General features: G+C 32.2%; 12 protein-coding genes and 2 pseudogenes across 26 annotated transcripts; 11 read left to right on the top strand and 3 right to left on the bottom strand.

Moving 5' to 3' along the window:
• Positions 1-15,753: 15,753 nt before the first annotated feature.
• LOC115712411 (ras-related protein Rab7) lies at positions 15,754-19,499 on the bottom strand. Its single transcript, XM_030640685.2, has 7 exons — positions 19,347-19,499; positions 19,223-19,249; positions 18,982-19,081; positions 18,718-18,864; positions 17,698-17,778; positions 17,482-17,627; positions 15,754-16,181 (listed from the first exon to the last, which is right to left on the bottom strand). Exons 1-7 carry the CDS (start codon positions 19,397-19,399, stop codon positions 16,106-16,108), a joined length of 630 nt encoding a protein of 209 aa, XP_030496545.1. The 5' UTR covers positions 19,400-19,499; the 3' UTR covers positions 15,754-16,105.
• Positions 19,500-32,530: 13,031 nt separating this feature from the next.
• Positions 32,531-37,403, top strand: LOC115712441 (zinc finger CCCH domain-containing protein 16). Of its 3 annotated transcripts, none has more exons than XM_030640717.2 (11): positions 32,531-32,720; positions 32,991-33,042; positions 33,142-33,334; positions 33,435-33,520; positions 33,620-33,715; positions 34,136-34,229; positions 34,802-35,427; positions 36,282-36,388; positions 36,468-36,573; positions 36,713-36,788; positions 36,883-37,403. In XM_030640717.2, exons 1-11 carry the CDS (start codon positions 32,687-32,689, stop codon positions 36,919-36,921), a joined length of 1,509 nt encoding a protein of 502 aa, XP_030496577.2. In that variant the 5' UTR covers positions 32,531-32,686; the 3' UTR covers positions 36,922-37,403. The 3 variants fall into 3 exon arrangements, with proteins under 3 accessions (XP_030496577.2, XP_030496590.2, XP_060963132.1); XM_030640730.2 differs by having other exon boundaries at positions 32,543-32,720; positions 32,929-33,042; XM_061107149.1 differs by having other exon boundaries at positions 32,543-32,720; positions 32,911-33,042.
• Positions 37,404-37,836: 433 nt separating this feature from the next.
• LOC115712470 (uncharacterized) lies at positions 37,837-42,010 on the top strand. Of its 2 annotated transcripts, none has more exons than XM_030640751.2 (9): positions 37,837-38,052; positions 38,151-38,202; positions 38,428-38,501; positions 39,343-39,444; positions 39,544-39,684; positions 40,591-40,642; positions 40,835-40,908; positions 41,038-41,139; positions 41,799-42,010. In XM_030640751.2, exons 1-9 carry the CDS (start codon positions 37,934-37,936, stop codon positions 41,833-41,835), a joined length of 753 nt encoding a protein of 250 aa, XP_030496611.1. In that variant the 5' UTR covers positions 37,837-37,933; the 3' UTR covers positions 41,836-42,010. The 2 variants fall into 2 exon arrangements, with proteins under 2 accessions (XP_030496611.1, XP_030496619.1); XM_030640759.2 differs by having other exon boundaries at positions 37,839-38,052; positions 41,038-41,127.
• LOC115712419 (pentatricopeptide repeat-containing protein ELI1, chloroplastic) lies at positions 39,992-45,766 on the bottom strand. 4 transcript variants are annotated; one of them, XR_009685361.1, is made up of 3 exons: positions 45,412-45,689; positions 42,587-45,305; positions 39,992-40,131 (listed from the first exon to the last, which is right to left on the bottom strand). XR_009685361.1 is itself a non-coding variant. In XM_030640696.2 (3 exons), the coding sequence occupies exon 3, from the start codon at positions 44,902-44,904 to the stop codon at positions 42,847-42,849; it is 2,058 nt and encodes a 685-aa protein (XP_030496556.2). In that variant the 5' UTR covers positions 44,905-44,938; positions 45,186-45,291; positions 45,412-45,766; the 3' UTR covers positions 42,188-42,846. The 4 variants fall into 4 exon arrangements, 3 of the variants coding, with proteins under 3 accessions (XP_030496556.2, XP_030496560.2, XP_060963131.1); XM_030640696.2 differs by lacking the exon at positions 39,992-40,131 and having other exon boundaries at positions 42,188-44,938; positions 45,186-45,291; positions 45,412-45,766; XM_030640700.2 differs by lacking the exon at positions 39,992-40,131 and having other exon boundaries at positions 42,188-44,938; positions 45,186-45,305.
• A 4,163-nt stretch (positions 45,767-49,929) lies between these two features.
• Positions 49,930-53,707, top strand: LOC115712485 (uncharacterized). 5 transcript variants are annotated; one of them, XM_030640773.2, is made up of 7 exons: positions 49,991-50,166; positions 50,719-50,746; positions 50,840-51,881; positions 52,021-52,466; positions 52,721-52,911; positions 53,209-53,275; positions 53,351-53,707. In XM_030640773.2, the coding sequence occupies exons 3-7, from the start codon at positions 50,849-50,851 to the stop codon at positions 53,387-53,389; spliced, it is 1,776 nt and encodes a 591-aa protein (XP_030496633.2). In that variant the 5' UTR covers positions 49,991-50,166; positions 50,719-50,746; positions 50,840-50,848; the 3' UTR covers positions 53,390-53,707. The 5 variants fall into 5 exon arrangements, with proteins under 5 accessions (XP_030496626.2, XP_030496633.2, XP_030496649.2 ...); XM_030640789.2 differs by having other exon boundaries at positions 49,996-50,166; positions 50,847-51,881; XM_030640766.2 differs by lacking the exon at positions 50,719-50,746 and having other exon boundaries at positions 49,930-50,166.
• Positions 53,708-55,671: 1,964 nt separating this feature from the next.
• LOC115712510 (uncharacterized) lies at positions 55,672-57,740 on the top strand. Of its 4 annotated transcripts, none has more exons than XM_030640799.2 (5): positions 55,672-55,820; positions 56,035-56,198; positions 56,650-56,897; positions 57,065-57,275; positions 57,435-57,740. In XM_030640799.2, exons 2-5 carry the CDS (start codon positions 56,058-56,060, stop codon positions 57,555-57,557), a joined length of 723 nt encoding a protein of 240 aa, XP_030496659.2. In that variant the 5' UTR covers positions 55,672-55,820; positions 56,035-56,057; the 3' UTR covers positions 57,558-57,740. The 4 variants fall into 4 exon arrangements, with proteins under 4 accessions (XP_030496659.2, XP_030496664.2, XP_060961529.1 ...); XM_030640804.2 differs by having other exon boundaries at positions 55,703-55,835; XM_061105546.1 differs by having other exon boundaries at positions 55,720-55,820; positions 56,007-56,198.
• Positions 57,741-59,551: 1,811 nt separating this feature from the next.
• On the top strand, positions 59,552-63,113 carry LOC115712524 (polyadenylate-binding protein 3). The gene is made up of 7 exons (XM_030640815.2): positions 59,552-60,084; positions 60,514-61,289; positions 61,418-61,495; positions 61,613-61,702; positions 61,877-62,176; positions 62,348-62,572; positions 62,675-63,113. The coding sequence occupies exons 1-7, from the start codon at positions 59,820-59,822 to the stop codon at positions 62,879-62,881; spliced, it is 1,941 nt and encodes a 646-aa protein (XP_030496675.2). The 5' UTR covers positions 59,552-59,819; the 3' UTR covers positions 62,882-63,113.
• A 722-nt stretch (positions 63,114-63,835) lies between these two features.
• Positions 63,836-66,981, bottom strand: LOC115712533 (uncharacterized). Its single transcript, XM_030640826.2, has 4 exons — positions 66,730-66,981; positions 66,354-66,648; positions 66,124-66,279; positions 63,836-64,350 (listed from the first exon to the last, which is right to left on the bottom strand). Exons 1-4 carry the CDS (start codon positions 66,784-66,786, stop codon positions 64,052-64,054), a joined length of 807 nt encoding a protein of 268 aa, XP_030496686.2. The 5' UTR covers positions 66,787-66,981; the 3' UTR covers positions 63,836-64,051.
• Positions 66,982-67,426: 445 nt separating this feature from the next.
• On the top strand, positions 67,427-69,697 carry LOC115712548 (uncharacterized). 2 transcript variants are annotated; one of them, XM_030640851.2, is made up of 3 exons: positions 67,427-67,853; positions 67,937-68,101; positions 69,463-69,697. In XM_030640851.2, exons 1-3 carry the CDS (start codon positions 67,563-67,565, stop codon positions 69,511-69,513), a joined length of 507 nt encoding a protein of 168 aa, XP_030496711.2. In that variant the 5' UTR covers positions 67,427-67,562; the 3' UTR covers positions 69,514-69,697. The 2 variants fall into 2 exon arrangements, with proteins under 2 accessions (XP_030496711.2, XP_030496707.1); XM_030640847.2 differs by lacking the exon at positions 69,463-69,697 and adding an exon at positions 68,883-69,408 and having other exon boundaries at positions 67,431-67,853.
• A 1,741-nt stretch (positions 69,698-71,438) lies between these two features.
• Positions 71,439-73,554, top strand: LOC115712541 (DEAD-box ATP-dependent RNA helicase 39). Its single transcript, XM_030640837.2, has 5 exons — positions 71,439-71,932; positions 72,498-72,587; positions 72,681-72,830; positions 72,921-73,061; positions 73,156-73,554. The coding sequence occupies exons 1-5, from the start codon at positions 71,483-71,485 to the stop codon at positions 73,270-73,272; spliced, it is 948 nt and encodes a 315-aa protein (XP_030496697.2). The 5' UTR covers positions 71,439-71,482; the 3' UTR covers positions 73,273-73,554.
• Positions 73,555-77,564: 4,010 nt separating this feature from the next.
• Positions 77,565-80,693, top strand: LOC115721957 (protein kinase PINOID-like). Its single transcript, XM_061107251.1, has 2 exons — positions 77,565-77,931; positions 79,956-80,693. The coding sequence occupies exons 1-2, from the start codon at positions 77,629-77,631 to the stop codon at positions 80,325-80,327; spliced, it is 675 nt and encodes a 224-aa protein (XP_060963234.1). The 5' UTR covers positions 77,565-77,628; the 3' UTR covers positions 80,328-80,693.
• A 4,342-nt stretch (positions 80,694-85,035) lies between these two features.
• On the top strand, positions 85,036-89,426 carry LOC115721961 (phototropin-1-like). Its single transcript, XM_061107248.1, has 6 exons — positions 85,036-85,475; positions 85,566-85,746; positions 87,139-87,344; positions 87,435-87,615; positions 89,010-89,216; positions 89,307-89,426. The coding sequence occupies exons 1-6, from the start codon at positions 85,036-85,038 to the stop codon at positions 89,424-89,426; spliced, it is 1,335 nt and encodes a 444-aa protein (XP_060963231.1).
• An 819-nt stretch (positions 89,427-90,245) lies between these two features.
• Positions 90,246-91,387, top strand: LOC133031900 (protein kinase PINOID-like; annotated as a pseudogene).
• Positions 91,388-94,410: 3,023 nt separating this feature from the next.
• On the top strand, positions 94,411-96,283 carry LOC115721973 (protein kinase PINOID-like; annotated as a pseudogene).
• The last annotated feature ends 15,721 nt before the right edge of the window (positions 96,284-112,004 follow it).

Here is a 112,004-nt window from a genome sequence, read left to right as displayed (position 1 = left end):
TTATAACATTATTCATGGAGTTTTCTTTCCTCTCTATGAATTGATTCACACTATTGTAGATCTGTTAGACTTTTATTTGGGCTTACATTAAATTTTATTGGTTTTATTAAAACTTGGGTTAATTGGATAGTTCTTTGCTGTGTTAGCCCATGTTGTTGGTGATCAATTGTTAATGGGCTTAGCATCTGTGTGTAAAGTCTAGGTGAAGCAGAAGTGTGGGCTTTTCTAGTTGACTGAAGCCTTTGATGAGCAGGCCCAGCCCAACTAGGGTTTTGTAGCTAAGTCCCCTCCCTAACTCTATAAATACATATTGTCTCATCACAATTGTATACCTTTTGATAGTCAGATAAATAAACTGCTTCTGATTTAGAGATCTAGGGAGGAAGACTTAGTTGATAGTATTGCACTATCGAATTGGAGTAACTGCTGTGGATCAAACAGAGATAATTGCTATGGATCAATCAGGTACACATACCTAATTATTATATCTTATTATTGTGTTCTATGTTATATACAAATTGATTTTGGGTATATTATTAATTTATCTAACTTGTGGTATCAAATTACCTATTGTATATGATTTAGAACCTATAATTAGTATAATTAATTTGTATATGTTAATTATCCATAATTACATATTAATTTCGTTATTATTTTATGTTGAATTTTTTGTTTTTAAATGTTAAAACTTTAGGGGTTTTGTTCATCATTAAATTCTTGTTCTATTGATATATTATATGCATGAAATCATTATGTATATTATGAGAATTGTAACTTTAAAGTTTTAGGGTTTATAATTTGTGTTTTTTGATTTTATTGTTTTTGATCTAAAATTGATTATAGATATCTCATTATTAATTGTTTATCAATGTTCTTACACAATTTATTTTGTGTTTCAATCGAGAATTGATATCACATCAATTTTTTTTTTAGTTCTTAATTTTCGGATGGATTTTTGCCATGAAATCTAGAGATTTAAACCTTTATACCCGAAATTAGTAGTGTACATGTATTAGAAATTGTAAACCAATCAAAATCCCTTTTTTTCCCGTCCGTTTCGTCACTTTTTTGGCCGGAATTTCGTCCCGACCCGCTCGGGTCTGAACCGGGTCGCACAAAACCCATTTTTTTTCAGCCATGGAGGTTGCTGGAGGTTGAAGACAACCTGCTGGGACGAAGCCCACTCGCGGCTGCCCGAGAGTGAGAGAGAGTGAGGTAGTTTCGTGACTCCGTTTTTGACGATTCTTTTTTTCCAGCATTATTAGAATTTGATTTCTGATTTTTTGGTGATTTTTAATTAATTTTTTGACGCCGTTTAATAATTATTATTATTTTAATGATAATTATGCAGTTAAAAAATTATTAAAAATAATTTTTGATGATTTTTCAAAATCCGTAAATCATAGAAAATTTTTTGGGTTTCTTCTCGTTCCATATGACATAGTCACTCTCTTATTTAATTTATTTTGACTATGTAGTCTCCACCAATTTTCTTATATTCACATCTTTTGATTATTTGTTGTTCTAAAGTTATAAAACTTGGTTGTTTGATACAAAAATAATGTGTTATGGTGGACACTTTATTTTTTGATTATCAATATAATAAAAGCAATTATATATCTCTTTTGGAAATTTGGTTGAAAATTATTAATTTTCAATGATTGTTTTATCACCAAATTTCACACGTTGAAGAAAATATTATATCTTTTGGTTGACTATATGTGTAATTACTTGCCCAAAGGTAGTATTTACATATATTAGTTCACATTCCATGAAGTGAGTTAATATTAAATGTATATATTTTAATTATTTGCCCAAAGGTAATAATTTAAATATATAAATTTATTATTAGTTTTTTGCTTGAATTAATACATATTTTTAAGAATTTTATTTGCCCAAAGGTAATAAAATTCTTAAATGATATGTATTTTTTCTTTGTTGTTAACTTCATGAAGGTAGATCATGTGTGTGTTATATTCTCACCCCAAAGGGGAGTTTATAATGACCAGTTGACTCTGCAATATTTTCTAATGCATTGCTCATATTGCTTATTCAAGTTTTAATTTTTAGATTTTTCGGTCTCCTTTCTGCGAACAACAATAACGTTTTCATCTGAATTCTGAATGCTTCCAACTTTAAGACATGAAAACGAGATGTGAAAATTACTTTAGGCATAATAGATTTGGACTTATGCTTTCGAGAAGAAAAACCTGCTGATCTTACTGACTCAAGTACAGCTGCCGAGAGAACTCATCATGCACAATGGGAAAAGTCAAGTCGACTTAGTCTTCTTACTATGAAAAGATCCATTCCTGAACATCTATTGAGTGGTTTGCCATACACTACAAATGCCAAAGAGTTTTTCAATGCTGTAGAAAAATTATACGACACTGGTGAAAACGCTGAAGCTGGACATCTTATGGATGAAATGACAACCATTAAGTATGATGAATTAAAAGGAGTGCGAGATTTTATTCTGAAATTGGTGAATGTTCAGTCCAAGTTGAAAGATCATAATATTCCTCTTCCTGACTCTTTCATTATTCATCGAGCTCTTCATGCTCTTCCTGCCTCTTTCACCTTATCAAGACGACTACAACACTTACAATCAAACATGGACTATCAGCGACCTAATTTCTCAGTGTGTAGCTGAAGAAAGCAAGCTTAAAAGGGAGAAGAATGAATCTGCTAACTATGTTTCTCACCTCAAGCCCAACAAAGGAAAAGGAAAATTCAAGAATAAAAATGATGGTGCTACTAAACAGAATGGTAATAGTAAGGAGCATAAGAATAAACATAAGAATAACAATGGAAAGTCCAAATACTCTAATGTGAAGTGTTACTTTTGTGAAAAATTGGGGCATCGGAGAACAGACTGTCACAAATTTAAGACTTGGTTAGAAAAGAAGCAAGCACAATCAGGTAATCCATTAGCATGTGTTTGTTTTGAATCTAATCTAGTTGATGTTCCTATTGATTCTTGGTGGTTAGACAGTGGTGCTACTGTTCATGTTTCTGCTTCCTTACAGGGGCTAAGGGATCTCAGGAAGCCAAGTGAGAGGGAGTCCAAGCTTAAAGTGGGCAATGATGTTGGAGTTGACGTTATCTGTGTTGGAACATTTATTCTTGAATTACAGTCTCGTGATAAGATTATTCTGAACAATACTTTTTATGTTCCTACTTTTAAAAGGAATTTAGTTTCGCTTCCGCTTTTGGTTAAACAAGGATATTCTTTTCATTTTGCAAATGATAATGTTGACATTATGCTTGACTCTCGAATTATTGGAAATTGCTTTTATTCTGATGGTCTTTACAAGTTGTCATTGGCTCCTTTAGATTCCTCTTTTAATGTTGTGAATACTGTGGGTAAAAGACCTCATATTAAGGAAACATCCTTATTATTATGGCACGATATATCGGGTCGTATTTCTAAACAAAAAAAATGATCGATTCCTTCTAGCTAAAATTCTTCCTCCTGTTGATGTTTCTGGTTGGAATACTTGTGCTGATTGTACTTGTGAAAAATTGACTAAAATAAGAAAGCAGACTGCTATCTATAGTCACTCTTTATAAGAGATTATCCACACTGACATTAGTGGACCTTATTCCACCACGTTGTGCAGAAACAAGTATTTATCACTTTTATCAATGATTTTTCTCGTTATGGATTCACCTATTTAATTAAAGAAAAATCTGACGCCCTTGATAAATTCAAAATTTTTCGAAATGAGGTTGAGAAACAATTAGGAAGAGTCATCAAAGTTGTTCATTCTGATCGTGGAGGAGAATATTATGGTCGTTATACAGAATCTGGACAACACATGGGGCTTTTTGCAGAGTACTTACAAGAAAATTGTATAGTTGCTCAATACACTATGCCTGGTTCACCTGAGCAAAATGGCGTTGCTGAAAGGAGAAATCGCACTCTCATGGATATGGTGAGAAGCATGATGAGTAGAACAAATCTTCCAGAGTTTTTATGGGGTGAAGCACTTATGACTGCAACTTATATTTTAAATCATGTTCCCAGTAAATCTGTTCATAAGACCCCTTTTGAGTTGTGGACTGGGCGGAAGCCTAGTCTGAATCATCTTCGTGTATGGGGTTGTCCAGCTGAAGTACAGATTTATGATCCTAATTTGAAAAAGTTAGATCCGAGAAGAAATCGCTGTTATTTCATTGGTTATCCAATGCGCTCAAAACGCTATCGCTTTTGCTATCCTACTCGTGGTACGCGAATTGTTGAATCTCAGACTGCTAAATTTTTAGAATTTGATGTTGCTGAAAATATTCCTTCAACATCTCTTGAAACGGGGGAGTCATCTAAAGGAATTTTTATTCCTATGTCTTTTTCAAGAGATGATAATAATAGTAGTCTTATTCTTACTCTAGTGGATAACACTCACATTACTGATGAATATATTGCTCCTAATATCTAAGATGACGAGGGTCCTATTATTGATGAGGAACCTATTATTGAAGAAGGTTTTGTTGTTGATGAGGGTCATGTTATCAGAGAAATCTAATTGTGGAATATGTCATTCAAAATGATGGTCAATAAATAGAGGTTATTCCAGAAGTACCTCCTATATGGAGATCTCAGAGACAAAAGAAGTCAACAAAGTCTCATGATAATTTTGTTTATCTTGGAGAAGGAGAATATGATATTGATCATTTTGTGGATCCTGTCACTTACAGTGAAGCACCTAATTGTCCACATTCTTCAAAATGGATAGAAGCTATGGATGATGAGATTAAGTTCATGGACAAAAATAATGTATGTGTGGAAGTTAGTTCTAATACTTGATGGTTTCAAACCAATACGTTGCAAATTGATTTTTTAAGAACTAAAAGGGATAAAAAGGGACAGATTGAAAGGTTTAAAGCGTGTTTAGTGGCTAAAGGCTTTACTCAAAGAGAAGGTATTGATTACACTCAAAATTTTCTCACCTGTTTCCACTAAAGATTCATTCATAATTATTATGGATTTAGTTGTGCACTCTGATTCAGAGTTGCATCAAATGATTGTTAAAACTGTTGTTCTGAATGGAGAATTGAGTGAGCAAGTCTATATGTCTCAACCTGAAGGCTTCGAGGAAAATGGAAATGACAACTTGGTTTGCAAGTTAAAACGATCCATTTATGGTCTCAAACAGGCATCTCGCCAGTGATACTTGAAGTTTGACAAGGTTGTGACATCGTTTGGTTTCGTAGAGAACAAGTTTGATCAATGTATATATATGAAGATCAGTGGGAGTCGTTATATTTTTCTTGTTCTTTATGTAGACGACATTTTACTTGCCAGCAGTGATTTGTCATTACTAAATGAGACCAAATATTTTCTGTCTTCCAATTTTGATATGAAAGATCTTGGAGAGGCATCCTATGTTTTGGGGATTGAGATCCATCGTGACAGGAATCGAAAAGTTCTTGGCTTATCTCAAGAAGCTTACATTAATTGTGTGCTCAAAAGGTTCAACATAGATTTGTGTAAAGCTGGTTCTGTTCCTATTCTGAAAGGGGACAAGTTCACTAAGCAACAATGTCCTAAGAACGACTTAAAAAAGAGAAGCAATAAAGAATATCCCATATGCAAGTGCAGTAGGGAGTTTGATGTATGCTTAGGTTTGCACTAGACCTGATATTGCTTTCATGGTCGATGTTCTTAGGAGATATTTATCTGATCCTGGTCATGATCATTGGGTTGCAGCCAATAAAGTTTTGAGATATTTGCATAGAACGAAGAGTTTTATGCTTGTGTATAAGCATGTTAACAATCTTTAAGTTGTTGGTTATTCAGATTCAGATTTTGGTGGTTATGTAGATGATTTAAAGTCAACTTCTGGCTATATTTTCACTTTTGTTGGTGCTGCTATTTCTTGAAAAAGTGTTAAATAGACTTTAATCGTATCATCTACTATGTATGTTAAATTTGTTGCATGTTATAGGGCATCTTTGCAAGCTTTATGGTTAAAGAATTTGATTTTAGAGATACGACTAGTTGATCCTATTTCCTCTCCTATACTAATCTATTGTGATAATAGTATTGTTGTTTTCTTTTCAAAGAATAATGAGATTAGTAGTGCTTCCAAAATTAAGGAAATAAAGTATCTCACTATTAAAGACTTGGTTAAGAAAGGAGACATTGTGATAGAATATTGAAAGACCAAGTTGATGTTTGCAGATCCTCTAACCAAAGGATTAAGTGCCATATTGTTTGATAAACATGTTTTTGATATAGGCATTTTATAATCTTTTGCTCCTTTGGGTTAGTGGGAGTTTCTTGTTTTATCTTTTGAGATTACATTTATATGTAGTTTACTTGTTGATGTTATGAACTACTTTGTGGGCCAATAATTTTCATTATTGGATGTTTATGCTTTCAGTTAGGCTTTGTTATATTCTCGAGAATAATTGAATTGAAAGCATGTAGTTCATATCTTGTTGTGATCATTGTATTTTAAGTATATTTACTAAAAGACAATGATATTTTGTTGGCTTAATTTTTTAAGCAAGTTTAGTGACACTTACTTATTTATTAAGTAGTGTATGTTTAATTTCACTGGCTTATTTATTAAGCATCACGGTATCAGTGAAATTAAGGACTGATAAGGATATTATGTTATTTTAAATTGATCACATGTTGAACATAATTCCTTACCACACTACTAGACTTATTGACCATATCGATTTAATACTTTGGTATTTTGTGATTATGAATGTCTTTTGTTGAGTTAAAAACAATATGACTGTCATAGTTCATTATCAAAGGTTAAATTGGACCGGTATGTTGAGATGCTATCAGAGAACTATCATTTTTTAAAGTGGCCACAAATGTTTTCCTGTTGTTCAACCCATGAGTCGTTTTCAAACAAAATTATTTTAATATAATATATATGTATTAAAATCAATGTAGCCCAAGTGGGAGAATGTTAGACTTTTATTTGGGCTTACATTAAATTTTATTGGTTTTATTAAAACTTGGGTTAATTGGATAGTTCTTTGCTGTGTTAGCCCATGTTGTTGGTGATCAATTGTTAATGGGCTTAGCATCTGTGTGTAAAGTCTAGGTAAAGCAGAAGTGTGGGCTTTTCTAGTTGACTGAAGCCTTTGATGAGCAGGCCCAGCCCAACTAGGGTTTTGTAGCTAAGTCCCCTCCCTAACTCTATAAATACATATTGTCTCATCACAATTGTATACCTTTTGATAATCAGATAAATAAACTGCTTCTGATTTAGAGATCTAGGGAGGAAGACTTAGTTGATAGTATTGCACTATCGAATTGGAGTAACTGCTGTGGATCAAACTGAGATAATTGCTATGGATCAATCAGGTACACATACCTAATTATTATATCTTATTATTGTGTTCTATGTTATATACAAATAGATCTTGGGTTAATTGTTAATTTATCTAACAAGATCATCTCCATTGTTTCTTCATATTTCGATAAGAGTAGTTTTTTTTTTTTTTTTTTTGGGGGGGGGGGGGGGTTCCTTCTTTCATCTGAACTTCCTTCTTTCATCTTCTTTTTCATCTAAACTTCCATGTGTTTGTTTCTTATGTAACCTTCTAACACTTACAACAACTGCTTTAGCAACCCTAACTAACAACTATTTGTAAAATAAAAACAAATCCAGAAACCCTTTTCACAACACTTACATCAACTGCTTTAGCAACCCTTACTAACAACCATTTGTAAAAAAAAAAAAAATGCAGAAACTATTTTCACAACACTTACAACAACTATATGTACAAAGAACAAATAAAGAAATTCAACAAACTGTTAGACATTTTATTTGTATAAACTAAAACATACATGATTATGAATAAAGTGCGGAATTAATAAATCATATATGCACTATAATTTAAGGATCGAAATACCTCCAGTCATTGAATCTTTGAGCTTTAGTCCCACATAAGCATGATCTGCAAAAGAAACCGATTGATGTGGGTAATCGGGCTTCCTCGCTCTCTCAACTCTCTTTAGATGGAATTTTGCTGTTATGAACAGAATGAGTGAGGAGCTCGGGGATCGAGACCCTATATTTATAGGTGAGATACTCCATCAGTATCTGTGCCACATTAATTGTCAGAATATTTTGACAATTAATTTAGGAAATCAAATCAAGTAATGAATATAGAAATCTGACCATATATAGAATATTACATAATTGATTTTGTCCAGATTCAATGATTATAAAATATTCATTTATCAGAAAATCAATTATTTATTTATTTCCTTAAATAGAAATTTATTTCTTTAAATAGAAATATATTTCCTTAAATAAAAAAATAGTCTTATATTCTCCCACTTGGTCAGCATTTAGACTAAAACATTCAAACCCAAACGTTCCTCATTATATAATAAACATACGAATCATAGCGACATGTCCTCATTATAAGTCCAGTATTATCTTCTATGTATTACGATATATTTATTATATAACAATGTACTTTATGTGGCAATGTACTTAAGCGAATAAACCCTAACCCTTATGTTTATTCAGGTCCTCTTACGATAATTTTCTCAGATGAAATTAAGGTGCACATAAATATGAAAAAATATCGAAATTAGAGTTTCATTAAATAATTTTTGGTTGTACAAATAAAAAACTGCATATGGGTTAACTGAATCCCATATTTACTTTATGATCCTTGAATTTGTGTTGCGGCATGCCTTTAGTCAAGGATTTATGCGATCACCCAATTCAGTTTGCGTGATTAATGACCACTTATCACACCTTTTTATGGCTAAATACTTAATGTCGATATGCTAGCTTCGACTAGTACTCTTATAGTTATTAGCCATAAATATTGTAGCTGAATTTATTGCAAAATTTTCTTAATGGCCTAATGAAACTGTAATTCCGAACTCTAGGCCTACTATGAAACTCTATAATACATCATACGAGATGTATCCTCAAAACAATAAATGAATGTGACTTCTATAGTGGAAATAACAATCAAGATTTTCCACAATATAACTTACTGGTAATCTTAAGGTTGTAATAAAATATTGATTTACGTGAATCAATACAACCAGTGAAGTACGTTAGAATCTGATTGGTTAACTATATTTCCAGATGGTCAATTCATCTTAACAAAATATGTATGAATATAATTTTTAGTATCTTAAAGACATCTTATCACTTTGTATGAAGAATAAAGTGGTCTTAACTTTAGTTATTCTGATACTACTTAACGATCCTGAAATAAATGTAATGCAAAGTCTTCTTCAGACTCTTAGGCATACATTAGGCTTCTAAAATAGAAGCAAATGAATGTTCTTAATTTATTCTCACTCTAGATCATTTTTCAGATGCTGGTTCGAGTTGAATTTATCACACTTAAAGTTAAAAGTTATATCAGATGAATACTACATAATTTTATTTAATCATAGATGTTGTGGCTACTCTCTAATTAATTAAAATTATATATGTTATTTATATTCCTTATCTCAAAATAATAATTTGAGATATGAATTATTTCAACTTATATAGAAAACTTTTATCATCATTTGCAAATAACATGTTATCTACGTATAAAACAAATATTACTCCCACTAACCTTCTGTATATAATTATTTCCATAATTCTCTTTTCAAACCTAAAAGAAAAGATGATATAATACCAATTTGTGAGATGTTTGTTTTAATCTATAGGTAGACACTTTAAGCTTGCATATTCTCACCACTTATTAGAGGAAAATCTTTATGGCAGTCTGTATACCTTTTCCTCTAGTTCACTGTTTGGAATTGATTAATGAATTAAAACAAGCAACAAATGCCAAGGTCTATAATAGAATCTTTTATAAAAACAAGTGAGAATGTAAATCTCCTTTGTTATTGATTCTTAGTTCAAAATGAACTTCTTAGCAATGAATATTCTTTTATATCTTTATGTTTCTCAATGTTGCCTAATGAATGTTATTGGTGAAAAAAACCTATGCTTAATTAATGTTAAACTTGATACCAATACTTCCAACAACAGTATTTTTAAAAAAAACAAATGATTGAATACAACAACTATTTTGACAACACCTACAGAAACACTTCCAACAACCCTATGTAAATAGAAATAATAATAAAATACAGCAATCAATTTAGCAACTCTTGCAGTATTACTTATAGCAACTTTCTAATAATTGATTACAGCAAACCTTCTAGCAACATGTGCAGAAACACTATAGCAACTATATATCTGCAACTTTAACATCAACTCATATGCACAAAATATAACAAAAACAATTCATTAAGTGAAATAATCAAATGATTCAAATTGAACCGTGTGAATCATACTCAAAGTTAAGAACAAGATGAAAAAAATAAACAAAGTTTAACACCCAAATTCATATTTACCCATAATATTAATAAAAGTGAATTTTAAGCTTTCAATTACCTCATTTAGAATTTAGTATGGCTGTAATAATCCTTCAACTTGAATTTAATGACCTCTACTAATATTATTTGAAGGGATAGAAAGCTTTTTTCCAATAAATCTAAGTTTTTCCTAAATTGTTGAAATTCTTGCCAACTTTAATGCAATTGAAGAAAAAATTAGAAGGTTGAACATTTGATTCTTTGGATTTGTTGAGAGAGAGAGAGAGAGAGAGAGAGAGAGAGAGAGAGAGAGAGAGAGAGAGAGAGAGAGAGAGAGAGAGAGAGAGAGAGAGAGAGAGAGAGAGAGAGAGAGAGAGAGAGAGAGAGAGAGAGTATTTTAAATTTAGTAGCTCCGGCAATGGATGTTGAAATCTTGCCGAAGCCAAAGGGATGATGTCGTGTGAACTGTGAAGCTTTAGAATAGGAGGTTTTTTGGAATAGCAGTTTTTTTTTTTTTAATAGCAGGTTTTTTTAAAAAGTGTCCTATATTTACAAATAAAATGTCATTTAACCGTATAAATGGAATAAATTTTTGTACACCGTATATTTGAATAATATTTCAGCGACCTGTGTACAATTAAAAATAGCCCTTAAGATTTTTACATTTAAATTTTTAAATGTATCAAATCTTGAATTTTTTTTGTTGTTAAAAAAATTATTGAAATTGTTAGATTTAAGAATTTTTGTTCAATTACAATGAGTTTTACTTAGGGGTGTACGTCAGTCAGTTTGTCGATTTATTCAACTTAATGTAAAAATCGGGTTACAAAAATTAAGTGCAACCCATCTAATTAAGAAAAAAAAATTAGTAGCCCGTCCAATAAAATTGGTCGGTTTGGTCGGGTTAACCCGTCCAAACAGACAATTAATATTTTTTTTTACATTCAATTATTATATTTAGTTAATTGTGATAATAAGATAAATATATATAAATTGAATTTAAAATTCAAATCAACTATCATTAAAGAAACATAGTAATTTAAATTTTATATTTTTTTAAATATGTATGTAAATTATATGATAAAATAAATATATATATAATAAAACATATATACATATATATAAAACTCTTTTAATCAGGTTGATCGTGGTAGTTCGGGTTGATTGAACGGGTTGGTATTATTTTCAACCCACCCAATATAAAGATTAGGCGGATTATATTTTCGTCGGGTTATTCGGTTTGCATTATTTACCGTGTTATGTCGGTTTGATTTAGGCGGGTTATTCGGTTTGGTCGGTTTACAAAAACTTATGTACAACCCTAGTTTTACCAAATTTTGTCACTCGAACTTTGACATGTATCAAATCGTGTCTCTTGAATTTTCATCCTTGTTAGACTTTTCTTGCTAAAATAGAATAAAAGTCCTAAAATCTAATAATTCGATAGTTCAAGGAGATTTTTCACGATCTTAAAAGTTTATTTACTAAGTCATGCTTTTATCTAATTGTATTCAGTTTTACTAATTCAGTGATTGTGTATGTACTAAATCATGTTTTCGAGACTTTGATATCTACCAAATCATATCCCTCGAACTTTGATGTGTACCAAATCGTGTCTCCTGAACTTTCATCCTTGTTAAACTTTTCTTACTAAGATAGGACAAAAGTCCTTAAATCTAACAATCTCAATAGTTCAAGAGAATTTTTAATGACTTTAAAAGTTTAAGAACATAATTTGGTTCAAATTAAAATTCAAATGACAAAAATTTTAATTAGCCTTGTTTAAATGAAATTTAAAAAATTATATTTAATGTGATTAATTTCTATATAAAAAAATCCTTAAAAAAATCAATGCTTCTTTTAAATTAATTAAGAAGATTATTGTTTTTTTATTTCAACAAATATTATGTGTGGCATCATTTTTGTCAATCAATAAATTCATCAAGATTGTTTTCTAGTACTAAGTGACACTAATCTAATATAATTCAAAATTTCAGATTAAAAATACATGTATAAATAAAGCTCTAATTACAAATTTTATAGATAATGTATTTATATTTTATAAAGTTGGGAATAACAAGTTGATCTCTCAGGCGGGCGGTGACGGACCCAATATTTTTACTTTGTGGGAGCTTATTTATCATTGAAAAAATATTTACCTACATTATAATCACTCTTACTAGATTTATTTAATTTTGTGGGGGCTTTTCTACTATTTTGGCCTATAATTATCGAATTAAAAAAAAATAGTGGCATAAGTACCCAAAGTTTAATATTTGTAAGCGGCATAAACCCAATGTTTATTTTTAACGGCATAAGTACTCAATGTTTGTTAAACTGTAATTTTTCTCTAATTTTATCTTAAACAGGGCACATATAAGGCCTAAATTTTTTATCATCGGGTCTAGATAGAAATATATAGTATCAGTTACTTCCAAATGTTCTTTTAATAAATTCAAAACAAAGTTTGTACTGACAAAACTAGAAGAAAATTACAGTTTTACAAACATTGGGTACTTATACCGCTATTTACCCTAAAAAAAATTACATTTAATTTTTAAAATGTAATATTTTTGTTAGTAACCCCAACATTAGTACTAGTGCGTCCGTCCCAGCAGGTGGATAAGGAGATTATGCTTAAACGGTGGTATAAGTATTGCCTTCTTGTGTTATGAGTGTGTTCTTAATTTCGAAAGGGATGTGTAAGGCTATAGAAGGAAAGGAATGATGGCTCAATTCTAGTGGTGTTCTCTTTTAGTAGGGGCAAAGGGATAATGTGGAAGAGTTGGGTTAAGTTGGCGGTTTATAAGCATGATAGTTGAATGGAGTTTCAAATTTTACAAGATTTTAAATTTTCTATGCTCGGTAAGCAAGATTGGCGTTTCCTTGTGAGACCCAATTTGTTGGTAATAAGGTGTTTCAAGTAAGATATTTTGTAATTTTGTAGTTAAATTATGGGGGCCATACCTAGGGGTGTTCATAAAATAGCCGATACAATCCAATCCGCACGATCTAATCCAATCCAATCCAATTCACAAAGTGCGGATATCCGCACTTGTGCGGATTGGATTGGATTAGAAAATTCAAAATCCGTACTTGTACGGATTGGATGTTGATTGACATGTAAAAGTAACCGATTCAATCCAATCCACACATATTTATAAAATAAAATAAAAAATTATATATACAAATAATATTTTAATGTAAATAAAATAGTAATTTAAAAGTCTAATACATATAATACAATTATATTGTAAAACTTAATAGATCAAATGTATATTCTATTCTTATATATTTTTTTAACATACAATTTAAAATAAAATTAAATATTTTTTATACATAATTTTATATTCTTCCATTGAATTTGTTATTTGTTATTCTATTTATTTTAATGTGTTGTTGAAGACATAAAATGACTATAATTTATTTTATTTTGTTGCTAGTTATGTGAAAATAATATATTTTTTTTCATAAATATTAAATAATTTAATATTAAAAAATAACCAATCCAAAGTAATCGATCCAATTCTCACTTTTGCGGATTGGATTGGATTAGATTTGGACTATTGTGCGGATTAGATTGGATCCAAAAAATGAAATCCGTACTTAGTGCGGATCGGGTGTACTATGAACAAAATAGTGCGGATTGGATAGGATGATCACCCCTAGCCATACGTTTGTAGTTATAATTTTGTAATTTTTTGTTTTTTTATAGAAAATTTATTTTTTGGCCCCCTCAATTTTTTTTTTTAATAGTTTGCCCCCCTCATAAACATTTTCTGTCTCCATCTCTACCCGTATGTAAATACTGTACGTAGCTGTTTGGATGAGAAATGTGTGAGTAGTTTATTCAGTATGGAGGAGACTAATTATATGTTTGGTAGAGAAGAAAAGTGGGAGGAACAAAAAGTGAGAAAAAGAGATAAAATTGAGTTGTTTGGTAAGAAGGAAAAATTGAGAGAAGAGAAAAGTGGGAAGAAAATTATGGTGTGAGACCCACCCAATTTTTCTCTTCCGATCCCAGAAAAAAAGTGGAGAGAAAAGTCTCTAACAAATAAGAAAAAGTAAAATGACTAAAATAGTTTTATAAAAAAAAAATTGTGTTCATACTTTTAAGAATAATGCAGTAATTTTACTAAATATTAATTTTCTTTCCTTCTTGTATATCAAATAACAAAGAGAGAAATATGCTTTCATTTCTTTCTTTTTAATTTTTTATCCCTCTTAAATTTTCTATCCATCTTATTTTCTTTCCTTGCTGCCAAACATAAAATTAAAAGTTGGGATGAAGATTTGTTTTGTGATGTTTTTTAAAATAAAAAAAATGAGAGATGCTAATATTATTTTGGGAATCCCTTTGAGTACTAATGAGGTTGATGATTCTTGGTTTTGGACTAAAGAAGTTGATGGAATAAAGATTTTGTAAAAGTGTAAAATAATTATTTGACTCTAAAAATGCTAAAAGTTTGTCAAAAATAGTATTTTATGCAAATTTATTACAAATTATGTTGAAAATATAAAAAGGAGTATATCAATACACACTTTTTAGGATCTTTAGGGAGAATTATAAAAACATCAACAGCCTGTATACAAAGTACAAACTACTCACACTCATATATCATGTTTTTAATTAGTAATCCTCTAATAATAAAGATAATTTTTTTATTACATATTAACCAAATATAACCCTAATCTCCAAAATAATTTTAAGGGTAATTAACATTTTTGCTCCCTGAACTTTCCCTGAACTTTTAACATCGTTAAAAATGCGTCTGAATTATTGAGATTGTTGGATTTAAAGACTTTTGTCTAATTTCATTTAATTTTACTATTTCAATAATTGTTTATGTACTAAATCATGCTCCCCAGACTTTAATATCTATCAAACCATACCCCTCGAATTTTGACATGTATTAAATCATGACTCCTGAACTTTCATCCATGTTAATTTTTTTTACTAAAATTGGACAAAAGTCCTTAAATCTAATAATCACAATAATTCAGGGAACAGTTTTAACGAGCTTAAAAATTCAAAGAACATGATTTGGTACATGTCAAAATTTAAGGGGCAAAAATCCTAATTAGCCTAATTTTAATTGATAAATATCTTTTATTATAATCAAAATATTAAATATAACCTCACATAACTTATCAAAGTTAGAGTTTTTAATGCACATAATAAAGATAAGACCTAAAAAATTGAGTATAAATTAAAGAATAATAAAATTAAAATAAAAAATAAGTATACATTGTAATTTCCTCTTAATTAATATAAGCTCACAGAAACTTGAAAGAATATTGTCATATTTGGCAAGCAAGATGCAAAATATTTATATCTTTATTGATGATGATAAGTATAATATAACCTATAAATGTGACTAAAACACCTACAAGAATTCTCATGTTATGTATAAAAATAGATTGGAAGACAATACTCAAAATCTAAATAAAATTGTCATTTCAACCGCAAAAACTTGGTTTTGACAACTAGAAGCAATGTGTTCCTATGTCAAAATTTCGAAACAAAATAAATAAATAAATAAAGAACTCGTGGCAAAGAAAAGAAAGTTCAATTTCGGTTCGGTTTCGATGATTGTACTTCATTGAAACTCAACCTAACTGAAACAACTAGCAAGATGGCACACACCATAATAGTCCAATATGGCAAGAGTAGGAAGAAGGTAGTATACAAGTGTACCAAAAATGAAGATGACTCATGACCACACAAAAAAATTGAGAAGTAAAGCAACCAATGATGCATTGGAGGTGAATCTGTGAGATCCCTCAGCAAGCACAACCACCGCCACCACCTCTTTGCTCGGTCTCTGTAACAACGGTCTCTGGGATGCCCTGGAAATATCTGCAAAAAATAATGCATACAAAGAGAATTAAATTTCAGGGGCTCTACAACGGGCTAGGCTTGAAAAGTACAAAACTAATTTTCAGTCTTGTAATTTATCATAACTATGCTCCTCTTTCGGGTTGAAGAGCAGCGTCAGAAATATTAAATCACAGTAACACTCTTAATTAGTACTAAAGGCACTTTCAGCTATACATTAATAATACTAGGTCATTTGCTGCAGAATGTTCAAGCTTCCCCGTTGAACACCGCAAACAAAACTATGCACCATCAGCACAATTGATTAAAGTTTATTAAAGATTCTCTACTGTATCAATTGCCAAATAAGATCTTCAAGAAACAGATAAATATAGTATGGACCGCAGTCAAGAAAGACAAGATAGTCTATCAAGATTTTTTCTTTTTTGAAACAATAAAATAAATAAAGAAGAAGAATAAGCTAAAACTTGATATTCATACAAAACTATCAGGTTGTATCAACCACGTCTTAAGGTTGAAAAGGCAAAAGGAAACCAACTTTTAAACTGTAGTAGCAACTAAGAAGGGAGGAGAAGAAAGGTGGTTGAGATTTGAAAAAAAATAAACTAATTATACAATTCCTCTCAAAATTTGAGTTACAATGCAAGAATCTTCTCTTGGCACAATCAAGGAAAACACATTTCTTTTTTAATAAAAATGCACTTCATTAATCAAATTGAATCAGCTCTTAAAACAGAGATGTAAGTAAAGATACAAGGGTTGCAGTGCAAACAATGGCAGGGATCAGTGAGTACACAACCACAACCTAATCAAATGCACAAAAAAATGATATTTCAAAGATATTCATGAGACCATATGTTAATCATTCTGGATTATACATCTACATAATGAAAATATTTTCACCTATTTTAGATGATTAATGCCAGAGCAACACAATCTGAAAGGCCTGTGATGTTAATTTTGAAAATAAAAATAAAAGTAATAGCATATCAAGAAAAGGTACGAACAAATTTATGTAAGATAGCCAATGGTCCAATCTGATACACATTTCAAATTCTAATATTATCATGCTCATGTGCAGTATAAAATAGTGCTGCTATTTTCTTACCTTTAATGGGAATAATAAGATGCTTAAAGTCAAAATAGTGTGTTCATATGAACAACTGAGTGCTGCTGCCAATGGCATCAGCAAAATAGATAAATTCATATCAGAAATATGATTGCCTAATAAGTTTTTTTAATCCTTTCATTTTTATTACTCCATTTGAATGTGATTAACTGTTAAAAGAAGTAAACATTGCATCTTTGAAGGTCAACTTACATGTCCTGTTCATGTTCATTGGCTAAAGCAGTCTTTGCAATACACAAGAATGCAGCATCAACATTGTAATCTTCTTTAGCTGATGTCTCAAAGTAACCTATGTTCCCTTTGGAAGCACACCAGTCCTTTGCTTTCTTCTCAGAAACCTGTGTGAACAGTGGTTAGACCAGCATCTTACAAAGAAACTAAAAAAAAATGAATAATTTATAATCTTACCACTCTACTATTACCACCATCAATATCAATCTTGTTTCCAAGCAAGATAAATGGAAATGTTGCAGGGTCTTGAGGATTGGCCTAAAATATGATAAAGAAAATGTGACTAGGCAAAAATATCATAAACAAAATAAAAAAATTAGCATCTAGGCATATTTGAGAAATAAATGTGATTCTGCACGTCTGCATTAGTATATCATAATTGTATGACCAAGCTAGATTTTGACTAGCGAAACCCAGATATTAATTTCCACGCTAATTCTTCTTTCATTGAACAATTTACAGGAAACATGAAACTCGTATTTACCGGGTGATGAGCAAAAACTATCAGAATAAGACTATGAGAGTAAATCAAAAGATAACAACTCCACTAAACCCAAAATGTATCAAATTGGGCAATAAAGAAAAGCGCGCGCACAAGCAAAACCGAGCAGGGAAACAAATATCAGAAACACCAAAGGAACTTTTAATAGCTCCTTGTGATTTTTCTAGTCAAAGTAAGTGTTCTTTGTTAAATGGTAACCACCACACCAGATTCATATTAAAGGACTATATAAAATAAAGGGCAAAAACAAAAGGCAATATCAGCTAGATGAAGCGAAATCTAATCATACAAAAAATAAGTTTAAGACTTTATCCCATTGATGCTGAACACCCCAGAGGTTTAGATATTCATTAGAAAAAGAGCTCGTATCATTTAATCAACAAATTGTTATAAAATGAATAGAAGGAACGATTTGGCAGTCCTTCTAAAAGCTGTATGATGTTGTGTACAGTTCCATAATAACACTTGAAAATTCATTAACTAACAAACTACTAATAAAAATTCACACTTGCGGCTTGCCCCGCTACAAAGTTAATTCAAATTACAGGAACAAACTTATATAATTAGATTATTAGTAAAAATTTGATAGAATCACATGTTTCAGAAACACGAGGAACACCTGATATAATGCTTACTTTGCTGAAATTTTATTAAAAGAACAAAAAAAAAAACATCACGGGTGTCATGAAGAAAACCTGTTTAAGAAACTCATCATGCCAATTATCGAGTGTATCGAATGACTTCATAACATTAACATCATACACCAAGACACAACAATCAGCTCCTCTATAAAACGCAACTCCAAGACTCTGAAATCTCTCTTGACCAGCAGTATCCCATATCTATGAATACAAATCAAATTCCACATCATCAACAAAAAATTACCCATAAAAATCAACTCATCATTATGAAATCAAACAAAATTAAAAATACCATTGAATTACACAAACAAAACCCACTTGCAGAGTGACGAGTCTGTCATCAATCTGGAGTTCCTTAGTCACAAAATCCGCACCTATAGTCGCTTTATACTGTTGACTAAACTTCTTATGAACATATCTAAGAAATCAATTCAAGACCCACAAAAGAAAAATCGAAAACACAAATCAAATTGAATGAAATTCAATCCAAATTCGAAATGTAGAATAAAAATCCTAATGGATCCTTCCAATTTGAAAACAGTTAAAATAAAAAGGATACTGATTCATCAACGACGTCTTGCCAACCCTGACATCGAAAAACAAATCAAACAATTAACAAAAATTGCAGCATTTTCCAATCAAACCCTAGGAGAAGAAGAATAAGAAGAGATTATAATTCTTACCCACTGTCGCCGAGAACGATGACCTTGAGCAAGGTTCGACGACGCGCTGACATGGTGACCAATGACGTTGTTGATGGTGAAAATCACAGAGAGAAGAAAATGAAAAAGTTGTGAATATAAATATGAAAAGGCAAAATTGATTGATTGATTCGTTACTTTTTATTTATTTATTTATTTATTTTTCTATCTTTTTGTACTTCTTTTACGGTTTTTTTTAATTAATTAATTTAATGAAAAATAAAAGGAAAAGAAAAAAGGGGCGTCATTTTCGATCAAGCTTAGTCTCTTTTTTAGCTGAAAAAATATGTCTTTTTCAAATTATTTTATATATTATTTTTTAATTTTTTTTTTAAATTTATGTTTTAAGTTGCTTTGAGATTTTTATCCGAGTTGTTAATGTTATATAGATTTTATTCTATTAGTTACTATAAAATTTTTATGTGAAATTTTATAAAAATACCAAAAAAAAAAAATTATTTTAAATTGTAAAAACAAAAAAATCACTTTGTTTGTTTTATTATTTTTTATTTTATTTATTTGAGAATTATGTTTTTTTTATTTATTTATATGGGAATTATTTATTTGTTGTATATCAAAAAAAGAGAATTCTTTATTTATTTATTTCCTATCTTAACATTTTTTCTTATAAAAAAAATCAGAGCCTGTTTTAATTACTTAAATATTTTTTTTTTCCAATAAATACTATGCTAATTAAGATTTTTTTTTTAACTAAGATTTTCCCATAAATATTTTTTTTTTAAGTATATTGATTGTTTTCCTCAAAAAAAAAAATATATTGATTTTTAGATTTAAGAATTTTGTCTAATGATTATTTATGTATTAAATTATGTTCTTATACTTTGATATTTACTAAATTATGTTACTAGAATTTTCACATGTATAAAATCATGCTATGAATTTTTATCCATCTTAGATTTTTCTTACTAAAATTGCACAAAGTTCTTAAATTTAACAATCTTAATAGTTCAGGAAAATTTTTAATGACCTTAAAAGTTCATGAGCATGATTTAGTACATATTAAAATTAAAAGTAAAAATCTAAAGGGAAATTCGAAATTCCATGCTTACAATACCCTAAAAAAATTTCCCTAAATCCATAATTATTAAAATTGGTCATATATGACCACATTACTAATTTCCCACAAATACCCCTCCCATTTGAAAAACTAAAATCAAAAGGCTCAAAAGTTCTCTCTCTCCCTCTCGCACCCACCACCATCGGCTTCACCTCTGACGACGACGGACGACCACCCACCGCCACCGATAGCATCGCACGACAACGCACGACGACGGACGACCACCCACCGCCACCAGCACCGTTATCGGACCACTCTGATCGAGAGTCGCACGGTACCGCACAAAGACTAATTTTTTTGGGGTTTTTAAGGTCGGGTCCGATGGGCCTATCGGACGGGGCATCGGGTTTATCGGACGGGCATTGGGCCCGACCTTAAAACCCAAAAAAATTAGTATCGGGCCTATCAGACCCGATTTCAAAACCCCAAAAAAATGCCCTATCGGACGACATCGGGCCCCATCGGACCCGACCCCTTAAAAGCCCAGAAAAATTGAAAAAAAAAAATTCAGAGAGAGTTTCCTGCGATGGTGGGGGCGGTCGGGTGTGGGCGGCCGGCGTGGACGATGTATGTGGTGACGGCTGGTGGGTTTCCTGCGATGGGGTTTTGGGCGAAGATGAAGCAGAGAGAGTTTGAGGGAAGGAGAGAGAAAGGGTTTGAGTTTTTGAGAGGGGTATTTTTGGGGTTTTGGAAAAGTGGTCATATATTTTCAATGTAGAAAAATATTAGTTTAGGAAAAAAAAAATATTAGGTATATGTAAGTATAGAAAATCAAATTTCCTATCTAAATTAGCTTAAATACTAAGGTGTGTTTGGTATTATTTGTTGTTGTACAGGGAATACAATTCCCGTCCCCATCTCTGCTACATATTTATGCCCCCATCCTCATCCTCATCTTATTTCTCTCTAATAACCAACGAATTCATGGTAGGAAAATATCTATCGGTTATGGAGAACCCAACGGGTATTCATTAAGGCAAAATGAAAAAAAATATAATAATTTAAAATAATTGAAAAAAAATTAAATTTAAATTAAAAGACAAATATTTATTATGCCTTCATGATTCGTAGAAAATAAAAGACAAATTTGCCTTATAGTTAAAAAAAAAAAAAAAAAAAAACGCATAACCTGATAGAAGATAAAAAATAAATTTGTCTAAAGTTTGAGAAAAAAAAAATCTAAAACAAAAAAAAAAAAGCATAACTAAGTATAGTATCATAGTCTCATACATCTCAAGTCTCCCAACAAATTAAAAAGTAAATAAAGATGAAACTAAGAATCGAGAAGAAAATATCTTCACACTTGTAATCCACAATGATCACCAATTCACTACTGCCATTAGATTTTTCATAATTTAAGGATACGATATATAATATCGATTATGAATGATAATCAAAATAATGATTATCGATGATATATATACACTCATATATATATGTTAAAATAAAATGAAAACTATATATATTTGTATCGGGATCAGATATGGTGTGAATAATATAACCCCGCCCCCGTTCTATCCCCGCTTCAAGTATTGAAATTGTCCCTCACCACCGCTCCATTAATGGTCAAGACCGAGAATCCCCATCTTTTTAGGGGCGGGTCCCAGGATTACCTATCACCGCGATATAAATGTTTATCTCTAAATACCACAGGCCAAATCGAAACACAATCTCCAATGAACATCTCAATTAACATTATGATATTTCTTATAAATATAAGAAATGTTAAAAGGCATCAGTAGTGTTTAACACATTCCTAAGTGTTAATATTGCTATTGGTCTAACTTTTAAATAATATCACTAGTCAATCGTTGCAAATATGTCTAGAGGTACTAGATACTACTTGGTACCCAATAATTGTGCTCCATAAATATTAACATTAGTTTCAAAGATCATCAAATATTAATGAAACTTTAATCACTAATACTTAAAAGTATATTACTATTAATCAAGATGGATAGTAACAAAACCGATTCTATAAATGCAAAATAGCATATATAAAATAAACTACCGATCACACCAACAAAATTATATTGAGTAAAGATCTCAAATAATTGATAAACAATAACTATAACAGTAAATTAACAAAGAATTTGATGGGAGAAAAATTCTTAAAGACAAAATTAAATGAGCAATTACTTGAGCTCAATTAAAAAAATGAAAAAAAAAATTAGACATATAAATGATTCAATAACAAAACTAAAGATTAATTACCATTGATTTTGATAAAACGTTATTACGTTAAAAACATAAATAAACAACTTTCAACTCAAAAGTAAATATAAAAAATAACTAAAGTAACATAATATTAGCTTCTATATTTCGTGTGACACCATACTTAAAGAATTACAAAACATTTTCCCTTTTTTCTTTTTTCTTTCTCATATCTTATTCTATCAACTTAAATATTATTTTATGATTGAATGATATGGCTTGTTTAGAACGTCGTATTAAGTTGTATTGTATTATATTGTATTATATCGAATGAGATTATATATCATATTTTTTATAATATTATGTTAAACTTTAATTTATACTAAAATATTATATATATATATATATATTTTTGACAAAGTGATTAAAATCACTCATGAATTTACGACGCCCACGTCCGCCACCGGCGCTGGAACATCCTCGAACCAGGATAGCTCATCGTCTAACCGCAGAGCATGCTTTGCCAACCATAAGTTGCTAAAATCTTAGAGCGAGCCCCATGGGACAAAACTGCCCCCAGAAATTTAGACAATAAAACTATAACATCTTTCAACAACGCTCCCAACTCAATAAAATACTGAAGTTCCACCTGAAAAAGTATCAAAAAATAGAATAAAACTTTAATTAGAAAACTATTCAAACTGAATAGAATCAACCAACCACCAAAACCAAGCAACTAGATCTTCCTATGAAATACTAGAACTAGCCAAAGGGAGTACCCTTTGGCTAGTAACAACTAAATTATAGCATTCTACTTCATAACCTTCATAGGATCCATATTCCATACCTTTACCCTTTTAAAAATAAACATAAATAAAAATTTTCTTTTAATACCCATTATTCTTTAAATATTCAAAATATTATATACTAATTATTTTATTTTATCTCTTAAAAGTATTATTTATTTTTAGACTAAAATATGTCAAAATCCTTGATAAGTCAAATTGTTTATTTTTTTATTTATAGCCTAAAACATGGTATCTATAGACTATAATCTTTATTCAGCCTAAATTAAACCAAAATTGTATTAATATCCTTAAAACTTAAGATTGCACTCTTCACATTCAAAAATACATTTTTCCTAATACCACTTAATCATACATTTAATTAATAATATTAAATTAATATTAATTAATCCAATTCGGTATTATGACATAATGCTTCCTTATTTATTATTTAAAAAGATGACCTCCTAATTATTATATCATTCAAATTATTATAAAAATCATTCATATTAGTATCTTCCTATACAACTAAAAAGACAATAATCTCAATACTTCATTAGCATTTACTTCCCATTTATTTCAATATCTTCCCAAAAATAAAAATAAAATAAAACAAAATATTCTCAATTCACAATAAATGTCCCTACCTCCAATTAATTACAAAATCTCACATTTATAATTTATATATCAAAATTAATATTATGTTATTTATAATATTATGTTATCTATAATAAACTCATATTTATAATTTATATACCTAAAATTAATATTATGTTATTCATAATAAACTAATAAGACAATAATTTCATAATTACATACCATAATTGTTAGATATTAAATTTTATAATATTTTATAATTAATGATATCTTGTAATTTTAACAAAATTACCCTAAATAATTAGGGGCCAGCCATAAATGGAAAACCTTAAAATGCACCAAAGCCATAAACAATGGCGCAGCTCATCCATCAAATTTGTACTTCCATAAAAAAAAACTAATACCACTCATCCAGAAATTATTTAAAAATACAAATAATGTAATAATTTTGGTACATTCCCATAATATTGAGAACAAATCAAAATTCTATAATAATTTGACTTCCCAAATATATCTGAAGCAATATATTCCCATTAGACCATTAGTGTTCCCACCTCCCTTTATTACAAGATCCTCAAAATTTTATTCTTCAATTTATTTAATTAATTATAATATTAGAATCTGAATACTAAATTCTAAACACGAAAATTCCTAAAAAATATAAACCAAAATATATCTAATAGAAATTAGCGTTTAAAGTAAACCCTCTTAAACTTTATTTTAGTTTAAAATATTCTTTAAATCATACCTTAACCAAAATAATCATTTTATTCCGACTAATAAATCTGTATAGTGCATAACTTTAACTTTTAAATATTATTCTGTCAAAATTTTCTTATACATTCAATACCAAAAAACGTGAAAATTTAAACAAACTACCCTAAATAATTAGGGGCCCAATCTTAAAGACAAAATTAAATGAGCAATTACTTGAACTCAATTAAAAACATGAAAAAAAAAAAATTAGACATATAAATGATTCAATAACAAAACTAAAGATTAATTACCATTGATTTTGATAAAACGTTATTACGTTAAAAACATAAATAAACAACTTTCAACTCAAAAGTAAATATAAAAAATAACTAAAGTAACATAATATTAGCTTCTATATTTCGTGTGACACCATACTTAAAGAATTACAAAACATTTTCCCTTTTTCCTTTTTTCTTTCTCATATCTTATTCTATCAACTTAAATATTATTTTATGATTGAATGATAAGGCTTATTTAGAACGTCGTATTAAGTTGTATTGTATTATATTGTATTATATCGAATGAGATTATATATCATATTTTTTATAATACTATGTTAAACTTTAATTTATACTAAAATATTATATATTTAAGTGTTAATAAAAGTTAATACCACATATAGTTTTATATAAAAATATTGCATAAAATATAATTCAATATAATATTATACAATACAATACGGTATAATACGGCGTACCAAACGAACCCTTAATGTATTAATTTATACATTTAGAATAGATTTAAACATGACTTTTTTATTTTTCTTTCACAATTTTCTTAGATAAGAAACATTAAAGTTTGCAGAAATCGATGGAGCTCAATTCCTAGCACAACAGGGCATCAAAACTAAGATTTTCATGAAGAAAAAAAACCTCATTGGCAACACAATGGGCTTGAGTTATTTTTGTAAGAGCAGAAACAAAAGAGAGAAATAGAGAATATTGAAAGAGAAGCTCTGCCTAAGAATTGAGTAGAGTTATGCATTATATATTTTGAGAACTTGTACAGTATTACAATGCCAAATATAACCGACTTAACAGAAAGTAACTAACTAACCGAATTCCTAACTAACTCTAACACCCCCCTCAAGTTACACTAGCTTCCCTAAGTTTTGTCTCTAAAAGTGTCGAACTGAAGTTGAGGAAGAGGCTTAGTTAGAATGTCAACTATTTGATGAGTGGCAAAAACGTGTCTGATGTCAAGTTCTTGAGCAAGGACTCTGTCACGAATGAAGTGGAGATCCACTTCAATATGTTTCGTCCTTTGATGAAATACGGGATTGGATACAAAAGAAGTGGCACCAAGATTGTCACACCAGAGGACATGACATTTGAGAGCTTGCATTCCAATCTCAGTGAACAGGGATTGAATCCAAGTTAGTTCAGTAGTATCAAGAGCAATGACACGACATTCAAATTTTGTGCTTGAGCGAGCCACTACAGTTTGCTTTCTAGAGCTCCACATGATCAAATTGTTGCCCAGATATATACAATAACCAGAAGTCGATCGTCTGTCATCAATTGAGCTTGCTCAATCAGCATCAGTATAGGCAACAAGAGTGGGAGGAGATGCTGCTTTAAAGTGTAGGCCATAATCGACTATGTCAGCCAGGTATCTAAGGAGCCGTTTACAGGCAGACCAGTGTTCATCTGTGGGAGTTTTTAGAAATTGAGATAACTTAATAACAACAAAGGAGATGTCAGGACTGGTCAAGGTTAGGTATTGGAGAGCTCCAATCACACTACGATAGAGTGTGGGATTGTCCATAGGAGTACCCATTGTGGCTGCAAGTTTGCTGTTGGGACACATAGGTGTTGGTGTGGGAGCAACAGCAACCATGTTTGTACGAGTCAATAAATCTGTGGTATATTTGGGCTGAGTGAGATAGAGATCAGTGGAGGTTCTTGTAGCTTCAAATCCCAAAAAGTACCTGACTGGTCCAAGGTTTTTGAGTGCAAACTGCTGGTGTAGCTGGGATATCAATTGATGAATGTAGTTGATGTCTTCACTTGTGAGAAGTATGTCATCAACATAGATGAGTAAAAGAGTGAGTTTGCATTGTCTTTTGAGAAAAAATAAGGATGTGTCTGCTCTTTAATTACGGAAACCCCACTGAAGTAATGCTTGTTTGAGCTTGTCAAACCAAGCTCGAGGAGCTTGCTTTAAGCCATAGATGGATTTATTCAGTTTGCACACATGATGAGGGTGAATCTCACTTTTGAATTCTGCAGGTTGGGCCATATAGACACATTCTTGAAGATCTCCATTCAAGAATGCATTATTGATGTCGATTTGTTGTATTGGGCAATTGTTTGTAACAACAAAAGAAAAAATAATGCGTATGGTACACGACTTTATGACAGAGTCAAATGTCTCAAAATAATCAAGACCTGGTGTTTGCTGAAACCCTTTGGCAACAAGCCAGGATTTAAACCTGTCAACTGATCCATCTTGGTTATATTTTATGCGATGTACCCATTTGTTGTCCATTACTGTCATACCAGGTTGATACAAGCCTTGCTTAAGATGGCCCCGAAGAAGAGCTTGGCATGTAATCTTGTCCTTGATCACACATGTATCGAAATCAAACAATAAAATTATGTTATTATTTGTGGTAATTTTAGAGATGCTCAATAGATTCTTGGTAATATGAGGAGCACGTAAGACATCATTTAACAAAATTTTCTTATTAGGATTAGTTGCATCAAAAGTAGATTGGCCTATATGAGAAATTGAGATTTAAGAGCCATTACCTACTGCTATTTTGGCTTTGCCTTTGTAATCATTGGTGGTGGTGAGGGTCTGAGCATCAGAGGCCATGTCGTGTGTGGCTCCACTGTCCACATACCAACCATTATCTTCAGCAGGTGTATTGGTGTTAGAGAAAAGGGTTTGTGGGTTGTGGCATGAATTTTGAGAATTTGAGGAGGAGCCTTGATTGTCTGTGTCATATCTATGATAGCATTTGTAAGCAAGGTCACCAATCTTGCCACAGATTTGGCAAACTGGACGAGAACCACGTCTATGGCCATTTGAGGGACCACGTCCTCTTGTTTGAGAGCCGCAACCTTAGGAATTTCCACGACCATTAGATTGACCTCTACCGGTGTTGCTCTGATTGCATCCAGAGGGATTTTTATTGAACTGAGCATAGTTTACTTGAGCAGAATCCAAGATCTGAGGAGCTGTTTTTTAAATTCGCATTTCCTGGTTTTGAAGCATACATTACACTTCTTGTAGTAAGTAAAACCACCACTGTTTCATATTCATGCCCTACACCTCCAAGAATGTACATGGCAAGTTCTTGATCAGATAATTTGTGACCTGCAGCAGCAAGAGAATCGACAAGATTCTTTATCTTCAAGATGTACTCATCGATTCTCATGGATGTTGGGTTTTATGCCCTAAATAAAACTCATTTCAATATAATCAGATTTACTTATTAATATAGATCAGAAATAACATTTAATGTTGCATGGTTCACATGATTTATTTCATGATTATATGTACATAATGTATAAATTCATCTGAAACCCTTTTCACATACCTTATCTTGTTTATTGTGCTGTCAACACATTAGAAAGTAAACATGATTATGTGAATAAAGTTTCCTAGATTTATCAGACACAGGGTTTTACTGATATGATAATCTACAACAGAGTTTACTTGCATTTGGAGAAATGCTATGTTCTTTCCAGAGCATTGGTTAAAGTAAAGCTCAGGTTGGATGCATGGAGTATGCATCGGAAGGGACCGATATTGAACTTTGACTTAGATTTATTAAACTTACCGTAATATCTATTCAAGTCAATATCGCCTAGTTGATCCTAAATCAAATGATCTTAATCCTGTTATGATTAGGCTCAATCTCAAGAGGCTATTCGTGTTCTTTGATTTGTTAGTTAAGCCTACTTTTGGGTCATTGTGATACGTACATTTTGGGAACACGGTAGTGCAATTGAGTGGGAGCGCTAACATAAACATGGAATCTATAGCTTCTATCTGGCAAATAGTAAGTAAAGGATGATCTCCTTCGAGCTTGACCAAACGAAAATAAATGGTGGAGATCTCATTTCACATAAGCTGAAATATCATTTATACGGGGTTAAGTGTTTTAAGGATTAAATACATTGTAGGGTGTAACGGTAATCTAATCCCTTTACAGTGTAGATCATTCATATAGAGGATCATTGATCAAATTAGGATTATAACAATGGATAACTAATGATGTGTCTATATGGTGGAACATATAGAGCATTCTATATACTGAGAGTGCAATTCTAAGTTCTATGCGTGGATTCAACGAAGAATTAATAAGTCAGTGAATTTAGGTTATAAATTCTTGATCTGCTTATTGGAAGCTTGGTTATATAGACCCATGGTCCCCCCACTAGTTGAGATAATATTGCTTGTAAGACTCATATAATTGGTTTTGATTAATCAATTATAATTCTCAAATTAGACTATGTCTATTTGTGAATTTTTCACTAAGTAAGGGCAAAATTGTAAAGAAAGAGTTTTAGGGGCATATTTGTTAATTATGATACTTTGTATGGTTCAATTAATAAATATGATAAATGACAATATTATTTGATAATTATTTATAGTTATTAAATAGTTAGAATTGGCATTTAAATGGTTAAATTTGAAAATTGGCGTTTTTGAGAAAATCAGATGCAGAAAAGATAAAACTGCAAAATTGCAAAAAGTGAGGCCCAAATCCACATTGCATGGCCTGCCACTTTTGTAGGGTTTTCCCTCTGATATTTTCATTATTTTAAATGCCAAATAATTCAAACCTAACCCTAGTAGAATGTTATAAATAGATAGTGAAGGCTTGAGGAAAATAACACTAAAATTTTGTACTTTTTCATTCAGGAAAAAACTGAGCCTCTCTCTGTCCCTATCTTTGGCCGACCACTCCCTCTCTCTCTTCTTCCTTGAGATTTCGAAATACTTAGTGATTAGAGTAGTGCCCACACACAGCAAGTGAAACATCAATCATAGTGAGGAAGATCGTGAAGAAAGACTTTCAGCAAGAATGAGTTTTAGCACTAAAGAATCAGAGAAAGAGATCCAGGTTCAGATATTGATAATGCTCTGCTACAAAAAGGAATCAAGGGCTAGATATCTGAACGGAAGGAGTCATATTATTCCGCTGCACCCAATGTAAGGTTTACTAAACTTTATATGTGTTTATTTCATCGTTTTAGAAAGTTCATATTTAGGGTGCTAATCAACATACTTGTGAGTAGATCTAAGATCCTGGTAAAATAATTTCCAACAATGGATCCTTTCTTCGTGTTTTGAATGGCAAGTCAGAGTTGAAGCTGCCTAGCCTTAGATTGAGTGGCAAAAAGGCTTGCAAAGACCATCCAAACATCGGCAGCGGATTCACAGTAAAGACCGCGCCCAAGCATAGCCTCAGAGAGAGAATTCATGAGCCAACTCATTAACAGAGCATCACAACGAATCCAATGATCAAAGGCAGGGTTAATCGTATTTGTACATGCAAGAAGAGGCTCCGGTCGTGGAGTTGTGCCAAGAAGGATGCCGTTGAGTCCATGAGCACGAATGGAGGGAAGAATCAGAGATCGCCAGTAGGAGTAATTGTGGCGATCCAGTCGAATATTTAGAGGAAGAAGATTGTTTGGAATGTGAAGTTGTGGTGCGGTTGCCTGAGGTGCGACCGGAGCTTCTGGTTGAGGTAGAGGAGCAGGGTGGCGGGGGTCGTCAGGATCGGCCATAGGTCTGATACCATGTAAGAGCAGAAACAAGAGAGAGAAACAGAGAATATTGAAAGAGAAGCTCTGCCTAAGAATTGAGCAGAGTTATGTATTATATATATTGAGAACTTGTACAGTATTACTATGCCAAATATAACTGACTTAACAGAAAGTAACTAACTAACCGAATTCCTAACTAACTCTAACAATTTTTACCAAAGGTATATTTTTTCACTTGGTGTTTGGGATAATTTAGTTATTTTTAATTTAGATATGTTTTCAAAATCCACTCAATGAAAATATTGTGTACATACACTTTAAAAATGTGTATTTGTATATCCAATTGAAGACATCTGAATTTATCCAAATACTTCAAAAGTATTTTATTTAATTATAAAATCCAAAGACACTTATTATATTTTTTTTTACACACTCCAAAGTGTTGTGAAGGAGGTAGAGACAGCCGAAATGGTAACAAAAGTAAGACAGATATTACATTACTTATTGGGAGAAGGTGTGTCTCTAAAAGCTTATGGTGGGATTGGCTTCAAAGACGGGTTGAACTGGGATAAGGCTTCACTTGCTAAATATATTTGGTATATAATGAAAAAAGTGACATGTTGTGGGTCAAAATGATCAATGCGATTTATTTGAAGGGGTCAAATTTCTGAGATTACAACCTCAATTTAGACTCAAGTTGGTATTTGTCATTTGAAGAAGACTTTCAACAAGCAAAGCCTAGTTGCAACTCGTTGTAGAGGTCAATTTCAAGCAGGAAAACTTTATAATAGCTAGTTACATCAAAATCAAGTGAAGTATAAGAAGGCATTTCAGAATCGTTTAAGTGTTCCTAAGCATAGATTTATGCTTTGGCAGGCTTTAAACTCCCACGACAAAAGACTTATTGTCAAGATTTTATATTCTTATAAAGTCTCTTGATTGTCCAGTTGGTGGCCTGGATAAGGAGAGTTATTGCCATCTATTCTTTGACTATTCTTTCTCAAACAAAGTGGTGAGTTTTATATTTCATTGGTTGGGTTTTCAAGCTTGGCCTTTAAATTTCGATAGTTGGAAGATTTGGATTAATATCATAAGATCAAGTCATTTGGCTTCCATAGTGAATGCAATCATTGTAGCTACAGTACATGGTGGTGGCGACAACATGATCACGAAAGGGCTAGAGAAAAGGAGAGCGAGTGAGACTGGGCTTAGGGGTTGAGGATTTTCGATAAATAGGACCTGAGGTCCTTTTGAGGTGAGAGGGGGGCTAGAGATTGTGGCTCCAGTCTGGTTCTAGTGATGCACGAGGGAAACCAAAAAGAGAGAGGTATCGGGAGCGGAAGAGAGAGAGAGAGATTAGGATTTTTTGAATTATAAATATTTGTTTTTTTGTAACTTTATTATTTTTAATATATATATTTTAAAATAATGTCAATCACTTTAATTTTGCCACATGTATACTTGTGTACACATCAATAGTACATGTTAACATTTAACAATATCATTTTAACTAAAGTATAAACACCATAACAGAAGTGAAATTTTAATAGTTTTACCGTTAAAAAATTAATTTATGGAATTAAATGTCACAAATCGTATAATTCATGCAGTTTTGCCACTAATATCTCAAAAAATAATTAAGAGCATGTTTGGTTTGATGGAATAAAGATTGTAATGGAATCATTATTACCATTACATTGTTTGTTCTAACTTTAAAAATTTTGTAATGACCATTACATCATATATTGTAATTCTTATTACATTATAAAACCAATGGTAATTACATAGTTAAAAAAGACATGTTTTGCCCTTCTTTTTTTTACTTTTATTAAATTTAAATATTAAAAATTATAAAATTAAAGATATTTTTATCAATATACTTCTTACTTTATCTAATTACAATGCTCAGTGTCAAACTAAATATCATAATATTATTCTCATTACAATTTTTATTCTATTACATTACTACTACATCAAATCAAATATCATCTAAATTTACTCAATTACAACAACAAAACTTTAATTTTTCTAAAAAAAAAAAAAACTCAAAACTTTAGATAATAGTACCAAGTAACCCTTTTCATATTAGAGAGGTTACCCTCGTAAATTACACGCTAACCCCTCTCTCTCTCTCTCCCCACGATCATCGTTCACTTTTCTGTCCAAATTGGGCGGCGCCGGCGAACCACCGGACCCGGAGAATCACTCCAAATTAGCTTCTGATTCATGCTTCTTTCTCTTACAGTACTCTCCTCCTTCGGTATTTTTCACTTACACTCTCCGCTACATTTTCTTTAAGCTTAACTCACCATTCATTAATGGCTGCCCTAATACTATTACATTCCAATTCATCAGTAATATTAGACGTGACCGAATTTGGTCTTACTTACTTACATTACACTGCTTTGTATTTGACGAGAATTAGATTACACTAAATTGATTTTCTTTAGAATTTGATTCCCTTACAGCTTGGCTAGTCACTCTAGAATTTAAGGTTTAAAGGTTTCTTTTTTCACTGACTCAATTCAAGACAACCAAATGCCGGTCAAGAAGGATGTTTGCCGGAATTTTCAGCGCGGCAGGTGGGTATAAAGCTTTATCTCCAATACATGAACTTTTATTTTGCAATATTTACATATATATAATTTATATATAAAGTTTGGTGTGGTTGTCTCTTTCAGCTGTCAATATGGGCAACGGTGTAAATTTCTTCATGTGACTTCATCACAACAACAACAGAGACCCAATAATGTTTTCTCATATCAACAGCAGCAGCAACAGCAGAAGCCCAGCAATCCCTATGGTTTTGGTGTTCAAAACAATCCTCAACCAAAAGGGGCAGGAGATTTTGGTTCCAAGCCCAACCAACATAAGGTTTTGTTCTTTGTTTTTTCATTTTTAATTAATGATTTGAAAGTTCCTTTTTGTCATTCAATTAATAATCTGATATTTTGCTCTTATAAAACTTGATTAGCCATTCCAAAACTCGTGGACTCGTTCTTCTTCCACGCCCAATGCCAATAATACATCTGAAAGTCAGAGCCAGACTACCAATCATAAGTAACTTTTTCTCTGCAACTATGTTAATGTTACTTATTTCATTTATTCCCTTGCATCAAGTCACACTATTAATCAGCTATGAATTTCTGTGTCTCCAAGGTGTACAGATCGCGAATCTTGCAGACGCGTAGCTGTTGAGGATTTTCAGCATGAAAGACCCCTTTGGAGACTTACGTGCTATGGTCACTGGAAAAAGTATGTTTTACTCTCGATATTCCGTTGGCATTCAAATAGTTGTATTGTATTCATGTTGACACTTGACATTCATATAGTTTCAATTTATAATTAGTAACATTGAAAACCCTTGAACACAGTTAATTAGAATAGATGACATAGATAATTTTACAGAGATGATGCTTTGAATTTGGAGAATTATGAGATGCTTTCACAGTAAAATCTCATGATAGCATTACATGTATGTATTTGTTGGTTTATTTCCTAGAAAAACACAAGCTTAAAATTCTTAGGTACATGTCATTTTTTTCAATTAATTTCATTTGATTTGAGACAAATTTGAGACAAATTTACGTACCTAGATATACAGTCCTTGGTCATTTCTTTCAAAGTTCTATGTAACAATGCAATGAACTGAGTTTTTGAATTGTTTTTCTTCAGTGCTCCTTGTGACATTGTTGGTGACATTAGCTATGAAGAATTGAGGATGGCTGCATATGATGATGCTAAGCGTGGATTGAGTTTGCAGACTATAGTAAGAATATTTCATTTGTTTATTTTGCTCTTCTGTTTTCTTGCTTTGAAGTTCACATTAATACACTTGATTTCCCGTAAGTTATTTTGTGTCACATTTGATGCTTGTGGCACACAGTTTTATATTGTGCATCTTGCAACTCTAACATGGGAAAATGTGTACAAATTATGTTGCTTGTAAGAGAAGTGAAATGTAAATTTATGTGGTTATGCTTCCATCTCATGATGCTTCAAATTTTCAATGAAGTCATTTGCTGCCGCTTCTAATTTTCTTTTCTTGATATGCTTGCTGTCAATTGGAAAGCTATTTATCTAAAGATCATTGCTATAAACATGGATATAGTGAGTCATTTGTTGTTGTTGCAAAGGGCATAGTTTAGTAGGGCCTATATTTTTTGAGGTAGTTGTTCGCATGAATTGTGGCGACTCTTTGTTGAATTCAGTAATAAATTCAGTTATTTCCTACCTATTTGTTTCAAGATACTTCTATATGGAATATTTCCTTGCACAGAGATATCAAGTGTTGAGGTTTCATTGTTATGTTTCTCATATTATTGACACATTTTTCTACAGGTTGATAGAGAACGGAATTTAGTGAACTCTAAGGTGATAGAGTTTGAAAACCTTTGCAAGTCTGGTCCAGTTCCCCAAAATTCAACTCCTGCTAATCAAACTTTTCCTGGAACTGCTCCAAATGCATTTGCACAAAGTGCTCAAGCTCCAAATGCATTTGCACAAAGTGCTCAAGCTCCAAATGCATTTGCACAAAGTGCTCAAGCTCCAAATGCATTTGCACAAAGTGCTCAAGCTCCAAATGCTTTTGCACAAAGTGCTCAAGCTCCAAATGCTTTTGCACAAAGTGCTCAAGCTCCAAATGCTTTTGCACAAAGTGCTCAAGCTCCAAATGCTTTTGCACAAAATGCTCAAGCTCCAAATGCATTTGCACAAAATGCTCAAGTTCCAAATGCATTTGCACAAAAAGCCCAAGGTCCAAATGCATTTTCACAAAACGCTCAAGTTCCAAATGCATTTGCACAAAACGCTCAAGTTCCAAATGCATTTTCACAAAACGCTCAAGTTCCAAATGCATTTGCACAAAATGCTCAAGGTCCAAATGCATTTTCACAAAATGCTCAAAATGGTGCCCCTACTTCAGTTTCAAGCTTTAGTCAACTGGGAGCATCACTCAATGGGCAGAGGTAAGTTTCAATCGTTAAAATTTATTCTTAGTTAATTATGATGTTGGAATTTCTGCTCATGGCTGAAACCTCCTCTACTGTTTGAGCATATTAGGCACACAATTAAATAATTTTTATTGAAGACAAATAAACTTTAGTTGACCTGTAATGTAATACTCAATTTCCTGTTTTAAGGTACTGTGAATCTTGGTGCAAAGTCTGTTAATCAAATCGTTGACTGCAGATTAAATTGGCAACTTAGCCTTTACAGGCAAGAGAATTAATAAATACTCATTATAGCCTAATTTGACAGACAACAAGGAAGAGATACAAAATAAAAGCAAATAATACAAAGGTGGAAAGATGGTAGCTTAGCATAGTTTTCGGGTAGACCTACCTAACTGGGTGGCCGTCATTGATTCCTCTGCTAGTAAAAAGCTGTAAACCTGTTCAACACAGAAACGATTCAGATTATGCAAGGCTGTAGTGGCCATCTCTAAGATATTACAATTGTAGGTAATTTAGACTCCAGATAGCATGTCATAGGTTTGTGAGCTCAAAAGTTGGAATAGAAACTTGGTGATTGTTGGTCAACTTGGGCATGGAATGAGGTGTACTTATAGAAGGTTGTAGCCGAAAAACATCTAACCCATCTATAATGTGATGTTAATAGGTCTGAAATATGTTCAGTTACAAAAGTGTAATGAATATCAAAAACATAAATGGCTCAAAAAGTATGAGATTTAAGAACTCATACTTCTAAACGTATAAATACAAGAAATGAAGTAGCCTCTGTCTATCAACACAAATAAATAAAAATCTTGTTTTCTTGTTCTTTTCTGTGCTTCTTAATTAGTTGAGCTATTGTTTGTCAGGCCTTCTGCACCTTTAAGCAATGCTTTTAGTCAGAAAAATTCTTTTGGAGTTTCTAGCCAGACTTCAAGTGCATTTGGAACTAGTAATTTGTCATCTCAAAGTCAAGGTAAAATTTCAGAGATATTTTTATTTATGGTGTTCTTTTTTTATTTGATTTCTAAAATGACATATTCCTATTTCAACAGGAAGCCCTTTCGCTACTGCTCCCTTCAGCAATACTAGCTTCACGAGCAACCCAATAACCACATCTACAGGATCCAATGGACCAAGTAGTACAGGGTTTCAGCAGGCGTAAGTCTCTCGATTTCACTTCTTGAACTTGGGTTTGGAAACCATAACATTTAATACTAGCCTAGGGGAATGATTCTTGTTGTTTCGTGTTATATTCATTACTATGCTTTCAAAATAACTTGTTTTGCAAATCTTACAGGAATTCCACACAAAGCGATGTTCCATCTAGTGTGGATGCAAGTGTATGGTTGAAAAACAGTTGGGCTCCTGGAGAGGTTATATTCCAAGCTATTTATTGTTAAAAGAGAATTAGTTATTTGATATGTCACTTGTGTTTTGAGTTAAAACTTTTGCTTCTTTGTTTGCTAGATTCCCGAAGAAGCGCCTCCTGATACATTCTGTTGTTGAAGGATCAGAGTTCCAATGTCTACTGTTTCAAGAGAACATTTCTCATGAGCTGTGCAATTTTTTCGGTTAGTACATCAAGCTCGCAAGACCACCGCTACTGACAATAAAAATGCAGAACAATGCACATATTTCTCGCCTATCATCTCCAACTGGGAACATACTTCAAAGAAGATGGTATTAGCCTAGGATTTAAGAACACGGGTTATTCTCCTGTTTAAAGGTAATCCTTAGGATTTGAATTGTGGAATAAGTAGGTTTCATGTTTTCTGGTGAGAATTCTGTAAAACTAAGTTTTGGATTCATGTTTACATATAGTTACATTGTACTAAATGAAATATAAAGAATATTATTGATTGAATCACATAACACATTCCTTGAGGGTGGAGGGTAATCCTTGTTCTTATGTCCAATTCAAAATTTCATGTCAAGCTCAAATTCTGCACACTTACTTTAAGAGTAATAAATAGTTCATTTGTAATGCACACAATTTTCTTTTGGGCTTTTTTTATTTGCATACTACAATTTGTAAAATATTACTATAATAATACTATAAATTAATATATATTACATATCTATTGTATAATATCTATTTTATTTTTAAAATAATGATGAGGTAAGAAAGATTATATAATTGATAAATCATGTAACTTTTCTTTTTGATTTATAGTTAATTTGACTATGCATTAATAATAATAATTTATTTACGGTGTATTATTTTTTTTGTAAAATTATTTCAATTATATTATTAACAAAAGAGAAGTCAATATTTTTGAATTTTCAAAACAAAACAGCCGAAATTGTCAACTGAAAATGGTAAAGAAGACACGTGGCGTTATATAATTAGTGCATTAAAAAAGTTCCATGGAGTATGAGAATGTGATTATGTGTTACGTGGAACTCTAATGTCCATGCATATTTATTATCACTCTCTCAATTTCATTCTCATTCTTCATTTTTCTTTCTTTCTTTCTTTCTTCTAATTCAATTCAATTCTCTCTAATTTTCTCTAAAAATGGGGAATTTAAAGGCCATTAGCTTAAAATTTCTGTTCGCTACCACAGGTTTAGCCATGTTCATCACTCTAATTTACACCATAATCGTTACACCAATTTCAGACATAACAGTTTCCCAGTTCGTACTCTCTCTTTCTCTCTCTCTCTATATATATATATAATTTGTATAGGTTTAGCAAATAATTAATCAGTCATTTTCTAATTAATTTGTTTCAGGTGGCTTGTGACAACTTGGATTGATTTCTTCATAAACGTAGCTGTTTTATCGGTATGTGATATGTATAAAATTTGTTCATAAATATTTACAGAAATTATATTATTAAATTGATTTTTATTATCTGAACTTTTGAATTATGTTAGATAATTAGCAACAAATTTGAAATAGTTGGTATAATTTGAGAGATTTTTCTCTTATTTTTCGCAAAACAAAACTCTACAAAATTATCATGATAGTAGATTGGAAATTGATTCTTTGTATTAATTATCATACCAGAGTTGGATCTATTACAAGGAATCTACCAAGTTTAGAGCTATACTTTGGATCATTTTCGTTGCAGCTTTGGGCTAGTATGTTTTCCTTATTCTTCTCTTTAAATTTACTGAGTTTTTACGAAAATACTGAATTTCAGATAAAAATTTAGAATTTTACTGTTACACGAGAATTTGTTACAAAAATAATGTCTTTTCATAAAAAAGCGAATACCATTTTAGACCATGTATTTTGCAAAACTTACTGATTGTGATTGGACTCTCTATTTTGTTAAATGACAAAATAGACCTTGTATTTTCCAAAATGGTATAAATAAGACTCTGAACTGATTTTTTGTCAAAATAAAATTTAATAATAATCCGATCTAAAAGTGTTATGAGAAAACTGTTTATATTTTCTATATCTGTTTGTATTTTTAAGTTGATTATATTAAAAAAAAGTTGTCAAAAATTAAAGTCAGAGTCTTATTTATAATATTTTGAAAAATACAAGGTGCATTTTATCATCTAACAAAACAGAAGATTCGATTGATAACTTTTGTAAAACACAGGATTTGAAATGATATTTACCCTTTATAAAACAACCGTAAAACAATAAAACAGAACAATTAAAATGAACAACTAAAAAACAATCGTGAAACAATAGTAAAAACTTAACACATTGCATATTATTTTTGAAAAAAATTTTGCCCCACATTAAAAAGAAAAAAATTGAAAATTTCAGTAGTATATAATATAAAAACTCCTTAAATTTATTCACTCAGTTCCTTTGGATAAAACTAGTTTTTTTTATTCAAGAAGAATCAATCTATCTTGGTTGCCATTTTTGGTCAAAAGCTTTATTTTGAATTGTTCTTCTAAGTTCATACCCTGTTATGTAATTGTTTGTTTCTAAAAATTGATGTTGTTATTATTTCAGCCCTGTTTTAAGTACCTATATTCTTATTCAACTATTCAAGCTCTCACCTCAAGAAGCTAATACAGATCCTATTTATCATGTCTTGTTGCGCCATTCTAACAAGTAAGAAGCTTTGTTTCTTACTTCAATAATTTATGTTGAATCAATTTTTGTTGTTGTTGTTAATGCCATGAATAAGTCTTCGAATTCTCAATCATATAGGAACGATGTAGAAACGAAGGCGAAACACTCTGTTGTTACTGCAAGAGTATTTTTCAGTGCTTTAGGATGTGTAATGCTTGGAGCTTTGATTTACACTTTGTTGACTGATGGTTCTCCCTTTCGCAAAGAACTTCTAGATTCGTAAGTCCTCGATCATCCTCAACCCTGTCTATTATCATTTAATTTGCAGTATAAATACTTAAGTTTAACTTTTGATTGCAAATAAATATCTAAGTTTAATTTTTCGCGGTAATAATACCTAAGTTATAAGTTAGAATTTCTGTTGGTACCTAACTGTTAAATGTTAATTAAGTAAATTGCCACGTGACAATCCTTAATTAGTCCAAATCATTAACTTATTATTTTTTGAAAAAAATTAGTTTAAATATACTAATAAAAAATGACATGTGGATAATTGTTTAATATTTAACGATTAGGTACCTAGATATTTATACTGCAAATTACTCTTTGTGAAAATATGTACACATAGCTCTGCTCATACTTAGCATGGTTCTTTATAATAATCGAGTCTGTCATGAAAGCTGTGTTGTTGTTGCAGTAAGTAGTAACCAGTCCTCCTCTACTTCCCTAGAAGAAGAAAATTAGTATATTTAGGTAAACTCAAGCAGAGGAAGTTTCTCATCTTCAAAATCGAATGCTATAAAATGAAGAGTAATTTTATGGCGAAACCCTCTTATGTTTTAATTTGTATACATTTAACCTCTTTGTTTTTTTTTTGGTGGCAAAGTCCCCTTATGTTTATTTTTCTTTACAAATTTGACACGCCAATTAAATATTACCGTTAAATATCAACTGGATGACCACTGTATACACCTATGTATATGTAACAGTAAAATCTCAAAATCGATATAGTAGTAATCCAGTTGGTATATAACAGTAATATCTAACTGAAAGCTTAAATTTGCAAAGAAAAATAAACTTAAGGAAGTTTTGGCCGCAAATTTCTCTAAAATGAACTAATATGAGAATCTTGTCAGATATCTTATTCATTTGAAAAACTCTTGTTTGGTTTTTTTCTCTCTGCAGAGTCATGGTAGCAACACTGATCGATTTCTACTGTCTTGTTCTTGCTCTATCAGTATGTCTCCACCGTTCTCAGTCTTTCACATAGAATTTTCCTATATTGTACTCTTGAAAGATGATCTCAGATTCTTCAATAGTAAATTAATAATAATCATGATGATGATAAGAGAAGTAATATACATGCATATAGTTTCAAATGTGTTGTGATTTTGGATATGAACTGTCTTTTTATTTGATATGAAATCAGGTTTGGATTGCTTACAAAGAATCATGCTTGATTTGTGCAGTCATTTGGATAGTTTTATTGATATGTTTTGGAAGGTAATCAAAGATTAAGTGATGAAGTTTTAGTTGCATTGCAACATGAGTAACCTAACAAGTGTTGTTGATAACACCTTGACATGTTTTGTTATTGATTCTATTTTTGATTTCTTTCTCTCTATATTTCAGCATTGCAACATGTGCTTATGTTGTACTACAACTGTTTCAGTTAACATCTCAAGATCCACTCTACCTTGTTCTTATAAAACATGTTGACAGGCAAGTACATAAGTGAGTGTAGTTTTCACCAACCTTAGTTTAAAGTTGTTTATAATTATTTTGGGTAAACAAATTCTGTATAATCACATGTACATAGTTTTCTTTATTTTTTTTTTGGACCATCTCCAATAGAAAATTTAAAATTTGTGTTAAATTTTGTACAAAAATAAGTTTGTGCTATATTATTTAAATTAATAATATTGACGGGTTTTAATATTTTATTGAGAATATACAAAAATTATTAATTTTTTATTCTTTTATTATTTAAATAATGATAATATGATAAATAAAGAATGTAAAATTTAGTAAAATTCAATTAATCATAATAATTAGTAACATTATAATAAATAAAAAATAACATTTATTATAGACTAAATTTAATATAATGTTATATTTTGTGTCAAATTTGCATCATCTGTTTTGAAAGTTATATGAAAAGTTTCTTTTTCTTCATAAAATAGAAATTAGAAAGACACCCCTTTGCTAGATATGAGTACTTGATATTTACATTAATAATGTTAGTTTTAATTTTCAATGGATATGTGATTAATTATTATAGAACCATATATAATGATCATATATATTTTTCTACAAACTTTTATTTTTCTTTCATAATGTTGAGAAGTATAAAATCAGATTGTCTATAACTGTCTTTATTTTTTTTATTAAAGGGAAGAAAGAAAGTATGGAATACCTTTGAACATCTAACAGTGCAACAGAAGATATATATAGTAAGGTCCATACATTATTATTAACTGTTGTTGTTGTTTATTTATTTTAATTTAAGTCCTCCTTGTTGTTGTTCTTAATTTTATTTTCTAAATGTGACCATTTTCAATAATAATAATAATAATACAAAAACATTACTACAAAGTTTCAGTAACTACAGAGATCTTCAGTAATAGTTTATCATGTTTTTCCGTTCTTATATTTGATATTTGGTAATTTACAACTACAAAAATTGGAGCTAAATTATGTGGACAATAGTTAGAGAGGATCATTTGATGAATTTTTACACATGAACAAACATCATTTATTAAATTTTGGTTGGGATAATGAATAATATTCTAAAAGGTAAATAGTGGCATAAGTACCTAAAGTTTTAAGTTTGTAAGAGGTATAAACTCAATGTTTGTAAAACTGTAATTTTCCTCCAATTTTGTTAGTACAGACTCCCTTTTGAATTTATTAAAAGAACATTTAAAAGTAACTGATACTACATGTTTTTGTCTAGACCCAATGATCTAAAATTTGAACTTTATATGTAGTCTGTTTAAGAAAATAACAGAGTCTGTACTGATGAAATTAGAGAAAAATTACAGTTTTACAAACATTGGGTACTTATGCCGCTAAAAATAAACATTGAGTTTATGCCGCTTACAAACTTGAAACTTTGAGTATTTATGCCGCTATTTACCCTATCTTAAACTAAAATCATAACAGAACATTAAAGTGATACCTTTTCAACAACATCAAATCTGAAAACACTCTTAGTGGATTTGACACTCCATCATTGTTGTATGCGTCGGCAAAAGTAGCGAAATCATCGTCTTAAATAAAATTCTTTGCAGCCTCTCTCATGACAGCAGCATCAGATTCATGTACTGTGGGGGCTAAATCACTTTAACTCGGAAATCTACAATCTGAACTGGAGTTGGTCAATCTTCTGTTTGGCAAAACCAGTGAAGCTTGGAAATCCATTTTCCACAACAACATTAATCACCAATAATCTCCACAAGAACACTTCCCATCCAAAAAGTGATGGAATCGGTTCACATCTCTAACAATAATCTCCCGTCCATAGATTTTCGAAATGAACTTGGTGGCCGTGTGACAATCAACACAAATGCGAAGGTTCTTGGTTACTCGAAGAACAACACCAGGACTAGTATTCAGAAGGCCAAAAGCAATGGCGAGCTTTTCACTATGAGCGCTAAGATTATGTTCTTTCTCCTCTTTGCTAACATCGTGCAAAACAAGACTAGTGTCGGGTACATAACCAACTCCCTTAATTTTCTCAGGCAGTTCTTTCAAGAACATGTAAATTTCCTTTGCCTGAGGATGAGAAGTATCTCCACCTAGAAACATATGTGCTTTCCCATTGATTTCGATCCAGCTACATCCAGGAGTCTTCCTCATGCCTCGGTTTTTTAGCATAGCTCTCAGATTGTCCACTTCTTTCCACATTCCAACTTCAGCATACATATTGGAGAGCAAGACAAAATTGCCACTGTTATCTGGTTCAAGAACAAATAACTTCTTAGCTGCAGCCTCGGCCAATTCCAAATTGCGGTGTTTCCTACAAGCGGCTAACAAGGCGCCCCACACGCTTGGTCCTGCTTGCATTGGCATTTGATTTATAAGATTGTTTGCTTCAACCAATCGCCCTGCACGACCCAAAAGATCGACAACACAAGCATAATGCTGAACTTCTGGCTCTACAAAATATGATTTCGTCATACAATAGAAGTATTTCAAACCCAGATCAACAAGACCAGAATGACTGCATCCTGATAACAATCCTGTAAATGTGATGGTATCGGGTTGAACCCCAACTCTGATCATGTCCTCGAAAGTGGATACAGACTCCAAACCATGTCCATGAGAAGCATAAGCCGTAATCATAGTATTCCAAGCAATCAAATTCCTTTTTTGTTGATGTATCTTATCGAAACATTGGTGAGCTTCAACAAGACTCCCACATTTAGCATACATTGCAACAAGAGCTGTTTGCACAGAGACATTAGAACCCAACCCGATTTCATTTGCAAACTTGTGAATCTTCCTCCCACGTTCAAGTGCTGCTGAATGTGCGCACGCAGGAAGAACACTCATTATCGTTACCCAATTAGGCTTCACCTCTGAATCTTCTTCCATCATCTTATCAAATACATCTAATGCTCTCTCTGCAAGCCCATTTTGAGTGTACCCCGAAATCATAGCAGTCCAAGAAATAATATTCCTCCGGACCATTCTCTTAAACAAATCCTCTGCAACATAAATCTCTCCATTCTTCATGTAACCTGCAATTAGTGCATTCCAAGATGAAATGTCTCTCACTATCATTCCATTGAACAACTTGTGAGCTTCACTAATTTCGCCACACTTGACATACATATCTATCAAAGAAGTTCCCACATACATGTCTATCTCCAATCCAATTCTCAAACTTATCCCATGAATACATTTCCCCATCCAAACATTTGAAGCACAACATTTCAGCACAAAAGGGTAAGTAAAATGATCACCTTGTAGGCCTAGAGATTGCATTTGAGTATAAATCCCAATTGTTTTATGAGGATAACCATACAAACTATAAGCTCGAATAATCGAATTATACAAAAGCAAAGAAGGGTTATTAATACGATCGAATATAGTAACAGCAGAATCAAGATCACCAGAACTTGCATACGTTGCAATCATCTTAGCTCCAAGGAAAGCATTAGGCTCAACCAATCTTAGGGTCATTTGAGCATGGACTTGACGGCCCAATCTCAACAAGTTTCGACCAGTGAGGAAATTGAAAACAGCTGCAAATGATGAGATCTCAGCCGGGTTCTGACAGATTATAGGTTCAACAAGGGAAAACAAACTCGAATGTAAGGGAAAATGATGAGACTGAGATTGAGATGAGCATTGACTGTGTGCAAAACGAAAATGGCTTTGAGGTTGTTTTGGGATATCAAGAAGCACAAATAGTGAACGAGGACAATGACAGTAGTCTACATTCTTATATGAGAAAGCTGATAAGAACAAAATCAATGGCTGACACCTCATATCTAGTATGGGGATCTTTCACTACACAAAATGGCTGCAATATTCATAAGAGTAGTGAGAGAGAGTTAGTGAGTGGAATTTCAAGTATTTTCATCAGTGAATCCAACTTTTGTACGGTTCCAAACAAAAGCAACATTCATGTCAAACATAACTACAAATCTGCTTTTTTGCTTAGATTTTATAAAACCAAAAACAAGGCCCTTAACTTTTAGCAATTTAAATAGATAATAATGTAAACAAATGTTCTAATGAAGAAGCAGTAGACTTTAAGCCAAAATAACCTCTCTATGTAACATGAGCAAGTATCCTGTTCCTCTCTGCTAACAAAGCTTCAAGCTTTCTCCCTCGAAACCCTTCTCTTTCCAAGTAAAGAGCTTTCAATGATTCCTGCAACATATAAACTAAATAAAATGGATTTTTTCAATAAGCCCAGAAATTATCTTCTTTAAAACACCGAAATTACAAGCTTTAACCATGCATTTCACACTCGAATGCTAAAAACTTCACCTTTACGATTCATAAATGTTTGTCTTTGTTGATGTAGCAGACCCATATCCTAAAACGTTGTCTTTTGAGCTTGAAAGTGAAAAATAGCGAGAAATAGTGTAATCAGGGAGATGCCCAGATGAGATTTTTGAGGTTTAAAGAAGAAAAGTAGAATACCCAGAATCCAAAACCTCGTCTTTTTTAAATAAAGCTGAACAATCACGAAGTTAATAATTTCTGGGTTGAGTATTACAGTTTTAATGGTGGCTCTAAGGTCCAACAGTCCAACTCCGAGTCCGACGATGTCAAAAAGAAAGAAAGAGAAAAAGATATTGTCGTTTGAAGTCCTATATAATATTTTCCCCAACTAAACGACATGCAGTTTGTCTTTTGTTTTTGTTTATTTTATTTCATTTTTGACAATGTGATACTAAAATAATTTAGGGTTTTTTTTATTAGTATTTTTATAATTAATTTTTTATTTATTTGGAAAAATAAAAACAACATAATAATATAATGGAAACAGTATAATTTTAAAATATAAATAATTGTTATAAAATAAAAACAACATCACCTCCAAATAGAAATAACATAACTTCAAAATAAAAACAATTTTTATAAAAATAAAAAAATCTTAAAAAAATAAAAATAAAAAAACATACAATGTACATAGCGTTTCCCCAATAATTTATGAGATCAGATAGCACAATAAAGAATAACTATATACGAAAGCTTTCATAATACTATGGAATAATTACATAAAATATAATTTTTTTTGTAAAAAATTAACTTTTGTATGTTTTAAGATTTTTTTTTTTATATTTTTACGAATTTTTATAAAAACAACCTGAAAACAACAAAAAAACTACATAAAAGTAGCAGGAAAATAACATTCAAACAATATCAAAATAACAACAAAAAATAACATATAAACAATAAAAAAATTAACAAGAGTACAATATAAAAATACATATTTTGTAAATAAAATTAAAAAAATTATAAAAATAATTAAAATTCTGTAAAACCGTATTTTTATATTATTTTTTATTATTATTTTTGTGTATTACAAAAAATAATCTCTAATACTATTCACATTATCGGCAGCTCACTTAAGTACACTAGACAAATCTACTAATTTTGCTTGAAGTGCATTGATGACTATATTTGAGTCCCTTTTCACAATAACAAAATTAAACTCTTAGCAAGCATTGTCTCCAAAGCCAATAAACAAGTCACTGCCTCCCTAATCAAAGGTTTAGTGAAAAGCAACTATTGTGAAACTACCCACACTATATGACCTCATAAGAAAGTAATGATAATCTGCATAACCATGCGAAACCAAATTAATATAATAGAGTAGAACCTCTATCCAAGAATACACTTGGGACTAAGCAAATTATATTCTAATTGAGAGGTTATAACTAAATAGAGTTACACTAGAAAAAAAAAATCAAAATATAAAAAAAATATCAATGTAAGAACAATGACATTAAACAATCATTAATATTATATCATAATAGAATTATTTTTGAGTAAATATAATATTTATACATGTATTACAATTTGGAATAAAATTACTAATTATACATAAATAATTTTATAAAATATATGTATATATTTTATTAAGATGTAATTATTCTTATATAGAGGTATACTTTGTTAATATGGGACTTAGAAATTATATAACTAATTACAATTTAGAGGTTATTCTTATTTATAATAGGCCCAAATTGGGACTTGATTTTTTTATAACAAATTAGAGGTTATTCTTGAATAGGGTATTCTTAAATAGAGGTTCTACTGTAATATGAATGCTAAACCAATAGTGGTTGCATACCTTATTATTTTGAGCATTCCATATAGTGTCATTGATGCATAGAGGAAATAGTATTGTTATAAGGTATTAAGGTGTCTAATATTATTATGAGATGGTGTTTTACAATTGACTAGTGGTTATGTATAATCTTTATTATACTAATATTGATATTACACTTCACAAGAGTACTAGACACCATGGGTATCCTTTAGCGCTTCTTTAGAGGAAAACTCCATCAACGTTAGCACCTCTACTATCAAGTAGGGTTGTACATAAACTTTTTAAACCGCTCAATCCGAACAACCTGCTTAAATCAAACCGAGATAACTTGACGAAAAATGTAAACTGAAAATTCCACGAAAATATAACCCGCTCAATCCAATTATAAGAGTTTTTTTATATATATTTTTATTACATATTCTTTATATATTATATAATTTATATACATAATTATAAAAAATTAGAAAGTTCAAACTACAATATTTCTTTTATGGTGATTGATTAAATTTTAAATTCAATCTATATATTTGTTTTATTATCACAATTAACTAAAATATAATAATTGAATATGAAAAAAAATATTAGTGCTCGATTTGGACAGTTTAATCCGACCAAACTAACCAATTCATTAGGCGGGTTGAATTTTTTTCTTAATTAGACGAGTTGCACTTAGAATTTTGTAACCCGATCTTTACGTTGGGTTGAATAAAACGTAACGTAAACTAACCAAACCGACCAACGTACTCCCCTACTATCAAGAACGGTTGTTCATAAAAATCCAATCCAATCCGCAAAGTGTGGATATCCGTACTTGTCGGATTAGATTGGATTGTATTAGAAATTCTAAAATTCGCACTTGTGCAAGTTAGATGTTGATTGACATGTAAAAGTAAACGATCTAATCCAACCACACATATTTATATAATTTAAAAATGAATTATAAATACAATTAATATTTTAATGTAAAAAATAATAATTTAAAATCTAATACATATGATAGAAATATATTTCAAAATATTGTAGATCAAATGTATATTTCATCATAATTTACAAATAAAATATAATCTAAAACAAAATTCAACATTTTTTTATACATATAATTTTTTTCTTCTTGCTTTAAATTTTTTATTTTTTATTTTAATTTGCTGCTGGAGACATAAAACAACAATAATTTGTTTTATTTTGTTGTTAGTTATGTGAAAAAATATTTTTTAAAGAAATATTACAAAATAATCAGTCTAAAATAAATGATCTAATTTGTACTTTTGTGGATTTGATTAGATATGTGGATTGGATTAGATCCAAAATATAAAATCTGCACTTAGTGCGAATCAAATGTACTATGAGCAGGTCCTAAGCCTATGCCTAGGGCCGACCTAGCTCAGGGACTCAAAAAAAATTGTTCCCTTTAAAATAACACATTTTTTTACTATATTATAAATAACCATATATATATATATTTTTTATTTTTTTAAATAAGGGCCAAAAAATATTTTTTTTTTCTACGACCCACTAAATTTCAAGACCAACTCTGACTATGAGTAAAATAGTGCAGATTTGATCGGATGAACACCCTACCCCTACTATCAAGGCTCTAAAAAAACTTAACCCAATCTCGAACCCTCGCCCCAAAATCCTAATTTGGCATAAGGCCCCAAGGAGAGGCTCTCCAAACAATGGGGCACCTGATTTAGTATGAATGATGAATTATTATATGAGATTATTTTACAAAAACATAAAAACAACAAAAAAAATTACAAAAATGCGGTTTCACGGAATTTTAAACATTTTTACGATTTTTTTTTTATTTTATTTACAGAAAGTACAGTCTTTTTATGCTGTAATCTTATTAATTTGTTGTTGATTTTTTGTTATATGTATGTTATTTTTTGTTGTTATTTAGATGTTATTTTCATGTTACTTTTATGTAGTTTTCTTGTTGATTTTATGTTGTTTTCGTGTTATTTTTTGGAAAACCGTAAAAATGTAAAAAAACATTATTTGAACGTAAAAATGTAAATATTTTACAAAAAATTGTGCCTTATGTAATTATTCCTTATTATATAGCTTAAGAGCATGTTAAGTTAAATTATAATGGATTTTTATAAAAATATTAGATTTTGGGTAAAAGTTTACAATTTTACTGTCACACGGAATTTTTTTTACAAAAATAATGTCTTTTTATAAAATAACTTAAAACAATCGTAAAACAACAAAACATAACAATTAAAAACAAAAGTAGAACAATTAAAAAACAATTGTAGAACAACATTGAAAACTTAATACAGTACACAATATGAAACTTAGACAGTAATTTTGAAAAAAATTCTGCCCTACAGTCAAAAAGAAAAAAAGTTAAAAATTTCAGTATGTGGTGTAAAAAACTCTTAAATCTGTATATATATATATATATTTATCGAAATTGAAGCACCTCTATCCATTTTTGAAATTAGAAAGAAATTTTTAGATCATTTTTTTATGATTGTTTAGTTATTTTAAACATTCTGTAAAATTTTAAAAAATTTAAACATGTTGAAAATAAAATTCAAACAGTCTATTTCAGACTCGTATAAATAAAAGAGTCTTGCGTACAATAAATTTTTTAAACATTATTTTTAGTGTGTTAAATTTTTTATAATTTCTCAAAATTTTACAAAATATTTTAAATAATTATAATATAAACGATTATAAAAAAAAATTATACTAAAAAATTGGTTCAGACAAAAGAGTTAGACAGTGCATCAAAAAATCCCTTTAAGAGTGCACTGTGAAAGTGCCTTATAAAAAAACAAAAAACTAAAAAAAAAAAAAAAGAAACAAAGGAATGTAGTATTATTAAACGGAGAGTTTCACTTCAATTCACTGCAACCAAAAACCAACCAGAATTCAAAAAAATGTGTTTTTTTCTTCATCTTCCTCAGAAATAAGAACGCCCCTTCTTCCAACGTCCACCGTTACAGGTTCCTTTCTTGTTTTTCACTCTTTCTTTGATTTTTGGGTTATGGGTTTGATTTTTATTTTCATTTTTTTTTATGTGGGTTTTTTTTTTCTTGGTGCGCTTTTTGCAAATGTTATGGATTTTAAGACTGAGAAGAGAAACCCTGTTGAGATTTTGTGTTTAGCCATTTATTTATTTATTTTTTCTGGAATTTGAAGAATATGAGTCTTGATTCCCTTGTTAATCTTTTTTCTGTTGCCATGTTTGAAGTTTTCGGTTGAACAATGCAAAGTGTTTTCTGAAGCAATTTGGAGATTTTAAATGGATAGAAAGAAAGGGATTTATGATTTTCTCATTAAGCTAATTTAGCATAAAAAACTTAATTGGTTTTAAGTTATATGATTTTAGCTTAATTGGTCAAATGATGAGCAATTATTTGATATGGGTTTTTTTCTTTCAACAAAGGTAAATGGAGTATTTGGATGAATATGTTTGTTAGTGACAACAATTTTGTTACTAAAATTCCATAAAAACATGAACTTTATTATGAAATTTCACTCCATTTATGTTGCAGTACCAAAATCTGATTGAGGGGGCAAAATGTAAGATCAAGCACTTAAGAAATAGTTGTAAATGAATTCCCTTTTGGATTTTGTATGTTTAACATTCTCATTACTTACAATTTCTGATCAAAGATCTCAGACATGGATGTGTCCCGGTGGATTCTAGAGTTTCTGATCCGAAGTCCTGGTAAAGACAGGTTAGCCAAGGATGCCCTATCAGTTATGCCAGTACCGAACAATGACTTGCGCTTGAATAAGATTGCTCTCCTTCGAACCATAGAGGGCGAGGTCTCTGATGCTATGGTCACTGAAACCATTCTTGAAAAACTGGAATTGGTGGAGGCATTGGATTCGAGGCAGGAAAGTGGGGCTGCTGCAATGGCAGACTCCATGAAGGGTGCATATTGTGCTGTGGCTTTAGAGTGTACAGTGAAGTTTTTGGTGAGTGGTGGAGGAAAGCCTGGTGAGAAATACTTGAATGCCCTGAACCGGGTTTGGAGAGGGAGGGTCCGTCAGTTGGAGATGTCTGGGAAGAGTAAGCTGTTCACGAAGGAATTGAAGAGGTGTTGGGATGAAGTTGAGGCTGCAATTTCGGACAACAGTGTGTGTAAGAAGTTTTTGGTTATGAACACTCGAAATGAGGCTGTTAGATTGGTTTTGGAATACTTGAAAGAGGCTTGGGCGTTATTGGGTCCTTCGTTTGTGGAGTGGGCAGCTAAATTGACCACTGAGCATAGAGGTCTGGTGCGTTTGGGAGATGGTGGAGTTAGGAGTAGAGGGGTGGAGAGTGTTGAGGATGAACCGGAGGTGGGTATTGAACGAGTAGATGAAGAGATCGAAGTGCAGGAACCAACGGCTGTGAAGTTGGCCAGTCTTGGTGGAGGTGTGAGTGGTATGCCTGAATTGATAAGTGAGTTCAGGGACCAGGAAGATAGGACAGGGACGAGTAAAGATCAAGTTTGCAATAAAGATGAAGAGATCGAAGTGCAGGAACCAACGGCTTTGAAGTTGGCAAGTCCTGGTGGAGGATTGAGTGTGAGTGGTATGCCTGAATTGACAAGTGAATTCAGGGACCAGGAAGATAGGACGGGAACGAGTAAAGATCAAGTTTGCAATAAAGATACGGATGTTGATGTTACCTTGCCTGATTCTGGAACTGCCACCTTTGTTAAAGGTACTCAACTCTCAGATTTTATGCAGAAAATGTTGCTTCTTGATATCAATTGGCATGTTTTTCTTTTTTTAGTCTTTTGGGGCTTGAGATTTGTTTGTCCAAATGTAGTTTTTTGTTTTGAAAATGTTTATGGTTACAGAAATTCAGAGTGAAAAGGTGGTGACCAGAAACAAGCAAGTTGCTATTAACAAACGGCACAGAGGACGAGTTAGGATCGCTGAAGATGAGAATTTTGAAACAAACGAATCTGAAAACCGAAATTCCATCTCAACCCCTGAAGTCGATAGAGTACGAGAAGCACTTAAGTCCAGTACTTCGGAGCTACAAGCAGTCGTGACAGATCCACTTCCTGAGGCATCACGAGTGGCTGAAGCTGTAGCAACTGATTTGGCAACAAAGAATGTGAGCCATGAGAATCCCTTAGAAAGCCAGAAAGGAACAGAAGCAGATGCAACAACCAATCCATGTATTGAGAAAAACACCAACTCTAACGATCCCACTCCTGGTAACCCATCCACCAGTCATCAGAACAACAATCCTCAGCCCAGTTTGATGGCTCGCAATAGTACTGCCCACACATACGAGGTACTTATGTTTCATTCAACTTGGGACTTAGTGCAGGGAGTACTTGACATAAATAGTTGGGATATGAGGAATGCAAGGTTACTAAACATAACAGATGATGTCAATAGCTGTCTTGGGGAGTTGGTTTAGGGAATTTCTATTAAGTTTGTCATCTTACAATATATTACCTTATCTCCATTTTTCACTTGGTTGTTTTTTATTAGGACACAATATTATAGACTATTCTCCTAAAATCGTGTATCTTGTTTTTGTAGTGGGACGATTCGATTGATTCAATTGATGACTCTGATCCTCGGGCAAATGCGAGCAGACTTAACCCGACTAGATCAAAGAGAAAGACTGTATCTGCACTAAAGAAGGATGAATCTACAAAATTTACAAAGAGAAGAAAAGTTAAGAGGTGGTCACTTTTGGAGGAAGACGCTTTAAGGGATGGTGTGAAAAAGTAAGTCAGTTTTTTATACAACTTTGCAAATGAATTAGTGTTATATATTGATACACTATTGTTCCAATCCAATCTTGAAAGAATTAGAACACAGGCATTTCATTGATATCAAAGAGAAAATTACAAAGTTCCAAACTTTTCGAGACAGTTTGGTATAGGGACCCTTCTTACAATATGCCCTCTATTTATACTAAGCCTCCCTTTACTGTTGAAATCAGTTATGTTCTTTCATAAAATTTCAATCAAAGTGAAACATTAACAAACATAAGATGTAATCATTTTTGTCTTCTCATTAAGGTATGGAAAGGGAAACTGGAAGCTAATCCTTAATACATACCACGATTTATTCGAAGAAAGAACAGAGGTAAACAAAGTTTATGCTTTCTTTCTCCATTACAAACTTTAATATTCAAGTTTAAGGTTTGAGGTTTATGTACAGGTGGATTTGAAGGACAAATGGAGAAACATGACAAGATAATGACACAATGTTGAGATGAGAGACTTGGTTTATGTTAGAATTTTACTAATGTTTGATGTTATGATCTTGTATAGTTAGTTGGTAAGGTTTGTTTTGTTGGGTTTAATGATTGTGTACCATGTTCAACCCAAAACAATCAGCAAACAAGTGTATGTTATAGTTATAGTTATAGTTGTAGTTTATTCATCTAGAATATAACCCTTTTAAGGAATATGATTGTGTCTTGTCTTTCAACTAAAGTTGAGATTTTTGTGTACTGAGTCATTTGTATATCTCTATAAAAGATATAAAAAAGTCTCAAAGATTTGTTTTTTCTCACTTTAATTCCTATATTTACTTTTATATTAACCTTTTTTCTGGACACCCTTTACACATTCTCATTTTCTTTTTACTATTTTGATTCCAAACCTTTATGCCAAATAGGCAAATATCATATCTATGATCTATCATCTATTGCAATCTTTGTAATAGTAGTTAAAGAATAAAATAGCAAAAGCATATGAAGGTGAATTTGGTAAAGAAATGCTAAAACACAACTTTGGTATTAGATCACATTAATATATTGTGGCATTATAGTAAAGAATTTATGTACACTTAAATTATGTATCAAAGTATTAGACACTATAACATAGTAGTTTTTTCTATGGAAATTCTAACTACAAAAGTAGTTAATCTATTATCGAAACAGAATGTTTTGTAGATCTATTAGAAGTTTATATGCTATGTTGTCTTATTTTGGCAGAATAAATTTACTTGTGTTATTTTTTATCATGTTTTTCGAGTGAACAATGTTCTTTTGAAGTTCATTTATTTAATGATGAACAATTTGATAGTTTTATGAAGTTTTATCTTCTTTTGTAAAAAAAAAAAAGTAGTATTTTTGAGCATAATCACTCACACATGTCCATAACTATAATTTTAATGATAAATTTCTCTTTTAATTAAGATTATCTTATTGTAATTGTGGAAATCTTCCAATTTGCTACTTGAGTTTGTCTATCTCGTGTTCAGGGCTGACTTTAGGTATAGGCGGGTTAAGCTGGCGCCTAAGGTCTACTCATTTTAGGGGCTCAAATAAAAAAAAATACTACAATTTCAATTCAGGGCCGACCCTTGCCATTGTTAATGAACTTTTTTTTTTTTTTTTTGAAACATTGAGGTTTGTTACTTTGTCTTGTTTAGAAGCATTGATCATCACTATGGCTTCATTATTAGCCCTTGCACCATGGACAAATCAAATGAATGGCCTCTCCTAGTTCTTTTCACTAACCCAATCATCAAGAAATTTAGCTAGATAACTCAATCATCAACACTTTGTTATAAAACTTCTTGCTTGAACTTTTTTTTTGTTTTTCTTTGGATATATTTAATTTTCTATTTTGAAAAGTTTTCGAATAAAATATTATATTTTTATTAATGTAAAGGTAAATTTCATTACTAAAATATTACAATGTTGAGATTTTATGGATAATGAAAACTTGTTTTGATATTGGATTTTGTAAGACTCTGATTTTTTTTTTTTAAAAAAATATACTTATTAAATAAAAAATATATATTTTAAATATTTTAACAAAAAAATAAAAAAAAATTATATGAAATTTTATTGTAAAAAATAAAATAATAATAATAATATAAAATATAAAAAAAATTACAACAATAAAATTAAAATAAGTATTAAAATTAACACAAAATAATATGAGAAAAAAAGTTAAAAAAATATTAAAAGTAATTTTTAAAAATTATATAAATTTAATTATTTAAATATTAGAGTGTACTTATTATTTTGTGAGGTACAAATAAAAATTCTCTTTAAAAAATAAATTAGGGTAAATTTAAATATGGATAAACCTATAATTATTTGGGATGTAAATAATATTTTTTTTATTTATTAAAGGATAAATACCATTTTGGACCCTGTGTTTTGCAAAAGTTACAAATTGGACCTTGTATTTTGTTAAATGACAAAATAGACCTTGTATTTTCTAAAATAATAAAAATAGGACCCTGAGCTTAATTTTTGACAACTTTTATTTTAATTACAACCAACTTGAAGACAATGCTTAATACAAACAGATACAAAAAATGTAAACAGTTTTATCATAGCACTTTTAGATCGGATTATAATTAAATTTTATTTTGACAAAAAATCAATTCAGGGTCCTATTTGTACTATTTTAGAAAATACAAGGTCCATTTTATCATTTAACAAAACACAAGATCCAATTGGTAACTTTTATAAAACAGAGGATACAAAATGGTATTTACCCTATATTAAACTTTGAACAAATTTTCAATAGATTTGAAGGTTAAATATTAATTTTTTTTATTTAACATCAACATTTAAAGAAGAAGGAGAGCTTTACGTTGGGGATCTGGAGCCTAGCGTGGATGAAGGACAGCTTTTTTTGAGATTTTTAACCAAGTGGCTCAGGTTGTCTCCTTTACGGTTTGTATTTATGAGTTTTAATGCTTTTGTATTACCTTTTAATTGCTTTAAATGGTGGATTGGGATGATTCATGATTTGTGCTATGGTGTATATCTTGAATGATTTATGTGCAATTTATGTGTTTGATGAAATTCCTCAACTAAACTTTATGTCTTTACAAAAGCTCACAGTTTATCAACTTATCCCTATCAAAAACAGAAGAAGAAGGAAGAACAAATTGTATGGCTGCAGAGACAGGAACAAAGAGGAAGCTAATGGAAGAGAAAGCAGCTAGTTTTTCCAAAAAGACATCCAATTGGCCTCTAATCAAGCCTAAACAAAATCTCAAGATCACTCCTATCAAAGAGTCTGATCTTTTCACAGTACATACTCACTTCCCATCTCTTTAAACTTTGCATATTTCCTTCTCTGCCTAGATTATCCCTCTTTTGTTCTTTTTTTTCCCTTTTCTAGTGTTTTGTATAATGGGTTTCATTTCATATTGAATTTTATGTTAAGTCTGCTCTTCAAGTTTAAATTCAGCTGACAATTACATTCCTTGGAAGTCCATTTTGATTGTAAGACCAATATTATATTTGGGATTTATGATTTATGATTTGTGATGATGATGCAAATTTGAAGAATTGTTAGTCATCTTGTTAGTAGCATGGAAAGATTTGGCTTGGGAATTTAGTAGTCTTTTGTTAATTTTCCTTCTGATTAGACTTGCTAAACAATTTTGCTGTAAACGGAAGATATAATTTGGGATTCTAGTATATGCTAAAATTCAATATTTCTTTCTGGGTTTAATTTGTAGTGGTATTTTTGTGTTAGGTTCAAAACTTCCTTACCTCTATTGAATCAAATGCATTTATTAGAGTTGCCGAGTCTATTGGTTTTACTCACCAAGGGAGTCTAGGTCCAACAATGGGAGAGGCGTACCGAGATAATGATCGGATATCAGTGAATGATCCTGTGCTTGCAGATACAATATGGGCTTCTGGTCTTAACCAATTGTTCTCTGATATTAGAATTCGAGGAAAAGTTGCTGTTGGGTTGAATCCTAATATCAGGTTCTACAGGTTGGTATAATTTTTTTTCCCTGCCTTAATATTTCTCTAAAGTAATGATACACATTCAAAATTGAAATAAGTGTACTCTATTAGCTGAGCAAGATTTTACTTTATACTTTTAGGAAACATCTGTTTTTAGGCATTTTGATCACTAAAGATATATAATGAATTCTCAGGTACAAAGTGGGTCAACGTTTTGGTAGGCATATTGATGAAAGTACAAATCTTGGAGAGGGAAAGCGCACCCATTATACATTGTTGATATATTTAAGTGGAGGTGTTCTCAAAGGGAAAAATAATCCAAAGAATCCAAAGGAATCTCAATCAGAGCCTCTAGTAGGAGGAGAGACAGTCTTTTATGGGTCAAGGAATAGTGTTGTAGCCGAGGTGAATGCCTATATTTGTTTGCTGCTTTTCTTTTATTGCAGTTTCTCTTATACCTATTTCTCATTTTTAAATTCTTTGAATTTGTATGTTTTACATTGTACGTTTACTTTGGAAGCTTTTGAAATAGCTCTTTTACATGATCCTTTATGAAATCTGTAGGTGGCTCCGATTGAAGGGATGGCTCTTCTACACATTCATGGGGACAAATGTTTGCTGCATGAAGCTCGAAATGTTAGTAAAGGTGTTAAGTATGTATTTCGTTCGGATGTAGTATTTGCTTAAACACCGATCTAAGGTGCTCATTGAGTTTGTCTACCTTGTGTTAATGAAACTTTTTTTTTTTTTTTTGAAATATTGAGGTTTGTTACTTTGTCTTGTTTAGAAGCATTGACCATCACTATGTCTTCATTATTAGCACTTGCACCATGGACAAATCAAATGAATGGCCTCTCCTAGTTCTTTTCACTAACCCAATCATCAAGAAATTTAGCTAGATAACTCAATCATCAACACTTTGTTATAAAGCTTCTTGCTTGAATTTTTTTTTTATTTTTCTTTGGGTTTATTTAATTTTCTATTATGAAAAGTTTTCGGATAAAATATTATATTTTAATTGATAAAGGTAAAGGTAAATTTCATTTCTAAAATATTACAATGTTGAGATTTTATGGATAATGAAAAGTAAAAAAGTAAAATTGTACATAGTATATAATTGTTTTGATATTGGATTTTGTAGGACTGTGATTTTATTTTTATTTTATTTTTTTAAATATACTTACTAAAGAAAAATAAATTATATTTCAAATACTATAATATAATAAAAAAATTATGTAAAATTTTATGAAAAAAAAAGGTAATACACAATTTAAAAAAAATTATGTAAGTAAAATTAAAATAAATATTGAAATTAATAATATGAGAAAAAATTAAAAAAAAAAATTAAAATTGATTTTTAAAAATGATTTAAGTTTAATTTTTTTAAATATTGAGGTGTACTTATGTGTAAATAAAAATTCTCTTTAAAAAATAAATTAGGGTAAATTTAAACATGGATAAACTTATAATTATTTGGGTGTAAATATATTTTTTTATTTATTAAATTTTTAACAAATTTTCAATAGATTAAGGTTAAAATTATTATTTTTCATAAAAATGGATATAATTTAGTGGTCAAAATTTGAAAAGCAAAAATATTTATTTATTTTTATTTAACATCAACATTTAAACAAGAAGATTCTAATAAAATAGTAATAATAAAAACAAAAATCTTTAATAAAATATCTAACTATACCAACTCTCGTGTCTACTTGGCAATAAAATAGCATCAATGCCAAAAAAGTGTTACTTTGAAAAGTACATTTTTAAATTATAATCTTTTTTTTTGAAAAAAGAATATTTTATTTCCTCGAAAGTGATTATATTAGAAAGATACATTACTTGTTCACAAAGGCTTTTCGATATTTCTCTTTTAAAAATTATATTTAGTTTTACATTTTTTTTTTTAAGTTTAAATATTATCTTTTTATTTTTCTATTATTTTTATATTTTAAGATGATATAACATATACTCCTATTTGTATCAAAAATAGTAGTTTCTACCTCAATTTTCTACTTGAATTAGAATTATATAAATATAAAAGATTGAGTGATTCTACAATACACCTCCTTAAAAGGGATGTATTGATATTCATATACGTTATAGTTATTTAAGATAACTTACAAAATTTTGAAAAAATCAGAATAATTTACAATATAGAAAATAATGTTCAAACAATTTATTTTACACGCGTATAATATAAAATAGTCACGCGTGCAACACACTGTTTAAACGTATTTTTCGGCGTGTTAAATTTTTTCAAATTTCTTAAAATTTTACAAGATGTCTTAAATAACTATAACATACATGACCATAAGAAAAAATTTGACTAAAAAATTATTTTAGATACTAAAATAAATAAGAGTACATTAATCTATCCATTTTATTGGGTGCATTTTAGAATTTTCCTAAAAATTTTGTCATTTATCTAATAAAATAAAAGATCATATACATTATAGAAAACGACACCGTATTGGAACATATCAAGTGAAAAACAATAAAAGCCAACAACAACAACAAGACCAGACCAACCTTGTTTCCAACGTCCTTAAACTAAAAACACGCGACAAATCCCACGTGGCACGTTGACGTAATGCCACGTCATCAACCTACCTCGAAAGCTACGAATCCCCAAAACGCACCGTTTTGATTCTCCCTTGCCTATATATAAACCCAATCTTCACTCACTTTTCCTTCCCTCTCTTTTATTGCTTTCCTTTCTCTCTGTGTTTTTTTCAGAGAAAAGAAAATAAAAAATAAAAAAAATTCAAAAAACCAAAAAAAATAAAAAAAAATTGAAAACCTTCCTTTCAGAGAAACAAACCCTAGTGATTTTGTATTGATTGATCTCGTTTATTATCCAAGAATTTCATCGATCGAAAACCCTAGTTTTCGACACCTTCTATCCATTTTTTTTAATTACTATTAAAATTTATTTTTGAAACGGCAATGGCGGCGGCGGCGGCTTCAGCGACGGTTGTTTCTGGACAGGTGGCACAGTCCTCTGCTGTGGCAGTGACGGGTCCGGTTACGGCGGCGGGATTTGGTAATGCGTCGCTTTACGTTGGGGATCTGGAGCCTAGCGTGGATGAAGGACAGCTTTTTGAGATTTTTAACCAAGTGGCTCAGGTTGTCTCCATTAGGGTTTGCAGGGATCAGCATCGGAGGCAATCTCTTGGCTATGCTTATGTCAACTATGCTAATCCTCAAGATGGTCCGTACTGTTTCATCGCTTTTGATTTTTGTTTTACTTTTCTTTCACTATGCTATTTTTATCTGATTTTTTTTTTATTATTATTTTTGTTATCATTGGAATAAAATAATTATATTTTTGAATAATGGAAGGGAGAAAAGAAAATAATTTTTTTGGATTTTATATGCTGCAGCAGTGGAAGATCTTATGATTGCATTGTTTATTTTAAAATAAAAATGGTAAAGTAATGTTTTTGTAACATGTGTTTCTCCTTTTCATTTAACAACCCTAAATGTTTGGATCAAGATTTAGAATGTAGCTAACTTTTGAGTTTATTGAAAAGGGCATATGTGTTTTTATGTTTACTTTTTATTGTAGTGATCACTGTTTACTGGTCAGTTATTTTTATGAGTGTATGGACCTAACTGTGATCTTTATGTAAAATTGCAGCTGCTAATGCCTTGGAGCATTTGAATTTCACTCCTGTTAATGGGAAACCAATGAGAATTATGTATTCTCATCGAGATCCTAGCATAAGGAAGAGTGGATATGCCAATGTGTTTATTAAGAACTTGGACACATCACTCGATAACAAGAATTTGCTTGACACTTTTGCTGCTTTTGGAACTGTACTTTCCTGTAAGGTTGCTGTTGATAACAATGGTCAGTCAAAAGGTTATGGCTTTGTACAATATGACAAGGAGGAATCTGCCCAGAAAGCAATCAAAGAGCTGAATGGAATGCTGATTAATGACAAGCAAGTTTACGTTGGACTATTTGTTCGAAAACAGGAAAGGGGTCGATCGAATGGATCCCCCAAGTTTACTAATGTATTTGTCAAAAACATTGCTGATTCAGTTAGTGATGAGATCCTTGAGGAAGTTTTTGGCGCTTTTGGAACCATCACTAGTGCTGTTGTTATGAGAGATGCCAATGGCAACTCTAGAGGCTTCGGTTTTGTTAACTTTCAGAGCTCGGATGCTGCTGCTGTTGCAGTTGAGAAGCTGAATGGTAAGGTTCATGATGACAAAGTCTGGTTTGTTGGGAGGGCTCAAAGGAAATCTGAGAGAGAAGCTGAGTTAAGAGCTAAATTTGAACAAGAAAGAATTAGTAGATTTGAAAAGCTTCAAGGTGCTAATCTTTATCTTAAAAACCTTGAAGACAATATGACTGATGAAAAACTGAGGGAGCTTTTCTCTGAGTTTGGAACGATAACATCATGCAAGGTATCATTTATTCCCAGTCAAATATTAGTTTTGAGTTTAATTTTGTTTGTTGGTTCTTAATTGAGTTTCATGATTTTAAGTAGTGATACATTGATACTTACATATCTCTTCTTCTTTTTTATCTAAAGGTGATGATTGATTCACAAGGGATAAGCAAGGGCTCTGGCTTTGTTGCCTTTTCCACTCCTGAGGAAGCTACTAAAGCTGTAAGCATTTTGTCCTTGTAGGAGTTGGGATGTTCATTTTCTACTATAAAAAATTCAATACTCATTTTCTGCACTCAATTATTTTGCTTTAATTAACATGGCTATTTGTTTTCTCAGTTGAATGAGATGAATGGAAAGATGCTAGGCCGAAAGCCTCTGTATGTGGCTGTTGCTCAGCGGAGAGAAGAGAGAAAGGCTCGTTTACAGGTGCATTTTGTTCTTTTCCGATAGTCTAGTCATTTTTGCTCTATATTTTATAAGATTAATGTAAAAATATTTAGAGATTACAAGTCTAGAGTTTTTGATAATCGATGGAGGTTTGTGTGACATTTCGGTCAAAATTGAAAGCTTATGTTGTTTTCTAAATGTTTTAAATTCCAGGCCCATTTCGCTCAAATTCGAGCTCCTGGTGCAATGGCACCTCTTCCATCAGGAATTCCTGGATTCCATCATGGTGCACCAAGACTTGGTCCTCAACAGATGTATTATGGTCAAGGTTCTCCTGCCATTATACCCCCTCAGCCTGCTGGTTATGGATTCCAGCAGCAAATCTTGCCTGGAATGCGGCCTGGTGTGGCTCCAAATTTCATGATGCCATACCACCTTCAGAGACAAGGGCAACCTGGTCAAAGGATGGGGGTACGTCGCGGTGGGAACATCCCACAAGTGCCACAACAGCAGGTAATTATCAGTATTTTGTGATAATATTGTCTTTGGGTTCCAATTCAACCCCCACATTTGGCTAATTATTGTCTTTGTGATAAAATCATCCTGCTAATGCTCAAATTCTTATTTTTTAAGAAAAATACAATTTATTAATACATTGTTCACCTCTTTCTTTGTTGACTTCAGCTGCTGCATCAACGCAACCCTAATCAAGGCGTTAGATACATGCAAAATGGAAGAAATGGTTTGGAGCCATCAATGGTCCCTCAGAGTCTTGTAGGTTCGATAATGCCATTGCCATTTGATGCTCCCGTGCCTGCCTCTCCTGTCGAAATTCACCGAACTGGACCAGTGCCAATGTCGGCACTCGCTTCTGCTTTGGCTTCAGCTACTCCCGACAACCAGCGATTGGTACATCCACAAGAACTCACTATAAAGTAAAAAAAGCGAAAGCCATTATGAGGAACATCCAAATTTAACCTGTTTTTTCTTGTTGTGTTATGAAAATCACAGATGCTTGGAGAACAGCTATATCCACTGGTTGAGTGCCTTGAGCGGGAACATTCTGCGAAGGTGACTGGAATGCTGCTGGAGATGGACCAAACAGAAGTTTTGCATCTTATCGAATCCCCGGATGCTCTGAAGGACAAGGTGGCTGAAGCAATGGAAGTGCTTCAGAAAGCTTCTTCCAAACCTGATGCTGCTGACCAGCTTGGTTAATAGGCCCTTTTTTACAGGCCTTACTGTTTGTTGGGGTTCTTTTTCTAGAACAGTTTCTTTATCTTAGTTATGTGGCAACACTGCATCTTTCTAATTTTTTTAGGCCTCCTCCTGACTTGGTTTGGTGTTGGAGGACTTTTGAAGACATAAGATTTTTAGGAATTTTCTTTTGGGGAATTATGTTTATCAGTTAAATTTAAGATTATAGGAATTTAAATTTGGATTTGGTTAATTATTCTTTTTTATTTTTTTAATTTTTTTTTTAGTTTAATTTCAATTTTTTAGACTTTGAATAAATTTCAAGTTGGAGAGTACTTGTGACCCTATATTCTATATTCTCTTCAATGAGGAAAAAGTGCATGGGTTCACAAGTCTTTGAAAAATGTAAAATGTTCCTTGATTAGTTCTTACTTTTACTTTTTTCTTTTCAAAAAATGAAATGAATGAAAATAAATAATAGTAGAAGTTAAAACTATTTTTTTTTATTTAGAGTGTTTGAAAGTAATTGTGTCATAGTTTAAAAACTAGTAATTACATAGTTTAAAAAACACTAATTAGCTAAAAATAGTAATATTTTGTAATTACAAATTATAAGTATACTCAATTCTCATCAATTTGGGAGCAATTACAGAAAAACTTTTTACAACACTTAGGTGGCTTTTGGTTGGGAGGAATAATAATATAAAAATAGTAATGAGAATGAGAATTAGAATAAAAATGAAATAAAATTTAAAATGTATAAAAAAAAATTAATAGAATAGTCATTCTATTAAAATAATAGAAATTTCATTCTATCTGAATGGTATTCTAATAGTTTTAAATGCAACTAAATAAAAGAATAAAATAAAAATTGTTTCCATTTCATTTTACCGCCACCTTAATTTCACACAATAATAAACTATGTCATACCTAAATACTTCCTCTTTCAAAATAAATAAATAAATACAATTGTTATACCACATTTGCTCATACATATAGCAAAATATAGTTTTAATAATAATGGTTATGTTTACACGAGTAGCATCTAATACTATTAAGAAAATTATTAATCACTCATAAAGGTTCACTTCATAGTGGTAATACCAATGGTCTATAGAAATATTTTGTGATCAAAGTGGCTTTTGATAAAGAAAGAGTTCTATACAAAGACAAAAAAAAAAAACTAAAAGCTCAAACAGAAGTTAAAAGAAAATCAGGATGGATCTCATCATCTTCTACTATTTCCTCATTTGCCAATGTTTGAAAGATATTATCCCCCAAATCCACTAAACTCTCTTCCATTTTTCTTGTACTGCAATGTGGCGGGACGTCATCTTCTTCGATTAAGTAGCTACTCCATTTTGAAGAAGACTCTCTTCCCTTTCCCTTTGTTCTTCTCTTTTGGTTACATTCTTTTGATTTATAAGTAGATTCTGAGGTATCTTCCATGGCAGATTTCAAGTCATGATTCATCATTGGCTTCTCCTTGTCTACAACATTATCAATCAGTCAAGTATTATAAAATCCAAGATTGACTAAGAAAATCACTAAAGAGCATTGGTTATAGTCAATACTATTTAAACATAATTTATTGTTATTAGTGTAATTTAATACCGACTAAGCTAAACATTTAAATTAATAATTATTATCAAAAACCATTAATCACTTATAGAATGACGACTTATGATAGTGTTAGGCATCATTATTGCTAAACAAAAGAACTATGCTCTTCCACTCCTTGTGACTAGTTCAAATCTATGACACCATAAACGTTCCAAATCTCAAATTTAACAAAACTAATTCTTCTGCTACACCTAAGAAAAATAAAATAAAACACACAAATTGAATAATGATTGTCATCTAAAATGTTCTGCGAATTATTAACAAAACAATTTGCTAAATTAACTATTTCAAATACTAAAATTTACAAAATAACTTCACTTAATTTACTCTATGCGACCATGATAGTTGCACAATATAAATTTATAGTCGTTTTGCAATTATAATAATCATTTATGGTCGCACAGTGTAATTCATAATTGTTTTTGCGACAACAAAAAATTATTTTACTAATAAAAATTTTCATAAACGCTATTTTTACAAAATACTCAGTATCAAATTGTTCCCTAAGTTATTTTTTAGTGATTAAATTTTGAATTCAAATTAATTAGTATTTGATTATACTTTTAATTTTCTTACATATAATATAATTATAGCATTTTTTGTGGGGTATTAGTAAAGTTATGACAAGTTCAAAACTAATATTATATATTTTTAAGAATTAAGACAAGGTAACTAATATTATATATTTTTTGAGTTGATTATATGTACCATGTGGGCTATTTGGCATGAGCGCAACAAGGTAACTCATGGGGGTGTTCCACGATCAAGTCTCACTATTGCCACTTTTGCAAACACGCACCTGGAAAGATATGCACGAAGTAGAACAAAAAAACGGCTTGAATCTCACTGCACCAGTACAGCTACTGTAACAGCACCAAACCAGCAAGAAAATGGACTTGTTCGTCCAAGTATGCATCCTACGGATCACATAGCTGAACCATCTGCTGCTGTACAACATTCTGACCGAAGCTTCAAGGCGTTTCCCTGGACACCACCACCAGTTTCTGGCCTCAAATTAAATGTTGATGTTGCTGTAAACACAGACTTAAAAATTCTAGGCTGTGGAGCAATCGTACGTGACCATCATGGTACTGTCATAGCAGCTCTATCCAAACCAGTCCAAGGATGCTTTCGATCTGATGAAATGGAAGCTAAGTCACTTTTTCATAGTCTCAATTGGGTGTTACAACAACAACTTCCAATTACACATATTGAGACGGATGCATTGCGTGTTTCTTCGGCTATCAATTCAGTTTCTCGGGATCTTTCTAGTTTTACTGACTTAATAGTTGATATTAGTTGTCTTTTGTCCTTTTTCTCAAGAGTAACTGTCTCTCATGTTAAGAGACAAGCTAACCAGGCTGCACATGGTTTAGCTAAGTATGCTCTCGAGGTGGATGAAGATGTCTGTTGGATGAATGAAATCCCAAATCCTATTTTCTCTGTTGTTATAAACGATTGCCAGTTATAATAACATGGAAATTTCTCAAAAAAAAAAAAAAAAAAAAAAAAAAAAAGACAAATTCAAAAGGTATGGTTGTTACAAATTTGATATAAATTCAACCATGTGAAACTTATAATTTATAAATTCAGAAAAATCAAGACCAATTCAAAGAATATTCATGTTAAGAATATATTACCTTGAGAGATTTTTCTCTTGGAGAAACCAGGTCTGACAAGCTTATCCCAAAATCCACCATTCTCCAACTGGTCACCATCTTTTTCATTATTCAACTTTGCTTTCTTCAAAAATCCCATCGGCAATTCCGTAACAATCTCCGGTTCATCATCAAACCCTAAAAAAAATCCCCCAAATTAAGTACTACTCAGTTTTCGGATCAAAAACTTCAAATAAGCCCAAATTACTCACCAGTTCGATCTTCTCCTTCGTTCGGACCAATTTCCTCATCGAAATCGAGAAACTCGGTCCAATCGGTCCGTGGCCTCTTGCAACCCTCCTCTGGCGGAGGTGGAGAGTGCGACGGTGGGTCCAATGGCGTAGTAAGATCCGACGAGAATTGACGGGACATGTTGAATGACTGGACGAAGAGGCGAAGGTCTTTGGCCATAGGACCTTGAGCGAACACGTTTCGGATCGATTGATTCTGGTTGCAGACCACGCATGTCCATTTGTTGCTCTTGCTGTTCTTCCTCCTCTGCTTCACCTACCAATACAACATATATATATATTTAACATATACACATACATTTCATACAACTCATATAGATAAATACAAGTAAGGTACCTGCATGGTGGAGCATTGGCAGCACTGTACGGCGATGAAGAAGATGGTTGTTGACATCTCCGCCTCTGTATTTCTCTCCCTTTCGCTGAGGATTTCAGAGTAGGGATTTTGATTTACTTCTTTTTGGCGCCAAGGTTTTTGTTCAAATATAATTTTTGAAATTTGGGCTTTGGATATTTGGGCCCTTGGGCTTAGATGAGTTGAGAATTTTTTTGCAAACTTACAAAAATATTAGAATTTTGGTTAACTTTTACAAAATTACTGTCACACCAAATTTTATAAAACAAAAGTAGAACACACAATTGAACTAAAAATAAACACTAGAACAATTAAAAAATAACAGTAAAAATTTAACACAGTACACAATATAAAACTTACATAATATTTTTGATAAAAATACAGTATTTTTAAAAAAATTTCACTCCACAATATAAAAGTAAAAAAATTGAAAATTTCAATTATTCAATTTTTATTGGAATAATTTCATAAATATACAAAAATAATAAAAAAATTACAAAAATACAGTAACGAAAAATCAACAACAAATTAACCGTACAAACCGTATTTTCTGTAAATAAAATTAAAAAAATCTTAAAAATATTTCAAATTCTATAAAATTATATTTTTATAATTTTTTTTATTATTTTTATATATTTGTGAAATAATCCCATAAATAAACGCTCCTAAAAATTATTTACAAAAACCCTAACAAAAACCAAAAATACCTATAATACCTCTTCTTTCACTCTCAACTCAGCTTAGAGAGACTGAGTTAGTTAGAGAGAGAGAGAGTCCATACTTCGACGGATTCATCGTCGGCGCCGGCGCCGTAGATGGAGTCCCACATCGAAACTATTCTGTGGAACCAAAACCAGATCGCCAGCCGAGTCACCGAACTCGCGGCCCAAATCTCCGCCGACCTCCTCGATTCTCCACCAGCTGCCTTCGTAGGCGTAGCCACTGGTGCATTTCTCTTCCTAGCCGACTTAGTCAGGCAAATCAATCTCCCAATCACCGTTGATTTCATCCGCGTCGAATCCTACGGCTGTGGAACCGAGTCCAGTGGTAAACCGAGAATCTCATCCGATTTGAAACTCGATGTGTGTGGAAAGCACGTTATCTTGGTAGGTACAACAACAATTCCCCAAAAACTAAACTCTGTCGAGAAAATATGGAATTAATAGTAATTGATGATGATTTGTTACAGGTTGAAGATATAGTGGATTCAGGAAGAACCTTAGAGTGTGTGATTGAACACATGAAATTGAAAGGAGCTTCGTGTGTATCAGTGTGCACATTTCTTGATAAACCTTCTAGAAGAAAGATTCATCTTCAACTTGTTGGTCAGGCCAAATTTTACTCTGGTTTTCAGGTTACTCTTCTCTGTCTTTTTCACTAGCTAATTTATTTTCTTCATTTTTTTTTAAAAAATAAAATAAATTATTTTAACAATTTATTGATTATGTTTATATTCTCACTCTGGAGTGCTGTTAGAATTTTTTTTATAAATTTAGTGATTTAACATATTATTTTGGATTATAAATCTTCTGTAAATGGTTTAATTTCAATATATTTTGTTTAAGAAAATATATATTTTATATTCTTTTACAGAATAGATAGAATTTTTGCGGTGTTATTTTAATTACTAAAATGTGTTTCTTTCTCTTCTCTTATGGCATGTTTTATTGATTCCCATTCTTTACTAAATTCTCCCCTCATTTTCATCATAATGAATACATTTTCTTTTCTTTAATTTCCTTTATATTAATTATATTTTTATTAATTAAAAATAAAAAAAATAAATATGTCATTCAAAAATATATAAATAAAAATTAATTATATGTTCTAACAGTTACAATTTAGTCAAATTAAGTCATTCCGATTACTTATCCTGATTATGTAAACAAAATGATACTGATTTCCTTTCCGGTCAATTTTGTAAACAACAAAATAATTGCAAGTTGTGTTAGGTATATATGCTGTTTGTTAAATATATGTTGTGTCAACTGTCACGTGCAACAATTTATTTACAATATGTCATGAAATTTAATAAATGTGTCTTATCTTTTATGAATTTTTATTTATATATAAGATGATTATTATTGATGAATACAGTTTTGTTTGTGTTTAATTACAATTGTGTGTGTGGGCAGTGTCCTGATTATTTTGTGGTGGGATATGGTATGGACTTTGCTGAATCATATAGGCATCTCCCTTATGTTGGTGTTTTGAAGCCTCACCTTTACAAATGATCATATTCCTATGCTCATCAACTATTCACATTGCTTCTATTTCCCCCCCATATTTTTGTAATCAAATATTGCTACAATTGGCGTAACTAGTTTAATGCTCGTCGAGTTCTTAGTGTTCATTCTTAACCGAAATATCGTAGAAATTCGGATAAGTTATCTCGGGGATGAGTACCACTCCAATTGTCTGCAGTGATTAGTTTCTTATTACAGATTTTGTTTGGGTGTGTTTGAAATGATGTTCAAAAGCCAAACATTAGAGAGAATGCTTTTGTTGGTTGAATAATATGTTAATACTTCAAAATTATAAACTAATTTAATGCCATGGCCGACTGTAACATTAGGCTCCTTCAGAAAGTTCTGGTGTGCTTTTTAGGTGTTATAAAACTCAGATATGAAAATAATTTAGTAGGAGTTTTTTCTTCTTTTAGTTCTTACTATCTATTTATGGGATTATTTCATGAGGATGATGCATCCAATGTAGATTTTTGAAAGAGGGAGGACATTGATGTGCCGTGTCGACGGAAAATTTTGATTCTGCATGTAATCATGGCGAATAGGCGGCCATTAACATGTATTGAGAGCATCTCTAATGGTGCTTCATTTTACTAAATTAGTGTAGAATCTTGAGACGATTTACTCAAATAGTATACTAAATTATACACTAAATTAGTGTGTACTAAAATTTGCACCATTAATAGTATTGAATTTTGAGTCTACATAAATTTACTCTAAAGTTTGTTTTTTTTTTTTTGTTTTTTTTTTAATCTAACCCTTATTTTAATTTGTTTTAAAAATTTATCTTACATTTTAGTTCTCAAATTAAAATTCATCATAAAAGTAATAATTAATATAAAATAGTAATAATATATTAGAAAATACAAAATAACAATAACAAAAATATTTTCTTTCATTCTATGAAAAAAATATATTTTAATATTAAATAAAATAAAAACAATATAACACTAAAATTATAAAATTAAACATTATATGTGATTTTATTTAATTTTTTTTTTTAAAAAAAAGTGTAATATTTAATAGATTTAATAAATATTTTAATTTATTAAGTTATTTTAAAATTTAAATTCTTACTAGTTAAATTTGTTATTTTGGATTATTAAATAATATAAAATACTCGATATTTTAAGTAAAATATATTTATTTGATAAGATATCTAATGTGCTATGTAATGTAAATGATTAGAGTTGTTACACTAAAAAATAAAAGATTCTACACTAATTTGAAAGATGGTCTAAATGCATACTATTGTCAATAACAAAAATAGATGAGTATTATTTTTTTTTATGGAACATCAGTATGCTACATACATAATGTCATGATTCATAACAATTGACAATTTCTTTTGTACTGCAAATAATTCTAAGAATTAAAAAATTAGAATTTTTTTCTTTCAATTTTGGAGGTTGTTTAAAAAAAAAATAGAAAATTAAAAGAAAAAATGTGTATAGTTTTTTATGTATTGCATATCTATCTAAGACTAATTAGGATTTTTTTCTCCCCCGAATTTTGACACGTACCAAATCATGCCCCCTAAACTTTTTTGACCGTTAAAAATTTCTCCTGAACTATTGAGATTGTTAAATTTAAAGACTTTTGTTTAATTTCATTCAATCTTACTGTTTCAGTGATTATTTATGTATTAAACCATGCTCCCAAGAATTTGATATCTACCAAATTATGCCCCTCAAACTTTAATATGTACTAAATCATATCCTCTGAACTTTCATCCATGTTAGAATTTTTTTAATAAAATTAGATAAAAGTCCTTAAGTTTTACAATCTCAATAGTTTGGGGGGAATTTATAATGACCAAAATAGTTTAGGGGACATGATTTAGAACATGTCAAAGTTCGAAGGAAAAAAAATCTTAATTAACCTCTATCTAATGCATGTGTAAAGAAAAAAAGAGAAATAATTAATTTAATAAAAATTAATAATAATTTTAAAAAAATTGTAGGTATTGAATTTTTAATATTTTAAATTCAACAAAATAGAAATAGAAATTATTTTGGAATAATTTAAAAAAAAAAAACACAATAACAAAAATTTTTACAAAAATACGGTCTGTACGAAGTTTTTAGTATTTTTACGGTTTTTTAAATTTTATTTATATAAAATAGAGTCTTTTTGTATATTTTTATGTTGTATTCTTGTTATTTTTTTTGTTATTTATACATTATTTTGATTTTTTTTTTTTGTATTTTTGTAGAATACCTTATAAATTTTTTTAAAAAATCTAAATGTAAAAATATAATTTTCTTACAAAAAATTGATTGATTATTTTTTATTTAATCAAGACAAATGTATAAACGTACCATATATTGAATACAATTTTAGATAAGTACCATACTTCAAATTAACATAAATATATTTGAAAAATGCTAATTAATAAAAACTTTAGAAAATTATCACATTTTACAAAATATATTAGAAAAAACGAAGGATTTTCTCAGAGTTGAGCATAGCGAAGAAATTGTAAAGCCATGAGAAGCACAGTAGTAGTCAGGACTCTTCTCAAGTTGTCTCGCAACTCCAAACTCTCCCTTCAATCACCACTAAATCACACTCTTTTCAATCCCAGGTCTCTTTCTTCCTCTTCTTCGATCAGTGTTACAGACAATGAAAATGAGCCAAAACCCAGAAAAGACTTGCAACTCCTCGAACAGTTCAGGCTCAGAAAACTCAAGGGCTCCTCTAAAACCCCACCAACACAAAAATCTGATCCTAATCCGAAAAGGGCAGTTGGGGTTTTGGGTTTTAAGGAGCTGGGGTTGAGTCAGGAGCTGAGTGAAGCTATGGCCCAATTGGGTTATTCGTCTCCTTCAGAGATTCAAAGTGTTGGGATTCCAGCTATCTTGGATGGGAAGAACGTGGTTCTATGTTCTCACTCTCATTCTGTTGATGCTTTCACCTACTTGGTACCTTTGATTCAGGTAATCAAACTGAGCTTTATACTATATAATATACGTACTGATACCGTATATAATACACCTTTATATACAGTTGCTGAGCCACTCAATTAACAATTCTACCTAGAAAAGGTTTGGTCTTTTCTTGAAAGAATATGTCATTCACAAGTTTTGGAGTTTGTTCTTTTTTACAATTTATTTGGTGTTAAAAAGAACTACATTGAGAATGTGAAATTTATTACCAAAGCATTGCTATAAGGTATGAATGGTTAGAGCTTTTTTATAATCATTATTAAAGTAAAGTAAATAGGACCCGATATTAAATTGTACTACTAATAACAATATGACACCTGATAAGAGTGCTATTATTTTCATTGCCTATTCATTTTGAGTTTGATCCTGTACATCTTACAATACACCTCATCCTATCCTACTTTCACATTCTTAACATTCAATAATGTTCTTTATCACTATGAAGCCTTACTTTACCATAAGCGAAAAATTGTTTGATTGCTTTAATATGAAACAATTTGTTAAGAGTATGTTGCAATAGTTATGTACTTCTTTCTGAGTTGTTATGTGCTTGCAGAATCTCAGAAGGGATGCGAAAAGGTCAACTGAAAAGCCGAAGGGTCCCCGAGCTATTGTTCTATGCATCACACAAGAGCATGCTGAGGAGGTTTAGTTTGTTTTTTCATTATTTCTATTTTAAAATGGTGCAAAAAGAATCCTATAGCTTGTTACACGGATTCACTTAGCATTGACCTTGCAGTGCTTTCAAGCAGCAAAGTTCATACTCGAGCATTTGAAGTCGAAAAATGCAATGGAAAATGATTCAATTGGCTTGTTGGCTACCACTCCTGAAGAGGTACTTCAGTTTATTGAAGAGGGTAATGTGGCACTTGATGAAATCAAATACTTGGTTAGTATCCTTTCCCTACTTCACTTTTCCTACCATTGAAAGTAGATTTATTTTCTCACTATTTTTAATGATGACATAAATTTCGAATAGGTATTCGACGAGGTGGATGACATGTTTGATAACGGTTTAGGTCCTGACATTAGAAAAATCTTGAGTCCACTAAAAGAGCTTGTGTCAAATTCTGTTCACCAAGGCTTACAAACTATTTTGACCACTTCAATGATGATGAAGGTATGACATGATGTGGATGTTGTCTTGGTAGAAACTGAAGATCTTTGTCTTTACTTACACTTGACTAAGTGTTCTATTTGCTTAAACTTTTTAGGTTCTGCATAAAGATCTATCTTCCCTTGTGGAGAATCTTGAAAAAAGTCATGCTGGGCAAGTTGCTGCGGTGTTGCTTGAAATAGACCAAACAGAAGCATTCTGTCTTCTCGAGTAGCCAGAAGCTCTGAAGAAAAAAGTGGTAGAACTAATTCACTCTCTTAATTAAAGAAAATTGACATATATATGATCTCATTACTAACTTAGGAGCTAGCCATTTTGTAGGTTTTGAGAGTTGTCAAGTTGTTCATTGATTTCTCTGAGTAATATATATTGAACATGGACTCAATGAAATTGGAACCTTCATTTGAATTCTATTGTGTCAAAAATTGAAGGAATTAGTGACTGATTTTCTGTTTTACTTTTCATAATAAACTTAATTGTAGATTATAAATGCTAATTATTTATCTATCTATCTATATATCTATATAATTTTATTGTTTGGGTGGGTGAGGTGGAGTTTTAACTTTTCAAGAAACCAATTTTTCTTTTTTCTCAATATTTCACTATTTTATTTATTTTTCTAATTATTTTTCTCTATTAATTCATACTCACATTAATTCCTAGTGTCTTTTAATTGACATATGAAAAAATTATTATTATTATTAAAAAAAAAAGTATTTTCAGTTACCAAATGTAATTATTATGATCATATGTAATTATTATAATCATGACTATTAATATTATTCAGTTACAAAATAAATATGAGGAGTAAATAATGAGAAATATTATATATATATAAGTTATCTATACATAATGTATATTAATGTAATATATGAGTTACAATTTATAAATGAGAAAGTTGAAAAGACATAAACACATAGTAAATGAATGAATGTATATATATTCCTATCATATACTACATCTGCAGATGATTTAAAATTGTTAGCATTTCTATTCTTAAGTTACAAAAAAGATTGTTATATCAATCACATCTAATTTACTTTTACTATTTCTTCCTCCCAAACATTTTTTATGTTTTTGTTCTTCACTCTCTCATCAAGACCTCACAACATTATATTTTTTAATTATATTATTACATATAGAATGAGATTATCACAACAATCTAATGTACATATCTCAGTTTTTTTTTTCTTTTTCAATAGGCTTTATATTTTTATTCAGTATTTTAATACTATTTTTCTTATTTTATTTAGGATATATATTTTATATGATACACACAAGAATAAACTACTCTTGTTTTTCGTTTACATGTAGTGATATAATTTTAGTTTTTTTATTTTTTTTAGAGTGCATTATTTTCTCATCTCTAATATTTTTTATTATTTTTTTTTCTCTTTAAAAAAAGAAAAATAATTGTATTATAATTGAGATATATATTATTCAATATTTTATTTTTTTTTATTTAAAAGAATTAAAATTTCTTAAAAATAATGTATACTGTTTTTGAAAAAAAAATATTAATGTTTCTTAGATATGTACTTTCATTAAATTAAATCTTTTACATATTTTTAGGTAATCTTTTTTTTTTTCTTAAAGAAAGAAATTAAACAATGTAAAATTAATATTCTCTATAATTTTTAACAATTTTTTTTGTTAGAATGCATTATTTTCTCATCTCTAAATTTGATTATTTTTTTTTCTCTTTCAAAAAAAGAAAAATTGTATTATAATTATAGCTTCTAAAAGTGTAATGGACTATTATTAAACTCATTAGACAGACATATATATTATTCAATATTTTATATATTTTTTTTAATTTAAAAGAATTAAGAAATTTTAAAAATTATGAAAGTATTAATGTTTCTTAGATATGTACATTCATTAAATTAAATCTTTTACATATTTTTAGATAATCATTTTTTTTTTCTTAACAAAAAAAATTAAACAATGTAAATTTAATATTCTCTATAATTTTTAATAATTTATATATTAATATCATATAAATGCATAATTCACGAGGAGATAAAGAATGAAAAATGTGCATGACTAGCAAAATTAATTAAATCTTAGAAAAGATAAATGTTGGTTTTTTGTTTTTAAATTAAAAATGGTTTGTAACCACTAATAGCAATAATAATTCAACTTAATTATAGTAAATGAGTAAAAACTAATTTAAATATACCATTATTTATTTGTTTTTTTCTTAAACATGATATACCAAAAATTTATTATCATCATTAATTATAATAATTATCATCCTTACAAATTTATTAATTTTACAAATAGTTTAACAAACTATTACCACTAACTCTAAAAAAAAGAAATTCTTCTATACTCTCCTATATTTATTGAATAATAATAATAACAATAGTAATTATATGATATATAAAATTTATAGTAACTAGCATCTTTAATAAAAAAATAAATAAGAGATGTATTGTTAAAATATAGTTCATTTTGTAGAAAATTAATTCTAATTCTGTGTTAAAGTTGTTGAATTATGTTCCTCGAATACAAAGTAGAATACTACATACAATTATAATACTCAAATAAAATTTCATTAATCAACTTTTTTTTTTTCTATTTTTTAAAATTTTAATATTTTTATATCTTTTGTATTCATAAAAAAAAAATTCTAATTTTTATACAAATATATATATACAAGTGATAAAGTGTAATAAATAATAAAATTTATTAATTATAACTAATCATAAATGGTAATATTTTCTAATTAAACAAAAAAATAAAGACAAATAATGTTTGTAAAAAGTAATTACAAATTTTACTATTTCAGTTACAATATTATAATTTATTATTATAAAAGTAAGAGATAATAATTAGTCATAATAAAGATTCATTAACTTACATATTTGTAGCAATTTATATGTGCTGTTTTAATGTGTGTATATTCATTATTATTATTATTTTAACTAAACAAACCCCTAATGATCATTATATCATTCCATTCATGACAATCGGTTCTCTCCCCTAAACCCTAGAATGCAAAGTGTGTCTCTCTTCTCTCTCGTACACACAAAGAACACCACATAATATATATATATATATATATTATTAGAGCTCATTAATCTATATATTACAAATATATTATAATTAAGTACGTACGTGTAATATGGATTAATTGCATGAACCCTAAAAAGTTGGGCCATTAGACAATATAAAAGAATTTGGATCTCTATATATTTGTTTGACTAATAATATACATATATCTATGGATTATATATTATACATAAATGTAGGGCCAGCCCTAGGCATAGGCGGGCTGGCCCGTGCCTTGGGCCCACACTTTCCGGGGGCCCAAAATACAAAAATAAAAAAATTTATTAGGCTTTTATTTAAGTAAAATTTAAGTGTATTATAAGCAACAACTATTTATAGCTTAGCTGGTTGAGGTGGATGGCATAATGTTCAAGGTTATGGGTTCAAATCCCCTAACACTCTTCTTTTGATATTTTTTTTTATATATTTTTGAAGGCCCCAAAATTTAATTTGTCTTAGGCCCATATATTTTCAGGGCCGGCCCTGCATATATGCATATTAGTAAAAAAGTGACTAATCCATATAATTTGTATTGTATGCATGTCTCTCCTCAAAGGTAAAAATAAAAAATAATAAGCTTCCTATTCTTTATTAAAAAAAAAATTAAGTTTTCTAATTTACCAATATCAGCTCGGAATACTTTTGGGTTGCTTTTAATATCAAAAGAAAAAAAACTTAAGAAGAATATATATTTTCAGCAAAAGATACTTTTGAGAAATAAAAGATTATGAAAAATCTTCCAATATGATTGGCAAGATTCCAATATTGATATAATTTTACAATATTTTTGGTCCCCACTAGCCCGGACGCATGACCTGAAATTTGTAAGAGAATCAATAACCCTGTTCCCCAAAACCAATCAAAATCAAACCTTAGAATGCAAAACAAACTAATATATATATATATATATATTTATATAATAAGCATATATATATATGATCTTTCCCACATTACTGTTCTCCATTTTTATTCAGTTTTATATAGGTTTCCATACATACAGAAATACTAAGATATACTCTTCTATCTCAAATGGAGCTTCCAACAAAGCCACACAAATCCTCTGATTTCGCCTACTCCACCATCCTCTCCGCCACTCGAGAATGGCCTCTCGTTACACAACATCAAGATCCTAAAAGAAATCGGCGCCGGTATCGGCAAAGTTTACCTCTGCAAACTAATTAATAACTCGGGTGCATCTTGTTACTGTGCCATGAAAGTTGTGGACAAAAAGATGCTCGCGGTGAAGGGCAAGGTTAACCGAGCGGAAACGGAGGAAAAAATCATGAAAATGCTCGATCACCCGTTTCTTTCGAGTCTCTACGCGGAGTTTGAAGACCAACATTTCTCCTATATTGTGATGGAATATTGCTCGGTTGGCGATCTTAACTATCTTCGTCATCAACATCCTCGAAAACAATTTTTGCTCAACTCCGCAAGGTAGTTATTAATCTATATCGGTTACGTAAATTAACAGAAAATCTTTATTAGTTTATTAATCTCTATCGTTTCTTTCATGGATGTATACAGATTTTACGCCGGGAAAGTTCTACTAGCGTTAGAGTATCTTCATATGTTGGGTATAATCTACAGAGATTTGAAACCCGAAAACGTGCTCGTCAAGTCAGATGGTCACATCATGCTAACTGACTTTGATCTTTTGCTTTGCTCCGACGCAATCCCAGTCATTGAATCATCACTTGAATCACCCGACTCATCCTCGTTTGGTTGCTTCCCTAAGTCGCGCGGAGTCCAGACGCTAAACCGGTTCTTTGTAGCCGAACCGGTGACGGCCAGGTCATTGTCCGTGGTTGTAACGCCCTAATGCTAAGGCATGCTACAGTGCTTTTTCAATTATTGTGCAAACTTTGCTAATCAAAGTAATTTCTTGAAAAACGTGTCAAATTAAAATTTATGCTTTAAACATTAAACTTTTATAAAATAATATAATATTTACAAATCCCGGGATCCCGATTTCAAACTTTTGAAAATTTACTGTTTAAACTTTACATTCAAAATATACAAGTTCTGGGTCGCACAGCGACTTTCAAAATATAACACCCAGATGTCCCGAGACCGAACACTCCAGGTCGCGCTGCTTGACATGTACAATCTCACCCGAGCTCAGGTTCACTCCTGTTCAGCCTTCGCCTTTCCTTTACCTACACATGGAAGCAGAAACTGTGAGTCGACAGACTCGCAAGAAATGCATATAACATACCATATAATTTCCGACCTGTAAATAGGCGCCCATACACCTATTTACAGAGCTTAACCGATGAGCATGAACGTTCAATACCAGGGTACAACCACTATACCACATACACAACGTACCTAGCTGTACGAGTGTTGGTAGGGTTCATTCCAATCAGTGAGTAACACTGAGTGATGTACCACACACCTTAGCATTTTCCTATGCTTGTGTTGGTATCACTGTATCGTACTCAAATCAACAACAATCACTGTACCAATACACTCTATAACTTAATCATACAAGTGTTGGTAGTGTTTAACATAACTCAAGCATGCATATATAAACACATATACACACATTCAGATAATCACATCATACATTATACACAGTTCTTACCTGTTTTCCGAATTCAAGTGTGCTGGCCGACCTGAACGGAATTCACGTGCTAGATGGATGCCCTAATCACAATAACGGTAACACAGATGAGTGACTCGCCAAATCACTTTCCGGGACTTAAAACTCGAAACTAAAAGTTTCCCTATCAATAAACCTCATGGCAATACCCTATATAACCCAAAATTGGCCAAAACTAGGGTTCTGGAAAATCCCCCAACAAAGTATCGATCCAACCGGCATCCCTAAGCCTGGGTCACCAACCGGTCGACCGGTTGGTACAGACCACCCAGAACCGGAATTCCGGTTCATCTGCAGGAACTTAAAAATTTTTCCCCCTTGATTCAAATCAATCCCAAATTTAACCAAACTCTCCAGTATACCTGTACAATGTATAAACAACTATTCCCAACCAGAATTTCACAGAATAACCCAAAGAAACTCCACTTGCCATTAAAGACCAAAGTTAAAGGTTTTATGCTCAAATTAACACAAAACCTAAATCAACCAACCAAACTAGCTGCTATAACCTTTAATCAATTCAAACTAAGCCTAGAATTCACCTCCTAATCAACTCAAACCATAACAGCCATTAAAACACCAAACCACAAGCTCAAACTAAGGTAAAACTTAAAAAAAAAACATGAAACCAATGTTCTAGGGTTACCTTTGGTTGCTTCTCCTTAAATTCCCAGCTCAATCACAGAGAATTAGGAAGAAAAAGGTTGCCCTTGCCCTTGATTTGCCTCAGCCGAAAGAGAGGAAGAGAGAAAGAGATACCTAGGTTGGTTTTTCTCTTCAATTTTCCTTAATTTTATTTCAAATGAAAAGAGAGTTTAATTAATTAATCCCTTAAAGAACTAAGTGCCATGTGCCATCTACCTAAGCAGCCACCTTGCAACTTAAGGGTAAATGACTAAAATGCCCCTTAAACTTAAAGCCTGGGCATTTCTTAAGCTAGGGGTAAAACGGTCAAAATCCATAACCCCGCTCAATCCCGATAATTATTTTCTCTAAAATATTCCCCACTATAAAATAGGGTTCTAAAATTACCCATGTGATTAATCTAGCCATCCATCGCATTTTCCGTTGTCGCCGAGCAAAATTTACAAAAATAACATATTGCACATATAAGCTAGATAATACCCCTAGAGTTTAATAAAATCTCCGAAATTGAGAAATTATAACTCTAATATTTATTTCTAAATAGTGGGGTCCACATTTAAATTTAATTCACAAATAATAATAAAATAATAAAAATTAATGCTAATTGCCTTTTTCTAATTCATATTACTAGAGCGGTCATTACAGTGGTCGGTACACACGAGTACGTGTCGCCCGAGATGGCTAAAGATGATCCCCACGGCAACGCGGTTGACTGGTGGGCGTACGGTGTCTTCATCTATGAAATGATCTACGGCCGTACACCGTTCCTGGCTCAATCACGCAAGAGAATCATCTCAAACATCGTCAATATGCCACTTGTCTTCCCCACCGGCACAGTGTCATGCGAGTTCGAGCTTCATGCGAGGGAGTTGATTACCGCTTTGCTTGTCAAGGATCTGACCAAGCGTCTCGGGGCCAAATACAAAGCGGCTGAAGTTTCAAGGGTCTCAATTTCGCCTTGATTAGGTCTTCGCCGCTCCTTTGGCATGTCGAAGGACTTAGGAGGCAGAAAACTAACGATATGAGTTGCACTAGACAGCCAACTTTCGATTACTTCTAATAACATAGTGATCAGTGGTCTTTTAAGTTAAGAATTAAATTAACAGTGTCTTAATGTTATTGTAATGCCTTTTAGTACTCACTTGCTTAAGTTGTTCACCATAATTATTATTACTTATCATTATATATTATTATTATATATTGTTAATGTTTACTTTCGTACATGTACAAACTAACGTTAATTCAGAAAAAGAAGAAATTTCATGCTAATTGGCAGACACATCAGAACATGTGACTATGTCTAATCATACAAATTCTATATGTATATAATAAACCAATCCTATAATGCCACATCATGATGGTGGTGTTGACTGTTGACTTAATACTTAGTGAAAAGAAAAATAGTAGACCATACACGTTATTATTTAAAAGATATAATAACAATTTAAAAGATATAATAACAATTAAAGAAAAAATATTATTACTTATTAGGTGAGATTATTATTATGTATATCTAAATAATGTAATTTATAATTTTGACAATTAAAAATAAATACTGGATGTAATATATTATAGTGTTTAAGAAAACTTGATAATTTAAGTGTAATATGTTCTTAAGATAATCCCAAAATAAACTAAAAATTTATGTTCAAATACTAAAGAAAACACAACTTAAATGTGTGTGAAATAAAAAAGAAAATTAAAATTCAATCTCTAAATTATTGATAATTGAAGATAACATCTATCTAAAAGTTGTAGATAAAAAATCTCTTTTTCACAAATTATAATGTGAAATGTTTTAGTTAAAATACTTTATATATATATGGAACTTATTAATGTGAAAAATTTATTATCATCATTAATTATAATAATTATCATCGTTACAAACTTATTAATTTTACAAATAGTTTAACAAACTATTGCCACCAACTCTAAAAAAAAGAAATTCTTCTATACTCTCCTATATTTATTGAATAATAATAATAACAATAGTAATTATATGATATATAAAATTTAGGGGTCTTTTCAATATTATACCTAAAATTAATTTTATTTATAAAAATACCTTTAAGAAAATTATTTGCACAAATACCGATTGCCACGTCAGCATAAATACCGAAATATAAAATAATTACCGAAAATTGAAAAAAATAAAAAAAATCTCGCTTCCAGAAATTTTAGTGTTTTGCAAATTTTAAAAAAAAGCAACCTTTTGGTTGCTTTTGATGTAAATAATATATCAATTAGTTACTTTTTATTAGAAAAAAATTAATTCAAGATAATTTTTTTCTCATACACATTTGGTTGCTTATTTTGATCAGACAACTTTAAAATTAATATATATAATAATTTTCATATTGTAACTAATTCTATTATGTTTTAGATACTATTTGGTAACTTTATAAGTTTTTTTATTAACATATTAAATTCTTTTTATTAAATAAATTTATTATTAGTATACTATATTTTAACTTTTAAATACAAAATAATAAAAGACTTTAAGTTAAGTTATGATGTTACTTGATATGTTAAAGTTTATTAAATTTTAAATTTTATTACTTTTTGTTACAAAATATAAAAAAGGAACAAAAAAGTTTCTTTTAACACATACTAAAATGTAAGAGAGATATCTAAATGTTAGAGGAAAAATAAAAAAAATTAAGAGAAATAATAAATTTAGAGAAAAAGAATAATAAAAAAAATAATAATAAATGAAGAAGATTTTTTCAAAAAAACAAATTAATAAATAAATGAAGAAGATAATAATGTCAGAAAAAGAAGAAGTAAACAAAAAGGAAAAAAAAAGTAAAAAGATAAATATTGGAGGAGACTTATAATTTCTTGTTTAGATTTTAAATTATAGTGTGTTATTTTGTTGTTTAAGAAACCTTAGTCTAACTTTTAATTTTAGTCATTTTTTTTTGTAGCAGAAAAATATATGCTTCTAACATGTCAAAATGATCACTTTAAAAAATAGATTATAATAGTGTAATTTTAGTGTCCAAATAATAAATTGTGTGGCTGAAAAAACTTTTGAAATAAAAAAAAAATAAAGAAAGTGAGAATAATAACAATTTGTGTCGTTTATTCACATAATTTTTTTTTTTTTAAAAAAAAATCTGATTGTATATCAACTAGGAGAGTCAATAAAATGTAAAAGAAAAACATATGGTTAATTTTTAATTTTAGTAGGCGTGTAGCGGTATTGAAAACAATAAAATGGTCTAAGAAAATTTCATAAATACAATTCACGTTGATACATATAATTATTTTTTTCTAAAACTACTAATTAGATTAAAAAACAAAAAAGAATGTAAAATAAAAAAAAAATAAAAAAGAATAGAATGTAAAAAAAAAAAAATATTTGATCAACCTAGTTTATTGTTATTTTGAAAAAATAAGATTTTTATTAAAAAAAAAAAGCTACTGTGTCTGGAAAAAAAATAAAAAAGCTAGCATGTAGGCAGAGTTTAAGAGAGAGAAGCAATAAATATACATTGGTATACCTATAAAAAAGAAATGCCTAAATTGTGAGTATTAAAATAGGGAAGGGTAAATTCTTAAATAATTTAATAATAATAGTTATTGGTGCAAATATTTCTAAAATTTATAGTAACTATTTGACTGTAGCATCTTTAATAAAAAAATAAATGAGAGATGTATTGTTAAAATATAGTTCATTTTGTAAAAAATTAACTCTAATTCTGTGTTAAAATTGTTGAATTATGTTCCTCGAATACAAAGTAGAATACTACATACAATTATAATACTCAAATTAAATTTCATTAATCAAGTTTTTTTTTTCTATTTTGTAAAATTTTAATATTTTTATATCTTTTGTATTCATAAAAAAAAAAAATTCTAATTTTTATACAAATATATATATACAAGTGATAAAGTGTAAGAAATAATAAAATTTATTAATTATAACTAATCATAAATGATAATATTTTCTAATTAAACAAAAAATTAAAGACAAATAATATTTGTAAAAAGTAATTACAAATTTTACTATTTCAGTTACAATATTATAATTTATTATTATAAAAGTAGGAGATAATAATTAGTCATAATAAAGATTCATTAGCTTACATATTTGTAGCAATTTATATGTGCTGTTTTAATGTGTGTATATTCATTATTATTATTATTATTTTAACTATACCAACCCCTAATAATCATTATATCATTCCATTCATAACAATCGCTTCTCTCTCCTAAACCCTAGAATGCAAAGTGTGTGTGTCTTCTCTCTCCTCGAACACACAAGACAGAACACCACATAATATATATATATATATTAATTGAGCTCAGTAATTTATATATTACAAATATATTATAATTAAGTACGTACATGTAATATGGATTAATTGCATGAACCCTAAAAAGTTTGGACATTAGACAATATTAAAGAATTTGGATCTCCATATATTTGTTTGACTAATAATATACATATATCTATGGATTATATATTATACATATATGCAGGGCTGGCCCTAGGCATAGGCGGGCTAGGCCCGTGCCTAGGGCCCACACTTTCCGGGGGCCCAAAATAAAAAAATAAAAAATTTATTAGGCTTTTATTTAAGTAAAATTTAAGTGTATTATAAACAACAAATATTTATAGCTTAGTTGGTTGAGGTGGATGGCATAATGTCCAAGGTCATGTGTTCAAATCCCGTAACACTTATGCATATTAGTAAAAAAGTGACTAATCCATATAATTTGTATTGTATGCATGTCTCTCCTCAAAGGTAAAAATAAAAAATAATAAGCTTCCTATTCTTTATTAAAAAAAAAAATTAAGTTTTCTAATTTAACAATATCAGCTCTTAATACTTTTGGGTTGCTTTTAATATCAAAAGAAAAAAATTTAAGAAGAATATATATTTTTAGCAAAAGACACTTTTGAGAAATAAAAGATTATGAAAAATCTTTTAATATGATTGGGAAGATTCCAATATTGATATAATAATATTCTTGGTCCCCACTAGTCCGGACGCATGACCTGAATTCTGTAAGAGAATCAATAACCCTGTTCCCCAAAACCAATCAAAACCAAACCCTAGAATGCAAAAAAACACTAAGATATATATATTTATATAATAAGCATACATATATATATATATGATCTTTCCCACATTACTGTTCTCCATTTTTATTCTATTTTTAATATAGGTTTCCATACATATAGATAGGGCCGGCCCTAGGCATAGGCGGGCTAGGCTCGTGCCTAGGGCCCACACTTTTTGGGGGCCCAAAATAAAAAAATAAAAAAATTTATTAGGCCTTTATTTAAGTAAAATTTAAGTGTGTTATAAGCAACAAATATTTATAGCTTAGCTGGTTGAGGTGGATGGCATAATGTCCAAGGTCATGGGTTCAAATCCCCTAACACTCTTCTTTTGATATGTTTTTTTTTATATATTTTTGAAGGCCCCAAAATTTAATTTGTCTTAGGCCCATATATTTTCAGGGCCGGCCCTGCATATATGCATATTAGTAAAAAAGTGACTAATCCATATAATTTGTATTGTATGCATGTCTCTCCTCAAAGGTAAATATAAAAAATAATAAGCTTCCTATTCTTTATTAAAAAAAAATTAAGTTTTTTCTTTCCCACATTACTGTTCTCCATTTTTATTTTGTTTTTGATATATGTTTCCATACATGAAATACTACGATATACTCTTCTCTTTCAAATGGAGCTTCCAACAAAGCCACACAAATCCTCTGATTTCGCCTACTCCACCATCCTCTCCGCCACTCGAGAATGGCCTCTCGTTACACAACTTCAAGATCCTAAAAGAAATCGGCGCCGGTATCGGCAAAGTTTACCTCTGCAAACTAAATAATAACTCGGGTGCATCTTGTTACTGTGCCATGAAAGTTGTGGACAAAAAGATGCTCGCGGTGAAGGGCAAGGTTAACCGAGCGGAAATGGAGGAAAAAATCATGAAAATGCTCGATCACCCGTTTCTTTCGAGTCTCTACGCGGAGTTTGAAGACCAACATTTCTCCTATATTGTGATGGAATATTGCTCGGGTGGCGATCTTAACTATCTTCGTCATCAACATCCTCGAAAACAGTTTTCGCTCAACTCCGCAAGGTAGTTATTAATCTATATCGGTTACGTAAATTAACAGAAAATCTTTATTAGTTTATTAATCTCTATCATTTCTTTCATGAATGTATACAGATTTTACGCCGGGGAAGTTCTACTAGCATTAGAGTATCTTCATATGTTGGGCATAATCTACAGAGATTTGAAACCCAAAAACGTGCTCGTCAAGTCAGATGGTCACATCATGCTAACTGACTTTGATCTTTCGCTTTGCTCCGACGCAATCCCAGTCGTTGAATCATCACTTGAATCACCCGTGCCTAGGGCCCACATTTTCTGGGGGCCCAAAATAAAAAAATAAAAAAATTTATTAGGCTTTTATTTAAGTAAAATTTAAGTGTATTATAAACAACAAATATTTATAGCTTAGTTGGTTGAGGTGGATGGCATAATGTCCAAGGTCATGTGTTCAAATCCCCTAACACTTATGCATATTAGTAAAAAAGTGACTAATCCATATAATTTGTATTGTATGCATGTCTCTCCTCAAAGGTAAAAATAAAAAATAATAAGCTTCCTATTCATTATTAAAAAAAAAAAATTAAGTTTTCTAATTTAACAATATCAGCTCGTAATACTTTTGGGTTGCTTTTAATATCAAAAGAAAAAAACTTAAGAAGAATATCTATTTTTAGCAAAAGACACTTTTGAGAAATAAAAGATTATGAAAAATCTTTTAATATGATTGGCAAGATTCCAATATTGATATAATTTTACAATATTCTTGGTCCCCACTAGTCCGGACGCATGACCTGAATTCTGTAAGAGAATCAATAACCCTGTTCCCCAAAACCAATCAAAACCAAACCCTAGAATGCAAAAAAACACTAAGATATATATATTTATATAATAAGCATACATATATATATATATATGATCTTTCCCACATTACTGTTCTCCATTTTTATTCTATTTTTAATATAGGTTTCCATACATATAGATAGGGCCGGCCCTAGGCATAGGCGGGCTAGGCCCGTGCCTAGGGCCCACATTTTCTGGGCCCAAAATAAAAAAATAAAAAAATTTATTAGGCCTTTATTTAAGTAAAATTTAAGTGTGTTATAAGCAACAAATATTTATAGCTTAGCTGGTTGAGGTGGATGGCATAATGTCCAAGGTCATGGGTTCAAATCCCCTAACACTCTTCTTTTGATATGTTTTTTTTTATATATTTTTGAAGGCCCCAAAATTTAATTTGTCTTAGGCCCATATATTTTCAGGGCCGGCCCTGCATATATGCATATTAGTAAAAAAGTGACTAATCCATATAATTTGTATTGTATGCATGTCTCTCCTCAAAGGTAAATATAAAAAATAATAAGCTTCCTATTCTTTATTAAAAAAAAATTAAGTTTTTTCTTTCCCACATTACTGTTCTCCATTTTTATTTTGTTTTTGATATATGTTTCCATACATGAAATACTACGATATACTCTTCTCTTTCAAATGGAGCTTCCAACAAAGCCACACAAATCCTCTGATTTCGCCTACTCCACCATCCTCTCCGCCACTCGAGAATGGCCTCTCGTTACACAACTTCAAGATCCTAAAAGAAATCGGCGCCGGTATCGGCAAAGTTTACCTCTGCAAACTAAATAATAACTCGGGTGCATCTTGTTACTGTGCCATGAAAGTTGTGGACAAAAAGATGCTCGCGGTGAAGGGCAAGGTTAACCGAGCGGAAATGGAGGAAAAAATCATGAAAATGCTCGATCACCCGTTTCTTTCGAGTCTCTACGCGGAGTTTGAAGACCAACATTTCTCCTATATTGTGATGGAATATTGCTCGGGTGGCGATCTTAACTATCTTCGTCATCAACATCCTCGAAAACAGTTTTCGCTCAACTCCGCAAGGTAGTTATTAATCTATATCGGTTACGTAAATTAACAGAAAATCTTTATTAGTTTATTAATCTCTATCATTTCTTTCATGAATGTATACAGATTTTACGCCGGGGAAGTTCTACTAGCATTAGAGTATCTTCATATGTTGGGCATAATCTACAGAGATTTGAAACCCAAAAACGTGCTCGTCAAGTCAGATGGTCACATCATGCTAACTGACTTTGATCTTTCGCTTTGCTCCGACGCAATCCCAGTCGTTGAATCATCACTTGAATCACCCGTGCCTAGGGCCCACATTTTCTGGGGGCCCAAAATAAAAAAATAAAAAAATTTATTAGGCTTTTATTTAAGTAAAATTTAAGTGTATTATAAACAACAAATATTTATAGCTTAGTTGGTTGAGGTGGATGGCATAATGTCCAAGGTCATGTGTTCAAATCCCCTAACACTTATGCATATTAGTAAAAAAGTGACTAATCCATATAATTTGTATTGTATGCATGTCTCTCCTCAAAGGTAAAAATAAAAAATAATAAGCTTCCTATTCATTATTAAAAAAAAAAAATTAAGTTTTCTAATTTAACAATATCAGCTCGTAATACTTTTGGGTTGCTTTTAATATCAAAAGAAAAAAACTTAAGAAGAATATCTATTTTTAGCAAAAGACACTTTTGAGAAATAAAAGATTATGAAAAATCTTTTAATATGATTGGCAAGATTCCAATATTGATATAATTTTACAATATTCTTGGTCCCCACTAGTCCGGACGCATGACCTGAATTCTGTAAGAGAATCAATAACCCTGTTCCCCAAAACCAATCAAAACCAAACCCTAGAATGCAAAAAAACACTAAGATATATATATTTATATAATAAGCATACATATATATATATATATGATCTTTCCCACATTACTGTTCTCCATTTTTATTCTATTTTTAATATAGGTTTCCATACATATAGATAGGGCCGGCCCTAGGCATAGGCGGGCTAGGCCCGTGCCTAGGGCCCACACTTTTCGGGGGCCCAAAATAAAAAAATAAAAAAATTTATTAGGCCTTTATTTAAGTAAAATTTAAGTGTGTTATAAGCAACAAATATTTATAGCTTAGCTGGTTGAGGTGGATGGCATAATGTCCAAGGTCATGGGTTCAAATCCCCTAACACTCTTCTTTTGATATGTTTTTTTTTATATATTTTTGAAGGCCCCAAAATTTAATTTGTCTTAGGCCCATATATTTTCAGGGCCGGCCCTGCATATATGCATATTAGTAAAAAAGTGACTAATCCATATAATTTGTATTGTATGCATGTCTCTCCTCAAAGGTAAATATAAAAAATAATAAGCTTCCTATTCTTTATTAAAAAAAAATTAAGTTTTTTCTTTCCCACATTACTGTTCTCCATTTTTATTTTGTTTTTGATATATGTTTCCATACATGAAATACTACGATATACTCTTCTCTTTCAAATGGAGCTTCCAACAAAGCCACACAAATCCTCTGATTTCGCCTACTCCACCATCCTCTCCGCCACTCGAGAATGGCCTCTCGTTACACAACTTCAAGATCCTAAAAGAAATCGGCGCCGGTATCGGCAAAGTTTACCTCTGCAAACTAAATAATAACTCGGGTGCATCTTGTTACTGTGCCATGAAAGTTGTGGACAAAAAGATGCTCGCGGTGAAGGGCAAGGTTAACCGAGCGGAAATGGAGGAAAAAATCATGAAAATGCTCGATCACCCGTTTCTTTCGAGTCTCTACGCGGAGTTTGAAGACCAACATTTCTCCTATATTGTGATGGAATATTGCTCGGGTGGCGATCTTAACTATCTTCGTCATCAACATCCTCGAAAACAAGTTTTCGCTCAACTCCGCAAGGTAGTTATTAATCTATATCGGTTACGTAAATTAACAGAAAATCTTTATTAGTTTATTAATCTCTATCATTTCTTTCATGAATGTATACAGATTTTACGCCGGGGAAGTTCTACTAGCATTAGAGTATCTTCATATGTTGGGCATAATCTACAGAGATTTGAAACCCAAAAACGTGCTCGTCAAGTCAGATGGTCACATCATGCTAACTGACTTTGATCTTTCGCTTTGCTCCGACGCAATCCCAGTCGTTGAATCATCACTTGAATCACCCGTGCCTAGGGCCCACATTTTCTGGGGGCCCAAAATAAAAAAATAAAAAATTTATTAGGCTTTTATTTAAGTAAAATTTAAGTGTATTATAAACAACAAATATTTATAGCTTAGTTGGTTGAGGTGGATGGCATAATGTCCAAGGTCATGTGTTCAAATCCCCTAACACTTATGCATATTAGTAAAAAAGTGACTAATCCATATAATTTGTATTGTATGCATGTCTCTCCTCAAAGGTAAAAATAAAAAATAATAAGCTTCCTATTCTTTATTAAAAAAAAAAATTAAGTTTTCTAATTTAACAATATCAGCTCGTAATACTTTTGGGTTGCTTTTAATATCAAAAGAAAAAAACTTAAGAAGAATATCTATTTTTAGCAAAAGACACTTTTGAGAAATAAAAGATTATGAAAAATCTTTTAATATGATTGGCAAGATTCCAATATTGATATAATTTTACAATATTCTTGGTCCCCACTAGTCCGGACGCATGACCTGAATTCTGTAAGAGAATCAATAACCCTGTTCCCCAAAACCAATCAAAACCAAACCCTAGAATGCAAAAAAACACTAAGATATATATATTTATATAATAAGCATACATATATATATATATGATCTTTCCCACATTACTGTTCTCCATTTTTATTCTATTTTTAATATAGGTTTCCATACATATAGATAGGGCCGGCCCTAGGCATAGGCGGGCTAGGCCCGTGCCTAGGGCCCACACTTTTCGGGGGCCCAAACTAAAAAAATAAAAAAATTTATTAGGCCTTTATTTAAGTAAAATTTAAGTGTGTTATAAGCAACAAATATTTATAGCTTAGCTGGTTGAGGTGGATGGCATAATGTCCAAGGTCATGGGTTCAAATCCCCTAACACTCTTCTTTTGATATGTTTTTTTTTATATATTTTTGAAGGCCCCAAAATTTAATTTGTCTTAGGCCCATATATTTTCAGGGCCGGCCCTGCATATATGCATATTAGTAAAAAAGTGACTAATCCATATAATTTGTATTGTATGCATGTCTCTCCTCAAAGGTAAATATAAAAAATAATAAGCTTCCTATTCTTTATTAAAAAAAAATTAAGTTTTTTCTTTCCCACATTACTGTTCTCCATTTTTATTTTGTTTTTGATATATGTTTCCATACATGAAATACTACGATATACTCTTCTCTTTCAAATGGAGCTTCCAACAAAGCCACACAAATCCTCTGATTTCGCCTACTCCACCATCCTCTCCGCCACTCGAGAATGGCCTCTCGTTACACAACTTCAAGATCCTAAAAGAAATCGGCGCCGGTATCGGCAAAGTTTACCTCTGCAAACTAAATAATAACTCGGGTGCATCTTGTTACTGTGCCATGAAAGTTGTGGACAAAAAGATGCTCGCGGTGAAGGGCAAGGTTAACCGAGCGGAAATGGAGGAAAAAATCATGAAAATGCTCGATCACCCGTTTCTTTCGAGTCTCTACGCGGAGTTTGAAGACCAACATTTCTCCTATATTGTGATGGAATATTGCTCGGGTGGCGATCTTAACTATCTTCGTCATCAACATCCTCGAAAACAGTTTTCGCTCAACTCCGCAAGGTAGTTATTAATCTATATCGGTTACGTAAATTAACAGAAAATCTTTATTAGTTTATTAATCTCTATCATTTCTTTCATGAATGTATACGAGATTTTACGCCGGGAAGTTCTACTAGCATTAGAGTATCTTCATATGTTGGGCATAATCTACGGAGATTTGAAACCCAAAAACGTGCTCGTCAAGTCGGATGGTCACATCATGCTAACTGACTTTGATCTTTCGCTTTGCTCCGACGCAATCCCAGTCGTTGAATCATCACTTGAATCACCCGTGCCTAGGGCCCACATTTTCTGGGGGCCCAAAATAAAAATAAAAAAATTTATTAGGCTTTTATTTAAGTAAAATTTAAGTGTATTATAAACAACAAATATTTATAGCTTAGTTGGTTGAGGTGGATGGCATAATGTCCAAGGTCATGTGTTCAAATCCCCTAACACTTATGCATATTAGTAAAAAAGTGACTAATCCATATAATTTGTATTGTATGCATGTCTCTCCTCAAAGGTAAAAATAAAAAATAATAAGCTTCCTATTCATTATTAAAAAAAAAAAATTAAGTTTTCTAATTTAACAATATCAGCTCGTAATACTTTTGGGTTGCTTTTAATATCAAAAGAAAAAAACTTAAGAAGAATATCTATTTTTAGCAAAAGACACTTTTGAGAAATAAAAGATTATGAAAAATCTTTTAATATGATTGGCAAGATTCCAATATTGATATAATTTTACAATATTCTTGGTCCCCACTAGTCCGGACGCATGACCTGAATTCTGTAAGAGAATCAATAACCCTGTTCCCCAAAACCAATCAAAACCAAACCCTAGAATGCAAAAAAACACTAAGATATATATATTTATATAATAAGCATACATATATATATATATATGATCTTTCCCACATTACTGTTCTCCATTTTTATTCTATTTTTAATATAGGTTTCCATACATATAGATAGGGCCGGCCCTAGGCATAGGCGGGCTAGGCCCGTGCCTAGGGCCCACACTTTTCGGGGGCCCAAAATAAAAAAATAAAAAAATTTATTAGGCCTTTATTTAAGTAAAATTTAAGTGTGTTATAAGCAACAAATATTTATAGCTTAGCTGGTTGAGGTGGATGGCATAATGTCCAAGGTCATGGGTTCAAATCCCCTAACACTCTTCTTTTGATATGTTTTTTTTTATATATTTTTGAAGGCCCCAAAATTTAATTTGTCTTAGGCCCATATATTTTCAGGGCCGGCCCTGCATATATGCATATTAGTAAAAAAGTGACTAATCCATATAATTTGTATTGTATGCATGTCTCTCCTCAAAGGTAAATATAAAAAATAATAAGCTTCCTATTCTTTATTAAAAAAAAATTAAGTTTTTTCTTTCCCACATTACTGTTCTCCATTTTTATTTTGTTTTTGATATATGTTTCCATACATGAAATACTACGATATACTCTTCTCTTTCAAATGGAGCTTCCAACAAAGCCACACAAATCCTCTGATTTCGCCTACTCCACCATCCTCTCCGCCACTCGAGAATGGCCTCTCGTTACACAACTTCAAGATCCTAAAAGAAATCGTGCGGTATCGGCAAAGTTTACCTCTGCAAACTAAATAATAACTCGGGTGCATCTTGTTACTGTGCCATGAAAGTTGTGGACAAAAAGATGCTCGCGGTGAAGGGCAAGGTTAACCGAGCGGAAATGGAGGAAAAAATCATGAAAATGCTCGATCACCCGTTTCTTTCGAGTCTCTACGCGGAGTTTGAAGACCAACATTTCTCCTATATTGTGATGGAATATTGCTCGGGTGGCGATCTTAACTATCTTCGTCATCAACATCCTCGAAAACAGCTTTTCGCTCAACTCCGCAAGGTAGTTATTAATCTATATCGGTTACGTAAATTAACGAGAAAATCTTTATTAGTTTATTAATCTCTATCATTTCTTTCATGAATGTATACAGATTTTACGCCGGGAAGTTCTACTAGCATTAGAGTATCTTCATATGTTGGGCATAATCTACGGAGATTTGAAACCCAAAACGTGCTCGTCAAGTCAGATGGTCACATCATGCTAACTGACTTTGATCTTTCGCTTTGCTCCGACGCAATCCCAGTCGTTGAATCATCACTTGAATCACCCGTGCCTAGGGCCCACATTTTCTGGGGGCCCAAAATAAAAAAATAAAAAATTTATTAGGCTTTTATTTAAGTAAAATTTAAGTGTATTATAAACAACAAATATTTATAGCTTAGTTGGTTGAGGTGGATGGCATAATGTCCAAGGTCATGTGTTCAAATCCCCTAACACTTATGCATATTAGTAAAAAAGTGACTAATCCATATAATTTGTATTGTATGCATGTCTCTCCTCAAAGGTAAAAATAAAAAATAATAAGCTTCCTATTCATTATTAAAAAAAAAAAATTAAGTTTTCTAATTTAACAATATCAGCTCGTAATACTTTTGGGTTGCTTTTAATATCAAAAGAAAAAAACTTAAGAAGAATATCTATTTTTAGCAAAAGACACTTTTGAGAAATAAAAGATTATGAAAAATCTTTTAATATGATTGGCAAGATTCCAATATTGATATAATTTTACAATATTCTTGGTCCCCACTAGTCCGACGCATGACCTGAATTCTGTAAGAGAATCAATAACCCTGTTCCCCAAAACCAATCAAAACCAAACCCTAGAATGCAAAAAAACACTAAGATATATATATTTATATAATAAGCATACATATATATATATATATGATCTTTCCCACATTACTGTTCTCCATTTTTATTCTATTTTTAATATAGGTTTCCATACATATAGATAGGGTCGGCCCTAGGCATAGGCGGGCTAGGCCCGTGCCTAGGGCCCACACTTTTCTGGGCCCAAAATAAAAAAATAAAAAAATTTATTAGGCCTTTATTTAAGTAAAATTTAAGTGTGTTATAAGCAACAAATATTTATAGCTTAGCTGGTTGAGGTGGATGGCATAATGTCCAAGGTCATGGGTTCAAATCCCCTAACACTCTTCTTTTGATATGTTTTTTTTTATATATTTTTGAAGGCCCCAAAATTTAATTTGTCTTAGGCCCATATATTTTCAGGGCCGGCCCTGCATATATGCATATTAGTAAAAAAGTGACTAATCCATATAATTTGTATTGTATGCATGTCTCTCCTCAAAGGTAAATATAAAAAATAATAAGCTTCCTATTTTTTATTAAAAAAAAATTAAGTTTTTTCTTTCCCACATTATCGTTCTCCATTTTTATTTTGTTTTTGATATATGTTTCCATACATGAAATACTACGATATACTCTTCTCTTTCAAATGGAGCTTCCAACAAAGCCACACAAATCCTCTGATTTCGCCTACTCCACCATCCTCTCCGCCACTCGAGAATGGCCTCTCGTTACACAACTTCAAGATCCTAAAAGAAATCGGCGCCGTATCGGCAAAGTTTACCTCTGCAAACTAAATAATAACTCGGGTGCATCTTGTTACTGTGCCATGAAAGTTGTGGACAAAAAGATGCTCGCGGTGAAGGGCAAGGTTAACCGAGCGGAAATGGAGGAAAAAATCATGAAAATGCTCGATCACCCGTTTCTTTCGAGTCTCTACGCGGAGTTTGAAGACCAACATTTCTCCTATATTGTGATGGAATATTGCTCGGGTGGCGATCTTAACTATCTTCGTCATCAACATCCTCGAAAACAGTTTTCGCTCAACTCCGCAAGGTAGTTATTAATCTATATCGGTTACGTAAATTAACAGAAAATCTTTATTAGTTTATTAATCTCTATCATTTCTTTCATGAATGTATACAGATTTTACGCCGGGGAAGTTCTACTAGCATTAGAGTATCTTCATATGTTGGGCATAATCTACAGAGATTTGAAACCCAAAAACGTGCTCGTCAAGTCAGATGGTCACATCATGCTAACTGACTTTGATCTTTCGCTTTGCTCCGACGCAATCCCAGTCGTTGAATCATCACTTGAATCACCCGTGCCTAGGGCCCACATTTTCTGGGGGCCCAAAATAAAAAAATAAAAAAATTTATTAGGCTTTTATTTAAGTAAAATTTAAGTGTATTATAAACAACAAATATTTATAGCTTAGTTGGTTGAGGTGGATGGCATAATGTCCAAGGTCATGTGTTCAAATCCCCTAACACTTATGCATATTAGTAAAAAAGTGACTAATCCATATAATTTGTATTGTATGCATGTCTCTCCTCAAAGGTAAAAATAAAAAATAATAAGCTTCCTATTCATTATTAAAAAAAAAAAATTAAGTTTTCTAATTTAACAATATCAGCTCGTAATACTTTTGGGTTGCTTTTAATATCAAAAGAAAAAAACTTAAGAAGAATATCTATTTTTAGCAAAAGACACTTTTGAGAAATAAAAGATTATGAAAAATCTTTTAATATGATTGGCAAGATTCCAATATTGATATAATTTTACAATATTCTTGGTCCCCACTAGCCCGGACGCATGACTTGAATTATGTAAGAGAATCAATAACCCTGTTCCCTAAAACCAATCAAAACCAAACCCTAGAATGCAAAAAAAAACTAAGATATATATATATATATTTATATAATAAGCATATATATATATAATCTTTCCCACATTACTGTTCTCCATTTTTATTCTGTTTTTGATATAGGTTTCCATACATACAGAAATACTTCCCTAAGTCGCGCGGAGTCCAGACGCTAAACCGGCTCTTTGTAGCCGAATCGGTGACGGCCAGGTCATTGTCTGTGGTCGGTACACACGAGTACGTATCGCCCGAGATGGCTAAAGATGAGCCCCACGGCAACACGGTTGACTGGTGGGCGTACGGTGTCTTCATCTATGAAATGATCTACGGCCGTACACTGTTCGTGGCTCAATCCCGAAAGAGAATCATCTCAAACATCGTCAATATGCCACTTGCCTTCCCCGCAGGCACAATGTTATGCGAGCTCGAGCTTCATGCGAGGGAGTTGATTACCGCTTTGCTTGTCAAGGATCCGATCAAGCGTCTCGGGGCCAAATACGGAGCGACTGAAGTTAAGAAACACCCATTCTTCAAGGGTCTCAATTTCGCCTTGATTAGGTCTTCGCCGCTCCTTTGGCATGTCGCAGGACTTAGGAGGCAGAAAACTAATGGTATGAGTTGCACTAGACAGCCAACTTTCGATTACTTCTAATAACATAGTGATCAGTGGTCTTTTAAGTTAAGAATTAAATTAACAGTGTCTTAATGTTATTGTAATGCCTTTTAGTACTCACTTGCTTAAGTTGTCACCATAATTATTATTACTTATCATTATATATTATTATTATATATTGTTAATGTTTACTTTCGTACATCTACAAACTAAAGTTAATTCAGAAAAAGAAGAAATTTCATGCTAATTGGCAGACACATCAGAACATGTGACTATGTCTAATCATACAAATTCTATATGTATATAATAACCAATCCTATAATGCCACATCATGATGGTGGTGTTGACTGTTGACTTAATACTTAGTAAAAAGAAAAATAGTAGACCATACACGTTATTATTTTTATAAATTTATAATGAGTGTGAGTGAACGAAACAATAATTATTATAAGTTCGATCATTTTTTTCAAAGAGAGTAGCTAATTAAGCTATATATGTATATATAAATACTAGTAAAAAGTTACGTGCGAAGCACGTATACTAATTTTATGTTAGGTATTTTTTACTTTATTTAAAAGATATAATAACAATTAAAGAAAAAATATTATTACTTATTAGGTAAGATTATTATTATGTATATCTAAATAATGTAATTTATAATTTTGACAATTAAAAATAAATACGGGATGTAATATATTATAGTGTTTAAGAAAACTTGATAATTTAAGTGTAATATGTTCTTAAGATAATCCCAAAATAAACTAAAAATTTATGTTCAAATACTAAAGAAAACACAACTTAAATGTGTGTGAAATAAAAAAGAAAATTAAAATTCAATCTCTAAATTATTGATAATTGAAGATAACATTTATCTAAAAGTTGTAGATAAAAAATCTCTTTTTCACAAATTATAATGTGAAATGTTTTAGTTAAAATACTTTATATATATATGGAACTTATTAATGTGAAAAATTTATTATCATCATTAATTATAATAATTATCATCGTTACAAACTTATTAATTTTGCAAATAGTTTAACAAACTATTGCCACCAACTCTAAAAAAAAAGAAATTCTTCTATACTCTCCTATATTTATTGAATAATAATAATAACAATAGTAATTATATGATATATAAAATTTATAGTAACTATTTGACTGTAGCATCTTTAATAAAAAAATAAATGAGAGATGTATTGTTAAAATATAGTTCATTTTGTAAAAAATTATTCTAATTCTGTGTTAAAATTGTTGAATTATGTTCCTCAATACAAAGTAGAATACTACATACAATTATAATACTCAAATTAAATTTCATTAATCAACTTTTTTTTTTCTATTTTTTAAAATTTTAATATTTTTATATCTTTTGTATTCATAAAAAAAAAATTCTAATTTTTATACAAATATATATATATAAGTGATAAAGTGTAATAAATAATAAAATTTATTAATTATAACTAATCATAAATGGTAATATTTTCTAATTAAACAAAAAATTAAAAACAAATAATGTTTGTAAAAAGTAATTACAAATTTTACTATTTCAGTTACAATATTATAATTTATTATTATAAAAGTAGGAGATAATAATTAGTCATAATAAATATTCATTAGCTTACTTATTTGTAGCAATTTATATGTGCTGTTTTAATGTGTGTATATTCATTATTATTATTATTTTAACTAAACCAACCCCTAATGATCATTATATCATTCCATTCATGACAATCGCTTCTCTCTCCTAAACCCTAGAATGCAAAGTGTGTCTCTCTTCTCTCTCCTCGTACACACAAGACAGAACACCACATAAATATATATATATATATATATATTAATTGAGCTCAGTAATCTATATATTACAAATATATTATAATTAAGTACGTACGTGTAATATGGATTAATTGCATGAACCCTAAAAAGTTTGGACATTAGACAGTATTAAAGAATTTGGATCTCCATATATTTGTTTGACTAATAATATACATATATCTATGGATTATATATTATACATATATGCAGGGCCGGCCCTAGGCATAGGCGGGCTAGGCCTGTGCCTAGGGCCCACATTTTCTGAGGGCCCAAAATTAAAAAATAAAAAAATTTATTAGGCTTTTATTTAAGTAAAATTTAAGTGTATTATAAACAACAAATATTTATAGCTTAGTTGGTTGAGGTGGATGGCATAATGTCCAAGGTCATGTGTTCAAATCTCCTAACACTTATGCATATTAGTAAAAAAGTGACTAATCCATATAATTTATATTGTATGCATGTCTCTCCTCAAAGGTAAAAATAAAAAATAATAAGCTTCCTATTCATTATTAAAAAAAAAAAAATTAAGTTTTCTAATTTACCAATATCAGCTCGTAATACTTTTGGGTTGCTTTTAATATCAAAAGAAAAAAACTTAAGAAGAATATCTATTTTTAGCAAAAGACACTTTTGAGAAATAAAAGATTATGAAAAATCTTTTAATATGATTGGCAAGATTCCAATATTGATATAATTTTACAATATTCTTGGTCCCCACTAGCCCGGACGCATGACTTGAATTATGTAAGAGAATCAATAACCCTGTTCCCTAAAACCAATCAAAACCAAACCCTAGAATGCAAAAAAAAAAACTAAGATATATATATATATATTTATATAATAAGCATATATATATATATAATCTTTCCCACATTACTGTTCTCCATTTTTATTCTGTTTTTGATATAGGTTTCCATACATACAGAAATACTTCCCTAAGTCGCGCGGAGTCCAGACGCTAAACCGGCTCTTTGTAGCCGAATCGGTGACGGCCAGGTCATTGTCTGTGGTCGGTACACACGAGTACGTATCGCCCGAGATGGCTAAAGATGAGCCCCACGGCAACACGGTTGACTGGTGGGCGTACGGTGTCTTCATCTATGAAATGATCTACGGCCGTTGTAACACCCTAACTATCTTAGGCGTATTACGTGATTTTTAAACGTACTGTGCAGCTCGTTGCTAATCAACGAGGTTTATGGAAAAACGTGATTAATTAAAATTTTTGCTTTTTCATTAACTTATAAACCATTTTGCAAAAAGTCACGGGATCCCGATTTATAAAATATTTACAAACGTTTTCACTGTTCAACTTTTACATCAAAATAAAGTCGTCTAACGACAATTACAAAATCTCAGCCGTGCTGTCCCGAGGATCGTACGCTCCAGGCCTAACCGCCCCGACATGTACAATCCCATAAGCTCGCTCACGGTCCATCAGCAACTGCCTTGCCTTTACCTACACATGCAACGTAAACTGTGAGTCGACAGACTCAGTAAGAAAAGCATAATAATATCATACATAAAACTGACTGCCGTGTCCAACACGATACTGAGTCCCGCTACTGCCATGTCCAACATGGTACTGAGCACTACTGCCATGTCCAACATGGTACTGAGTTTTGAACGTTCAGGGGACGGTACTATTGACACGTAACAACCTGATCGGTCGAACCGGTCATACTCCGGCTGCTGGTCATACTCCAGCCTGTACCGACGTGTTACTATATCCTCCTGATCGGGCGAACCGGTCATACTCCGGCTGCTGGTCATACTCCAGCCTGTCCCGACGGGATACGTCAATAGCACGGAACCACCAACCAAGTGTCAGCCTGATCGGTCGAACCGGTCATACTCCGGCTGCTGGTCATACTCCAGCCTGTACCGACGTGACAGGGTTGGGTGGTTCGAAGCCTAAATACATATCTAATGTAATCTAACAGGCTTCCTACATGCACGCTAAACATGTAAACTACATATGCATACTGTTATACTAATCTTACCTGGATTCCGATTTCAGGTGTGCCGGTCAACCTGACTGGAACTGAAGCTGAACGGCGGATTACTGGCTCCTAAACCATAAAAACCACAACGCTATAAGTGACACGCTAAATCACTTCCCGGGGACTAAAACTCGAAACTAAAAGTTTCCCTATCGATAAAAAGCATGGCAATACCCCTAAAAACCCAAAAACGAGGAAAACTCGGGTTCTGAAAAATCCCCCATCCGGAAGTCCGGTTGCCCAACCGGAATTCCGGTTCTGGGAAAATTCAGGACCCCATCCGAATTCCGGATGCTCAACCGGAATTCCGGTTCCTCGCAGGCAGCAAGCAAAAATTCACATATCTTGACCAATTCGAACCCAATTGATCCCAAACTTTCCAGACCTCCTCAATAGGTCCCAAATAACAAAACCAAAGCATCAAACCTACCCAGAAACCTCATACACGAAATTCACCATTAAAGCTCAAGCTTTGAGTTTCAAACTCAAGCTTGAGCAAAACCAACTAACTAAGCAATCCACTAGCTTAATTCACCTTAAACTAGCATAGATATACCTCTGCAAACTAACAAAAACACCCAGCAATTATACAGAAACAAAACATGCATTTTCTCACAAAAATCATCAATTTTCACATATAAAATTAAAAGCTTGAACAATCCTAACTAACAAGCATTCAAACAACTCAATCATCATCAAAATAATCATACTTGAACCCTAGAAAAATAACAAAACCACAGCAGCAACAAATACTCAAAACTCAAGCATGCATCATCATTTTTCACATAGTTTTTCAAGAAATTAAAGGAGGAGAGACATGAACCAACCTAGCTTGAGATGAACCCTAAGAGATGATGAACAACTAGCCAAAATCCAAAGAGAAAATCCCCTCCTTGCTGCTCAAGGTTTGGCCGAAAGAGAGAGAGAGAGTTGTGTGTGTGTGTTTTTTGAAATTTTCTTTAAAATTGCCTAAGTGTTGAAAATGTGAGAAAAAAGGGATTTATTCACATATTAATCATTTACTTTCAGCCAAGAAAAGAATAAATAAAATCAACATATAATTCCATTTACAAGTCACAAAAGACAAAAAGTCATTGGGGCAAAAAGACCATTTTGCCCCTCCTTTCTAAAATCACATAAAAATCACTAAAGGGGTATTTTTGGGACATTCTAAATTCCCGGCCATTCCCGACATTCCCAATGTCTAAAACCCGTCCCCAACATACTAACATACTAAGTTGTGATCTCTACTGAGCCAAACGCCGCGTTCCAAAATACCGGACACCGGAAATGCGAAATATAAAAACTGCTGATAACATAATTATGCATATCTGAATTCCATAATAAATTATTTAAATAGCTATAAATAATTTCCTGATTAACATAAATAACTGCTAATTTCCAAATTAACTAAGCGGGCTTTACAACTATCCCCCCCTTAAAAGGATTTCGTCCCCGAAATCTAACCTGAATAACTCTGGATATTGAGCTCGCATATCTGATTCTAGCTCCCAGGTGGCTTCTTCCACCTTACTGTTTCTCCAGAGAACCTTGACCAACGCTATGGTCTTATTCCGAAGGACTTTATCCTTTCTATCCAGGATCTGCACTGGCTGTTCCTCATAGGACATATCTGACTGAAGCTGAAGGCTCTCATAACTGATTATATGAGAGGGGTCTGAAACGTATTTTCTCAACATTGAGACATGAAATACGTTGTGCACTGCTGATAAAGCTGGAGGCAATGCTAACCGATATGCCACTTGACCTATCTTCTCGAGAATCTCGAAAGGTCCTGTAAATCTAGGGCATAACTTGCCTCTTTTCCCGAAACGTTTAATCCCCTTCATCGGAGATACTCGCAAAAACACATGGTCCCCTACTCGGAACTCAACATCTCGACGTTTCGGATCTGCGTAACTCTTCTGTCTGCTCTGGGAGGCAAGCATTCTAGCTTTAATCTTCTCTATTGCCTCATTGGTCCGCTGAACTGATTCCGGACCTAGGTATTTCCTCTCCCCTGTCTCATCCCAGTGGATAGGGGATCTACATTTCCTACCGTACAACAATTCGTAGGGTGCCATCCCTATCGTACTCTGGTAACTGTTGTTGTATGAGAACTCTATCAACGGTAGATATTTATTCCATGAACCTTCAAAGTCCATAACACAGGCTCTCAGCATATCCTCCAATATCTGAATTGTCCTCTCGGACTGACCATCTGTCTGAGGATGAAAGGCTGTACTGAATTTTAGCTTCGTACCCATTGCCCGTTGCAAACTCTGCCAAAATTTGGAGGTGAATTTCGGATCCCTGTCCGAAACTATAGACTTCGGTACCCCGTGAAGTCTCACTATCTCCCTGACGTATAATTCTGCTAACTGATCCACTGTAAACGTTGTTCTAACCGGCAGAAAATGAGCAGATTTCGTAAATCGGTCCACCACTACCCAGATGGAGTCATACATACCCGTGGTCCTAGGTAACCCGACCACAAAATCCATCGTAATATCCTCCCATTTCCATTCTGGTAGGGTTAGAGGCTGCAACAACCCTGCTGGTCTCTGATGTTCAGCCTTGATCTGCTGACAAGTGAGGCATCTCGATACGAATTCTACCAAATTCTTCTTCATACCGTTCCACCAGAAGTACGGTTTCAAGTCTTGGTACATCTTGGTGGTGCCGGGATGCAGAGAATACGGGGTAGAATGAGCCTCCTCAAAGATCTCATTCCTCAAGTCCACACTGTTCGGGACGCAAACCCTGGCTTTATACAAAAGCATCCCACTATCTGACACTGAAAAGTCCTTGGCTTGACCAGCCAATACCTCATCTCGGATCTTTACTAACTCCGGATCTGTCGTCTGAGCAACTTTTATTCTTTCCAACAGATCAGATTGCAGCGTTAAGTTGTGAAGCTGACCTACCACAAACTCAATGCTGGATCTAACCATATCCCCTGCTAGCTGAGGTGAGATCTGAACCATGCTAGCTACTTGCCCGGGACCCTTTCTGCTCAGGGCATCGGCCACTACATTGGCTTTCCCGGGATGATAGAGGATCTCGCAATCATAATCCTTCACTAATTCTAACCAACGCCTTTGTCTCATGTTCAAATCTTTCTGAGTAAAGAAATACTTGAGACTCTTATGGTCGGTGTAGATCTCGCACTTCTCACCATACAAGTAATGCCGCCAAATCTTCAGTGCAAATACCACTGCGGCCAATTCTAAATCATGAGTCGGGTATCGCTGTTCATAATCCTTTAACTGACGGGAGGCGTAAGCGATAACCCGATCGGCTTGCATCAATACGCACCCCAAACCCTGTTTGGATGCGTCACAATAGACCACGAACTTCTCCTTGTCCGAAGGCAAAGCTAGTACCGGAGCAGTAATCAACCTCTGTTTCAGCTCCTGAAAACTAGCTTCGCATTTATCCGACTCGGATAAATCGCTGATTCTTCTTTGTAAGCTCGGTTAGGGGCATTGAAATTTTGGAGAACCCCTCCACGAACCTACGGTAGTACCCAGCTAATCCCAAAAAGCTTCTGATCTCTGTCACTGTCTTCGGTCTTGGCCAATCCCTGACGGATTCAATCTTCCCGGGATCCACCTTGATCCCATCTTTACTCACTATGTGCCCTAGGAAGGACACCTGAGACAACCAGAACTCACATTTCTTGAACTTGGCGAAGAGTCTATGTTCTCGAAGTCGTTGCAGAACCATCTGAAGATGTAACTCATGCTCCTCTTCTGACTGAGAGTACACGAGGATGTCGTCGATAAACACAATTACACAGATATCGAGGAAATCCTTGAATACTCTATTCATCGTGTCCATGAATGCCGCAGAGCATTGGTTAGTCCGAATGACATAACCAGGAACTCGTAGTGTCCATACCTAGTGCGGAAAGCCGTCTTTGGAATGTCCTCCTCTCGGATCCTCAACTGATGATAACCCGAACGGAGATCAATCTTAGAAAAGACCGTCTTCCCCTGAAGCTGATCGAACAAATCATCGATCCTAGGTAATGGATATTTATTCTTCACCGTCAGCTTGTTTAACTCTCTGTAGTCGATGCACATCCTCATAGAGCCATCCTTCTTCTTCACGAACAAAACCGGGGCTCCCCAAGGTGACACACTGGGCCGAATGAACCCTATGTCAAGCAACCCCTGGAGCTGAATCTTTAACTCCTTAAGTTCAGCTGGAGCCATCCTATACGGGGCTTTAGAAACCGGATCCACCCCTGGTGCCAAGTCAATCACGAAGTCGATCTCCCGATGAGGTGGTAACCCTGGAAGTTCTTCGGGAAAAACGTCCGTAAATTCCCCGAACCACTCTGATGTCCTCTGGCCGAATGGTGTCTGGCCGAGTGGTGTCCACCACCACGGCCAGAAACCCTAAGCACCCACCGTGCAATAATTCTCTCGCTGACATAGCCGAGATCACCGGGATCCGAGATCCCTGAACCGAACCCACAAATACGAACGGTTCTTCACTTTCTGGTTGGAAGACCACCATCTTCCTCTTACAATCAATGCTCGCCGAATATTTAGATAGGAAATCCATTCCTAAAATAATATCAAATTCGACTAAGCTCATCTCTATCAGATCAGCGCTTAACTCTCTACCATCTATCCTGATCGGCATAGACCTAATCCACCTATTGGAGATAACCAATTCTCCGCTGTAATGTGGTTCCAAACCCCGACTCATATCTATCAAAGGGTCTACCCAACTTACTAAAGACTCGGCCGCCACATAAGAACGTGTAGCCCCGTAATCAAACAAAGATCTGAATAAAACGAGTCGTTAATAAGAATCCGACCCGTAACAACCGATGGGCCGGCATCCGCATCGCCTGCGTGATCGCGAATACCCTGGCTGGAGTGGGCATCGCTGGAGCTCTCGGTGCCTCTGGCCGGAGCTGGGGACATTCCCTCTTGAAGTGCCCGGGCATGCCACAATGAAAGCATCCTTGCCCCTTGCACTCTCCCCGATGATGCCTCTTGCAGATAGGGCACTCGGGATAGGAGAAGCGAGTCTCATTACCACCAGGACGACTCCCTCTGTTCTGGTTCCCCCGGAACCTCTTGTTCTGACTCGAGCCGCCGGAAGCAGTGGGTGCCCTCTTCCTCTGATCAATGGCCGAACCACTACTCCCCCTGCTAAAGCCTGATGCAGGAGGGGTAGGAGCTCCGCCACCAACCGGAGTACTGGCTAAATCTGACATACACCCCACTGCGCCCTCAGCTCGCAGTGCCTTCTCCACCATCTGAGCGTAGGTGGTGCTGTCGTCAGTGGTAATCATCAGGTCATGCCTGATCTTGGGATTCAACCCGTCCAAATACTTCTCCTTCCGGCTGAAGTCGGTCGGCACAATACCCGAGGCTAACCTCGCCAACCCACAAACCGAGTAGTATACTCGGTGACACTCATGTTCTCCCGCCGGGTCGTGTGAACGAATTCCTTTCTCTTGGCGCTTCTAACCGCCTCGTTGTAGTACTTCGCGTTGAAAAGTTCCTGGAACCTCTCCCAAGTCATGGTGGTGACATCGTGAATCTGAGACACCATGTCCCACCATACCAGGGCATCCTCCTGGAACTGAAATGTGGCGCACACCACTCTGTCGTTGCCGGTGACACCCATGAAGTTCAAGATTCTGGTGATCACCGTAAGCCACTGCTCGGCTTTCGACACATCTGGACCTCCCAAGAACACCGGAGGTGCTTGCTTCCGGAACCGCTCATACAAAGGTTCCAATCTATGGGCCGCCACTACCATCTCGGCCTGGGCAGCAGGTGTGCCGCCGGAACTACCTAAGATCGGAACCGCAGGAGCACCCCGTCGTCTCAACCTCTCGAATCTCGAGGTCTTGCTCTTCGATCCCGGCTTGCATCTCCGCAAACCGCAACTCCCGGCCGGGCTCCCCGATCGGCCGGGAGCCTGGGCAGCCTGTGGCGGGTTCTCATCACCCCGACCACGAGCCCTGCCTCGGGGACCTCTGCCTCGGCCCCTAGCAGGTGGGGGAAACCGAGCTCCCTCTCCCTGATTCGACCCCACTGAGTTGCCCTGACTCCTCGTGGTCCGCCTGGCGTCCATCTAGTTAGAACCGCCTGCGAAACCAAGAGTTGGCATATCAGGTCGTATTCAGGGCGAGCTTACTAATGCCGCTTAATTTGGAAATTAGAAATGAAACATGCGCCTATTCTACTATCAGGCTACTAACATGCTTCCTAACAGGCTTTTCTTTTTCATAACTGAATAAAATAAACTACTAAAGCAATAAAGGCTTACTGAACCGTGAACCGAGCTAACTGCTGATGACGATTGTACATGTCGTGACGATCTTCGGAAGACAACCTGGCGGCTCTGATACCAAATTGTAACACCCTAACTATCTTAGGCGTATTACGTGATTTTTAAACGTACTGTGCAGCTCGTTGCTAATCAACGAGGTTTATGGAAAAACGTGATTAATTAAAATTTTTGCTTTTTCATTAACTTATAAACCATTTTGCAAAAAGTCACGGGATCCCGATTTATAAAATATTTACAAACGTTTTCACTGTTCAACTTTTACATCAAAATAAAGTCGTCTAACGACAATTACAAAATCTCAGCCGTGCTGTCCCGAGGATCGTACGCTCCAGGCCTAACCGCCCCGACATGTACAATCCCATAAGCTCGCTCACGGTCCATCAAGAATCGCCTTGCCTTTACCTACACATGCAACGTAAACCGTGAGTCGACGGACTCGCAAGAAAAGCATAATAATATCATACATAAAACCGACCGCCGTGTCCAACACGATACCGAGTCCCGCCATCGCCATGTCCAACATGGTACCGAGCACTACCGCCATGTCCAACATGGTACCGAGTTTTGAACGTTCGTGACGGTACTATTGACACGTAACAACCCGATCGGCCGAACCTGGCCATACTCCGCCGCCGGTCATACTCCACTCGTACCGACGTGTTACTATATCCTCCCGATCGGGCGAACCGGTCATACTCCGCCGTCGGTCATACTCCACTCGTCCCGACGGGATACGTCAATAGCACGGAACCACCAACCAAGTGTCACTGATCGGCCGAACCTGGCCATACTCCGCCGTCGGTCATACTCCACTCGTACCGACGTGACAGGGTTGGGTGGTTCGAAGCCTAAATACATATCTAATGTAATCTAACAGCTTCCTACATGCACGCTAAACATGTAATCTACATATGCATACCGTTATACTAATCTTACCCGGATTCCGATTTCGTGTGTGCCGTCAACCCGACCGGAACCGAAGCCGAACGGCGGACATCGGCTCCTAAACCATAAAAACCACAACGCTATAAGTGACACGCTAAATCACTTCCCGGACTAAAACTCGAAACTAAAAGTTTCCCTATCGATAAAAAGCATGGCTATACCCCTAAAAACCCAAAAACGAGGAAAACTCGGGTTACGAAAAATCCCCCATCCGAAGTCCGTTGCCCAACCGAATTCCGGTTCGGGGAAAATTCAGACCCCATCCGAATTCCGGATGCTCAACCGAATTCCGGTTCCTCGCAAAAGAAGCAAAAATTCACATATCTTGACCAATTCGAACCCAATTGATCCCAAACTTTCCAGACCTCCTCAATAGGTCCCAAATAACAAAACCAAAGCATCAAACCTACCCAGAAACCTCATACACGAAATTCACCATTAAAGCTCAAGCTTTGAGTTTCAAACTCAAGCTTGAGCAAAACCAACTAACTAAGCAATCCACTAGCTTAATTCACCTTAAACTAGCATAGATATACCTCTGCAAACTAACAAAAATACCCAGCAATTATACAGAAACAAAACATGCATTTTCTCACAAAAATCATCAATTTTCACATATAAAATTAAAAGCTTGAACAATCCTAACTAACAAGCATTCAAACAACTCAATCATCATCAAAATAATCATACTTGAACCCTAGAAAAATAACAAAACCACAGCAGCAACAAATACTCAAAACTCAAGCATGCATCATCATTTTTCACATAGTTTTTCAAGAAATTAAAGGAGGAGAGACATGAACCAACCTAGCTTGAGATGAACCCTAAGAGATGATGAACAACTAGCCAAAATCCAAAGAGAAAATCCCCTCCTTGCTGCTCAAGGTTTGGCCGAAAGAGAGAGAGAGAGTTGTGTGTGTGTGTTTTTTGAAATTTTCTTTAAAATTGCCTAAGTGTTGAAAATGTGAGAAAAAAGGGATTTATTCACATATTAATCATTTACTTTCAGCCAAGAAAAGAATAAATAAAATCAACATATAATTCCATTTACAAGTCACAAAAGACAAAAAGTCATTGGGGCAAAAAGACCATTTTGCCCCTCCTTTCTAAAATCACATAAAAATCACTAAAGGGGTATTTTTGGGACATTCTAAATTCCCGGCCATTCCCGACATTCCCAATGTCTAAAACCCGTCCCCAACATACTAACATACTAAGTTGTGATCTCTACTGAGCCAAACGCCGCGTTCCAAAATACCGGACACCGGAAATGCGAAATATAAAAACTGCTGATAACATAATTATGCATATCTGAATTCCATAATAAATTATTTAAATAGCTATAAATAATTTCCTGATTAACATAAATAACTGCTAATTTCCAAATTAACTAAGCGGGCTTTACAGCCGTACACTGTTCGTGGCTCAATCCCGAAAGAGAATCATCTCAAACATCGTCAATATGCCACTTGCCTTCCCCGCAGGCACAATGTTATGCGAGCTCGAGCTTCATGCGAGGGAGTTGATTACCGCTTTGCTTGTCAAGGATCCGATCAAGCGTCTCGGGGCCAAATACGGAGCGACTGAAGTTAAGAAACACCCATTCTTCAAAGGTCTCAATTTCGCCTTGATTAGGTCTTCGCCGCTCCTTTGGCATATCGCAGGACTTAGGAGGCAGAAAACTAATGGTATGAGTTGCACTAGACAGCCAACTTTCGATTACTTCTAATAACATAGTGATCAGTGGTCTTTTAAGTTAAGAATTAAATTAACAGTGTCTTAATGTTATTGTAATGCCTTTTAGTACTCACTTGCTTAAGTTGTCACCATAATTATTATTACTTATAATTATATATTATTATTATATATTGTTAATGTTTACTTTCGTACATCTACAGACTAACGTTAATTCAGAAAAAGAAGAAATTTCATGCTAATTGGCAGACACATCAGAACATGTGACTATGTCTAATCATACAAATTCTGTATGTATATAATAACCAATCCTATAATGCCACATCATGATGGTGGTGTTGACTGTTGACTTAATACTTAGTAAAAAGAAAAATAGTAGACCATACACGTTATTATTTTTATAAATTTATAATGAGTGTGAGTGAACGAAACAATAATTATTATAAGTTCGATCATTTTAAACAAAGAGAGTAGCTAATTAAGCTATATATGTATATATATATACTAGTAAAAAATTACGTGCGAAGCACGTATACTAATTTTATTTTAGGTATTTTTTACTTTATTTAAAAGATATAATAACAATTAAAGAAAAAATATTATTACTTATTAGGTGAGATTATTATTATGTATATCTAAATAATGTAATTTATAATTTTGACAATTAAAAATAAATACTGGATGTAATATATTATAGTGTTTAAGAAAACTTGATAATTTAAGTGTAATATGTTCTTAAGATAATCCCAAAATAAACTAAAAATTCATGTTCAAATACTAAAGAAAACACAACTTAAATGTGTGTGAAATAAAAAAAAAAATTAAAAATCAAGCTCTAAATTATTGATAATTGAAGATAACATCTATCTAAAAGTTATAGATAAAAAATATTTTTTTTTACAAATTATAATGTGAAATGTTTTAGTTAAAATACTTTATATATATATGGAACTTATTAATGTGAAAAATTTATTATCATCATTAATTATAATAATTATCATCGTTACAAACTGTTGGAAATTTATTTTACCAGGATCTTAGATCTACTCACAAGTATGTTGTTTAGACACCCTAAATATGAACTTTTTAAAACGATAAATTAAACACATATAAAGTTAAGAAAACCTTACATTGATGCAGCGGAATTAATGTCTCCTTCCACTCAGATCTCTAACCCTTGTATCCTTTCTGTAGCAGAGTATAATCAAGATCTGAGCCCGAATGTCCTTCTTCTTCAAGTTTGATCCTTCACAGTCTTCCAATCTATGATTGAGTTACTGCTTGCTGTGTGTGGGCACTTACTCTTTCACTAGGGTTCGAAATTGATGAAGTAGAAAAGAGAAGAGTGATTTCGGCCAGGTATAGAAAGTGGGGAAGGCTCAGTTTTTCTGAAGAGAGAAATTTCTGTCAGATTACTAATGAAAGCATATCATGAAAAACTTGTGATTTGACTGAGCCATCACTTTCTACTCATAGGCAACTACTAGGTTTAGGTTAGGAATTATTTGGCATTAAAATAATGAAAATATTAATTTGAAAAACCCTTAATAAGTGGCCGGCCATGGTGTTATAGTGGGCTTCACTTGATTTTGCAGTTTTATCAAATTTTATCTCTATTTTCTCAAAAACGCCAGTTTTCCAATTCTAACCTTTTAAATGCCAAAACTAATTATTTAATAACTAAAATAGATTATTAAATAATATTGTCATTTAATTTAATTATTAATTAGACATATAAAGTCAATTAATAAATAAATAAACCTAAAATCTCTTTTCTTTACAATTTCACCCCTGCTTAGTGAAAATTCATAAAATTAGACATAGTCTAACTTTAGAATTATAATTGATCAATCACGAATCAATTAATGAGTCTTACAAGCAGAATGTTCTCAACTAGAATGGGGACCATGGATCTATATGCTGAGCTTCCAATAAGTGAACCAAATTTACCAAGTAAATTCCTACTTATTAATTCTTCGTTGAATCCACTCTTAGAGCTTAGAATTGCACTCTCAGACTTATATAGAGCATATTGTATGTTCCACGATATCAATATGCTATCTCATTTAACCATTGTTATAATCTTATTGTGATTTAAAGATCCTCTATATAGATGATCTACATCGAGATGAGATTTCTTTACCGTTCTCACCCCTCAATGTATTTTGCCCCTTAAAACACTTAGCTACCTGTAAATGGTGTTTAGTGATCTAATAATTAGTCAGTTAAACAAGAGCTCATCCATTTACTTCTATTTGCTAAGCTCGAAGGGAATCATCACTTGACTTCTATACACCAGTAGAAGCTATAGATTCCATATTTATGTTCAACACTCCCACTCAATCATACTATCATGTTCCCAAAATATACGTATCACCCTGACCCAAAAGTAGGCTTAACTAATAAATCAAAGAACATGAATAGCACTCCTGAGTTGAGCCCAAGCATATCAGGATTTAGATTCTTTTAATCTTAAGATCAACTACTGATATTGGCTTGGAAAGATATGTATAACGGTAAGTTTGTAATATCTTAACTTAGTTGCAATATCGGTCCAGTCCAATGTATACTCCATACATTCAAAACTAGTATACTTTACTAATGTCCTGGAAAGAACATAACACTTACTCCAAGTGTAAGTACACATCATCGCTGATTATCACATTAGTGTAAATCCAATAACACTGATGAAACAGGGACCAAGTCTTTTGATTCATATGATCACAATCACATTCCACTGTGTTGACGATACTATAATTGTGAATAAACATATGATCTGGATTTAACTGATTTTGTGTGTGAACATAATAAACATATTAAACCATTAGCATGTCAAATTCATGCAAACATCAATCACTTCTAATTTCTTATATTGACAACTAATCAGATTGTAAAGAGTTTTATTTAGGGCATAAAACCCAACACAAACTTATTAATTTTGCAAATAGTTTAACAAACTATTGCCACCAACTCTA

Source organism: Cannabis sativa, chromosome X (genome assembly GCF_029168945.1).
Source record: "Cannabis sativa cultivar Pink pepper isolate KNU-18-1 chromosome X, ASM2916894v1, whole genome shotgun sequence".
Taxonomy (NCBI): domain Eukaryota; kingdom Viridiplantae; phylum Streptophyta; class Magnoliopsida; order Rosales; family Cannabaceae; genus Cannabis; species Cannabis sativa.
This window is presented reverse-complemented; position numbering and strand designations above follow the sequence as displayed.

What these genes read in the sequence shown, in the direction of transcription:
- LOC115712411 (XM_030640685.2), bottom strand. Translation starts at nt 19,399, where the DNA reads ATGTCAGCGCGTCGTCGAACCTTGCTCAAGGTCATCGTTCTCGGCGAC. An exon ending in AAGACGTCGTTGATGAATCA is followed by an intron (nt 19,082 to 19,222) that starts GTATCCTTTTTA and finishes TTGATTTCTTAG; the next exon opens with ATATGTTCATAAGAAGTTTA. An exon ending in ATGATGAGTTTCTTAAACAG is followed by an intron (nt 17,779 to 18,717) that starts GTTTTCTTCATG and finishes ATCATATTTTAG; the next exon opens with GCCAATCCTCAAGACCCTGC.
- LOC115712441 (XM_030640717.2), top strand. Translation starts at nt 32,687, where the DNA reads ATGCTTCTTTCTCTTACAGTACTCTCCTCCTTCG. An exon ending in AGCCAGACTACCAATCATAA is followed by an intron (nt 33,521 to 33,619) that starts GTAACTTTTTCT and finishes TGTGTCTCCAAG; the next exon opens with GTGTACAGATCGCGAATCTT. An exon ending in TTTGTCATCTCAAAGTCAAG is followed by an intron (nt 36,389 to 36,467) that starts GTAAAATTTCAG and finishes CTATTTCAACAG; the next exon opens with GAAGCCCTTTCGCTACTGCT.
- LOC115712470 (XM_030640751.2), top strand. Translation starts at nt 37,934, where the DNA reads ATGGGGAATTTAAAGGCCATTAGCTTAAAATTTCTGTTCGCTACCACA. An exon ending in TTGTTGCGCCATTCTAACAA is followed by an intron (nt 39,445 to 39,543) that starts GTAAGAAGCTTT and finishes TCAATCATATAG; the next exon opens with GAACGATGTAGAAACGAAGG. An exon ending in CGCAAAGAACTTCTAGATTC is followed by an intron (nt 39,685 to 40,590) that starts GTAAGTCCTCGA and finishes TTCTCTCTGCAG; the next exon opens with AGTCATGGTAGCAACACTGA.
- LOC115712419 (XM_030640696.2), bottom strand. Translation starts at nt 44,904, where the DNA reads ATGAGGTGTCAGCCATTGATTTTGTTCTTATCAGCTTTCTCATATAAG.
- LOC115712485 (XM_030640766.2), top strand. Translation starts at nt 50,849, where the DNA reads ATGGATGTGTCCCGGTGGATTCTAGAGTTTCTGATCCGAAGTCCTGGT. An exon ending in AACTGCCACCTTTGTTAAAG is followed by an intron (nt 51,882 to 52,020) that starts GTACTCAACTCT and finishes TTATGGTTACAG; the next exon opens with AAATTCAGAGTGAAAAGGTG. An exon ending in TTAAGGGATGGTGTGAAAAA is followed by an intron (nt 52,912 to 53,208) that starts GTAAGTCAGTTT and finishes CTTCTCATTAAG; the next exon opens with GTATGGAAAGGGAAACTGGA.
- LOC115712510 (XM_030640799.2), top strand. Translation starts at nt 56,058, where the DNA reads ATGGCTGCAGAGACAGGAACAAAGAGGAAGCTAATGGAAGAGAAAGCA. An exon ending in CCTAATATCAGGTTCTACAG is followed by an intron (nt 56,898 to 57,064) that starts GTTGGTATAATT and finishes ATGAATTCTCAG; the next exon opens with GTACAAAGTGGGTCAACGTT. An exon ending in GGAATAGTGTTGTAGCCGAG is followed by an intron (nt 57,276 to 57,434) that starts GTGAATGCCTAT and finishes TGAAATCTGTAG; the next exon opens with GTGGCTCCGATTGAAGGGAT.
- LOC115712524 (XM_030640815.2), top strand. Translation starts at nt 59,820, where the DNA reads ATGGCGGCGGCGGCGGCTTCAGCGACGGTTGTTTCTGGACAGGTGGCA. An exon ending in GAACGATAACATCATGCAAG is followed by an intron (nt 61,290 to 61,417) that starts GTATCATTTATT and finishes TTTTATCTAAAG; the next exon opens with GTGATGATTGATTCACAAGG. An exon ending in CTGAGGAAGCTACTAAAGCT is followed by an intron (nt 61,496 to 61,612) that starts GTAAGCATTTTG and finishes TTGTTTTCTCAG; the next exon opens with TTGAATGAGATGAATGGAAA.
- LOC115712533 (XM_030640826.2), bottom strand. Translation starts at nt 66,786, where the DNA reads ATGTCAACAACCATCTTCTTCATCGCCGTACAGTGCTGCCAATGCTCC. An exon ending in GCCAATGCTCCACCATGCAG is followed by an intron (nt 66,649 to 66,729) that starts GTACCTTACTTG and finishes TTGTATTGGTAG; the next exon opens with GTGAAGCAGAGGAGGAAGAA. An exon ending in CGAAGGAGAAGATCGAACTG is followed by an intron (nt 66,280 to 66,353) that starts GTGAGTAATTTG and finishes GATTTTTTTTAG; the next exon opens with GGTTTGATGATGAACCGGAG.
- LOC115712548 (XM_030640847.2), top strand. Translation starts at nt 67,563, where the DNA reads ATGGAGTCCCACATCGAAACTATTCTGTGGAACCAAAACCAGATCGCC. An exon ending in GTGGAAAGCACGTTATCTTG is followed by an intron (nt 67,854 to 67,936) that starts GTAGGTACAACA and finishes GATTTGTTACAG; the next exon opens with GTTGAAGATATAGTGGATTC. An exon ending in AATTTTACTCTGGTTTTCAG is followed by an intron (nt 68,102 to 68,882) that starts GTTACTCTTCTC and finishes GTGTGTGGGCAG; the next exon opens with TGTCCTGATTATTTTGTGGT.
- LOC115712541 (XM_030640837.2), top strand. Translation starts at nt 71,483, where the DNA reads ATGAGAAGCACAGTAGTAGTCAGGACTCTTCTCAAGTTGTCTCGCAAC. An exon ending in ACTTGGTACCTTTGATTCAG is followed by an intron (nt 71,933 to 72,497) that starts GTAATCAAACTG and finishes ATGTGCTTGCAG; the next exon opens with AATCTCAGAAGGGATGCGAA. An exon ending in CACAAGAGCATGCTGAGGAG is followed by an intron (nt 72,588 to 72,680) that starts GTTTAGTTTGTT and finishes TTGACCTTGCAG; the next exon opens with TGCTTTCAAGCAGCAAAGTT.
- LOC115721957 (XM_061107251.1), top strand. Translation starts at nt 77,629, where the DNA reads ATGGATGTATACAGATTTTACGCCGGGAAAGTTCTACTAGCGTTAGAG. An exon ending in CATTGTCCGTGGTTGTAACG is followed by an intron (nt 77,932 to 79,955) that starts CCCTAATGCTAA and finishes AATAAAATAATA; the next exon opens with AAAATTAATGCTAATTGCCT.
- LOC115721961 (XM_061107248.1), top strand. Translation starts at nt 85,036, where the DNA reads ATGAAATACTACGATATACTCTTCTCTTTCAAATGGAGCTTCCAACAA. An exon ending in TTTTCGCTCAACTCCGCAAG is followed by an intron (nt 85,476 to 85,565) that starts GTAGTTATTAAT and finishes GAATGTATACAG; the next exon opens with ATTTTACGCCGGGGAAGTTC. An exon ending in AATCATCACTTGAATCACCC is followed by an intron (nt 85,747 to 87,138) that starts GTGCCTAGGGCC and finishes GTGGACAAAAAG; the next exon opens with ATGCTCGCGGTGAAGGGCAA.